Genomic DNA, 136,990 nt, shown 5'->3' on the forward strand with positions numbered 1-136,990 from the left:
TTCTTCCCTTTCCTTCCTTCCCTTTCCATCCTTCCTTCCTTCCTTCCTTCCTTCCCTTTCCTTTCTTCCCTTTCCTTCCTTCCCTTTCCATCCTTCCTTCCTTCCCTTTCCTTTCTTCCCTTTCCTTCCTTCCCTTTCCATCCTTCCTTCCTTCCTTCCCTTTCCTTTCTTCCCTTTCCTTCCTTCCCTTTCCATCCTTCCTTCCTTCCTTCCCTTTCCTTTCTTCCCTTTCCTTCCTTCCCTTTCCATCCTTCCTTCCTTCCTTCCTTCCTTCCCTCCTTCCTTCCTTCCTTCCTTCCTTCCTTCCTTCCTTCCTTCCTTCCTTCCTTCCTTCCTTCCCTCCTTCCTTCCCTTCCTTCCTTCCTTTCTTCTCTTCCTTCCTTCCGCATGAAAATGGGAGATTTAAGCACACATTAGCAATGCAAATGTCCAGCTAGATTTCTCTAGTATTACATTATTGAGTTAGTCAGTAAGTCAACAAACACTTTAAAATCCTACTCTGCCTCAAGCACAGTGCTAAACCCTGCTAATATACAAAAAGACAAAAGATATCCCGACCTCAAGGAGTTTACAATCTAATGGGAGAGATAACATGCAAACAAATGAAGGAAGATCCTAACTTTAAGTGGCATTGGAAAAGGCTTCCATTTGAAAATGGTATTTTAGTTGAGATCAGAAGAAAGCCAGGGAAGCTAGGAAGTGGAGAGAAGAGAACATTGCAGGAATGGGGTACAGAGAAAATGCCAAAAACCAAGGGGAAGAAGCCTCTCACTATCAATGGGAAAGTCATTCTTCTCACCTAACTCATTTCCAGCCCCTTGTTTGTTTGTTTTTTTTCCCCCTCGGGGATCCCACTTAGAAAGAGTTGAGAGGCTGAGAATCAGATGGAGTAGAGTTGTCTTTTAGGTAGCTAGTTGAAAAAATGTAGTTCTGCAATTGGGGAGAAACATTTTAATACCTGGAAACTAAATATTGCTGCAAATGCACAACTCCCTCTTTCTTTTTCTTTCTTTCTCTCTCCCCCTCCCTCTTTTCTCTCTCCCTCTCTTGTCCCTTTCCCTCTCCTCACTCCTATTCTTCTCTTTCTCCCTTCTCTCTCTCTCTCTCTCTCTCTCTCTCTCTCTCTCTCTCTCTCTCTCTCTCTCTCTCCAAACTTCCCCCCTCCCTTTAGCCCCCCCACCTCCCCCTCCCATTATGCCCACCTCCCAACTCCTGGTACTTCCCCTAGTTAACCTCTCAAGTAACTGTTCATGTATCACAATCACTGGGCACATACTTTGTTGCCATCTTTTTATTATCACTAAAAGTGTTGCCATAAAGAATCTGTTATATATGGGGCTTTTCTTCACCTTGGGGGTATGAAACTAAAAATCAAAAGGTAGGAACACTTTATTCATATTATTTGCAAAATTTGAAATTGCTTTTCTTTTTTTTTTTGAAATTACTTTTCAAAATAGTTGTACTGATTCACTGCTCTCCACCCCCCAACAATGCCCTATTTATCTCCCCCAAATCCCACCAAAATTGGATTCTTCCTTTCTTCTGCTATCTTTGTCCATTTGCCAGGTATGAAGTGAAATCTCAGGGGTTATTTTGAATTGCATTTCTGTTATCACAATAAATGCTTGTTGATCGATTAATTTAATCCAAACTCTTCCTCTTGGCTTGAGATTATAGTGTGTCCTTGATGCCATGACATGCAAATGAACTGGATTTAAGTGAGAAGTGAGGGAGGGCTGGGCAAAGTCACCAGCCTCACTCCTTTAGAGCCATTTGGGTCCAGGGGACAGATAGACATTAGGAGGACCGGAGATGGCCCTGGATGAAATGGCCTTTTTAAATTTTAAGGTCTTCAATAGATCTCTGTTTGACTGAGGCTGCACCCATTCAGGGATTAAGAGTAGGTGGCAATCGAGGCAAATAATCTCTTTCGCCTAGTCAAAAAATATGTGTGTGTGTGTGTGTGTGTGTGTGTGTGTGTGTGTGTGTAAATCTTGGAGGAAAAGATCCTCAGGGTTTTTGGACAAAGAAAAAATGATTGCTATTTACCTTTTTTTTTTCTTTTTGGATTGAGGCACAGAATTTTGGATTGAAACTATGAATTCAAAACAAAGTTGACTTTAGTTAATCTTTTATCAGATACACATCAGTTTATGTTAAGTCAACAAGCCCTGGGGAATACAAATACAAGCAGAATGTTAATTCCTGCCCTCAAGGACCTTACATTCTAAAGGAAGAACATAAAAATTAAAAAAAAAAAAAAAAAAAAAAAAAAAAGCTGGAATCCTCTGATGGGAGGTCCATACTGCTCTTTTAAAATGTAGGAAAATTTAAAAAAAAAAAAAAAAAAAAAAAAAGGAGGAAAGGGAAGGGAAGGGAGGAGGGAGGAGTGTTTAAGGATAGTAAGATCTAGGAAGGAATTTATTTTCTTTTTGCATGGAAATTTGATATTTTTAGGCAGAGAAGAAAGAATCAGAGGAGGGGAGGTGGGGAGGAGAGACTAAAGATTACGACAAAGGAGGCATAATTGAGAAAGATCCTGAGGAAGATGGTTGGCAATGGGGTCGAATAAAGAATAAGAAATATGCTCCTTCCCTTTCCCCTTCAGAGCAAATAAGGAGAAGGCACAAAGAAGTTCTGAGATGAGGGTATAGATTTGGATCTGGAAGATTCCTGCATAATCATCTAGTCTAATCCTCTATTTTACTGGTCAGGAAACAGAGATGCAGATTAAACAATACGGATAGAGTCAGTATCGGAGCTGGGATCATCCTTTGCTTCTTGTCTGTTGCTGTAGGACACTGCTCAGATCTCGTAAATAAGCTAATAAAAACTATACATAATCTTTTAAGATTTGCTATACTCACAACAACTCTGGGAATCAGGCACTCTTTATTTACCTTATTTTATAGATGAGGAAACTGAGGCATATAGAATTTAAGAATCTTGCTAGAATTACATAGCTAGTGTCTGAGACAGGATTTGAACTCAGATCCTTCAGACTCCAGGTCCATCAATTTATGCACTGCACCACCTACCTGCCAATAAATGCTTGGGGTGGGTGGGTGGGTGGGTGTTTTAAGTGTTTATCCATGCTTTTTTATTTATTTCTTTAAATCACTCTAATTTTCCCCAGTAATTTTCCCAGAGAGCCATCCTATAAGACAAAGAGAGAAAAAGGGAGGGAGGGAGAAGGAGAAGAAAAGGGAAAGGAAGAGATAAATTCAGAGACACAGAAATTAGTATTACTGATCAAATATGGAAAAATTCTGAAAATATGTACAATGAATAAGACCTATAGAGCTCCCATCTCTACAAGGGGATAAAGTGGGAGTGTCTTTTTATGTCTGTTTTCTAAGAAATGCTTGTTCTTTAAAATTTTACTTTTTTTTTTTGGTGGCTTTTTTTTCATTGTTTTTGTTTTTTCATTGTTACAATCCTTGTGCATATTATTTTCCTGGCTCTGCTTTATTTCACCTGTTTCAGAGTTAATGTAAACTTTACCATGCTTATCCATATTCATTGAATTTCTCCTTTCTTACAATAGTTATGTTCCATCACTCTCATGCCACAACTTGTTTAACTATCCTCTTACCACTGAATATCTACTTTGCTTCCAATTCTCTGCTGTCACAAAAAGGGCTGGTAAAAAGATTTTGGTGTATATCGATAGGGCTTTTCTTCTTATTAAAGCTCTCAATGTATATAAACCAAGGTCAAAGGGTGTGGACATTTTATTCACTTTATTTGCAGAATTCCAGGTTGCTTTCCAAAAGCTTGTGCTGATTCACAGTTCCCCGGATAAAGCAATGAAATATAGAATAATAGTTCAAGTCTTTCTTCTGACACGAATGGGTCAAGGCAAGTCTAAAAGTCAACCAGTTTTGTAGCAAGTACTTCATAATCCAGTACAAAGTATTGAGAATACAAATAACCAGAATGATAGACTCTGCCCTAATGGAGCTTATATTCAATGAGAAGATAATACATAAAAGGGAGCTTCAAAGATAGGGAAGGGGTTAATGTGACAATATCTGAGTGGGGGCATGGCAGAGAAAGTCTGATGAGTTAGCAGTGCTACCTGGGGAGGAAAAGAACCTGAATGACTGGGCCTTCTCCTTAAAATGGAAATTACAATAGGAACCAGCCATTGAAGAGAGGCTGGGAGAGCAAGATGCTTCCAAAAGGAGGAATTGAGGGCTCCAGAACTCTCCCAGGTAGAGAGACAGAAATGTTGCTTCTATGTATCTGTTTTTACTTGCATGGATAGAGGTTGTTAGTTGACCATATTGATGAAACCATGGATCTGGTTCCTAACCTTCATTTCTCAGTTGAGGAAATTAAAGAACAGAGAAGACTGAGATTTGGTCAAAAGTCACATGATGACCCTTTTTTAGAAAAATGAGTCATAATAAGGGATGAAAGAAGAAAAGCTGTAATGGTAACATCTGGGACTTTAATAGAGTGATATATTGATTCCTAAAATCACTGCCAACAGCAGCCATGAGACTTCATCTGAGATTACCAGCATACATTTATTTTTTATTTTTAAAAATTTTATAGCTTTTTATTTACAAGTTATATGCATGGGTAATTTTACAGCATTGACAACTGCCAACCTTTTGTTCCAATTTTTCCCCTTCTTCCCCCCACTCTCTCCCCTAGATGGCAGGATGACTAATATATGTTAAATATATTAAAGTATAAATTAAATACAAAATAAGTATACATATCCAAACCGTTATTTTGACCAGCATAAATTTATAATAGCTAAAAGGATACTCTACAGATCAGAACTTCTGTTCAAATTTCCTTAGATCTTTCCATTTGAATGAATAAATTTTTTCTGTTTCTGGTACTCTGCTGAGTACTCCAAACTATAAATTAAAAAAGACAGTCTTTGTCCTCAAAGAACTTACTTTATAATGGGTAGAAGTGATGCAATAAGGGACTGGTGCTTAGGGAAGGGAGTTTTGGTCTGGAATGTCAAGGATGGAGAACTTACCTAAAGGACACTCAATTGACTGTCTTTTCCATATTTGATGGTAATACTGATTTGAGTGCTCAAAAAAAAAAAGGAAGTCAGTATTTCACAGCAGGTATATGGCAAAATGACATGGCTCGAATGTGATATGAAGCAAAGTCTTTCTTTTCTCCTTTTGGCTTTTCTGAGTTGTATTTTATTCAGGTTGTGATTCTATCTGTAGCATATGAAAGCTTTGGGGCAACTTCCTCCCCACACCCACTACCACTGTTAAGTATTTAGGTTTTGAATATAACCCACCCATTTGGGTTCCCAGCTAATAATTCAGTGCAATGATTTTGACCTATATGCTTCCTTCTAAGACCATCACTTAAGAATCAATTTAGTGAGTTAACCTTAATATGGTGTTATAGGAGCCTAATATTTCCCCAATATCTGTGGCACAATCTCCCACAAGGACAGAAGAACCTGGGGAGAATGGGCTCAAGGTTAGGGAACGAAGAGGTAACTCACAGCTGAAACTCCCTTTGTATTATTTATGGAGTGTCCCTCCCCACACACAATAGTATTTTTTTTTTTCCAATTACATGTAAAGATAGTTTTAAATATTCATTTTTGTAAGATTTTGAGTTTCAAATTATTCTTTCCCTCCTTTTCTTCCCTCACTGCTCCCCAAGACTGTAAGCAATGTGATAAGTTGTGTTAAGGAGTACTCTAAGTACTATGAGTCTGTGGGAGCTTTGTCCTTGACTGCCAGTGTACTCACCACCACCTGTCCTGAAGTGACATTTAAGACATTGACAGTAAGTCTAACTTTCTCAGACCCTTGAAGTAACTCGTCTGGCCAAAGTTCATTGTGGGGAGAATGAAGGGAATTTGGCTGAAATCAATGCCTCTTCTCCCATCCCAGCTCCCAATGGTAGTAGTTAATGTATTCGAAAGCCACACATATTCCTATTTCGGGATAGACTCCCATTCCATCTATCAACTCATTCTTTTATACATGATCTAGAGGGTATAATAAAATCCCATAGTCAATTGCAACACAAGTTTTTCTGGACTCATTCCACTTCGAGACTTTTAAAGACTTTTCAAATTTAATCTAAGGTCTTCTGATTCATGTAAGTCATCAAGTGAAAAAATGTGATGAGGATTGCTTTTAGTCCCAATCTTATACATCTATTTTTAGGTTCTTTTCTTATTCCACCTTTTAAAAGTTTTTTTCCATTTTTATTCTTGACTAGGGTATTTTAGGTACTTAAGCTGGAGAACTCTACCATGTTACTGTAAGTTTCTTGGGGGCAAGAAGAGAATTCTTATTCTGGAGGTATTATAAGGTATAAGACATCTACATTAGGGAGTCACAAGAAATGTAAATATTAAACAAGGATTTTATTGTTATTGCTGTTAGCAGTTCATGAATCTATTTTTATACTTTTAGAATACTGAAAGTGTGACAACTTTCAAATTGTTGATTTACTGCTTAAGAGAAAAAGATGATGGAATTTAACATCTAATGGGGAGCTTAAGCTTAACCTTCAACTACATTTTCCATATATTTCAAATTCTTTTACTAGATGTAGCCAATAGATTTTCATCCTATCAATCCTTTCCCTTCCTCTGAAATCCTTGGCAAAGGATTGGCAAAATCTTTGGATAGAGTCAGGAGATAGGTGGAAATTCTGTTATTCAATCGCTATGTGACAAATCACCTGCATCAGTAATTCTGCTTTTCTTAGGGCAAATTGCCTATCTTGCCATTTTTAACAATTTTCTGGTAATATTTGGTGATGTTTCTTATTAGTGATTTAGAATAGTTTTTCACGTGACCATTAATAGTTTGCAATACTTCTTTTGAAAACATTCTATCCTTTAACTGTAGGGTACTCTTTTGGTCTTTGTTTTAGTTCTATTTGAATGAATATCACTCCTGTTGCAGATTCCAAAATTATTTTTTCTGATTGAACAGCTTTCCTCATTATTCCAGTGGCATGGTGTGTCCAGAAAGTTTTAGATTATGTATGTGAAATTATCTATTTGATCTTTTTATGATCAGTTCTCTCTCTTCAACTAAGAACACTCCCCGCCCCCAGCCATAGATGTAAAATGTCCTTTATCAATTTTTTTTATTTTAATGCTATGAATAATGAATATTATCCATTAATATTTTGAGGGTATTGAGGCATATGGTATAAAATATAGGTCTATAATTAATTTCTGCCAGATTATTAAGTTTTCCCAGGAGTCTGTCAAATAGGGAGTTCTTCCAAGTAACCTATGCTTGAGTTTATTAAATACTAGGTTATTTTCTTCTGATTTTTTTAGTCCGCTGCATTAATCCGCTTCATTCTTTTTCTACAGTACTAGATAGCTCTGCTAATTAGTTCTTTATATTTAAAAACAAGGTCTTCTAAGACACCAACCCAGCTAGTGGCTGGGCCGCGCCTCTTTGTCCTTCAAAGTCAAAGCCTTCCCAAGTTGGCTGCCATCTCATCATCCCACACCTTCATTTCTTCTGCCTAAGGCAAGTCTTCCGAGGATTTCGCCTTTCTGTCTCCACCAACAAGCCCATTACGCTAAACTGACTCAATTCTACACGACTCAGCCCTTCAAACACCGCAGGCCCCACCAAGATTTGGCCATTCTTCATTTCATTCAAGATGGCGGGCCTTCCACGTTCCCAGCCAAAAGGCTGTGTCTGCGCCTGCGCTCCCGGAAGCCACCTGGCTCAGCGGCCTCCGCTCGCGTCCCAGACCCGCCCTCACGAGCCGGGTGTCTTTGCGCTGGTCCCGCCCCTCCCGCCGACTCACTCCTCCCTCTCTCTGAGTACGCCTGGAACCGCACGTAGAACTCTCCCCCGGCGGCTTTCCCCTCCCCCTCCAAGATCCTTCCGCCCCTCTGAGGAGCGTCCTTGATCCTAAAGAGCAAAAGGCGTTAGTCCCCGAAACTTTACAGGTGATTGTTCCCTGGGGGAAGCACGACTTCCTTTTCCGCTTTCCACAAAGTTGAGCGCTTCTGTGGGGGGAACTCTTTTATATAGTCCACGGGTCCCCGTTGGGAAAGAATAGGCCGCCGGCGGAGGGATCTTCTGATTCCGCGCAGTAAGTCTGACGGGAGGGGGGGTCGTACTGGAGTTGGAAGGGAGGGGGCGGGAGGGACGCTAAGGGGGTGGGGGAGCCAAGGAATTGTTTTCCCCTTCACCACGCCTCTGGATCAGCGACCAATAGCAGAAGCCGAATCTCCCAAAGGCTCCGCCCATCCCCATCGCTCTGGCCAATCAGCGGCAGCAGCGGCTAGAGGGGGCGGGCACGGGCTCTGTGCGTGTCTGGCTAGAGCGTTTGGACCGAGCCGGAGGGAGATCACGGTCGGAGGCGCCGCCGTCCGCGGAGCAAGAGCGCCGGCTGAGCGGCCCAGCCTCGGGCGCCGGGGGTAGCCCGGAGCGCACGGCCCATAGAGGCCGCGGAGAAGGGCGAGAGTGCGGGACGCCGGCCGGTAAAGCCCCGGCGGGGCCCGGGCTCGGCCGGGACCGGGTGGGGCGGGAGGGACTGCCTGGAAAGGGCGGGGTGCGAGGGCGGGGCGGTTGGGCCGCCTCCCCGGGGCTCCCCCGGGACCGTCTTAAAGGCCGTCCCGGCGAGCGGGGCCGCGTGGGCCGGGCGGCGCCCGGGGCGGGGGCGGTGCCGCCTCCCCTCCCCCCTCGGCCCGCTCCTCCCTCCTGGGCGCCCGCCGCCCCCGCGCCGCCCGCCTGCTCCCCCTTGTTTTCCTTTAAAGGGAGGCGGCGGCGGCTGAGCCCGAGCCGAGCCGAGTCCGCCCCCCGCGAGCGCCAGCCCGCCCGCCCACCGCCGACATGGTGCTCACGCTCGGGGAAAGTTGGCCGGTGCTGGTCGGCAAGAGGTTCCTGAGCGTGTCGGCCTCCAAGGAGTGCGGGGGCAGCGGCCACAGCTTCGACGTGGAGCGCGTGGACGAGTGGCCCTGGGTGTCGGGCACCATCCGCGCCGTGTCCCACATCGACGTGACCAAGAAGGACCTGAAGGTGAGGGCACGCGGGGGGGAGGGGGGCGGGGCCCGCGCCGCGGGGGGGGGGGCGGCCTCCTCGAGCGAAGGACGCTTCTTGGGGGTTGAGGGGGGCCGCAGGTAAACTTCGGAGGCGTGTTGGAGGGTAAGCGTGACTTTTGGGAGGCGGGGCTTGCCAATGCTGGCGGTGTTGGGGTGGGCGCTTGTCCATATATGGCGGGTCAGGGGTGGGGGCCTGCCTGTATAGGTTGAGGCTCCGCGTGGGTGGAGCTGTCCGGGGTGGGCGCGGCGGTGCCCGCGTTTGGGGGCCGGGGCACGGGGCACCCCGGGGCTCGCAGCCCAATCGCCGCGAGCTCTGCTCGGAGCAGCGGCTAGTGCCATTCGCTAATGGAATCAGTCGGCTGGAAGGAGCGTGGAACCCCCGGGAGCGGAGCCATTGTGCCAACAAAGAGTCCTTTGTGCGCGGAGAGCTCGCCCGGGGCCTCGCCGGCTTCCTGGGGCACCCTGGGGAGGGGGCTTCTGGTCCCCCGGAGCGCGCTCCGACGCTCCCCCCGCCCCTGGTTGGTGAAATGGTGTTCGAGAGTGACTCGGTGCCAAGGAAGTTAGAGCGGCAACAATGGATGGGTGCCAGTCGGAGACAACTTGGTCGTATCGCCGAGCCGGGGTTCAAAGACAAAAGTGCGTTCTGAGCGTGGCTGTAGGAACCAAGCCTTTATTAAGTAACTGGCAGCAGAAAGACTGTCCCAAAGAAGCTTGTTCTTGGGGGGCTCCTCCAACATTACTAAGAGCCTTCTAGAACCAGGCACTCGGAGGGGCCCGAAGAGAGCCAACATGGAACCAGCCCTTCTTCAAGGAGTGAATGTTGAAAGGAAATAACCTGTAAACCCTAAAGAGTTCTGTCAGGCTGGCCCTTAGATGTCGGACCAGACCACGATTTTGTACAGCCTAAATATGGAGTGGATAAATACAAAGCAGTCAAAATAATAGTGCCTGGGATCAGGGAAGGTTTCCCATAGAAGATGTTTGAGCTGTCCATCTTGAAGAGGAGCCCTTGGATTGGAGGAGATGGATAATGAATAACAATGAAGTGGATTTGGTTGAGTCCCCAAGTGTTTGAGGAGGGTGGGTGCAGACCAAAGAAGTTGGGAAGGTAGGATGGGGCCAGTTTTGAAGGAAAAGCTTTAAAAGTAGAGGACTTTACACTTATCCTAGGGGGTCATGGGTAGCTAGTAGAGAAGTACTACTAGATGAGGCTACAGTGGGGGAGAGGAGTGTTGGGAAAAACCAGCTTGAGTTGGGAAGCTTAAGGGAAACTAGTTAGGAGGCTCTTGGCTAGAGGTTGAAGGCCAGATGCAAGGATATGGACTTACGACTATTCAGGCTTAGTGTTAAAGGTACAAGCTTAGGAGATTGGAAATGTGGTGGTACCTTGGACAGAAATGGTGGGAGGAGAGAGGAGGTTTTTTGAGGAAAGAGAATGTGTTTTGGACATGTTGAGTTTTAGGTTTCTCCAGGATATCCAGTTTGAAATCTCCTATAGGCAAGGACTAAACTTGGGGAGGAACTGGGCCTGGATATATTTAGATATGTGAGTCATCTGCAAGAGATGAATTAAATCCACGGGGGGTGATGAAGTTACCAAGGGGGAAGACCGCCTTCAGTTTGGGGTATGAAGTGGATGGTAACCTAATGAAGAAGCAGTGAGACAGGTGGGAAAGAGGTCACCCAGGAGAGAAGTTAGGGTTATTCTGAAAAGTTGGTGAAGAGGATACAGGAGGGAGGAGGTTAGCTGGTAGGAGGATTGGGAAATTAAATCGACAATTAAGATGCCGTTGATGACTTTGAAGGGAGTAGTTTTGAGACTTGAAGTCAGATTACAAAGAATTGAAGAGTGTGGCATGAGGATCACCTGGGTTTTAAGCACAGGTTCCCTTTGGGCAATTGGTTGGAAGATTGATTTTAGAAGCAAAGGCATGGCAGGTCTTAAAGGGTTAGGTTATATCAATCACATGTCTTGCAGTATACCTCATGTTTTACTTTTTTATATCTATGCATATGTCTCCTAAAACAATTTTTTTAAAAAATTCTGGTATGGAAGGAAAATTAGTTTAAGATCCTTTCTGAAGTTGTGTATTGAAGGTAAAGAGGTCAGTAGTCCATCATATTTGCTGTGTCCCATCTGCCTTCTGAAGTAGACTTTATTTAGAAGAGTTTCATCTGTTTAGATCAAAATGATTTGATCAATTGATTAAATATCAAGAATATACTAACAATGACTCCACTTGCATGCCAGTTGAGCTCCTTGAGCTTTCAGCCTTCTGTTTTGGTGGATTCAGTTTGCTGGAGGGGCTCGTCACTGTTCTTAGGTTTTCATTGGTGAAATTTTGACAGGAAGTGGGTGGAACAACCAAGAAGAGAGTTGCATTACCATTGAATAATATGGTGATACCAGTTTTGATATGTATATTTGGGCTAATTTTATACAATAAAAGTTTTTCAAAATACCAGAAACTTAATGACCATGTCTAGACTCACATATTAAGGGGAGTGCAGGATGAGAGGGCTTGAATTAGCAGCAGCTTTCACTACTAGGAAAAAAAAAAAACAACTTAATCGCTAGCATTGATAAAAGTGCTTTACAGATTTGTTTGAACAAACTTGGAGGGCAAGTGCTGTTATTTCCTTTTTTTTTTTTTTTTTTAAACTAATGAAAGAATTGAGGGAGGCAGGGGTTGAATGAATTTCCCTTGGTCCCAGAGCTGGTGCTGAGGGAGATTTGAATTAGGGCTTCCTGACTTCAAGCCCAGTTCTTGATCCACTGGGCCACCCAGCTATAACATTTTGAGTCATATCTCTCCAACCTCATTGCCCATCCTCCTAATAGAAGGGAAAAAAACACTAGCTTTGGAGACAGAAGACCTTGGTTCAAGTACTAACATAGCTACTAGCTAACATTGTGATATGGGTAAGTCAATTAATTTCTTTAAGCCGTAGTTTACTTATGTGTAAATTAGAAATAATTATGTTTTTAGGATTCTAGGTAACCCAAAGAGTAAAAAGAAATTAGGCTGTTTGGCAATATACATAAAAAGTTGGATGTCAGGAAAACTACATCGAGTTCCAGGGCCTCTGATGAATGTTTTTTGCACTGAGGCCCATGGTGATGTGAGGAGAAAGTTAACCTAGTCCTTAGGGAATTGTGTGTTAGCAAGAGGGGTGAAATGCAGACAGCCTGAGGGCTCTACAGGCATCCTTGAAAAATAGGGAGAAATTGAGAAAGACTCCTCGCCTGATGGGTGACATGCAAACTTTTGGGGAAGACTTGGACGAGGGTCTCAGAGACAAATGAGTTTTGTGTGATCTGCATTGTTAAAGGGAATTTCTGAATTGATGAGATCATCCTTAGAATTGGAAGGGGTTTCAGAGGCCAACTTGGTCATTTAACAGATGAAGAATCGAGCTTAGAAGAGTGATGTGACCTGATGGGTCAAGTAGCTAGCAAGAGGCAGAGGTAATCTTGATCCAAGTTCAAAAACTTGCCTTTCCTAGGCCCTTTTGAGTATTTAATAGGACAGACTGCTCCCTTGGAGTCCTCCTTGAGACAGAATTCTGGGCTCAGTGGGTCATAGGTAGATTTAAGAGCAGGAAGGCTCACATGTCATTTGATCCTATTCCAGGCCCTATTGTTTCCAAAGCCAGTTTGTCTCTTTTGATCGTTTGGTATTTCTTTCTGAGACTTTGGAATTTAATTTTTATCTCAACTACATCTTTATGATTTTTTATTAATACTTTTTTTTGTCAATTTTTGAGGCTTTCTTTTTCTGATTTATGCATGCAGCTTTGTTTAAAAAACAATCTGGAAATAAACAATCTGGGAAGTCTATTCTCTTCCTTATCTGTTCACCAGATTGATAAACACCCTGGAAATTTAAAAGCATGCCCCCCATTTAAAAAGGTTTTACCAGTCTTATTTAGGCTGTTGAGATATATAGATTAGGATCTCTTGTAATTTTGAAATCTGTTTTGTATTATGTCACCTCTATGACCATTACTTACTAAAAGCCAAGTAGTGATTGGATATTGAATGTGAAGATAGCAAAAAGAATTGTGTCCTGTTAAGAATCTATATTGTTTGATTAAACTATAAAATAATTTTAGATATGACACTTTCAAACAGTACACGTATTCATTTTTATGTTTATTCAGAATATTTTCATATACTCAGCAATTGTGTTGATCAAATGGATTTAGGTGTTCTTTCCAGTAGCATAGATCACTGCCCATCCTTGTTTGCCTATTCAGTGTCATTTTGGTTAGTGTTCTGTAAGATGCCACTGTGAGTTCATTTAATGTGCCTAGGGACCTTCCTCATTAAGAATGTAGTAGAGAAGCAACTGGTCTGTCCAGTTAACCTTCACTCTGGCAGCCAGCCTGTCATCTCCTTGGGAATCCTATGCTAGTGTACTTGTTTAGGTACAGCCTGCTCACACCTCTCCATTTCCTTCTGATGATAACCATTTTGCATATGATTTATCTAAAATGTTTATATTTTTAAAATAATGTGTAATTTTAGCTCTAATTATGATTTGTCCTATTAATATTGTGTAGCCAAGAAGTCACTTAACCTCAGTTTACTTCTCTGTAAAATAGATGTCTTAATCTGTCTTTTAGACAGATTTTCTAAATGTCTTAATAACTGTACTCTTTCCTTAGTTGAAAACTTTTTGTTAATTTTACTGTCATATTAAGAAGGTTTATTTTCTTATCAGCTTTTTCTTATGAATAGTTTTGATGCATCATGAATTAACCTTAATTACTAAAGATTGAATTCAGTTAACCCAAGACCTTGTTGTTCTACTATAACTTGGAGTTGATGTCATTTTCCTAATCAAAGTAAATTAAAGATGTATTTTACTAGTATGGGGTAAATCTGGGATTTCTTCCATATGGGTATTCCCTCCATGAATGCAGCTCACAACCTAGTCATGCCTTCTTATGTTTTGATTCTTGTCCATGTCTTTTAATAAAACTGCCTTAGCCGGGCCAGTCAAGGAGCTAGGCGTCCTTACTCAAACTCTCTTGGCATTTTTTGTTGTTCCGTTCAGTGATGCCTGACTTTGCTGTCCCTTTCGCCTTCAGTCTTTCCCAACATCAGGTTTTTCCAACGAGTCCTGCATTGGACTTAAGTATTTGACCTTCCAGGTAGCCTGAATTTAAATATTGTCTGATTTGATGATCTTGCCATCCAAGGTATTCTCAAGTCTTCTCCAGTACAAGTCTAGTCATCATTCAAAAGCATTAATTCTGTATCACTCAGGTTTCCTTATAGTCTAGCTCTCACAGGAATTTATTGCTACTGGAAAAACTATAGCTTTGACTCTAAGGACCTTTGCTGGAAAAGTGATGTCTATTTTTTAGTATACTGTTGAGATTTGCCATGGCGTTCTTTTCAAGCAGTGAGTGTCTTTTTTTGATGTTAAGCTTCAAGAAAACTTTTACCCTCTCCTTTTTCACCCTCATTGAGATTTAATTCTTCTTTACCTTCTTTATAAAAATGGTATTTTCTGCATTATTGCTTTTGTTGATATTTCTCCTGACAACCTCAATTCCAGCTTCTGATTTTCTAGCTTGGCATTTTGATTAGATCTTTGATAAAATTTTGTGGTACTCCTTTTCTAGTTTTAGGCCAATCAGTTCCATGTTCAGTCCTAATTTATTTCTTGGCTGGTATATATGTTCCTCAGGAGAGAAGTTGATCTGTTACTCTCATCTTTTTTGAGTAGATGCCATACTCTTTGCCATATTTTGTTTTGATCCATATAGTCACAGTAGTATGATTGATTAGTGAAACAAGAGGCATTGTTTACTTTTTCTGTAGCTCAGAAAAGGTTGGCAATTTGGTCTCTAATTCCTCTGTCTCTTCAAAAACTGGCTTGCTCTTCTGGTAATTCTTGGTTAACATTGCTGCAGTCTAGCTTGCAGAATCTTAAGTATAACCTTGTTCCCATGTGAAATGAGCACAATGAACATTCTCTGGTATTGCCCTTCTTTAAGATGTGGTAAAAATCTGTGATGAAGAGAAGCTGAGGCAATAAGTGAGATCCTGAGCTCCTCAGTGGCCAGAGATGTAATAGCACAAAGTGGTCTTTTAGATAGTTGGTGATAGTGGAGAAAACAATCATCCTTCTCTGGTAAAGCACCTGTGAGTTACAGGTTGGAGAGGCATAATATCTTATTACTCTAGGGATTTTTCTTCTGTTCAACAAGAGTTCAAACTGTAGCCCAAAGAAATGGGGAATTTACTCTTATTAAGAAGTCAGACCCTTCTTAATGTTAAGTAGTCAAATTGTCCTTTAAATCAAACTAATTCTCAATAATTAATGTAGAATAAAGTGAGACAAGTTTCACAAGAATTGGGGACTTACACTGATTTTTTTTTCTTTCAATCCATTGACCACTGTGGAGGTTTCCAAATCTGCTGGCATTGAGTGCAGCTCTGTTACAGCATCTTCTTGTAGGATTTTAAATAAGTCAGCAGGGTGTTCCATCATCTTCACCAGCCTTATTGTTGGCAGCTCTTCCTAGGACTCACTTGACTTCATTCTCTAGAATGTCTGGCTCTTAGATTGTAGATCCCCTTGTGGATGTTAGGAATGTTAAGTTCAATTTATTGGGGCTACCTCTTAATGTCTTTCTATTTGTCTTTTATCATGCCCATTTTTATATGAAATTTCCCCTTGGTAGCTTTTAATTTTCTTGAAGAGATCTCGAATCTTTCTCATTCTATTGTTTTCTTATTATTTCTTTGCATTGTTTCTTTGAGAAAACTTCACTGTTCTCTTGGACATATCTTTCCTTTTCTCCTTTATCTTACACTTTTTTTTTTCAGCCTCATTAAACAGCCAGTTTGTTTTCTTGATGTTTTTCTTGGAATGTTTTTTGTTGTCTCCTTTGCAGCGTTGCTAACCTTTGTCCATGATTCTTCATGGTAGAGGTACTCCCTCTATCGGATCTAATCCCTTATATTTATTCATCATTTCCTTCATATTCATATTATTTAAGTTACACTTATATGGCTTGATGGTTTTCCCGACTTTTTTCAAGTCTAATTTTGCAATAACAAGTTCATGATCTGTGCTATTGTCAGCTCCAGGTCTTGTTTTGACTAACTGGAGGCTCTCCACTTTAGACTGCAAAATATAGAATCATTTTAATTTCAGGCTTGACCATGTGGTGAGGTTACCTCTTAGGTGAAAAAGTTATTTGTTGTGACTACTGAGTTAATTTTGATAAAACTTAGTATTTATCATACATCATTTTGTACTCTCAGGCCAAACTTGCCTGTTATTCCAAACATTTCAATCACCTGTGATGAATGTGACATCTTTCTTGATGTTAATTATAGAAGTTGTAGTTTTTCATAGAATTGACCTTTAATCTCTTCAGCATCAGTGATTGTAATGTAGACATTTGTATTGCTGTGATGTTGAATAGTTTGTCTTGGATTTGTGTAATTTTTGAGATTATATCTCTGTGCTTTTCACACTCTTGTGCTGACTAAGGGCTACACTATTTCTTCTAAGGGTTTTTTGCTCACCATAGTATTTGTAATTACTTATCCATTCCCCCATCCATTTAAGATCACTCACCCCCAGATGTTGATATTTAATCTTTCTATCTCCCATTTGAATCCATCCAGCTTACCTTGGTTCATAGATCTTACATTCCAGATTCCAGTGCAGTACTTTGATCTTGTGCAGCATCTATTTTCCTTTCCTCACAACCACAGCTGAGCTGGGTTTTGCTTTGGCCCATTCTTTCCGGGACTACTTGAAGATGTCTCTACGCTCTTCCCCACTAGTATATTGGATACTTTCTGTCCTGGGGTCTCATCTTGTGGTGTCTTTATCTTTTATCATTTTAATACTTTGCATGCTTTTCTTTGCAAAGATAAAAGTGGTTTGGCTTCTTCAGTGGATCACCTTTTGTCAGGACTCTCCACTATGACCTTTTCATCTTGGATACCTTTGCACGATGGAACTCATAGTTTGATTGAATTATTCAAGTCCCTCCACTATGACAAGGTAGTGATGTTGAAAGTGAAAGATATCCCAGCAAAATTAAGGGTCCCCAATGCATTTTGCAGGAATGGCGAATTCGCAAGCTCAGTTTGTTACCAAGTTAAGGGGCAAAGATTTATTATGGGATAAGGATTAGCAAAAGAATTAACTAAAAGGATTAGCAAAGAACTTGGAGCAAGAAGATAAATTTATAGGAAAAAACAAGAGATCCCATTCTTAATGGCTCTGCTATGTTTCAGAAACCCTTTATCACTGACCAACAGATTTGACAGATTGTTAGGACAATAGCACTCCTTAAGGCTTGGGCGCCTCAGGATTACTGCTGTATATCTCCTAGAAGCTGCACTCTATCAGTGATAGAGGAGGGACTAAGTACCATTAGATTCTGTGAAATTACATATCATTTATACCTTGCTTTGTATATGACCTGCCTCTTCAGTTCCCTTTATGAAGCCATTCTTCTATACAGGACTTTGGCAAGTTGCTCACACCTACCATGGGCTTCATCATTGCTGTTTGGAGCACCTCACAACTCCTCCCTGGCCCCTTACAGCATCAGTGGAAGAATATTGTTGCTAAATTTGGACCTTTTGAGGAGGCGATTTGGGACTATTTGGAGGGTTGTGATGTTTCCAAAAGACTAGTCTAGTCCTCCACCTGTTTAGTTTTAGGCTCAAACTCATTTTCCATCTTCATATGTGTGTGTGTAGACGTAGCTCTCTGTCTTTATTTGCTACTGGGAACAACTCAGTGGCTTGTCCATCCAGCTGTTTATCATATTCTATATAATAAACACTCTTTATCCATTTTTCCTCTTTATGACAGCTAGGTCAAACAAGAGTCATCAGTGATTGTAGATCTTTAGAATGTTCTGGGATTTGATGCAGCTGGCCAGAAGTCATCTACAAACAGCTGGGGTTGGTGGTGGGAGTCAGGAGGTGGGCAACAGAATCGTCCCACACAGGGAAACTTGTTGATGCAGGACTTTGTGGCTCTGTGTGCATGATAGGCAATTTCATCTTATTTTGCCTATACAGCTTCCTGTAAGCTCCTTGAGGGCAGAAACTCTGTCTGTATCCCTCTACATCTTACTATTTTATATCTTAATTTGATAGAACAATAAGAGGATTGTCTGAGCAAAGCTCTCTCAGCTATATCTTTGCAGGCTTTTTGCCTTGTTTCTGAGAGCTTTTTTTTAAGGAGTGAATCTTGCTCTGCCAAATCAAATGCTTATTTGTAAAGTTAGGTGTTTTCTAAGCCAAGTATTACTGAATCAGATGAGGTTTGCTGCACAATATTGTTGGGAAAAGCCTGCCTGTTCTTCTCTAAACATCATCAAAGATACCCCCTTGAATCTTGTATCAATTTCCTAAAATCATTTCTAGGACAGGCATGTCTTCAGTTTGCATATTTCCTCTAATCTTTGCCTGGATGCCTTCTGTGCAACTTTTAATCCTGTCATGTGTTGCCTAATATTATTTTAAACTCCTCCATAAATGCTGCTGCCTGTTCGTATCCACTGTGTGCCTCTTTATTTCCTTTGAGTAACGGTACTCATTTCTCTCTAGTTACAGGTTGTTGATTCCATGACTGTTTCTGACATTTGCCTGGTTATCCATTTTTTTTCTTTTTATGGTAATACTTTAATAAATAATATAAAAAGTATATTTTAGGGAGATGCTCAGATGCCATATGTAATTTCTAGTCCAGCTTCCTTCATTTTACAGGGATGGTATGGTCCAGAGAAATGTCATAATTTACAGTTAAAGGTAGAAGTAAGCCTAGAATCCAGGTCTCCCGACCCTTCTAGTGTTCTTTCTATACCTCATTCTAGTATACTCAACTGGATCCAAAGGCTAAATCCAAAGGCTTTTTTGACTTTTCAGCAGCATTTTGACACTGCAGAAGATTTTAAAAATTGTATCTTAATAGATGTTTTTTAAAATTTCTTAGTACCATAAAAATTCTTCCCTTGAATTGTGTATGTATGCTAGACTTGTGTTACCTGTTTCTTATCACTTTTAAGATTTAAAATTATTCTCCCACCTCCAGAGTAGGTTCTGAAACAGGAATTCATTGGTGTAGAGCCGAGCTTCTTAAAGTTTTTCCACTTGTGACTCCTTTTCACAAGGTGAAATTCTAATTCATGACAGCCCTTGGATAAATTTGGACTAGACGGTCAACAAAATCTCTTCCTATTCCAACACCCCCTGTTAACTGTTTTTGGCATTTTTTTCTCCCATCAGTCATTTAACAAACAACAATTAATTCCAGTTCCATATCATTAGTGCCCTGTTGATCATTGCAAACTGGATGTGCCATAGGGAAAACTACAAAACGGAATTCTTTATTTCACCCACAAATGTTCCTGTTTTCTGTTGAAGACATGAACCATCTTATAGTTACAAAAGTTCACAACCTCTGAGTCATCCTTGACTCATCTCTCCTACCTACATAATCAGCTTGCCAGGTTTTATTGATTCTACCTCTACAATAGCTCTTAGATCTATTTCCTCTCTACTGACATTGCCAACACTCTCGTTCAGGTCAATTTTTGCCTTGTAAGCTTCCCAAGCTCCTTTGCTCAAGACTCTCTCCTTTCCAATCCATCTTTTTATCAGCTGACACAAAGTGAGTCTAAAAGAAAAGCTGCAGGCCTGACCTTGTCATTCTCCTGATAAATGAAATTTTTTGTTTAATCTTTTTCTCAATTACATGAAAACTAAAAATTTCAATATTTTTAAATTTTGTTTTGATTTTAATATCTTTTAAAAAAAAATTGTGATATTCTTCACAATTCTTTCCTTCTCTGCTTCCCTCCCTCTTGAGAAAGCAAGCAATTTGATATAAACTAAATGTGTAGTCATGCAAAACTTTCCCATATTAGCCATGTTGCAAAAGAGAATGCAGACCTCCCCTAAGTGTCTTTTGTTTTTATCTCAGTATAGACCTAGCAGTAGAATTATTGGGTCATAGAGTTTGCATAGTCTTAGTTTTCTGGGCATAGTTCCAAATTGCTCTGCAGAATTGTTGGGTCAGTTAACAACTCTATCAACATATCCCCTTCAACATTTGTCATTTTCCTTTTCTTTCATTGGCATTCTGGTAGGGATTAAATAGTTTCTCAGTAGTTTAACTTACATTTCTATAGTGATTTAGAGCTTTTTTTTTTTTTTTTTTTTTTTCTCCATGTGACAGCTTTGATTTTTTTGAAAAATGCCTTTTCATATATTTTTATTATTTGGGAAATTCTTTGTGAAATTGATTCATTTCTCTGCGTTTTTGAGAAATGAGGCCTTTGAGAAATTTGTGAATTCCCCCCTCCCCCCAGTTTCCTTCTAAGCTTGGCTACATTGATTTTATTTGAGTAAAAACTTTTTAAGTTTGATATAATTAAAATTAATTATTTTACATCCCATAAAGCTTTCTATTTCTTGTTTGGTCATAAATTCTTCCCTTATCCATCAATTTCCCCAATTTGCCTCTTTTATCAACTCTTTATGTCTAAATCATGTACCCATTCTGAATATATCTCAGGTATATGGTGTAAGATGTTGAACTACTTTACAGTTTTTCCAGTTTTTGTCAAATAGTAATTTCTTGTCCCCAAATCTTAGATCTTTGGGTTTGTGAAGTGAATTTTACCTTTTTGTCACGGACACGTGTGTATCTAATCTATCTTGAATATCTATCTCATCTGTTTGACAGTTAAAACCCTTCACAATCATCTTCCAACCTACCTTTCCAGGTTTCTTGTACCTTGTTTCCTTTCATACATCCATTTCAAATTATTCTGACATTTATGATCTATCCCATCTCCCATCTCAGTGCTTTCAAAACCCTATAATTTTTAAGCCTCATATATACTTGATGTTCTGCCAGATGCTGGGATATAAAGACAAAAATGCAATAGTCTGTTAATTTTAAGTTTACAGTCTAGCTAGGGGATGGGGAGATGTGTACATATAGAAGTACAGTATAGAAAGAAGGCTATGGAGTAGTTCAAAAAGGTGTAGACTAGGCATGAAGTGTCTTGTATGAAGAGCAAGAAGTTCTTTTTTAAGTGGAATGTACAGTGTGTGGTGAGAATAAGTTTCAAAAGTTAGGATTGGTATCCACTTCTGAAAGACTTTTTAATATTTGATCCTGGAAGTAATTAGGGAGCCTGGGATTTGTGTAGGTGTTCGGGCCATTGGCAGGTCTACATTTTAGGAAAATCACTTTGGCATCTGGAGGGGAAGATAGATTGAATGGGGAGAGAATGGTGGCAGCAAGACCAGTTCAGAGGTTATTGTAATTGTTTAGATAGAAGGTGATGGGAGTCCTAAAATAGGATGGGGCTATAGAACGAGTGGTCACAAAGGCTGATTGTGGGAGGACCTACTTTTATGTCTAGGTGGTGTTTTGCAAAGGAATGTAAGCTCTGAAGGGACAGTTGCCTTTTTTGTCAGCATCTCATGGGCCTTACATAGTGCCTGGCACCTGGTAGATGTTTAATTCGTGCTTGTTGGTTTTGTTGTTGTGTTGTTTGTTTGTTATAATTTGCTTTTCTCATTATTATTTTGGAGCATTTTTCTTATACCATTGTTGATGAAATACCACCTTGGTTTTTTTCCCCTCCCTTAGGCAGTTGGGGTTAAGTGACTTGCCCAGAGTCACACAGCTAGGAAGTGTTAAGTGTCTGAGGCCGGATTTGAACTCGGGTCCTCCTGATTTCAGGGCTGATGCTCTATCCACTGCACCACCTACCTGCCCCCAAACCAGTCTGTTTTTAAGACCTAACTTAAGCCTTCCTTTATTGTAGAATTGAAAAAAGAGGTTGGCTTTTGTGCTGTTTCACACACTACTGATTTTGACCTGACTGGCTAAACGGAATCTACAAGTGCTTAGTTTTTAACTTGAAATAAGATTTGGTTAGAGGATTTTTTTTTTTTTTTGAGGTCTTTTTCAGGTCTAAAATTTTCTAATGTTTGCCATACCTTCTAAACTCATGATTAGAAGTTTATTAGGGAATAGAAGTAATCCATGGTCTCATAGATAAGAGAGCTGGAGTTTAGACTAATAGGCATGGTATCAAGTCCTGCCTCAGTCACTTAATAACTATGTCTCCAGCCAAGTCCCTTAACCTTTCTGAGCCTTAGTTACTCAGCTGGAAAATGAGTGAGTTGGTCTCTGCCATCCTTTCCAGCCCTCTGATCTGTAAATCATATGACTTCTATTTTGAAGTCTCTCTAGGGTTCCTAAATTAAGTGTTCTCACAATGTTTGATTCAGAAAGAAGCATCATACATAGAGCTAGAAGGGACTTGACAGGTTATTTCATCCAATGCCTTTCCTTTTTACAGAGGAGGAAATTGGTACAGAAGATTTAAGTTACACTCTTAACTAGCTGGGCTTTTAAAAATATTAATTATCATTTATATAGGGCTTTATTTATATAGTCTTTATGAGGCATTTGATAACCTATATTTGGTTTGATCCTTACAATAATTTGCTATAAAGTAATAATAATCAGCTCACATGTTTTTCAGAACTTTATTCACCAATAAAACAAATATTTTATTTAAAAAAAATTTTTTTAAATCAATACCAAGCTTCTCCTTCCCCCCACATCCCCTCCCCCCAATGCCATCCCTTAAACTAAGTAGAAAAACAAAACAGTTCAGCCAAGCCTACCACCGGAGGTAGTTTTCCATAAACCAGCCAGCTCCTCCTTCACACTAGCAAGTCCTTTATCAGCCCATACCGGAAGCCTAAGCCCCTGCTTTGTCTGGCTCAAATTCTCGGGCCCTCCTGATTCCAGAGTGCTTCCTTCACTGTGCCTCATGTTGAGGGTGGTGCAAATCACCATTGCACTTTTTGTAGCTGAGGGAACTTGAGATCATGAGCAGAGAGGCTCTTCACTTGGGTGTGATTTGTTCAGTCACGGCTCGGGAGTGGCAGACAGTCTCAGAGCCAGTGCTCTCTGAAGATCGTTGGCAGTTAGATTTGTGAGGATGTGCAGGTTTGCTTCAGCATTTCCAACTCCTGCTATAGGCCATATGATCATACTAGGACTGAGGATGGAAGAAAGGTGGTATTGGCCAGCAGAAAGTCATGGGGAAATTTCATAATCTAACTTGTAACACGTAGGACTATACTTTTTTTCATTTGATTAACTTGAAGTGACCTGTAGTTATTTCTCCTGATTTGAAGGTTTTGCAGTAAGCCTGGTTTACTTAACTTATTCATCATGATCAGGGAGACATGATATAGGACTACAGAGTGGTCAAAGGACAGAGAAAAATAAAGAGAAAATTCTGTATCTGAGGTTGTGGCTTGGGGCCAGTAAACGTGGGGGTGGGGTGGTGTCTTTCTCTGTTGCCTGGTTTGCATATTACTGTTTGAGTTAAATTTTCTCTTTCTCTGTTCTCCTTCTGTGCTAGGTATGTGTGGAGTTTGATGGAGAATCATGGAAGAAAAGAAGATGGATAGAAGTCTATAGTCTCCAAAGGAAGGCATTTTTAGTAGAACATAACCTGGTTTTGGCTGAACGGAAGTCTGCTGAGATTGTGCAGTGGCCAGCAATAGTGAGTAAAAACCTTTAAAAATCTTTAGTGGTTTATATTATCCTTGTCCTGATTTGGGAAGGAATACTAGATATTTGAAATTAGCTGGCTACCTCACTTGATTGCTGAGTATATAAGGGAAAATAAGTCAAAATACATTTGTTTCTTGTTAGTTGACAGTAAATGAAATTCAGAAAATATCTTAATTAGGATTTTTACCTTGTCTAAAATAGTTTATTTTAACTTCATGTAGCTATTTAAAACCTAAGATTTAAGTCTGACTCTCTTGAAATCTGTCAGATCTTCCTCATAATTTTCTAGACTATAAAATGTGAAACCTATGTTGGTTTATGGAACCTAAAACTTTGGGTGGGCTCCTGTGGCCCATCCTCCAGGATATCATTGCTCTGTAGGTGTTTGCCCAGCTGTGTATTCTTGACCCCCTCCTGCCTTCTCTGGATGTGTATAGAAGAGGAATATAGAGTATGGGGCCCGCTCTGAACTTTGGAATGATTGTCTTTCTGGGTAGTTCTGTGACTGCCACAGTTAAAGTGAATGAAGGAAGTTAATGGGTGATTTCAGAGGAAGGAAGAATTAATGGAGGTTATAATCAGATCACAAGTGTCAAGAATTGGCAGAAATTTGAGGTCATTTTTGCCTATTGCTTTCTCATCTGCACTGACTAGCTAGTGATTTCTGGGTGTTCTCTGAGTGATACAGTGGTAACTTGGTAGAAAAGGTGAAATTTGTGCCATGCCTTGAAGGAAAATTGAATTTAGATTGTATTGTTGGTATGTGGGGATGACCCTGGAGCAGAGTGAGCCAATACAAATACACCACATTAGAAATAGTACATGCTTGCCTGTGCATAGCAGGAGAATGATTGCAATCTTAGGACTTGGGTTCATATTATAAAAGTGTTTAATATACAGTGTTGGAAAGGGGAGATTGGGGCCAGATTGTGGAGAGCTGCAAAGGTAAGATAGAGAGTCCAGAGGCAGAATCGGTAGGAGCCAGGGATGTCCTGGAGCTTGTTAGGGCTGCTCTCCAGAAGATATAGGAGGAGCTCCAAGAAGTTTTGTTTTCTTTGGGCTTTTGTTTCCTTGCCTACAAAATGAGACTCCTCTCCTGATTCCTACAAATTTAATAGAATAAGAAATTTGACAAAGAAGAGTAAAAGGGATAAAGGGCTGGTGGTTTTGTAGGAATTGCAAGTAGGGGTGTTCTGATTGGGCCTACTTTGATGTCTGAAGTTGGGGATTTGGACCTCAACTTCATGGTTCAGAAACCAAAGGTAGTATTAGCCTGGGAGCTCCATGGGAACAAGGGCCGGGTTGCACTCGAACTTTGTTTCCCCTGGGGCCTCTCAGTGTTGGGTCCAGCTGTTTGACCTGAATAGAAAGAAGCTGGGGGATGAACTAGTCAGGTCCTATAACTGCTGATGGGAGACAATAATTGTATGGCTTTCTGGGAGGAGAGGTAGCCTGTGGGTACCAGGGGAAGCAGCCTGTTAGAAAGCCTGAAGATAAGTACAAGGAATGAGCTAGAAAGTGCTTTATTAGAATAGGTGAGCTCTGCCAGGGGAAGAGTGAGGAGGGAGGATAGGAAAGATGGCACTGAGACAGGGTATGGAGGGGCCCTGTAGACCTGGCCAAAATTGATGGTAGGGTCCTCCTAACTCCTTTTTATGACCTCTCTAGCTTTCCAAAACATTGGCACAGAAGCCTTAATTTGTTGTGATTTTCTGATCTGGCCAGAGTGACCCTCCTTTTGCTCCTGGGGACTCTCCTTATTTGAGCCAGACTTGGAACTGAGGCATTTATCAGCTTTTGCCCCAGTGCAGCTCAGGATTCTCCAACTACTAAGTTATCTACCAGCCCCAGCCTCCCCTGGTACCCCAGACATTGCTGGTACAAACCATCCTCCTCCAGGTACTTGTCAGGTTGGGTTTTGCTTATTGGAGGCTTTCTGCCATTCCTGGTGAATCCCTCAATTCTAAAGCTGTGTCTCCAGGAGAACTAAAAGTTCATTGGCCATTGAATGAAATAAGTGTAGTAATTGAATCTGAGATGTGAACCAATGAGACTTAACTGTGCCTCAATATATTTTTAAAAGATACTGACTCTTGAAGAGTATTTGGGATATATTTTAGCTTGGTAGAATGGAAAGCTCGGTAGAGAAGGTTCTTGAATGTTCCTTTGTCTCTGTCTGAAGCTTGCCATACATTTGCTGACCCTTTCCTTAGAGAAGGTACTAATTGAAAAGTTAACAGCAGGTAGAAGGGAATTTGTAAAACTGGAATTTGTAAAGATTAAGAGGTGAGATCATCTTCCAGACATACAGGATGGGGGGATGAAATAGTGTGCTTATTGACGATCTAAAGCAATACCTAGGGACTCCATATGAGAGAAAGCAAAGGATTTCTACACTAGAGGCACTTAATTTTATTTTAATTAATTGGAAGGACAGCCAAGGAGCAGCTTTTGTTTGGACCCAGCAAAGCTGGAAAATCTGATTTTCCTTCTTCCTCAGTGACTAGGCCTCAATAAATTTATTGAATTTTATCAAGGCTCTCCAGGAATTAAAATGGGGAGAGATGGGCACCAAGGTTGTTGGAAATCTAGTTTGGTTGCTGTGAAGTAGACATGGCAGAAAATTGTTGTCTGTACAGCTGATTGGGTCCTTTAGAAGTTGGTCCTTCCACGCCCACCCCTAACCTCTTCCCTTTATTTTAAACAAGAGGAAATTGAGATGTTGAGAGGTTTGATAAGTACCCCAGGCCCAGGCAGGAAGCAGCAAAACTTCTATTGAACCCAGGTCTTCTGACACCGCATTTTCTATTCCCATACCCCTTCCCCCCTCACACTCCCATTGAGAGTGTAAATGAGGATGACACTGAAAGGGATGCCCAGGAAAGGCTGAGGATGGGGGAGAAATGAAGATGATTATCTAGGTTTTTTTTTAGGGGGGGGAGGGGGAAGGTTTTGAGGCTGAGAGACAAGGAGGAAAAGTTAATAGGTGAAGGTAGTCAAAGAATGGGAGTCACATTAGAGACTCTGTGTGTGATGACTTCCAGATGGGAGGCTGCTGCAGGTAGATGCACAGACTAACAGTCAGTGTTGAATGGATGGTGAAGCTAGGTGTCTGACTCTGTATCAGTGGCCTTGCTGATTTCCTGGTGGCAGGAGATGGAGGTAGGGAGGTAAGAGAGGAAGAAAGGAAGAAGGAGCCAGACGGCACCCAGAAAGATGGCAGAACGCTTACTGGGCAGCTTGAAAGCATTCAGAAAACAGTCATGCAGGTTGAAAATTTGAAGCAGTTCGAAGATTTGTTTTAAATGTACTGACGGGGCACAGCCAAACGAAAATTTGATTATTTGAACCTGACAAAGTTTGTTATAAGAAAAAAATTATATTGTAGATTGTTTTTGCTTTAAAAAAATTCTTCCTGTTTGCTGGCTTATGGGCATATCACAAAATCATTAGTTTTCTTTTATGTGATTCTTTATATCATAACGCTATAATTATGCTTTGATCCTCCCAGCATCTCCAAAGTATAATCTCTTAAACTCAGGTGTTAATTATCCCTCCCACCCCTTTTTTTCCCCAAATAAAAAACTAATTCAGAGGAATTGAGGTTATTTGTTCAAGTTTACATGACTACAAAGTGGTCAACTTGAACTTGGGTCTTCTGACTGGACCTTTTACTGCCTCATTATAGCTCATGACTAAGTGGTGGCATCTTAAATCACCTTCCCTGATAATTTTGCTTCCATCCCTCCCACTCTATCTTGTGTATTCTTGTTATTCTAACTTGTACAGATACATATATCATTTGTATATGTAAATATAAGGCAAAAGAAAAAAGAAGACCAGGAAAAAGACACATTTTTTAAATGTGCATTTAACTTGGGCAATCTTTCCATTTCTCTATCACGAGGTTCTTTGCTCTTTCCTACTTTTCCATAACAGTTGCCTCTGGATTTCTGATAATCTGATCTTAGATTTCGGCCTTTGAGAGATCTTGGTGGGAGGGGAAAGGCTGGATCTTCACTTAAACCTAGAGACATTGGCTCACCTTGTGTGTGTGCCACAATCTTTGGTTCCAGCTCTGGTCCTGGAATGACCAATCCTTAAGACCTGGCCAAGGCTTTCTTTCCTTTAGAGAGAAAATTGCACTAGTGTTCTGGTTCTTTAAAGAAACACTATTGACTTTTAGGATAGACTTTTTCAGAAGGATTTGTTGGGTTTTCCAGATTACAATTGAGGGAAGTAACATTTTTAGATTTTAGAGAGGAAGACTTGAGCTCTGTCTTCAGATATTTCAGGCTATTTTGCATAACTCCTGGAAGGCAGGTTTTCTACATAAGAAAGAATTCCCCCCCAAATTATGCCTAATTAAAAATAGAATGGACTCTTTTGATGTGGGGATTCCTCAGTTGCTGGCAGTATGCATTAGTGTTGTCTGCATTAAGAATGATCTTTGTTTTATAACAGGAAGGGAATACTTGAATACACTTTAGGTCTGGGGAAATGAAGTGACTCCTTTAAGGTCACACAACTTGTTAATGGAAAGAGAATAAAGCCTACTTGATTTCTCTTTCTCTTTCCTTTTAATTCCATTATAGTAAATATCAATAGAGCAACACTTAATTTTTCATCTCTAGCTTATTGTTGTTTTCCTTTAGAATTTGACTAATTTGATTATTTGTTGGTTCTTTTAACTAACTGTAGGTATATCTCAAGACAAGAATTTTCAATTTCAGCTGGTCAGTAAATTAGCATTTTTAACCCTTCGATGTTCCAGGCTCTGTGTTAAGCCTAATTGTACAAAAAGAGGTCAAAAAGTCCTTGCTCTCAAAGGTCTTACTCCCTTGCAACATCTCTCAACCATACTTCTTTCCTCGGACAATGCCAGCCCTCCAATGCAGGCCCTTGCCACTCCTCACCTGGGCTATTGCAGTAACAACTAGGGGTCTGCCTGTCTGAAGTCTCTAATCTGATTCCTCCCAAATCAAATATAAACTGCTCTGCTTGGCATTTATAGCCTTTGCAATCCAACCCTGTCGTCCCTTTTCTAATCATCTTACTGTGATCCAGTGAAGATGGCCTCCTGGCTGTTTAGGGAAGGAGATCTTCCATCTCTTGCTTTGGGTATATTCCTCATGCCTAGAACACTTTTGCCTCATTTTTGCTTCTGGGCCTCCTTAGCTTCAAGGGTCAGGATTCGGTTAAATCACATTCCAGCACCTCTTAATTCTAGTGCCTTTTTCGCTTTCACTCTTGTCCATAGTAGTACGCAGCTTGTTTATGAATACGTGTTGTCTCTCCCATTAAATTGTGAGCTCCTTGAGGGCAGGATTATTTTTGTCATCTTACTTTTTTCCTCTTTCTATATCTCCAGTGAACAGCACAATGCCAGGCAAGAGGTAGATGCACAGTGTTTGTTGATTGACTCTAACCTGAACTCTTCTCTGTGTCCTCTGGGTCACCTGCATTATTAATCCTGGGCAGATAACTCTCAAATCTGTTCTGCTAGCCCATGTCTCTCTTGAACTCCCTTTCTGCATCATGAGCTGCCTGCCTATGGAATATTTTAAACTGGATGTCCTCTAGGCACAGCAGATTCAGTATTTATAAAGCAAACTATTTTTTTTTCTCTATTTCTGATCTTTCTTCTCTTAGAGCCGAGGCCCCACCAGCCTTCTAGTCACTTGGATCCTTCCACAAGGAATGATCCTCTTCTCCTTACTCATGTTCTTCCATTGCTGTTATATTGTCAGAACTTGTTGGGGCGTTCTTCATGCATCTCCCTCGTGTTTCCCTTTCCTCTCCCCTCCTTTTGCCCTTGATTTGTTGTCCAGAGCTCTTTACTAATCTCCCTCCCTCAAGCCTCTGGTCCATTTTCCACACCGATGCTAAAGGCATTTTCCTCAAGTACAGATTTCATCCGCCCTCCGCCCCACTGGAGAAGCTCGAGTGGTTTGTTTTTACTTTAAGCATATAATCCGGGTCAACTCTTCTGTTTGCCATGTGAAAGGCTTCCTGTCCTGCCCATCCCTCTGTCTGTTCATCTGTTCACACTTTTGGGTCCCTCCAGTATCGACCTATCAGTTCTGCTGTACACATAGCACTTTGCTCTTCTCTGTGCCTCTTCTCTTGCTCTTTCCCATGTCTGGAACACTTCTCCGAGAGGCAGTGTGAAGCACCAGCTTCTTTATGAAGTCTTTCCAGGCCGCCCTCATTCCCCTCTCAACTACCTTGAATTAGTTTTATGAATTTTCCTTATATACTGCTGTGAAGTCCACGGCCTCATTACAATGAAAGCTTCTTAGGGATGGAGACTTAAATTTTTTCACTTGGGTTTTTGTAGCCAGAGTACTTCAGCCATCTGATTGATTGATTAATATGTCAACAACAAATTAGGAAACAGTGATTTGAATTAGAATCATCTGGTTCAGGCTCTTCTGAGTAGTTGTAATACTTTTGTAACAATCAGCTCTGTGATTAAAAATAAGAGGCCAAAATTTTTTTTTTATATAGAATGCTTTAAAGTTTGTAGAGTACTTTGCATAATAAGACTGAATAATAATTGAAAGTTTGTTTAAAAAAAACAAAACAAAACAAAAACCTTCACACTTGTGTGATCCTGGGCAAGTCACTTAATCCCAATTGCTTCAGCAAAAAAACAACCACCACCAAAAAAAACCCTTTCATACATTATGTAAATTAGATTTCTGGTCTTACATTCATTTCAGAGACCTAAGGAAGCAGTGGCGGGGTGGTAGAAACAGAAAAGCTGATCTGAAAGAACAGAAAGCTTGGGGGCAAGTCATTTAGCTTCTCAGTGTTCCAGATCATTGCTGTCAAAGCCAAATAGAAACACATCCCTGTTTGCATGTATTGACTTAATATTAGGTTGTATTGTGTTCTTATTTTGTTAAACATTTTTCTGTTGCATTTTAATCTGTTCAAAATGAGTGTGATACTCTTTAAGACTTAAGTTGCAGAGACAGTGCCTAATTGCATCGATAGAGGGAGAACTCTTATTTTGGATCAATAATATCACAGGTCCATTTTATAGAAGAGGGAAGCAGGCATTAGATTGATTGGCTTGTCCATTATCACAAAGCTGAAATACCCTACAGGGTAGAATTTGAGGTCCCCTTCTCCTTTAACAGTCTTCCTATCATACTACACTGCTTTCTGGTTCCAAAAGTTTGCTTTTTACTTAACTAGCTTAAAAATTATTTTAAAGGCCATAATTTTTCCTTTAATCGATCTTATTCTAGTTTAGAATACATATAACACATAAGCATTGTTTGTTATATTTGTTTTGAAACCATTTATTGCATCTATAATAAACAAAGCTACATTCTGATTTTCTCTTAGTGGAGAATAGCCTGTTCTGATTTCCAAGAGTTCTGTTGGTGTCATTTATACGGATACTTACATCAAGAAGTGTGTAAATGTGGCTTTGTTTTTGTGTGGTTTTAGCTGTACAAATCCCTGTTGGACAAGATTGGTTTAGAATCCATTACTTCTATTCGTTTTCTTGGAGAAGACAGAAGAATATTCATTTCTAAAGACCTTCTGAAGCCCATACAGGTAAACTTCAAATTAAATCTGCTGTAAACATATAACAATTAAAAAGTTGATCTTATTACTGGGTTCTAGCAGTGGCTATCATACATAATTAGCTTACAAAAGAGAGCCATCTTTAAGCTTTAGGGTTGACAAGTTGAGACTTTGCTATGGGTTCAGCTGTTGCTATTATTTTGGGAGAGAACAGATGGGAGTTATGGGAGTTAGTTTCCCCAGCCAGTAAAGATCACAGGCTCATTTACATATTATTCCACATACATAATTCCACAAACCTCCCTTTCTCCCAATAAAATTGGAGTGTAAGGATGATTTTTTTTTTCTTTATGTGTCTCTTCTATTTCATGCTGCCTTTTTGCATTTTTTTTCCTATAAGATTTCCATTTTCATTTTTATTTGACTGTACTTATATGCTAATATTGGAAGAAGTTGTAGTAGCGCTGTTTTGTCAGCCCTTGGGAGTTCTTCATTTCCAAAGTTAAGTAGTTAATTCTCTTGTTTCCAGCAGTTCAGTCAATCTGAATATCGGACTATGTTAACTACTTACTTTTGGGGGTTAAGTTACGTTAAAATAAACATCAAACACATAAAACCTACCCAAGCTTTTGAGCCTTTAATATGGCAGAAGCAAAGAAATTGTGAAAGAACTGACAAGCACCCAAGAGGCTTGCCTTTGACCTTTATCTGTTTCTATAATGGTTGAAAATGTCAGAAGCTCCCCTCCCTTCTACCCCCACCCCTGCCTTTCTTTTGCTCCTTCCCTTCCTTCCCCTCTTCTCCCTGCTGCTTACTTCTAAAAACTTCTCTATGTCCATCCAACAAAAATTCAGATACTTGAAATTCAAGGCCTTCAATAATATCATTTGTGCCTTTCCTCATTACTAGTTCTTGGTTTTTGGATCCTGGAGTTTATACTATTAGACAGCTCCTTTTACTTTTTGAATCTGATGGGCAACTCAGCTATTATTACTAGTCTTAGAAAGCAGTAGAGACACTAATTGATAAACTGATTCGTGTCACAACCAGCCAGTTTTTGTCAAAGAAAAGACTGGAGTCCAGGCCTTTGTTAAACTGAATTCCTTCATACTCTCTTCCAGCTGTTCTTTCTCATATGACTTGGGTTTCCCGCCTGGTTAGGCTGCTCACCCTCCCTGGTCTTAGCTGTGTGCATCTCCCTGGCTCCACCCCCCCTTTATGTTGTTTCCTTCCCTTCCCCCAGTTCTTCAGGCAGCTTTCTATCATCCTCTGAAGTTTCTAATGAATTTTTCTATTCAGATCTCTCCTAGTACTTTTTCATTAAAAATTTGAAACTTCACAATTATCAATATCAACATTCAGGTAGATGGTCATTCATGGTAGCATGAATCCCAAATTACAGTTTTTTTTAAATGAATACATATTTAACAAAATGGTCTGTTTGTTACCCCTACTCCTTCCTCATCTTTGTTGAACCTTTCTTCCTTTGGTTTTTCACATTTTATTTGTTCATCTCTTAGATGCAATTTTATTATTATTTCTCCTAGACTAGAAGCTTCACAGTGTGTCTTATTCCTTCCTTTCACAGTAGCTTATAGAGAGAGAGAGTGTGTTTGTGTGTGTGTGTGTGTGTGTGTGTGTGTGTGTGTGTGTGTGTGTGTACTCAGCTGCATAATTTAAAAAAATACCTTTTTTTAAAAAAAGTTATTTCTTTTAACGTTTGTTTCACCATTTTGATTCCAGTAAACATTGTTTCTAGTGGTCTGCCTAAGAAGCATGCAAATTGTTTGGTTTGAAAAATAGTTTAGCTGCAGGAAGTAGGTAACAACTATTTACTTCAGAGATCTCTATTTTATCAGGATGTAAATGGTCTTCGACTTTCTCTTATGGATCATCAAAATATCAGTAAAGAATTTCAAGCCTTGATTGTCAAACATTTAGATGAAAGCCATTTATTACAAGGTATGTATATGTGGGACTTGGATATTTATAAGATATTAAAGCCAAGTTGATCTTTTGTGATTTTGATTGACTCTCTCACCATGGTAGACTTATGAAAATTACTTGTAGATCACATCTTTTTTATGCTTCATTTGTCTATTAGTACTTAGAAATGTCTTGCCTACCCCCCTCCCCCCTTTTTTGATGCAAATTGCATTCTGTGGCAAAACTTCATTAATTCATTAGTATTACAAAGGGAATTAGGAGCGTCTGAAATTGTCACATTTAAGCAACTAGAAGATGAACATCTAGCTAGTCTTGGCCATAGAGCAGCAAACCCTCAAAAATACTAGTCTTGCAAAATTGATATAATGGAAGAAATTTGGTGTGTACAATCACATATTTTCCATTACAAAACATTGTCTTGCTCTGGCAGTTTCGTAATAAAAAATAAGTTTATTGAATCTTGTAAGATGACTAGACTTGGTTTCCTCAGCAATTTAAACCAGTCTGATTTGTTAGTTTATATGAGATGGGATCAGGTGTGTTAATGACAAGTCTCGGGTGTCAGTGTGAAAAGGGTATTCATTAAAAATTTTGTGTAACGATTACTGTTTTTACCAGAACACACCTATTCCTTCCAGAGATCCTAGATTTATATTTCTCTCCATTTTTCCTGTATTTAAGGCCAAGGAAAAGATTATATTGAAAAATTGGTGTTAATGGAATAAATAGATAAACTTTAAGGTTCAGTTCTTCTTTTTTTTTTCTTTTTAAGGTGACAAAAACTTAGTGGGTTCAGAAGTAAAAATTTATAGTTTGGATCCATCTACCCAATGGTTTTCAGCAACTGTTGTAAATGGCAATCCAACTTCAAAAACACTTGAAGTTCGTTGTGAAGAGGTAATTTAAGCTCCTAGAATATGTGAAGGGGGTGGGGGAAGGGGATAAGTCTTCTCAGGGGTGGTCTTCCCATGCATTGAAGAAATGCAGAACCATTGTGGTATCCCAATGCTTAATAGTTCTTTTTTCATTCATTAAACATTTGAGATCTCCTAGTGGACTAGGACATGCTAGTGGTTTAGGAGTTATTGACTTCCCCACCTCAGTCATTTTCCAGATCTTGTTTCTGTCTTCTCCACAATTCTGTTTGCTCAGAGTCATGGTCCCTTTTTAGTCCTTCCTCACTTAAAGTGAGGAAGATGTCTAAGTAGTTGCCCTAAAACTGAAATTGGAGCCCAACACCCCTCTCCTGTGGGGCCCGTGGACAAACCTGAATCCAAGATCAAATACAAATTGCTCCAGCCATGGATTTTGAAGCCTTTGCAGCCTGGTTTTTCCTGGCTTGTCTAGCCTTCCATTACTGCAGCTCTTCTGTATTCGAAAACTCCCTTAGAGCAAGTGGTTCTCTTGGCTGTTCCTCACTTGTCTCTGTGCTTGGCATTGGCCGTACCTCCATGCCGTGCTCCCTCCCTGCATCTCTTTCTCTTGGTTTCCTTGGAGACCTACCCCAACATGAAGCCTCTCCTGGCCTACTCCTCTTCCTGAGTCACCTAGATGTCCATTGTTCCCCTGAGAAGTGGGGTTTCTGGGCAGAGCTGTTTGCTTTTTTTAGTATAATGCCTGTCACTTAATGCTCATTGGTTCATGATTTGGGAGAATAATTCTCCAGCTTGAGGATTTCAGTAACAGGGAATTTCCTAACAATTTGAGGATGCTGTTTTGTGAACCACAACAATAAAAATTGGCTCCCAGGGAGAGTTCCACCTATATTGTTTGGCCATTAAGTTCCTCTACAATTGGCTTTTGTTCTAGTAAACAATTTTAGAAAATTTTCCCTAAATAAAATAACTTTTAAAAACTTTATGCTTACACTCTTTGTCCCTTGTTTAAAGATTCCAGCTCTAAAAATTGTTGATCCAGCACTAATTCATGTTGAAGTTGTTCATGACACTCTTGGGAATTGTGGTAAGAATTAATTGCTTGGTTCTTCCAATGCATGCCTTGCCTTCATTTTGATATTAGAAAAGAAAAAGGAGCCTGACAAAAATCTTAAAAAAAAAAAAAATACAACCACTTTATTTTTTCCTTAAAGTAATATTTTCCCCCCAATTATGTGTAAAAACTTTTGAGGGTGTGTATATGGGGGGGGGGGGGGGGCTGGTAAATGGAGTTAAGTGACTTGCCCCAGGGTCACGGAGCTGATAAATGTCTGACTCCAAATTTGAACTCAAATCCTCCTGATTTCAAGGGCCTGTATAATTCCACTGCGCCATCTAGCTTCCCCTTGTAAGAAGGTGCTTTTTTTTTTTTTTTTTTTTTAATATTTGATTTAAAGAATTTTGTGTTCCCAGTTCTTTTTATCCCTCTCTGCCCTCTCCACTCCCCAAGATGATAATCAGGATAATTGGTCTGACAGAAAGTCTTGTTTTTGTTTTTTTGTTTTAGGAAAAGCTAAAAGAGTAAGTGCAGTAAAGCGGAAGTCTTCGGAGAACAAAGGAGGCCTCACCCCAAAGCTCCCAAGGCCTTGCTCTGAGGTAACCCAGAATTCTTTTTACTAGGAGATTTCAAAAGCGGGCAAGCCACCCGCTTCAGACACCAAAGGCTAATGGTTGTAGAGGACTTTTTCTAGGAGCGGATCATACTAATAATTCTTCCATACCATCAGGTGGTGATAAAACAACTTTTACTTTGTATGAAAATTTTTTTGCTGGCAATGTTCCAGTGCGTTTGATCTTCAGTATTTGGAGGTGTTTTCTGGAGGATCTGATCAAAAGATAAGCTTTTGGGGTTTGTAGAGAGATTCTTAGCTGGAAGGGACCATAGTATTCTATAACACGTACTTGTCTTTAAAAGACTGCTAGCTTTGTTAGCTTAGTAGGGATACCCTTAATGGTTTTAAATTAAATGGTTGACTTCACTTTGCCTTGTGTCCTATTACAGTATGAGGGTTGTATCTGAAAACTCCCTCATGGAATATATTCCAGATAATGATGGTGAGCTGGAACCATGAAATGTAATGCAGTAGTGATCAAATTTAGGAGGAGAACTACTTTCACCATGGTTACTAACAAACTAACCTGGACCAGGGTCAGTTCTTTTCTGTGTTCAGTTAGCTTTTTATTTCAACTCTTTCATTATAATGTTTTAAAACAATGCCAGGAATAAAAAAAAAAAACTATCCAAATAGATTTATATTTAATTGCTTATGAGATCATTATCAGAAGTAATACAAAGTCCCTACCCTGTAGGAACTTTGACCTACAACTAGCTACATTGATAAAACTAGGACCATTCCTTGGGTAACAGCCAGGGATTGAATGAAGGGCAAAGAGCTGTGTCTAGACAGCATGTACAGGAAGACTCCAAGTGTGAAAGCAGGGTGGTAGCCGCAGCTCAGACTTGAATGTGAATCTAGGGTCATTTTAGAATAGGGTGCAAACTGATATCAAAAGTTAGAAGAGTTACGAGAGTGCTGGGGCACATGGGGAGTAAAATAATATCAGTTTGATGGTTCATAACCAGACAAGATAGGAGACCTGGACCCCAGGCAGGAAGAGTTGATTGAGCCAGGAATTCCTAAATTTATTGATCTGAATGTGACTGAATCCGACTGAGAAATTAAAGGAAAGTGCGGAACCCTGGGGTGAAGTGATAGGGAGAATGGGATAGTTATTGACAACTGATGATAGATGGCAGCTAATCAAGAGCCAACAGTCTGAACAAGCAGTTGATAGAGGGGAAGGTGTATGCCTCAATGACAGCATTTTCCTATTAATACTTTGGTATATCTCAGGTGCTTGTTAATTTCTTTCTTTGACAAGAAAACTTATGACTTGGAAGGTCACACCAGGAATTGAAGAAGCATTAACAACCAGCTTCTGAGAGAATGAAATACTAGTAAGATAAACCAATGTTCCCAGAAGTTCCCAGAAGCAGTAGACAATTCGTTATGTCAAGAGAAGTGACATTGATGTCATTAGGGATGTTACTGAGTGTGCTTTTGTGGTGGGAAGAAGAGGAATCTTTTGTGTGTGTATGCCTGTAGGGTAAGAAGTTGGTGGGAATTAGTTTTATTGAAGGTTAAGTTGAATGAATGATAGTCTTCCCAATGTGGTATTTTAATGTGTTAAATTGTAAGGCTGGTATAATGAAGAGGGCATAATGGATGTACTCAATGTCTTTGTCAAAGGGAGATCATGAAGAAAGTACACTTTGAGTCTTAGATGGTAAAATTCAGTGAAGGGTCTGTGGAGCTCTCAATGATTGAACATGCAGATAACCCACAATGATTTTGGGGATTAGAGGGTATGTAAGACGAAGAATTAAAATTCACCTGAATTTTCTGTAGGCCATAGCCTCCCTCCCCCTTCTCCCCCCCCCCCCCACCTCACTTTCCCCTGTGATTAAACAAGGAAGTTTAACTAGATCTCTGAACATTTTTTTTTGCACTTAATAATATTTTATTTTATCTAATCACATGTAAAAATGAATGTAAAAGCATTCATTTTTGTAAGATTTTAAGTTTCAAATTTTTCTCCCTTCCTCTCCTCCCTTCTAAGATTGTACAGTTATGTTAAACATATTTCCATATTAGTCTTTTTGTGAAAGAAAAATCTAAACAAAAGGGAAAAAAATGAGAAAGGAAAAGTGAAAATAGTTTGCTTCAATATGCGTTCAGAGTGCAGTTCTTTGTCTGAATGTGGATGGCATCTTCCATCACATGTCTTTTGCAGTTGTCTTGGATCATTGCATTGTGAAAAGAGCCAAGTATCAACGTTGATTACACAATGTTTCTGTTACTGTGTATGATGTTTTTCCTGGTTCTGCTCACTTCACTGAACATCAGTTCATTTAATTCTTACCAAGTATTTCTGAAATCTTCCTATTCAGGGCTTCTTATAGAATACTCCATTATATTAATATGTCACAATTTGTTCAGCCATTCCCCAGTTGATGGGCATCCCCTTAATTTCCTCCTTTTTATGATCTCTTTGGGATACGGACCCAGTAGTACTCTGCTGAATCAAAGTATATATACTACAGGGTTAGATCGTTTGGGAATAGTGTCAACTATATATTTGATAGCATATTGTCAAATTGCTCTCCAGAATAGTTGAATCAGTTTACAACTCCAGCAGTGTGTCAATCAATGTCCTAGTTTCCCACATCCCCTCTAATATTTATCATTTTCTTTATCTGTCCTATTTGACAGTCTTATAGGTATGAAGTGATGCTTCCAAATTTTTTTAATTTACATTTTTCTAATCAGTAGTGATTTAGAGCCTTTTTTCATGACTTAGACTAGCTTTGATTTCTTCATTTGAAAACTGCCTGTTCATATCCTTTGACTCAAATTTATCAATTGGGGAATGACTAGTATTATAAATTTGACTCAGTTCTCTATATATTTGAGAAATGAGGTCTTTATCAGAAACAGTCACTGTAAAAAGTTTCCCATCTTTTTTCTTTCTAATTTTGATTGCATTTGTGCAAAAACTTTACAATTTATTGTAATCAAAAGTATCCATTTTGCAGTTTTCATTATGTTCTCTATTTCTTTGGAGCATATAAATTCCTCCCTTCTTCAAAGATTGACAGATTAATTATCCCTTGCTTTCACTCATAGTATCACCCCTTATTTCTAAATCATGTACCCAAATCTCTGATATCATCAATCTAGGTCAGTGGCAGCTTTTGTGATTCCATGGTAGAAATGTTGGATATTTGACCAAGATTGAAATAGTGCAAATTATTTTTTCACTTTAAAAGTGTGTCAGAAGTACATGTATGGTGAATATATAGTAAAAAAAAAATCTGTCATTTCTCTGTGAAACAGATTTAGTTGAATTGACATATTGAGAGAGAGGACCTGGTGGGGAAGAATGATAGATATAGTGTGTCAAAAAAAAGGACTTTCTGGAAATTAACTTGGAGTTTGTGTTTGCTTAGTGAAACTTGTCATAGTGAATGTCAGGAGCTACCTAATCGGAGGTTTCTTTTGGTGTTTAGGATAGGATTCTGAGACCTTTTTATACAACATCTTGAGGAATTCTAGCATCACCCATTTCCTGATGGTTTCCTGCTAGACTAGAGTATTCTTTAAATTGATCACATTTTCTTGGTTAGTGGTGAGAGATCTGCTGAGGAAGGGGAACCAACAATTTCCTATTTTTAAAAGTGAGGTCATATACTCACTTCCATTGTCTTCATCTGCTGGCAGGACAAAACTGTTATCATGAGTACTCTAGAATACCACTAAGAAAAAGTTTCAGGTAAGACACATTAGCCCCTTCACTAATTAGAGACCAGTACTTGATTCTTGCTAAGTTGTTGTTCTGTCTTTGCTGATAGCCTATGGAAATGTGAATATTTGTTTAGTTCATTTTCTGTTTAAATGAAAATCACACAGCTTGCCTGGGTCTGATCTGTGTTAGCAGAATGATGACATTTTTACTGCTTTTTCTTGTCCTTCAATCTTCTCTTTGGTAATTGACTCTTTGCTTAGAAACGGCTGAGCTCAGTGGATGTTTGTCTCTTAAATTTCTCAGGAAGAAATTATCCACAATTGTTTCTCAACATTGATCCCTGATAATGGGTAGTTCTTTATACAGAATAAAATTCAATTTAGGTTTGCATTCAGTTTGCTAGGTATGGTGGAGGCCTGGAAAAAGAGGAAGTATTGGGACAGATAAATGGCAATATTGTACCTATGGTTAGGGAGTCAAGTGGTCATTTCCAGGTCTGACAGAAAGATTCTCACTTAGGATGCTCAGGACAGGTGAGCCTTCTTGAACAAAGAAACAGTTGAAATGACTTGAGGTCATCTTTGGGTAGCATCCCAGAATCATTTGAGTCTTAGAATGGACATAATTTAGATCCAGTGATTTTTAGGTCCCATGAAAACTTATAGATGGTTCTCAAGGGCAGAAAAGTAGGTGAAGGATTCATTCCAGAAGCTAGCTAGTAAGAGAGCCGAGACTAGAGTCTCAGATCCTATGACTCCCAATTCAGTATTCTTTCTCCTAGGAGAGGACTAGGTAATTAGCTGAAAAGCACTAAAAGAAAACATTGTAGCAGTGGTGAAAAGGAGGGCTGCCTCCAAAACATAAAAGGATCTCAATTCCCTAATAGTGTCAAATGTGAACAGATATTTTAATTTTGAGATTTGATGACTGTTCAAAGGTTCTGATAAAGGCCTCATTTCCAAAATATATAGAGAACTTTCTCTAATTTATAAGAAACCAAGCCATTCTCCAATTGATAAATGGTCCAAGGATATGAACAGACAATTTTCAGATGATGAAATTGAAACTATTTTCGCTCACATGGAAGAGTGTTCCAAATCTCTATTGATCAGAGAAATGCAAATTAAGACAACTCTGAGATACCACTACACACCTGTCAGATTGGCTAGAATGACAGGGAAAGACAATGCGGAATGTTGGAGGGGATGTGGGAAAACAGGGACACTGATACATTGTTGGTGGAATTGTGAACACATCCAGCCATTCTGGAGAGCAATTTTGGAACTATGCTCAAAAAGTTATCAAACTGTGCATACCCTTTGATCCAGCAGTGTTTCTACTACTGGGCTTATACCCCAAAGAGATACTAAAGAAGGGAAAGGGACCTATATGTGCTAAAATGTTTGTGGCAGCCCTGTTTGTAGTGGCTAGAAGCTGGAAAGTGAATGGATGCCCAGTAAATTGTGGTATATGAATGTTATGGAATATTATTATTGTGTAAGAAATGGCCAGCAGGATGAATACAGAGAGGACTGGCGAGACTTACATGAACTGATGCTAAGTGAAATGAGCAGAACCAGGAGATCATTATATACCTCAACAACGATAGTGTTTGTAGATGTATTCTGATGGAAGTGGTTCTCTTCGATAAAGAGAGCTAATTCAGTTTCAATTGATCAAGGATGGACAGAAGCAGCTACACTCAAAGAAAGAATACTGGGAAATGAATATAAACTTCTTGCATTTCTGTTTTTCTTCTTGGGTTATTTATACCTCATGAATCCAATTCTCCCTGTGCAACAAGAGAACTATTCGGTTCTGCACACATATATTGTATCTAGGATATACTGTAACCTATTTAACATGTAAAGGACTGCTTGCCATCTGGGGGAGGGGGTGGAGGGAGGGAGGGGGAAAATCGGAACATAAGTGAGTGCAAGGGATAATGCTGTAAAAAATTACCCTGGCATGGGTTCTGTCAATAAAAAGTTTAAAAAAAAAAGAGAGATTTGATGATTGTTGAAAAGAAATCAGGTATAAAAACTTTATATACTTATAAGGTATATTTACTAAGCAACTACTAGGAAATTTTTCTTAAGACTGGACAATCTTATAGTTAGAAATAATGAGCCCTTGAATGACAAGAATTTTGTAATTATCTCTTTAGATTTACTCCAAAACAAAAAAGACACAGTGAATGGTAGGTTGGGAATAAAGAGTTATGTAAAGCTGGCGGGAAGAGAGGTTGGTAAGATTTCTGATTATTTAAGGCAGGCAAAGATAAAAGAGATGGAGCATTCTATGCTTTAGGCACAGGCCATGTAGTTGGGGTTTAGAGGTCAGTTTATTCTGCTGCTAAGTCCTTTGATGCTGAGGAACACTTAGAAGTGTGAATTCATTGCTAAATATAGAATGCTTTTTCGAAGTTGAGTCTATCCTACTTGGAATTAGGCAGCTGTCACTATCCTTGTTGGCTCTAGGCCACCAAATAGTCCCATCTCTATCAGCCTATCCTGTCTTTTGTGAACCAGAGTTCTTTAAGGCTGTGTCCATTAACTTTTTGTAGATCCTATTCTAAATAATAACTTCTGTTCCTTCTGATAACTGACTTTTATAATGTATGACTTAATCAACATGAGATTTCTTTTTTCCAGTTGCCCACTCAATTCATCATAATATATCTTGTGGGATGATTTAACTATCTTAATTGGTTATAATTTTGAAAGCTTTTTGGGAAAGATGCTTGCCATCAGATAATAGAACTTAAACGTTTGGGTCACAGTTTTTGTAGGCCTTGAACGACATCTGCTTTCAGTTAGATTATAATTTGTAATTATGAGCTAGTGTTTTTGCTTGGAGTTGAGGATCATTTCCAGAAGAGTTCTGCTGTCTTGATTGTTTGGTATTGGTATCTTTCAGGCCCCTTCTAGTCCAGGTCCTGGGCAGTCTGTTTCCACGCCAATTCTTAGGGAAGTGCTTCCCGGATGCACCGCAACTACTCCAGCTAGTAAGGACCTTAGACAAAGCACTCCTCTAGCAGCTAATTCTCCACCTAATGTTGGAGCACAGTCTCCTCAAGGGTAAGTTGATTAAATATAAAAACTTGAAAAACAGTGGTTCCTAGTGCCTTGATCTTATTTTTACCGAGGAGGCCAGAGTGGATAATGCACGATCAAACTGCCAGCTTTCTGAGCATAAGGGAAACCAGAACCACCTCAGGAATGCCAGTCTTTGGCCCTTTAATAATAGTTCCCTAGGTTGCCTCGGGAGAAAGATCTCTTTGGCCTGGGGGGGGGGGGGGAGGGGGAGATGGGGGGGAAAGGTTGAGTTATAGGAAGAGTGCTTCCATTTTCACCTTGTCTGTTCCTGTTCTGTATTTATGTCCTTCAGAGATCATGCACAGAGTTTACCCGAAGGATTTTCTTCCTCTTTAAACATAAACATAAAGACAGAGACACCAACAGTGAGCACAGAAGTGGAGGCACTTTGTAAGCAGCCAACTCAGGTTGGAACAGGGGACTTAACAGACCCAAGTGAATCCAAAGTGAACTATACCCAGTTGAAGACTTTGAACGAGCTTCCTTTGACCAGCACACAAAACTGTGATGAAAGTGAAAAGAAAAGCACGATTGAATCCTTAGTCAAATCCCCTGTGGATTTTTCTTTGGAGGACTTACGGCCACTCACACAACAGCCACAGGAACCTTCCCAGGAAAGATTAGAGGGGACAGAGACTTCGGAATTGCAGAAGCATCTGGACTGTAAGCCTTCCACATCGGAGATCTGTGCCACTCCTGCCAATGAGCCTGCAGGGAAAGCCCCTCTTCCCAGCCGGCCTGTCAGTGCCCTGGGAAGGAGGCCCGAAAACTCTGCCTTTTTGTGTCCTCCTCTCTGGGGCACTTCCAGAGAGGCGACCATCAGCCTGAAACAGGAAAGCGACATGTGGCACGCCAGCAGCAGCAGCAGCAGCAGCAGCAGCAAAGTCCAGAATGGTAAGTGGCGATGTACCTTTTTTAACCTGTAAATCTCCTTAACTAAACGGCAGGGTCTTCTAGGTCAAGGATTGCCTTCCTCCTATTCATTCTGCATTGCATCTTCATGCCTTGAATAGGGTTAACACCAGGAAAAGATCTATCAGAGATGGAACATATTCGAGTTGCGCATGTTAAGCACTGAGCACCGTGCTAGGATAGACAGAGATGGGGTATAGGTAGCAGGAGGAAAAGACTTTTAAATAACAAAGTCAGGATTAGTGAGGAAGAAAAGCTTTTGCGGTTAGAGGGCTCATGTTCCACCTCTTTTCCCTTAATCCTGAAGGCTCTTCCACAGTCTTTAAAACACTTACCATCTCCCGTTCTTTTGTCTAGAACTTTGCTGGCTGGTTGACTCACTAGCATACCCTTTACTCAACCGTGTTTCTCCAAACCCTTCACTTGACTGACCTAAGATAACACAAAATTCAGTTGTATTGAAATACCATTATAAAAATATTTTAAAAACTACTCACAGACCTTAGGTGTAGAATCATTACTCTCTTTTCTCTCTGGATCATGACCTCATTAGTTCTCATGGGTGTAATTATTTGTGTCCATATGGTTCACCAATCTTTACGTATAGCTCCAGATTTCCCAGAGAATTCTCCCAACTCACCAGGTCCCCAAATACATTTCTTCATTCTGCTCTTGCTGATGGCCTTCTCAGCTTCTGTGGCATGGGACATTACCTCCAATCCCTTGCCCTTCCTTCTCAGCCCAGCTTTATCCAGCCTCCATTTTAGAGAGGTTTTGGTTTTTGGGAAGTTCGGGAGTCACAAATGCACGAGGAGAGAAAGGGTCTGATGGCCTGCAGGCCTAGGAGGCCTGCCAAAGGGCTCCCTCTCACTTGGACAGAGCAATGTCAGGGGAATGATGAGCCAAGGCTGGAGGCATTGGATGTGGCCAGCTTTTTCAATGTGAAAAGAATCAACTCCATAAGCATTTATTAAGCACCTGCTTTGTGCCAGACACTGTGCCGAGCACTGAGCAGACAAAGGCAGGAACAAGCTCTCCAGAAGCTCCCAGTCTAATGTGTACAAATGGGGCTGAGCAGGAGAAATTGGAGGGAGGAGAAGCTCACATTGAGGGGAGCCAAGATGGCGCTTCCACTGGGCCTTAAAGGAAGCCCGGAGACAGGGAGAGACTGTGAGAATGCAGAGATGGGCAGCAAGGGCAGACTAAGCTTGCTTACTAGATTACTGGGGGAAGGAAGTTATAAGGTGGGAAAAGTAGGGACTGGTGTCAGGAAAGATCTTTGGAGGCTGTAGAGAAGGAACCTAGATAGGGAGAGGTAAAGATTGCGTCTGGGGAAGAAAAGTTGAGGCTGCAGTCTGTTATACCGAGGGGGGAGGGGGGGTGAATGATTAATCAAATTTGGCATTGGGAGTTGAGAACAGAAAATGATGGCTGAGATTGTGGAGATGAGAGGAATGGCAGAAGAAGCAGCTTGTGAAATTGCCCCAGAGTCCTCCTCTGAGATAGGGGAGAGAAGGAAGGAGATAGGAAGGTTGTTAAAAAAGGAAGAAAATGTGATGATCTCTGTGGGAAGTGTGAGAAGGGATCACTTAATGAATAACTGGGAGACTGCCTTACAGCAGTGAGGATCCAGTGGAAGTCAGATAGCATGGCTAGTGGGAGTGGGCTGAGAGCCAAGGTGTTTGGTGAAGGCTGCAGAGTAGAGTTTAAATGGCAAGCCATGGACTTGAAGCTGGAAAGGGGTGGATGAAGGGATTGGGGATTAGGGCTGAGAGACAGACAGATAAAGAAAGGGACAGAGAGAAAGAGAGGGGAGAGACTGGTTACATTCAGGTATTGGAATGTGAGAATTTATAATGGGGAAGGGGCAGAACTGAGTCAGGGTGAAATGCAGGATGTGACCGAGGTTGGGTGTGGTGTTCTCTTCTTTATAATATAATGGTTCTCTCTGGGAGCAGGTTTCTTCAGAAGGTTTTCTTAGTTTCAGTTAAGAGTAATAATCATTCCAAATGCAGCCAGCTAATAAAATGCAAATGTTTATTTTCTCCTTCCTTGGTTCCAAGAGCTCCCTCCAAATGTTTTAAATCCAAAGGTTTGTCCTTCAGCCTCCAGCCAGCACAAAGGTGGAAGATGGAATGAATCTCTCTTGCCTCCGAGAGAGGGCTTCTGGCTCTCAGTCTCCCAGAGTGCTCCTTCTGAGTCTTGTCTCCTTGCCTGGGGCTGGGCAGCTTTCTGGAGAGCCTTTCAGACCAACCTTGCTCTCAGTGGGGGAAGTGCAGGAGGCCAGCCACCATGGTGGGATGAATGAATCTGGTTGCGCCTCCGAGAATGGGCTTCTTCTGAACTGACCGACGCTCCCCTCTCAATCTTTTCAACTGAACTCCGCTGTTTTTATGCTATCTCAAAGGTTGACTCTACCTCTGAGAATGGGATTATGGGTTTTCTCCCAGAGTGCTCTCTGGTCCCAAGAGCTTTTTGCTTATGAGTTCTTTAAAGGTGTAAACACAAGCATTGTTTCTATCAGTTCCACTTAGTACCTTGTTTCTTCTAGCCCATAACATCTCCTTGTAAGATCAGATCAATCATACTGAACCATGCTAAATTAGATAATTTGTCTCTATCAACTCTAATGAACACTTTGTAAGGATTCCAACAGTTGGGGAGCAGTGAAGGGTAATCACCAGCACCAGCAGGACTGCAGGTGGGAGAATCCAAGTCAGCACAAAGACAGGCCTAGGAGGGGGGCAGCCACAGTTTGGGCTGAGTGGCTTACAGCTTTCTGAAGAGCAGGTCTAGGAGTGAGCTGGGGAAGTGGAAAACTGCCAGACCATCCAGCTGTGTCATGCTCAGGGGGACTCTCTTGTCAAGTTCTTCAAAACTGTTCTGAAATGAGTTTTGTGAAAAATCCTTCCAATTCCACCTTTTGGAGTTTTTTGAAGAATCATTTTAATGAGGCCTTCTTTATTAGGATTTGTCAGCTGGGTAGCAATTTGTCAGCTTTCCTTTTATTTCCAAGCCAGATCCCATGATTGCTTTTTACTTCTATTACTTTTTTTGCTATTTGGGTTAATTTGTTGAATCCTTCTGTACTGGTGCCTGTTAGGGAAGGTGTGGGAGGGAGAGCAGATCAGTAATGACCTGAGCTGTCCTTCTGAACTTCCTCTGTTTGTTTCAGATTTCCTGTTTTTCCAGCTGTAAATTATGCATCATAATCCTCTTTTTCTTTATGTTAGGTACATCACAACCTCTCTTTTCTTGTTTCTGGTTTATATGCGTTTGAGTACTTTTTAAATTAAATTTGATAATGGTTTGTCCTTTTTAATTGGTCTCTTAAAAGTAACTCTTAGCTTTTAATTATTTCACTTCTTTTGTTTTCTGTCCTATTAATTTCATCTATCATTATAATTAATACTCCCTTTTCTCTTTGTGTTATTTTGTTCTTTTCCTCATTAAATGTAGATTAAATCAGATTACATTAAAATATGGGGATTCTCTAATTAAAAATTTGTTTCTGAAAGTGACCCAGAATCTTGATTCTAATTTTTCTGTTTTCTATAATTCAGATGCTTAATCATGTTTTTCTATTCCATGTGCCTCTTTATTTTTTCATTTTAATGTATGTGGGCTGACATTATTTAATATGTAAATATTCTGCCTTTAAAATTTACTTAGGAGTTTTTTTTTTTAAATCTGTATACTTGAAAAGAATAGTCCTTTTCTTTCATTAAGTTCTCTCTCTGTCTCCAATTCTAGCTTGTTAATTTATCTATTCATCTGATAATGATATGCTTGAGATATCTCCCACAATGATTTTTTTATGTAGCTTGCAAAATTGTGAATTTTTCTCTTATTTATTAGCTAGAAATTAAAAATAGAACTTTCCATTTTTATTATTTCATCACAATACGCTTGAGCTATTAATGTATTCTGATCTGAATTCATGAGACTCAGGTTTTTGTTACTGCTATCTCCAAGGCTGCAAGAAGATCTGTATTAGGCAAGTTTTTCAATTGAATTATTTTTAAAGCTTTTTGTCTTAGCTTGCTTCCTGCTGCCAGCAAATAGCTGTGTTCTCTTTTAATCGGTCTCCTCACTTGTTTTTTCCTGTGGCTGAATTCACTTCACAATCACTGATACAATTGGTAGACTTCAATGTCTACCATTTTATTGAAAGGGAATGTCCTTTTCATTTAAAAAAAACTAAAAACCTAAAAACTAAACTTAAAATTAAAAACAATTCCTATACTTTATGGTATCATATTTTAAATTTTGGCATTTTTTCCTCACTCATCCCCAGTTAACTGACCTGTTTTTTCCATTTTCTTACCCCCCACCCTTTGTTTTATTTTAAAAATAGACCTTTTATAAAATTGTTTCTGTTTCTTACTTCATTTTTCCTCATCACATTTGATGTTTTGTAATTTTAATCAATTATATTCTTAGCTTATTTCTAATCTTCAGGGACTTGGATTTCGGTGCTTAATAGTTACTAAGTAGTTTTGAGTGCAAAGTTCTTATCTCTTAGGTGGATTTTAAGGTGAATGATTTTTAGGTTATAGATCTGAATGCATAGTTTTACAGGGAGATGATCTGAAATCAATTATTAATCATGTTTATATATATACACACTTCACATCATCCTCTTGTTTTTTTTCTGCCTTAGTGTAGAATTGCTTTCTTTCTGTTGACTTGAAGGATTTTTTTTTCTCAATCACTGTAGGATTTATATTCTTTGTCAAGAGAGTTGAATTGTAAGTTTCTTACTTGATGTTCTATGATTATTTTTCTGTTTGTATTTTGTTCTTAGAACAGAGAAAAGGCAAATAATCTGTTTATTTTAAAAAATTAAGAAAATTCCCTTGATTCATCTAATAATATGGAGTTTCTGAAATTTTTCTATTTGCAACTCTTTTTTGCCCACGATATGCTTTTTGCTGAGGCATTTGGGGTTAAGTGACTTGCCCAGGGTCACACAGCCAGGAAGTGTTAAGGATCTGAGACCAGATTTGAACTCGGGTCCTCCTGACTTCAGGGCTGATGCTCTATCCACTGCGCCATCTAGCTGCCTCTAGCCCAAGAAACTTATATGAAATATAAGGTAGTATGCTCATTAAATGTTTACTGATAGTAAATCATAATGTTGTGACCCCCACATTCAGTCATGAGATCCCATATGAATTTAAGAAGTAGGACTTTTAAGACACGGGCTTTTATCCCAAAAGCCCAAAGAGGGCAAAGGTGTTTTGCTTTCCGAGTCCCCAGTCAGAAATAGAATTAAACCAAATAATAAGCTTTCTAGTTTCCTCGTTTCAAATTGACTTTTTCCTATATTTGACCTGAACTATTCTGGATTTTTCTCCCTTTTTCCATATTTGTAACCTTTACAAAAGAACAAAACAAAACCTTAAACCAATCTCAGTTTATCCTTTCTTCCCATTTAAAATCTATTGTTATCTTTCCTCAGAGAAGACAAGAGCAGTTAAAAAAACAAAACAAAACGACTTTTGAGTTTCAAATAACAGAAACACTGCATGTAGACATTTAGACTAATTGTTTATGTGGCAATATCTGTAAAATGAATACTTAGGGTTGGTTTCCTTAAGAATAATTTAGCAGTTGGAAAGTGCTTTAGAGAGTATAGGTTCTTTGGCTTATACTTTACAAATAGATTGGCCCAAACCATAGGATTATGTCATTTCTGGATGATGAGAACCTTAGTGTAGTCCAGCTCCCTCATTTAACAATGCCTCACTTTAAGTTTGCAGTAGTGACAAGAAAAACCCAATCAGAACCTGTGGCCCAGTGTTCTCTGCATGATGCTTGCCTTCTGTGACATCTGATCTTCCTGATGGGCCGCTTTTGTCCTAGAAATGTCACCCTGAGACATTCTTCCTGTCTTCAGCTGTGACACATGCTGGCAATATTATAGTGGTGGATCTAAGCAGTATTGATTTTTAAAGTTTTGGATCGAGGAGTGACTGATGGATTTGACTCTTATCATAAACGCATACTGGGGAAATCAGTTTCCCCTGAATCATTAAAAAGATTTTAAAAACTGTATTGATGCACAGTATCTGAAACTTTGTTGTGAGGAGTAGGCGGGTGCACAGAGCCATCTGTCTCGAGCCATTTCTTAGCTGAGTATGCCAATCAACGAGTCTTCCTCCTTTGTCTTTGTTTTCCTAGTCACTGCTCGGAAATCAGTGTTGATGGACCCAGCCAAGGTCAAGAAACTGCAGCAGAGTGGTGAGGCCTTCGTACAGGATGGCGCCTGTGCAGCTATTACTGCAAATCTGTCCAAGTGCCGAGAGTGCCGGCTGGATAGCTACCGGAAGGACAAGGATTCCCCTGTCTTTTGCAGATTCTTTCACTTTAGGAGGTGAGCCCTGTTGGGAAGTGAACAGAGCAACTCTGTGGTACAAGTTAATTCTCTGTTGCTTTTCATTCATAGTTGATATAATTCTAGAAATTAAAACAAAAAAGAGACTTTAAATTCGGCTACTATCTGGGGAACTCTTGTTCAGTGAATTATAGGCCCTGAAAATAAGTCCAGTACAGAGCTTCTTTCTTGGCTAATTTGGCTGAGACTGTTGAGCACTGCTCTTGACCCCATACCTCCTGCTTTCTGCAAGACCGAGGCCAGGTCTCTGTCTCCTGCTGCTTCTGCCCTGTTCCGTGAGCTGTTCTCATGTTAGAGCATGTTTTCTCCCTTTCGTCTTTTCTAATATTGTCTCCTGCTCTTATTTCACTTTACTTTTCTCTCTCTGTACATGTTGTTGAGGCCCCCAATAGAAGGTAAGCTCCTAGAGGACAAGACTGGTTATTTTCTTTGGATACTCTTAGTAAATGTTGAATTTGGCCAAAAAGACAAACAAACAAACAAACCTGTCCATGACCTAATTAGATCTATATTCAATTCTGTCTTCCCTTCTACTTTTTCCTAGAAATAGCTTCCAGATGTAAGCTTTGAAAGGGCTTCCTTTTTGATGGGTGTTATTTTTATTCCCAAACCTGCAATGGTTCACCTTAGCCTTACAGCAGTGGTGTTAAATTAAATAAAAAATGGGGGCCGCTAGCCTATGCAGAAGGCCCCCTACAGACTGCTTTTTGACTTAATTTTAAAATGAAATGTTATCTGTGCTTTGTTGTATTTTTATTGATTTTTGCTAAATATATCCCATTTACATATTAATCAGATTTGGGAGGGCCACATGGGCTGTCTTTTGGACTCCTCTATAGGGTAAATAAACAAAACATTCTTCCCAATACTCATGGTACTGTGTAGCATCCACCAACATATTTTCTATCTCTTGATAGATAGAAAGTTGATAAAATATTTTTGAAAACAAGTTTTCAACCAGTAGCTGTTTGGTTTAACTCCTTTGAGTTTGTTGCCAAAGAACTTCAAACTCAAAACTATTGAAGATTAGAAAGCATTTACATTTTGGAAATGTATTTGTAAAGGGGGAAGACAGAAATCTGCACCAAGATGGTGACCGGTCTTGATATAACCTATTATCTTGCTAATTTTATTATCTTTCTCCACAGGTTACAGTTTAATAAGCATGGTGTGTTACGGGTAGAAGGCTTCTTGACCCCTAACAAATATGATATGGAAGCCATTGGCCTGTGGTTGCCTTTGGCCAAAAATGTGGTGGGTACCGATTTGGACACTGCAAAATATATTCTTGCCAACATTGGAGACCACTTTTGCCAGATGGTGATATCTGAAAAGGAGGCAATGTCAACCATCGAGCCACACAGTAAGACCGTCTTTTAAGGAGTGGGGCATTTTGAGATGCCTTGACCCCTAATTTCTCTATTTACTTTTTAAAAATAATATATCAGAATTGTAAGGAGAAAATGTTTTGCTCCTTGTTTGGACTGCTCAGGAGCGATCATCTGCATGCATTTGCTTTGCTAATTACCAACAAAGGGCGGTAGTTGTGCTTTCATGTGGAAAGGTGTAATTGCATAAAGACAAAAGGGCTGAATGTTAGTTAAAAATCTGGATAAGAATTCCACCTCTGCGTTTTAAAATTAAGTAAATTTGGACAAATCTTCAGTCCCTCATCACTGGAATGGGAGTAAAGGTAAAACTACCCACACATCCTTATGGTGAAGATAAAGTAAATCCTGTGCATGGAAGTGTTTAATAAAATGTACAGTGTTATACCAGTAGAAGGAGCTGGTTTTATTTCTCCTCTGAGAAATGCAGCAAAAGTAATAGGGAGAAAAGGAAGAGTCAAGCTAGAAAACCCCCAGAGTCAGATTTCAGGAGAAACTTTTTCTTTCTCCTTTTCTTTCTTCCTTCCCTCCCCCACTTTGGTTTTTGATGCCCCGAGCTTTTATAAAGAAAAGGGGTGATGCCAGAAAAATAGGCAAGGCTGGCTCTGGAACCGCCTGAGACAGTCACACAACCAGGAGGAGCTGGCTGTCTGTGGTGGAGAACCCAAAGGAAGCAGCCTTAAGTAGTTTGCTTTTGTGAAATTAGTAGGCTTGATTGGAGAGGATGAATGGGAATACTCATTGTAGCAAGTGATGGTGTTCAGGCATTTCAGTCATGGTGTAACTCTCCATGACCCTCTTTGGGGTTTTCTTAGCAGAAATGCTGGAGGGGTTGGCCATTTTCTTCTCTAACTCATTTGACAGATGAGGAAACTGAGGCAAATAGGGATTAGTGACTTGCCCAGGGTCACACAGGTAGGTGTGTTTGAAGCCATGTTTGAAATCATGAAGAGAAGTCTTCCTGAATGGGCCATCTGAGCCACTTTGCTTCTCCCAACACAGCAAGTTCTTGGGTTGGAACTTGGCAGCCTCAGAAGATGGGCCAAATCCAAGCTGGAGAGGGAGGGATAATTGTCGAGTCCTTTAGAGGAGAAGAATAACAAATACGTGTGCGAGCACAGTTACCCTCACTGCCACCTTTGACATGAAATTAGTGTCAGAGTCAGAATCCTGAATTTTTATAATCATTGACAAAGTTGCTGCCGGAGGAGGTGTGCTATGTGCTTGGACTGAACAGATGAGAGAGCGTAATCCTTGATCTCAGCATTCTACTTGCAGTCAGGAATGGCCCTCAGACACTTAAGACAATTTGACTCTAAGCTAGTCCCTTGGCCTCTCTGTGCCTTAGTTTCTTCCCTTGAAAAATGAGAGAGTTGGACTCAATGCACTCTAGAGATCTTGAATGCCTTCTAGTTCTAAGTCCAGATGTCCATAATCTCATAATATATAACAATGTAAAGAAAATTGGATTACAATAAAGGGGTTATTATTAGTTGATGACTAAGGGTCAATAAAGTTCTCAAATTCTCTGAGATAGTCATCAAATCTCAGTTTTGGTTGTGTCTCACGGTGGGACATTTTTCCTTGGCCACATCTGTAATTTCTTTCTTGCTTGTTTGCTTTAAGGGGATTCTTTGGAGATTTTCCATGGAAAAAAAAGGAAACTGAAACCTAATTGAAAGATGGGGATACCCTTTACCTTTTACCTTATTATCTTAATTGTAACTTTCTTTTACCTATTTTCAACCAGTTCGGGAGATTCAGAGAGAGGAATATAAGGCATTATTTTGAATTTTGATGAAATCCTTACTACTACAATAGTAGGAGAAAGACATTAGATGTTTTAATTTAACTGAAGTGGGAATATTACTGTTATTGTCAAATTGGGCAATTTACGCAGATATTCTAAGAAGTCATTGTCCATTCTGGAAAATGGAAAACAAATCAGCTTTCTGTCCCAGCCTTTGAAGCTAAGGAAGATGTTTTTTCCCCCATCAGGACAGGTGGCTTGGAAACGCGCTGTTCGAGGTGTTCGAGAAATGTGTGATGTCTGTGACACTACCATCTTTAACTTGCACTGGGTGTGCCCTCGCTGTGGGTTTGGGGTGTGCGTGGACTGCTTCAGGATGAAGAAGAAAAATGTCCAGCAAGGTGAGGAAGGGCTTGTTTGGGGACTTGTGTTCCTGTTTGGGGACTCCCGGCCCTCCTCTGAAAGCGTAGCCTCTGTCCCCTTCTGCCTGCTCCTTGAGAACATTCACTGTTACTTGAGGAGAGGTTTTCCAATGGCGGTGGGTAGCTGCCGACTCAGGCAGTCACTGAAGTTTTGCTTGCAGGTGGCACGTACAAGACGTTCTCGTGGCTTAAGTGTGTGAAGAGTCAGATCCATGAACCCGAAAACCTCATGCCCACACAGATCATTCCCGGGAAAGGTATCATGGGGCGTGGCTTTGGGAAGGTCGCTGGGGGGCTGACAAAACTTGAGCTGTTTGGTTTTGTTTTAAGACAAATATATGTGGTGCTTTATCAGCTTAGTCGTGGCTCCAAAATGATTTGAAACTGGGTCAGGCAGGTTTTGGGGGGGCTTATTTGGGGGGTAGGGGTGAAAGGAACATACACATACCTGTGAGAAAAATGGTGTGCGACAAGATTAAAATAAAGATCAGCTTTGGTTGTGATCTCATTGCCTATCTTTTTGTTTACCTTTCTCTGTAGCTCTGTATGATGTGGGAGATATTGTTCACTCAGTAAGAGCAAAATGGGGAATAAAGGCAAACTGTCCTTGTTCAATCGACAAATCAAACTCCTCTCGAAGCCAGCTCCGAAGGAGGACACGAGACAGGTACGGCTGCTGTTCCATGCCTCGCCACTGCTCCCTTGTTTGCCAGATGACACGGGACATTTTGTCGCCAGGAGTGTTGTGAAAGGAACACAGTCAAAGAAGGATTGCCATGTTCCATATCAGAAATTCTTGCTCACACAGAGCCCAGGAGAGATCACAGCTTTTCAAGCCAGAAAATTAGTTTTTCAGCCCTCGGGTATAAAGAGCACCAACTCTTCAATGGAGTGCTTCACTTTGGAGACAGGAGACAGTAGTTGTCTTTGAAGTAATGAAGTAAGCCAGTAGTGTGTGAATAAATGAGTGAAAAGGCACTGATTAAGCTCTTGCTGAGTATCATGCTAAACACCAGCACATGGAGAGCAAAATGTCTCCTGCTGTCAAGGGAGCTTTCAGTGGAGTTTAGAAAAATAAGTCAGCTGCTTGGGAGCTAGAAAGAACTGGACTTCGTGGTCACCAGGAGAGAGCCCAGGGCATCACTTGGTTGGACCACAGTCCTGGGGCTCTGGTGGGCAGGAGGTGGAGCACTAAAAGGAGTAACGTGGGCGAATGCTATTGAGCTCTTGGGAAATTGAGATGGGGTTTTGGACTTGGAAGTTGTAGTTGAAGGAGCAAGGACTGAGAATCCTTGACCCACAATGGGTACAGAGAGAGAAAAGTCAAGTGAAATACAAGAGGGTCCAGGATAGGTGGGAGAAATGGGAAAGAATAAGGGGCGCCCCCACGGGGCTGGGTTTTTTCACCATCTGGCTGTCTGCTCTTTCTAGTGGATTTCATAGTACTTCTGCGTTATTTGGACAACCCTTTGTCATGGTTTTCTGTGTGCTCCAGGGCAGATTGGGGTCATGGGCTTCACCCCAAAATAGTCACTAATGATTTCTTAATTTGGAAGGCAGTCTCTAGTAGAATGTTTTTGTATTCCTAATTCTTAATACAGTACCTTGTACGTAGTAGGTGCTAAAGGATATTACAGGGAGCTATCTGTCCTTGTCCTTTGCTATGTAAGTTTTTTTTGGTGGATGCCTGCTCATTAAATTCTCAGACAACACTTAGTTCTTTGTTTTGGGATTTTTTTTTTAAGTTGGGCTATAAAAAGCTCTCGATAGAACATGGGGCCAAATTGAGTAAAATGAAAGCTAATAATATAAAGCCCTGGTTTCCAAAAATCATCTTTTGTATGAGTGGACAAGGTGCCACTCTTCAGCAGACCCTCTCCAAAAATTTCTGATACCCTAGAATCTTTGTAGAAATTAATAGCATAAAATGGGAGCCAAGAAAGGTGCTGGAGGGAGGTCTGGCTTAGTGTCTGGCCCTAGGGATGTGATAATTGTGCTATTCTTTGCATCACCAAGATAGTGGCTAGTTGTAGGTTCTGAATTTTAAGGAGGATACACCCTGATAGACTGAAAAGAATGCATTCGGCATGGTCAAGGATGGTCTCCTAAATATTAGGAATGTTTAACCTAATATAATTCCTTAACTAGGTAGCACTTGAACATTTGAAAAATGCTTTCAGATACTCCTTGGAGGTAGGTTGCAGCTGAGGAGATGGAAGGTCAGGGAAGCTTATTGATAGTTTCCCAGCTGCATTCAGTCTCAGAGATGTTGAATGAACCCAAGACTTCCTGGCTCCAAGGCAGGGTCCTTTATGTGCCTTGTTCAGTCCTGTCAGATGAGCTTTCCCCATAGGACAGAGTTAGGAGGAATGAGTGGAAGTTTCTGGCCTAGATTTAGGCTTGCCATGAAGAAAAGATTAGTAACAGTTGGCACTGCACCAAAGGGTAGCAGGCTGTCTCAGCAGATGATAACGTGTTTCTTTCTTTTCTTTTTTATTTAATATTTTATTTTTTCCAATTACACATATAGTTTTCAGAATTGACTTTTATAAGATTTTAAGTTCCACATTTTTTCTTTCTCTCTTTTCTTTTCCTCCTTCATCTCTGAGACAGCAAACGATAGAAGTTATATATGTACAATCATTTTTTAATTTTTTTTTTTTTTTTGCTGAGGCAATTGGGGTGACTTGCCCAGGGTCACACAGCTAGGAAGTATTGTATTTCAGGCCAGATTTGAACTCTGGTCCTTCTGATTTCAGGGCTGGTGCTCTATCCATTGTGCCACTTAGCTGTCCCTGTACAATCATTTTAAACATTTTCATACAACTCATATTTTGTTGTTTTGTTTTGTTTTTGATTTATTGACAAAACATATGTCTGGGTAATTTTTTACAACATTTATCCCTTGCATTCACTTCTGTTCCGACTTTTCCCTTTCCTCCCTCCACCCTTTCTCCTATTTGGCAAGCAGTCTTATACATGTTAAATATGTTATAGTATATCCTAGATACAATATATGTGTGCAGAACCGTATAGTTCTCTTGTACAACTCATATTTTGAAAGAAAAATCAGAACAAAGGGGGTAAAAACAAACAAAAAAACAAATAAAAGGGGAAATAGTATGCTTTGATCTGATCTACATTCAGTCTCCATAGTTCTCTCTGGATGCAGATGGCATTTTCCATCCCAAATCTATTGGAATTGCTTTGGGTCACTGAGTTGCTGAGAAGAGCCAAATCTTATCATAGTCGATCATCACATAAACTTGTTTTTACTATGTGTAACGTGCTTCTGGTTTGTGATCCAGCATGTTCCTTCTTTCTAAAACTCTTACAACCGAGGCTGGGGATCACTGTTTGGGAATGAGGTCTGGAGACTCCTTCCAGATCTAGGATTCTGATTTACTTTATTCATGATCCTTAGTTTTTTTCTCAGCCGCTTGACTTCATCTTGCCTCTAAATTGCTATAGTATTTATTTTTCAGACTGAGCCAAATATTTACATGTATGTCAGCTCTAGAAATGGTGTTTTAAAATCTAAATAGTGGTGACTGGGAGTTGGGGAAAGTATTTTTAAGAAAAATAGAATTTATAGTAACATTTGATTTAACTAAAGATTGGAAGTCATCCCATATCGATATTTTCTTGCCCATTATGTTAATACTATATATAATATTATATAAGTTTGTTCACCTACCTTGCTTTGACCAACAGTGTTAGAAATTTTGTTGGATTGCTTTAAGGAGGAAGGGAGAAGAAAAATCTTTAAAAATAAGTATTTTCAACTTTTTTTTATATTTTTCCTTAACAGAATTCATTAGTTGGGGAAAAGCTTAGTCTAGGAGCAGCCCTCCAGCGAAGTAACAGTGTGTTAGACCCAGCAAACGGGAGCTGTGATCCTGCTACGAAGCCAAGCTGTGGCACCAAGCCCAGTTGTCCAGTTAGTTCTTCTCCTTTGAACTGGCTAGCTGATTTAACCAGTGGAAATGTTAACAAGGAAAATAAGGGTAAGTATCATCTTGGCAAGCACCTTAAAGATGATTGCACTTCAACATGTTTTTTTTTTGTTTTGTTTTGTTTTTGCTGATGAAATTTGAAGTTCAGAGCTATCAATTTCTTTGTGGCAAAGATGTCATTGCTTTTATTTCACACTTTTCAATGTGTGCACAGACAGTTCAGGTTGGTTTTGCCATGAACCTCAAAATCATCCCTATTGATAGCCAAGTAGATTTTCTGCCAAGGGAAGTAGTTGTTTGCTATGGCCATCTAACACAGACTAATCATTTTCAAGATGGAGGGCCAGGGGGGAAAACTACTGTTAAGTTGGCCTTAGGTCCTTTCCCCTTCTCCCTTTCCACTTTGACTTATATAAATTTCTCTGGTTATAATTAGCAATTTATTAGTTTGAAATTCTGTGGAATGATCTTTGGTATTTTTTAAAATTTGATTTGAATCTGAAGTAAAGCAATTAGTGTTATTTTACTTTGCCCAAGTATCTCTCTCCCTCCCCATTTAAAACATGTAATTTAATAAGTTACAGTTAACTGTTCCCCCACATAGTCTGTATTTAATTTGGAATAACTCCATCCCTTCAGTCCTATAAACTAGTCTCTGAGGGGCCTTAAAGAGTTCTGATTTGGGAGCACAGGTGCAGATGCTACTCAGTAGCAGAGGCTAGACTTTGCTATGTACACTTTAGTTCACTGTGGAGAGTAAATAGTAAAATGTCACTGAATTGAATTCAGAGCCTCTCTCCTCCCCCTAGCTCTTTCCCTTCCTTCCCAACCCTTCAAAACAGAAAGGCCATAAACTATGGATGATGAATTCATCAGTCTTGTGGCTGAGGGGTTTGGGGGGGAAATTATCTTTTGAAGAGGAAAAAATTACTAAGGTGTACTTGGTGAAGGATAATTACCAGTCTGAGGACCAGAACTCTTTATTCTACCATATTGGATTTCCTTTGCTTTTGAGACCCAGAAATTAAATATAGTTTCAGGAGTGCATAGGAAGATTTGGGGGTTTTGTTGTTTAAATTTCAGGATTTTTAATTTGGAATCTTAAGGCTTTATATTACAAATTCTCTTACTAAGATTGGTATGACCTTTTTAAAAGCAGTTTGCTCTCTAATTAGGTTTCTCTTTCTCTCTCCTTTTTTTTAGAGAAACCACTCACAATGCCAACTTTGAAAAATGAAAACAAATCTCTCCAGTCTCTGCCCACCTTGACTAAACTTCCTACTGTTCTGCACACCTTTAACAGCACAATATTAACACCTGTAAGCAACAACAACTCTGGTTTTCTCCGGAATCTACTGAACTCTTCTGGAGGGAAGGTATGCTTAAGTTTTAGTCATATCAGGAATAAGCAGTAAAGAAATTGCAGAGCATGTATCAGCGGTCACTGGCTGCTTCTCATCTATCTATCTATCTCGCTATCTCGCTATCTAATCATCTAATCTATCTACCTGACCATCTATTCATTCATTCATTCATTTTTTTCTGAGATAATTGAGGTTAAGTGACTTGTCCAGGGTCCCACAGCTGGGAAATATCTGAAGCCAGATTGAACTCAGTCCTCCTCATTTCAGGGCTGATGCTCTGTCCATTGCCCTAATACCTGCCCCTACTGGCTGCTTCTTAAAGCTGCTAACTCCTGAGCAATGCAGATAATGAATCTTTTGAAGACATATCATCATTTGAACTAGTGCCATACGCTTCCATGGGGCTAGAACCATTTAGGACATTTTGTACTGTAGTCTCAAATAGTGTGCATTCGGATACGTGCACTTTGTTCTTACATTTTACTTAGGGAGATTTTGTTGTTCACACTAGCTTTATATCTTTAGAAGGTCCAACTAGTGATATTGTCTAACTAGGACAGGGAGAGTCCCAGGTAATGATGGCCTTTTTAAACCAGTCTGTAGTTGTCCTTTCCTTGTCACAGGGGTTAGGGCTGTGGCACTCTTTTATTGGTAAAATTGGCATAAGTGGCCCTCCCTTTGTATCTGGTTTCATGGATTTCCATCTCTTTTTCCTTGATAATTACACAATGCTACAAATAAATAAATAAGCGAATATATATATATATATATATATATATATATACACACACACACACATTTCTTAAAGTTTCTACATTTTTTGTGTCATCTGCAGTTTCTTGTTTTAATTATTTTAGTATAATTTATAATTTAATTCTTATTTTAATATAATTTATATAATTATATATAAATATAAATAACAACATATAGATTTATATGATTTATGATTAAAATTAATTTAAAATAATTTCTTATGCCAATCCACAATTCATCAAAACCGTGATGAAGAAAGTTGCAATGTGGAAGAGATAACAGTTATTGGAACAATGGTATGAGAGTGGGATATGTCTCCTCCTATGATAGCTATTTTGTTTTTTTTTCTGTCTGGCTTATGGCCTAAAACGTCCATGCATAGTTTGAAATGCACATATATAATTCACCAGGATTTTTTTGAAGGCAGAGAGCCACCTATATTTAATACTTTTTTTTCTTTTTGTAAGTTTAGACTGAAAATGGCCTCAAGAACACACCAAAAATCTTGGATGACATCTTTGCTTCATTGGTTCAAAATAAGACTTCGTGTGACATCCCTAAGAAGCCTCAGGGATTGATTATCAAGCCCAGCATTTTGGGATTTGATACTCCTCACTACTGGCTGTGTGATAATCGTTTGCTGTGTCTACAGGATCCTAACCATAAGAATAACTGGAATGTCTTCCGAGAGTGTTGGAAGCAGGGACAGGTAAGGTGGCCATTGCTCTTGCTCTTTATGTGTCTTTCCTGAAGCTGTCCCTTAATAGCCCTGTCCACACTAAGAGCAAATCTTTAGTACCATTGATGTCTACACCTGGTTATATGAAGTGTGTATGTTGATGTGTAATAGAGCAGCGTTCATTTTTCTTTTTGTTCTAAGTGCCTGGATTTATACTTCCACATGAACACAGTTCCCTTTAGACTAATAACTTTGGAAGGTTCCGGACTTAATCCAACAAGATCATTTCAGCAGTGGACAAATCATCCTGCCCCATCCAGCCTTTTTGGGAATTTGCTTTTCTTGAGAGCTTGTGGTTGGCACTTTATTTAGAATATCATTAGTGGTGATCTTTGTCTCCTAAAGGGCAAATTAAGTGGTTTGTTGACCAATTCTGCTGTACCATTTTGGAAGGGTCCTAAACGAGTTGGAACTAAAATGGAATTTGACTTTTTATGTCATCGTTCATTGGCTGGTTTTTACTGGAGCTGGGCAGCACTGTTAGACACTTCAGAAGTCCAATTTGAAACAACACAGGGCTTTTTTTTTTTCTCCCCGAGGCAGTTGGGGTTAAGTGACTTGCCCAGGGTCACACAGCTAAGAAGAGTTACATAGTTGAGGCTAGATTTGAACTCGGGTCCTCTTGACTTCAGGGCTGATGCTCTATTCACTGTACCATCTAGTTGCCCTAACACAATAGTCATTTAAACAGTTAAGTTTGGAGATAAATTAAGATTATATAGTAATCGCAACAGTTTGTGCCTCAGTTTCCCTCCACATCTTAGTGCTGTGATTTTATTAGCGTCACTAAAAGAGCTTATGTGTTTCAGTATCTTCTTCCCAACATCCATGCTTTATATAGGCTTACTGTGAACATTTATTGAAGTAAATAGTAGAAAATTTTTTTCTATGAAACTTCTTGAAGGGGTTTTTTTCCCCCCTATTTGCTTAAAGGAAACTAAATACACTTAGCCTGTTTTCACGTAACTTCGGTTTTTGAATTTATGGTCATATCGATACCAAATGAATTATACATAATAATTGAAGAGAAAGCCTTAGCAAGTGGTCTTATACAATTGGATATTGTTACTCTTTTAGCAAAATTTCTCATGTGCTGAATAAAGGTTCGGGTTAATTTTTGTTTGAATAGGGTTGGATATCAGATTGCATCACAAAGTAGCTTTCTCATACTTGAAAACAAATCTCATTGTGCTTCACTCTTCTTTTGCTCATGACCAATCTTCTTGAAACGATTCAGGTCTGGCTAGTGCAGAGGAAGCTCGTCATTCTTGAGGAGATAGTTGAGGCTTTTCATGTTAAAAATCAATTCCGGATGAAGACACTCAAATTTAGAACTCTATTAGTAAACAAATACAATGAATGGGATGCAAAGTATTTTGGGGAGAGACTTAGGACTAAAGATACAAAGACAGAATCAGGCTTTAGATAGATGACAATTTAGCGATCCCTATGGATGACGGCGTTTCGAAGGAAAGATTGTTCTGACATGAGGTTGAGGAAAATTTGGGAAGAGAAGATTATCGAAATGCTTTTTTCTTTCTTTTCTCCTTCTAGCCTGTGATGGTGTCTGGAGTGCATCACAGACTGAATGCTGAGCTGTGGAAACCTGACTCCTTCAGGAAGGAGTTTGGAGAGCAGGAAGTAGATCTGGTCAATTGTAGAACGAATGAGATCATCACGGGAGCCACAGTAGGAGATTTCTGGGATGGATTTGAAGATATCCCAAGTAGGTACTAAAGGATCCAGTGTGAAAGATGATGGTGTTGGGCTGGGTATTGGGTACCAGGGGGCTCTCTTGATCTCAAGGGCACTTTGAGTCACCCCAAACCCACTGCCTTTGTGGCCTAATGTAGAGTGTGTTGTTGTTGTCACTGTTTGCCAGCTGCTCTGCTGCTGTATAAAGAGGAATCTTCAATAATACATTTGATGAATTTTTAAAAATAACCATGATTTCATTGTATCACATTTAGATTTTGCATTGATGAGAAGATGAAATGCAGGTCTAAAAGCACTAGCTGAGAAAGAGCATCTCATTAAAAATACAGCCCATGCTTCTCCTCACTTGCTAAGTTAGATGCTTGCTAACAATTCCCAAGCAAAAAATGTGTAGGTGGAGCTATTTAATTTTTCCCATTGTTAAAAGGAACCAATTTAAAGACAACCGACTATTAAGAATAAGGTTCTTCATAAAACTGACATGGGGCCTAATATACACCAGTAGACAATAAGCTTCTTGAGGACAGGGAATGTTTCACAGTTTTTTTCCCCCCTTGTATTCTTTGTGTGTGAGCATATGCCTTGGCACATAGTGACAGGTAATGGAAATGATCCAGGCAATAGGTATCTATTCCCTGTTTTACCTATTGATTGGATCATTTCCCAGAGACAACTGATTCATATTCTGATCAAGAAAAATTAAAGTGACATAAATTTATGCTAAAGAACTATGAGGGGCAGCTAGTTGTTGTAGTGGCTGGAGCACCAGCCCTGAAGTCCAGGAGGACCTGAGTTCAAATGTGGCCTCAGACACTTAACACTTACTGGCTATATGACCCTGGGCAAGTCACTTAACCCCTATTGCCTCAGCAAAAAAAGAAAAGAAATATTAAACACATCTGCCCTGCAAATGATATAGAAAGTGAAAGAATTGTTTATTAAGGATCATTGCTCTATTTACAGAAGCCATTCTCATTTTAAAGATGGAACTGTTATAAAACATGAATGAATGAGGGTCTTAATTTCCATGGACAAATATAAAACACTTCATCTTCATTCCATTTAAACAAGTATGGTTGTTTAAAATTGACTTATTTGTGAAAACTTCTTGAAACAAGTTTTTGAAGATGAAAATTAATTATGGCACAGCTAAATAAATAAGGTTAACAATAGCTTTAAAAAAGCAAGGCTAAAAAGTTCTCTGGTTTGAGTGATATTCCTGTGATGACATCTTTGTGTGAAATGGGGCTAAAAAAGACTCTTGAGTAGCAGTATCAGTGGCAGAGCTAGCGCTACGTGTCATAGGGTTCCTAAGCACTCTGGGCTAGCTGCTGGCAATACCTGATCAAAACGCAGTGCCTCTCATTGTACTGGACTCGAGCGTCTGAGCGCTGGCCACGTATTTCATTGGACTAAGAAGAGCTGATCTGCTATTGTGTCAGTGTCAGTGTCCTGGTGATTCCACAGGACCAAGTGGGTCTTGATCTCAAGGAACATTAAAATGAAGGACAGACAGGATCTGAGTAGGAAAACCTGTCTAAATAAAACTTTTAACTTCTGAAAGTAGCAAGTGAATGCCCAGTAATTTTGTCAAAAAATCTTTGAAGATAAAAGAATTTTATGATATAGTGAGAGGTTTTACACCATGCTGTCTTTCTAGTGAGACATTTACATTCTGACATTAAAGTGTTAAGAGGAAAGAACAAGGATTATGCAAGATCAGCTTTTAAAAAATGGGTTTCTTGGAGCTTTTGGTAGTCAGAAGGGGAATTTGTATATAAGCTTGGTGTTTAAAAAAATTTTATTTCTAGAAAGTTAAAGGATGTGGCAATAGCAAATGATCACTTTTATTTCCTTTAAGGTCGCCTGAAAAATGATGATGAGCCAATGGTACTGAAACTTAAGGACTGGCCTCCTGGGGAAGATTTCAGAGATATGATGCCTTCTAGGTACGGTCCTGGGCCCCATCCCCTAGCAGCTCTGTCACGCTCACTGAGGGGAAAATACATGAGTCTTCAGAGGGGCAACTCCACGAGCCTTTGTAGAGAGCCCCCTGTGGGCCAGGCATTAAGTGGAAGTGCTGGGGAAAGGACAAATGCAGCCCCTCCCCACAGGGGATACAGTGGAGCTTATCTCTGAAGGAACAGGGGAATGGGAAAGGCTTCTTGTAGACATGGGCTTTTAACTGAGACTGAAGGAAATCAGGAGGTTTGGGAGAGACTGCCAGGTATAGGGTGTGGGGGGGGGGGGGAGGAAACAGCAGACGGGGAGGAGTAGGGAGTCCTCAATGGGGGTCTCAGGCTGCTGAGAGGCGGGGAAGAAAGGAGGTAATGGGACCAAGGGTCCCTTCTGGAGGGTTTGGGCTTGGCCAGACACAAAGGGCCCCATCTTGTCAGAGACCAGGGAAGAGAATGCTGGAGGAGGTCAATGAGGGTCACGGAGAAGAGGAGGGAGGGAAGGTCATGTTGCATGACCTCATTTTTGTAAGGATGAGAGAATCAGTTAAGGAACAAAAGGGCTGCCATGCAAATCTGCAGGATTTTGTAAAGTAGCCCGATGCTGTGAGGACACGAGGGGCCGCAGAAAAGGCAGGTGCTGTGGATGGGGAGCCCGGATGGAGCAAGAGCAGAGTACATTGTGGTGTTAACATGGCTACCCCCGTCTTCAAGACTAATGGGAGCATAAAGGGAGGTCAGAGCGGGTCATGCCCTAGGATAGTACTAAAGAATAGAGGGAACAATCGGAGGTCTTGAGGAGGACTTTGGGGGGAGGGGTGTAGTGAGAGGTAGAATTTGTTGAAGATCTGCAACTTTTAATTTGGAAAATAGAACACTGCTAGATAATAGTGAGCTCCAGCGTGACTGGTGGAGAGTGAAGGAGAGATCCTGGGGTGCAAGAGAACGAAGTAATTTGGGACATTAAGAGAGAAGTTTGAGAAAATGTTTGAGTATGAAAGGCAGGTGCTGGGGAGGAGAAAGGACTAAGGAAAAAGTTCCTCACAACTAACATGAGAAAGCAAGAAATGTCATCACAATTTCAATGATCTGGAAACGGGGTAAATCAGCACTATTGTAACTATTTATTCCAGTCAGTAAATCAGATGTGTTAGGCAGAATTACCCACCTTTCATAGGAAATTGAACAAATACATTTGTTGATTTTATAAGAAAATCATTGTCTCAGTTCAGAAATTGCTACTTGTTTGATGCTAGGTTTGAAGATTTGATGACAAACATCCCATTGCCCGAGTATACCAGGAGAGATGGCAAACTGAACTTGGCCTCCAGATTACCCAATTACTTTGTTCGTCCAGACCTGGGTCCTAAGATGTATAATGCTTATGGTGAGTGATGGTCCTTTGCTTTTCCCATCACATTAGATACGTTTTAATAATGCGCCGTTCCAACTGGGGACTTGAAAAGAACATTGGATGCTGCCTCTAAATCTTTTTTTTTTTTCTTTTCATTTCATTATTCAGAAATAGGATCACATGATCCCTCTGGTCTTTGCAGAATAATGTAGTTTTTGTTGTTGTTGTTGACAAATTCAAGCAAGCTCCAGTCTTTCTAGCCCATATTACCTTAGCCAGAAACAAACAGAAAACCCATAAACTATACTTGGAAGTTACAATTGAATGACATTTTTGCTTAGTTTTAGTAAGAAGTAGTGATCCTCCAAGAAAAAAAGATTTTTCATGCTACATAAAACCATCCTTAAACTGATAAATTAAAAATAAAAGATTGTATGTGTTGAAAATTAGCAAAAGGAGTTTTCAGAATAATGTTACTCAAGTTTCCCTTTAATGAAAATAGCTTTCCTAATGTGTTTTTCAGCTAAGGAGGCTGGTTAAGATCGTCGAAGACAGTAGGAACAGGCAGTGTTATAATTTTTTATGTGTCTTGGTTGCTGTCAGGGGTGTTGGGCAGAGCAGATATTTTTGCTATTTTACAGATAAGGAAACAGTGCCAGAAAGGTCTGTGGGGATCACACAGGGACACAGCATAGTTAGGATCTGACCTCAGATCTCGAGGGATTTTTCTCTCTTTTTTTCTTTAACTTTTTCTCCCCCCTTTCCCCCCAGGCAATTGGGGATAAGTGACTTGCCCAGGCTCACAGCTAGGACGGTTAAGTGTCCAAGTTCAGATTTGAACTCAGCTCCTCCTGATTTCAGGGCTGGTGCTCTATTCATTGTGCCACCTAGCTGCCCTGAGGCTTTTCTCACTAGTGATTTTTCCCATGACTTCTCACTGCCTATTCTTAGTAGAAAACATTTTTTCCTCTCTTTGGGTGAAGCAATGTGATAATCTCCTACATCTTAATTTTGAAAGGCCAAGTGAATTGGACATAGGTAGAGATTTCAAGAAAAATACAACTTGGGTGTGAGATCTGGGGTCAGATCGTAGCTAGCCTTGAGGTGGCCAGACTGCAAGAAGGTCCTTTGGGCAGATGAGGCGTGGGGAGGTGGCCGCAGGGTAGCAGGTCATGGACTGAGGAAGGGAGATCTTCCTTTGATCCTCATGGAAGATGATGAGAAGCATTGCTGTGAGCAACTGGTGTTGAGTGGAGGATCATGGAAAGAAAGAAGGAAACAGGCATGTTAAGTTCCTACTATGTGCCAGGGACTGGGCTAAGTGCTTTTCATTTGGTTCTGACAGTCATATTGGAAAGTAGGTTACCATTGAGGAGAGTGGATAAATAGCTTGCCCAGGGTCACTCAGCCAGGGATTGTCTGAGCCTGGAGCTGACCTCCGGCCTTCCTGACTCCAGGCCCACCTGTCTCTGAGGAATTGGGAGGTCACGATTTCTAAGGAGATGTGAACATGCCTATTGGTTGTTTAGTATGTTAATGAGAATTAAGAGTGAATAAGGTTAGCCAGTACCGAATTCCTTGAGAAAATGTTGTGAGGGCCGAGAGAGCTGCTTGGATAATACGTGAGCCTCGGAAAGGTGCATTTAATTAAAATGTGATGATGAGAAAGTTTTGCTAGTGACTCTGTAGGGCAAGGAGAAACACACTCCTTTCCAGTCCAAGAGTTTGGGGTAGGCCGGTGCCATGGTCACACATAGCTTCTTTAATTAGTTGGCTATTGCCCGACATGGCCACGGTAGTTCCACATTATTATGTAACTCGGTGCCCTCTTAATTGCAGCAATTCCAAAAAAGGTCTCTCTTTCAGGGTTAATCACACCAGAAGACAGGAAGTATGGAACAACAAATCTTCATCTAGATATATCTGATGCCGCTAACGTCATGGTCTACGTGGGCATCCCGACGGGACAGCTCGATCAGGAAGACGGTAAGGGAACAGCAGGTAAAGGTGTGGGGAAGCCCCTGAGCTGCAGAATGTTCCTTTTCCATCGATTTTTCTTCTCTCCTCCCAACAGAAGTACTTAGAACTATCCAAGATGGAGACTGTGATGAACTAACTGTCAAGAGGTTTATTGAAGGAAAAGAGAAACCAGGAGCTCTTTGGCACATTTTTGCTGCTAAAGACACAGAGAAGATCCGATCCTTTCTTAAGAAGGTATTCTTTGATTGTCTGCATCAACCTAAGGCCAGGTTTATCATGGCTCTAGAAAACCTCCTCCCCCATTCCCAGTCACTGCTTGGTGCCTCAGGTCCTGGGCTTCTAATCGGAAGTGGAACGGAGGGAGGGGAAGGAGAGTGATGAAGTGTGCCCCTCAAACCAGCTTCAGGCCGGGGGAGCCGTGTGGGCCAACATTTTGTCAAGTTACTTTCTAACTACAATAATTCTGGGGAAGGCATTGAGGAATGGCTAAGGATCTGGCTTTAGAACCAAGGGATCCCGAGCCCATCTCTGACCCCGAGCTGGTCCCTCTGGACGACTCTGAAGGCTCTAGTTGGAGAAGGGGCCTGAGCTGCACCGACCCGGCTCTCGCTTACCTGGCAGGGCCGGTTCCACTCCCCCCTGCTCTGTCTCGTGGCCATGTATACTCTCAGCATTGGCCCCCATAGCACAAGTGCCATAGAACACCAACACATTGAGGTCCAGAGTTACTCTGAGATTTACCTGAATCAGTCTGTCAGAGACCATTGTTAGTATGAAATGATGGCAAAAGGCTCAAGCCTGCGGAAAGGAACTGAAAGTGGTCGGTCTGTCGATCTTGTGGGAGTTCCCTCTGTGCAGCAGGCCGGAAAGGAAGGCCTCCTGTGTATTTGGGTCAGTCAGAGTGGAAATAGAGAATATGAGCAATGTATTTTTGACAATACCTCCCACCCCCACCCCCCCAAAAAATAGAGCTTTCATTTTAATTACCGAGGCAGCTTTAGAAACGGTGTTTCCCACCCTTGGCGGCCTTGTGGAAAGTCTAGTCAAGAATCTTTCACTGTGGGAGTCAGCCTCCCATCACACATGTTCACACACGACAGCTGCAGTCTGACTCTAAAACTAAACCATACTCTATCTTGAAGGACAAATAGGACAGAAAGAATCCCAGCAGCAAAGCTTTACTTTGTCCTAATGTCAGGGTGGTTTTTTTTTTTGTTCTGTTTTGTTTTGTTTTTCTTTTTGCATTAAAAGTTTGCATGAACCTTGTCCTGGCCTCAAGCCTGTGCTAAGAAATGAAGTTTAAAGTGGGACATGCCCCAAAGGCCCAGGGTTTTTTGTTAGGGGCAGGTAAGAGGATGCCAAACTGACGTTAGCTTGCAGTGTATTGAACGAGATGAAGCGTGCAGGGGCAACAAAGCAGAAGCTGTTTCGGTCTCCCCCAGGGCTCCGGCTTGGCTTCTCCATGGCTTTCAAGGCCACCTTAGTGCAGGAACGGTATTTGAATTTGGTTTTGGGGAATTTTGCTCGTGGTCAAATGAATTCTTGTCGAAGACTCTTCTGTGTGTTCCAGGTCTCAGAAGAACAAGGACAAGAAAACCCTGCGGATCATGACCCTATTCATGACCAAAGCTGGTATCTGGACCGCCCGCTCCGAAAGCGCCTCCACCAGGAGTATGGAGTTCAAGGCTGGGCCATCGTGCAGTTCCTGGGGGACGTCGTGTTCATCCCAGCGGGCGCCCCCCACCAGGCAAGAGGCCCCATGTGCTCCCGTCTGTGCTTGCTTTCTCTCTCGGCCCGGGCCCGGGGCTGACTTCTCTCCTTGTTCCTTAGGTCCATAACCTGTACAGCTGCATCAAAGTGGCAGAAGATTTTGTCTCCCCGGAGCACGTCAAGCACTGCTTCTGGCTCACTCAGGAATTCCGCTACCTGTCTCAGACCCACACTAACCATGAAGACAAACTACAGGTGAGTTCTTCCCCAGTCTCACTGTGGCGAGGGGCACTGGGTCACAGAATCGGCTAATAATAATACGCGGGTAAATCAGCTTCCTGAGCCTCGAGGACCCAAAGTCTTTTTCTAGATTTATTTTAAAAATGAACATAATTTTAAATGTGCCTGCTTCATAAAGTGGCTATTAAAGAACCAAATATGGTATTTGATAAAATTCTTCTGGCCCCTTCTCTACTTTGGTTAGCTCTTGGATTGACATCATTTATCAACTTCCTTTTTTAAATGTGGTGTCCAGAGCATAATTTTCTAGAATTCTCTTAATTCTCTAGCTGAGTGGGATAGCACATGGCTACCTTACTCGGTGAGCTTGTTGTCCAGGAAACAGAAGAGTCCTTTCAGAACACTTGCCTCTCCACACCAAATGGTCATCGCTTTAGAAAGCCAGTTGGTTTGCTTTTTAATTAATTACCTGGAGTATAAGACTTGACTTGTTGAATTTTAAGCCATCAGAACCTTTTGGGGTCCTGATTGCACCCTTGACTCAGCAATTAGTTCCAGCTTTTGTCACCTGCAAGTCAGGTTTGTTTGGAGCTCCTTAGTCTAGAACCCAGAAAGTGGATAGAAAACGTTACTTCTTGTCCTCTAAAAGCAGCGTCTTCACTTGCTGTCGTGTAGGTGAAGAATGTGATCTACCACGCGGTGAAAGATGCGGTGGCCATATTAAAGGCCAGTGAATCTGGCTACCCCAAACCTTAAACTCCAGAAGCTCTCACCGGAAACGAACTAGTGGCAGCTGTTGGGAGCAGACCTTCTGGCTTTCTGTGGACTTGGAACTCACGTTACCTCATCCTCCTTTTTAAGCAGTGCCTGACTTGAGAAGGTACTTTGTCTATTGTACATTTCTAGTGTTTACAGACACTCAGTGTGTATATGTAGTGACTATTCACTGATCCCTTGGCATCCGGAAACTGGGACTTCTCACCTGCTACAGACTTTGAAACCAAACTAACTGTAAGAAAATTACCTCTTATTGAGCTCTGGAAAACATCTACGACTGTTCCCCCACTGTCAAAATGGATTTGTATCTATTGCTTGGAGTCTTGTGAGGGGAGCGGATTTTGTTTTGTGAATGTTTAGGGAATTTTTTCCCTTAATGTCCAGAGGAGGAGCCAAGAAAACAGTGGCTGGTGCAGTTCTTAATGCATCACCACGGGACTTGCATTAAGCAACAGTCAAAAAAAATCTACTGTACAATTCATGGGATTAACCATCTTTAAGCAAATGAAATCTAATTTAATTGAGGCTTTGCTAATTTCGAAGTGTTAAGCATTTTACATTAAACAATATTCATTTAATATTTTGTGTTGTCTTCTCTGGGTGATAAAACTTAGACCTGTCGAGCCAACTTTCTCTCCTGCTAGCCAGTTAAACACGACCCATTACTTAAAAGTATAGGGGTTGATGCTCTGGTTAATTAATTATAAAAATGTGACCGTTATGTCATGTTCAGCCTTCTGGATGGATGTTAACTGGAAGGATACAGACTGATAAAAAAAGCTGTTTTTAGAAATGACCGAGTTAACTTTATAACATAAAGGTTATGTAAATGAAAAGAAAGCCACTTATTCCTCTTTTTTTGCTGAGGCAGTTGGGGTTAAGTGACTTGCCCAGGATCACACAGTTAAGAAGTGAAGTGTTTAAGCGTCTCAGACCAGATTGGAAGTCAGATCCTCCTGACTTCAGGGCTGGTGTTCTATCCACTGCGCCCTCTAGCTGCCCCTACTTATTCCTCTTAATGAGAGGCTTTTGCTTCAAAAGCCAGACTGAAGAAATGATTTGTAAACATGTCAGTGAGGCACACACACTTGACTTCCAATAGAAGATGAATTCATGGAAATCAGAATCAGTCGATCGGTTTTTATTTGACACCTGGGATTCATTTGAGGAGTTGGCTGAGGAAAAACCCATCTTCATCCTTGTCTGGTACTTAAGAGAATCTAAGAGAGTCCTTTGGTTAAATGTCAGTTTTAACTAAATTAATTAGCACCAACTGGGAGGATTTACCTTGGATTAGTAAAAAGAACTCTTCTCGAGGGGCCAGAAGAGATGCTAGAGGGCATCTAGTCCAACCTCCTTGAGGAAAAACGAGCCTGTGGAGATCACGCCGTAAGGGATAGAGAATTGATGATGATGAAGGAATTCTAAGTACTTTATTTTGGGAAGACTTTGCTAGCTTTAGTATCGTGGACATGAAATCCTAACGCCTCCGACACAGAAACAGTGTTGGGGAGCCAGGACTCCTCCCAGGGATACGCCCGCTCTCCCCCATCTCCAAAGCCGAGCATGTAGTATGGTCTTGAGGACTTCATGTGTAACCGGTAAGTGTACTAATATGGATGCCCTATTGGTCCCAAATGCTGTTGCTCTCAACAAACTGGGGGGGAGGGAGGATCAATTCTTCCAAGCAGTCTGCTTCTTGTGTCTGCAACAGCTCTTGAAGAGGGAGCTGCCCAACCAGCTGGTGTATATGTTGGCGCGCATTTGCTCACTTTATCCTTAGAGGGCTAGGGGTAGGTGCTCTCTATCCCCTTTTACGGCCAGCAGAGCTTGTGTGCCCAGCTAGGATCACCCCCTCAGTATTTTGAGATCCCTGGGTCTTTCTAGGTTTTTCTAGATATTTTTTTGATCTGGAGCTTTCTAGAGCAGGCTCAGTGTTCTCTGGGCTCATCCATAACTCTCCTTTGATACATGTGACATTGGGGCAAGGGGCTAGATGACCTAGGCAATCCATCAGGGATTAAGATGATTAAATGAGATGGGGGCCTCTGAACTGCTGAAGTGAGGCTCCAGCTGGGGGGGATTGGGGGTGTCCACACTTCCATACCAAAATGACTCCGGTCAGAGTTGTGCCCATCAGCAGCGAGAGGTGCCAGGCGACTGCTGCTGCCCTTGCAGCCTGGGTCTGGCTGGTCAGTGGGCGGGCAGAGCCCCCCCCAGCGTGGAGTTCTCTCGTGTGCCAGCTAAAACCCTCGCCTGGCCAGTCCCGATGCCAGTCCCTTCCTTGGAGGTTTCCTGTGGATGCCTGTCAGTACAGCTGACTCTTCCCATCTCCAGTGGCACTGACTTGGCACCCTGCAGGCAACCCACCACTCCGGGGGAGGGGGGACCAACCTGAGAGGAGATGGCTGGAATGGCCTGGGACTACTTGTGAACCACACCTAGTGTCCCTGAGGGTCTTGAAAGCTAGCCCAGCCTTTTAACAGGGAAACAGAGGCTCACAAAGGGGAGCATCACACAAGTAGGGACCCCAGGAGCAGGATTTGAACCTAGATTGTCTCGGCTCCAATCTCAGCGTGTGTCCCTGGGGCACAGGGTAGGAGAGGAGGTGGGAAACACCCTACAAGGGAATTCTGGGATTCCACCTTAAATGGAGGTGGAGGGAGTCTGAGGAGACTTGGGAGACAGTGTCCAGGCAAGGGCCTGGACAGAACAGGGGGGCCTGGCACTCCCGGCACGACCCACCTGGCTTTTCCTTCTGTGCTGAAACGCTAACAAAGGCAGGCCCTGGTGTGACTGTTTCTGGCTGTATTTTAGGAACTTGGTTCACAGTCGCTATGGGATGGATGGCTGCGTCTCGGCCGCCAGCGCAGACTAGAGGCCGGTGGCCCTTGCTCCCTCTTCTGCAGGAGGCCGCGGCACCAGAACAGAAAGCCAGCCGCCTATCCCGGACAATAAAAGCAGAGAGCACAGTCAGTCCTGGGAAGGCAGCAATGCTGAGCCCACCCAGGGGCCAGGAAAAGGAGGATGCGGGGCACCGATGGAGCAGCCTGCTGCCGGCTCTGTCAGGCACAACTGGCAGCCTATTCCCCGCGTGCCCGGCACAACCGGCAGCAGCCCGCAGCCAGAGGGAAGTGTTCGCCTTCCCCTCTCGGGATGAACCGGGCCGAGGAAATGGCTTGGCAGCTTGGGGCAGAGAACAGAAGGAACGGGGGGCCAGGCTTAAAGCAGAAATTTATTAAAATCCATTTATAGTGTTTTTCAGAAAAATGTACAGAAGACTTAACTTTCAGGCAGCAGCAGCAGACTTAAAAGTGCTTTGTGGGAAGACTACCTGCTTCAAGGGACTCGGCTCCCCTCTCGGCACTTTTAAATCCCGAAATTATATATACTAACGTGTCAACAGTCATCTTGGCTTAACTGCCCCCTCTTCCACACCCGGGCCAACTCAAGTCTCTCGAGGGAGGAGTTGAACAGAAATCAGAAACGGCCTCTGTGACGCGGTAACAGACGCACAAAGGATTTGACAGGAGATGCAGAAAAAGTCGCTCGTGTCCTAGAGGTGGGGTCCACCCGCTGGCCAGACCAGAGCCACTTGCTGCTGGCAGGGCAGGCGCACGCACCTAGCTCCGGAGGGTGGCTAATCGAGATTGCATGGCTTCCAGATCATCGTCCTCCTCTTCCTCCTCCTCCACGGCGGCGGCTGCCCCTGGAGGCTCGGGCTCTGGAAGGGCATCGGTGACTTTGCTGGGTGCTTTGCCTAGGGCCCCTAGGAAGGAAAGAGCTTGTGAAGAGAAAAGGAAAGAACCTTTCCGGCTCGGGCACCCAACCGGATCAAAGATGGCCCCAGCCCCTTTACCTGCTGTGATCTCAAAGAGAATCTTGTCGATCTCCATCTCTGCTGCTTCCTCCATTTCCTCCTGATCGTCCATGCTCTCAAAAGTGTCTTCAAGCATCTCCTCTATGATCCCCGCCTAAACAGAGAGAGCATCTTCCTGACTTTGGTAAAAGTTCCGCCCAAAAGCCCAGGCTGGTGCTGACATTTACCGAGCTGTGCTCCAACTGGGTCAAAATGGACCATTCACCAGTTCACGACTGGGGGCCGTGGTCTCCCACAGAAAACGAGGTCTGACCCTCTGGAGGCCCACGGTACACCACAAACGCCCAAAAGGAGAAGTAGGTCCGCTTCCAGGAGGGTTCCTGGTTTTCTGTGCCCAAACAGAACACAAGAAACAAGCCTGGGTTCTGGGAGCTCCCCTGGGAGTCCAGCCTCCGCTGCAGAATCTGCAGAGGGAAGGACCTGGCCGTGAGGGCTCTAAGTGAAGGTAGGATTTTAGCCAAGTCCCAGGACAAGGCGAGGAGAAGGGCTGTGCACTCAGCTCCTAAAAGGAAAAGCAAGAAGGCAAGAGCAAAGAAGCTGCAGCCAGAATTGGAACCCCCCAACAGGGAGCCTGGAGGCCTCTTGGGCACCCCTGATGGGAAGGCTGGAGGCTCCAAAGTGAAGAGGAAAACCAAGGGAGTTTGGCACTCCAATGTCATCTGCCAGGGCCTCCCGGGAGCCTGATGGGACAGTGAGGAGGGAGGGGAGGAAAGGACCTCCCCTAGTCCTTGGTCCTAGGAGCCGTCCCTCTAACAGGACTTTCCCTATCTCCTTCCTTCCATATTTCCTGTTGGTCTGAGGGCAGGGGCCTCCTGTCTGCTTTGTAACCGTAACCCTTAGCACAGTGCTCAGCATACAGTAAGTGCTTAATAAATACTGATTTGATTGTAAAAAGGCTTTGTAATATTGGGACATTCTTTGAACATACAACATTCATAATTCACTTGCAACAAGTAAATTTGCAGTTTTTTCTTAGGGAGTTCATTTCTGACTTGTTCAACTCCTCCCCCCCCCCCCCCCCCCCCAATTAGGTTTAAAAGAGTATTTCTTTTATTGAAGTGGATATTTTATATTTCTATTTATTTCCTCTAAGTTAAGCATATTTTGTCAGCAAAATAGTTTCTTGTTTGGTTGGTTTTTTTTTTTTTTTTTTTTGCTGAGACAATTGGGATTAAGTGACTTGCCCAGGGTCATACAGCTAGGACCGGTTACATGTCTGAGGTCGGATTTGAATTCGGGTCCCCCTGACTTCAGGGCTGGTGCTCTATCCATTGTACCATCTAGTTGCCCCATAATAGTTTCTAATAATTTCCTTTATTGCCTTTTCAACTGTACTAAGTTCTTTGTCATTTTTGATACAATCAATTTTGTTTCCCCATTATAAAAACCATGTATTTTACAGTTTTTTCCCCTTCCAAAAAAAATCAATTTTATTTATGAACTCAAAATCGCCATCAATTTTTAAAATTCAATGAATTTCAGAATTTTGCCTATTATTTAGTTGGAAAGTTTGGATTTGTTTACTTTTATCCCTTGATTTGTTCATTCTTTTGTTGATGACAGCATTTAGAGTTGTACAATTTCTGATTTAGCTGCCTCCCAGTAAGTTTGGGCATGTGCTTCATTAATGTCTTTTTCTTTGATGAAAATTTACAATTTTTTATCTAATTTGTAGTCTCCAAATTTTTAAGTCTTTACTCTAAAGCCCTAAAAGATGCATACATCTTTTTAAATGAACTGTAATCAGTAAAATCTTTTTGATGAAGTCATGATACCCTAACACTGGGTCCATTTTTGTAAAGGTGCCAATTACAACTCAAGGGGATGTAAATTCCTTCCTATCTCCATATTTATTTATCACTTCAGACCTATCAGCCTCTTAGGGACTTGAATTATAATTTGTCTTAAGTTTGAAAACAGAACGGGTATTTCCAGTATGTCTGAGCAGAACCATTTTACAGACTTTTGCATCCTTCACAGGGTTTCAGACCAGATTTTTATTGGGGGGTGGGCATCATTTCATCGAGGACTCGGAGCTCTTTCCATAATTATGAGGTAACCAGAAAGGAGGAAAAGGACATCCAGAGTGGGTGCACCCCTGGTGGACCTTGGTGTTCAAATCCTGGCTGTGCATGTGACTTGGGGCAAAGCCTCGGTGTCTCCCAGGGCCTGCATGCTGATGGGCAGCCAGCAGGAAAGGGGAGGAGCTGCCCCAAATGGGCCCCACAAACTGTCAGGAGACGACAAAGTCGAGCCCTGGCTCAGCGCCCCAGAGATTTTGGCAGGTCTCATGTGGGATTCCAGCCTTCCGGCCTTACCTTCATCATCTCCTTGGACAGATCCCTCATGGTGGCCTGGATCTCTGGGATCTTCACCAGGCTCTGCATGGCCCTCATCACCTCGGTGCTCTTCTGTAAGGAACCAGCCACGCGAAGGACAGCTGTGGGGGAAAGCATGTCCACCATGAGTGCTATAGGACTCTGGGCCAATGGACATGGCGGGCACACAGGGAGAGCCCACCCACAGAAAGCCTGCCTGCTCCCGTGTCTCTGGGGTCTGAGCCCTGTGTGGCTGCTCCCGGGGAACAAAACGGTCAGGGCTGCTGGCTCCATGTGATGGCGTCACCCCCAGAGAACAGATTCCTCCCTTGTACTGAGAAGGAGGAGAACCAGGAGGTGCAGGGTCCTAAAAACCAAGGGGGAAGGCCCTCGCACCAAAGGCCACGGAGTGGGGGGCGCTGGGTTTGGCAATTCATAGACTGTCGTGAGGTGTGGAGACAGACGGCCATGTCTATGATGGAGAGAGCACTGGAAGGGCAGGTTGCAGCACGGAAGAGCACCGACTCACAGTGGGACTCAGACCTGTCTCACACAGAAGAGACTGGCTTTGACGAGTCACTGCCCAGAGTCTCCAGGGGCCTTGCCAGAGCCACGTGGGCTTGGGGGAAGATCATGTCCAGAAAGAAGGAAGCTCGGGAAGGGGGCGCGGGAGCTGTGCCGAGACATGTTAGACAAGTCTGTGACTGTCCATTGCCGAGAGGCTGAGTGATCACCCAGTGCAGAGGCTGTAGGCAAAGACCACCATTTTGCAGACTACTGCTTTAAAATATACTTAATTTCTGCCCAGAAAAGGATAGAGAAGCAGAATTTTTCTCTAGCCACTAAACTTAAAAATCCATCGAAAATATTGATATTAACACGATATTCCTGCAGTCTTAAAAAATGGGAGTGAATAAAATAAGTCATATCCTAAATATAAGAAATTATTGATAATAAGTAAAAAGGGAAAAAAATACATAGGTAAACACAGAACTATCAATTAGCTATACAGCACTAACAGATTTTAAGTAAGTCTTTTGAGAGAAGCAAAAGAAGGAAGATTTGGTAAGAGTTTAAGAGAAAGTAGAAAAAGACAGGAATAAAGATCTACTCTTAAATTAAAAGACCTTTCACAGTTATTTAAAAAAGAAGGGGGAAACTGATCCTTAAAAGCCTGTGCTTCACAACATCAGAAGCCTGTGCTTTCACTGGATGAACAGTCTCTCTGGCTGTGACTGATAAAAAGTCTTTAAGAGTTTCCCACCTCTCCCCAAAAGTTTCATTACCAATATAAATTGTAACAAATGACAAGTACCAAGATGTACCTGAATTAAATCGAATCCTAGAAAAAAATTTAACAGAATCAATAATAATCGTAAACTCACATTTCTGCAGTGTTTGAGAAGGTTTATGAACTATTTTACCAGTATTAACTCACTGATCCTCACAATCACCCAAGGTAGGTGCTTTATGCCCAATTTATAGTTGAGGACACTTAATACTCTACTGAGTGTCTGAGGGTAAATTGGAACTCAAGCCTTCCTGCCTCGCCGTGCACGTCCTCTGCCACCCCACGACATGGAACTTTTTATTCAAACGTTGTTAGCCTGGAGAAGACGGGAGTCGAGGGCCCAGATGCTGCCACTGCTGCTGGTCCCGGCTGGCCACGGGGAAGCCGAGGGTCCCGCAGCCAGTATACCTGCAGGGAACCTCCTAATGAAGAAAGGAGACCTGAAGAACAACTGGGGACACGTGAGGGACCAGCAAGGAGACGGAAAGACAAGGGCGGGGGAGGGCAAATATCCTACCCCTGAGACCCCTGAGGGAGGGGCCAATGGAGGATTAAAGCAGAAAGACAACAAAATGTCTCAAACGATTTAACACAAGAAAAAAAGATTACAAACAGAAAACTGAGTGGCTACAAAAAGACTGTAGAACAGTGATTCTCAAAGTATGGTCTAGAGAATCTGGGAATCTCTGAAACCCTTTTAGAGGGTCTACAAATTCAAAAATAGTTTTTATTTCCAATATGGTAAATGTCTATAAATATAATCCAGATAAAAACGCTTTGGAAAGATCCTCAATAATTCTTAATAGGATAAAGATACTGAAAACAAGTTTGAGTACCACTGCTGTAGAACATCAGGGATTACTAACCATCTCCCAAGTACTACTGACAGGTGAGATCCTCAAGAAAGGATTTTGTAGAAAAAGTAACAAGTACTAACAACTTACTAAAAGTAACAAGGGTTGGAGATTAAAACACAGGCTCAAAACTCTAAACAAACGGCCTTAAGTTTTTGGCATATAAAAAGGGAACAAAAGCTACAATTCTCCTGAGTAGTCTACTAGGATCAAATGGAAAAAAGGCAAAGAATTAAGTTTTCCAGGGTTTCTAAGACACAACAGAAAAGAAACCTTTTTCATTCTTATAAATCATTATAGGCAAGATTAGAAAATTAGACTGAACATTTCTTCAGAAACCTCATTTGTGAAAATTTGGTAACTTAGGTATAAAAGAACTTAAACAGCCTAAAAGAAATTGAAGAAATCAAAAGAATTAAAAAAAACAACAAACAACCCACAGGAATCAAGAGGATTGAACTGTCTCAAACTCATCAGTAATTCATAATTCCAGTGGCTTTGAAAATATTTTTAAGACAAAAAAATTCCCGGGCATTTGGAAAGAAATACAGAGATGACAAAGATTGATTATAAATTAAAATCCTAATTCAAAAGAAAATTACTGCTTTGTATACCTAATGCATATCAATGCTAAAAACCAAACCAAAATACTAAAAACTTTCACAGGTTATAAAAATATATATAAGAATTAATCCCAATAGGGAACAGGTACATTTTTAAATAAGATTTTGATAGTTCAAGCCATTCTCCAATTGATAGATAAATGGTCAAAGGATATAAACAATTTTTGGATTAAGAAATTAAAACCATTTCTATTTATATGAAAAAATGCTCTAAGTCATTATTAATTAGAGAAATGCAAATTAAAACAACTCTGAGGTACCATTTCATACCTCTCAGATTGGCTGAGATGACAGGAAAAGATAATGATAAATGTTGGAGGGGATGTGGGAAAACTGGGACACTGATACATTTTTGGTGGAGTTGTGTGTGAACTGATCCAACCATTCTGGAGAGCAATTTGGAACTCTGTCCAGAGGGCTATCAAACTGCATACCTTTTGATCCAGTGGTTTCTCTACTAGCCCTCTATCCCAAAAAGATCATAAAAAAGGGAAAAGGACCCATATGTGCAAAAAAGTTTGTGGCAGTCCTTTTTGTAGTGGCAACAAACAGGAAACTGAGCCCATCAATTGGAGAATCAATTGGAGAGTGGCCGAATAAGTTTATGGTATATGAATGTTATGGAATATTAGTGTTCTGTAAGAAATGACCAATAGGATGATTTCAGAGAGGCTTGGAGAGACTTATGTGAACTGAAGCTGAGTGAAATGAGCAGAATCAGGATTTCCTTGTACATGGCAACAACAAGATTATATATTATCAATTCTGATGTACGTGATCCTTTCCAACAATGAGATGATTCAGACCAGTTCTTGTGATCAAAAGAGCCATCTATACCCAGAGAGGACTATGGGAACTGAATGTGGTTCAAAACATAGTATTTTTACTCTTTCTGTTGTTTGCTTTTTTTTCCTTTCTCATTTTTTTCCCTTTATGATTTGATTTTTCTTGTGCTGCAAGATAACTTATAAATATGTATGCCTATATTGGATTTAACATACATTTTTTCTTTTTTCTCTCTTTTTTTAATTACAGCTTTTTAATTTTCAAAACATTTTTACCATGCTTAACATATATTGGATTACTTGCCATCTAGGGGAGGGGGTGGAGGAAAGAGGGGGAAAATTGGAACACAAGGTTTTGCAAGGGTTAATGTTGAAAAATTATCCATGCATATGTTTGGAAATTTTAAAAGCTTTAATAAAAAAGTTGATCACACAACTTTGGTGTCGCTGTATACAACGTTTTCCTGGCTCAAGCAGATAAATTCAATTTATTTACAGTGATCAGAGGGCTCCATGGGTGACACAAGAGAGATATCAAATCTAGATTCAGAGTCAGAAAGACTCATCTCTTCGAGTTCCAATCTGGCCTCAGACACTAGCTGTGGGACCTCGAGCAAGCGACTTAACTTTACCTCAATTTCCTCATCTGCAAAATGAGCTGGAGAAGGAAATGGCAAAGCACTGCAGCATCTTTGGAAGAAACTCCCTAAAGGGGCTACGAAGAAGTGGACACGACAATGATCAGAAGCTCTTGAATACCAGGGAGAAAAGCATCAGCAACAACCAGGAAAGTCTGCATGAGGCCCGTGACCTGTTACCTTTGGGGCCTCCCAAGGACCAAGCCAGTGGGCTCAGGCGGCTAGTCCACATGCAGGAGCCATTGAAAGACTCCTCTTAGCTGGGTCCACTACTCTCCCTCCCTTCAAACACATAGGCCTCTGCGTGTGGTTTAGCTCCTTGAGAGCATTTTGCCTTTTTTTGTACTCCTGGCATTTAATAAATGCTTGTTGAGGTCTTGTAGGTGCTGACCTGCATTAGTGGAGATTCGTCATCGGACAGCTCCCCTCATTAAATGAAATTAGAGGTCCAGGATCTATTCTTATCCATTTGAGTATTTGTATCCCCACTCAGTATAAACTCCTCTACAGGTTCAAGAGTGCCTCACTCAGTGCCTGGCACACAATAAGCACTTAATGCTTACTGATTGACTGTTAGGCAGATGACTCCTTGCTTTCTATAACTAGTCAGAGTGTCACTCCTGGTCATGGGTCCAAAGTCACTGACACTCTGAACAGGCCATGCTGTGAGCATCTCACCCTTACTAGCTTCCTCCTCCAATCCATCCTCTTCTGAATGGGCCTTTTTCTGCCAAGGGCGGCACCATCCTTGCAGTCACCCAGATACCCATCTCGGAGCCATCCAAGGAGCTGCCAAACCTCCTCAGTTACAGCCTCACATCCATTTCTGGTGTCAGTCTCCTTCCCTCCCATCACATGGTCACCACGCCCTCTTTACTATATTAATAGTCATAATCAGACCATTGGAATCACCTCCAAATTAGCCCCAAAATCAACAAACTAAAAATCCCAATTATACATCAAAAAAGAAATCTTAAAAATCAAAGGAAAGATCAGTACAGTTTAAAGTAACACTAGGAGCCGATTTTTTGGGGGAAAAAAACCCACACAATAAATGATAAAATAGATTTTTAAGAGAAGAAAAACAATCAGTCAGTATCAAAAATGAAAAATGTGACTATACAACCAACAAAAAAATTAAAATAATTAGGAGCTGTTTTGTCCAATTATATGCCAATAAAACTGGCAATCAATAAAATAGATGAATATAAAGGAAATAGAATACTTAAATAACCCTATCTTAGGGGGAAAAAAATGAACAAATGATAAATGAAGTTCTAAAAAAAAAAAAAAAAACATCCGGGAGGATGGTTTACAAGTAAATTCTACCAAACATTTAAATACTAATTCCATTGCTCTGTGTGTGTGTGTGTGTGTGTGTGTGTGTGTGTGTGTTTGTTTTACTGTTTGAAAAAAAAAATAGGTAAAGGAGTAAATTCCTTCTAAGATACAAAAACACTGCTACCTAAAACAAGGAGAGCAAAAATAAATAAATAAAGCTATAAAACAACTTTCCTAAAATTTAAATGAAATACTAGCAAGGAGATTTCAACAGTACATCACAAGGATCATATACTGTGAACACATTAGATTCAATCAGAAATGAAGGGCTGGTTCAATATTAGGAAAACTGTCAGCATAACTATCCATTAAACAACAAAGATTACAATATCTCAATGGATGCAGAAAGTTTTTGACAAAATACAACTTTTCTATTATTCCTATTCCTATTAAAAATATTAGAAAGCATAGGAATAAATGGAGTTTTTTTTTTTTTTTAATGAGAAGTAAAAAAAGCCAAAAGCAAAACTATTTGATAATGGAAATAAACTAGAAATCTTCCAATAAGATTGGAGAATGTTCATTACACCACTATTACTCAATATTGTATCAGAACTGCCAGTTCTATCAGTAAGACAAAAAGAAACCGAAGAATTAAAAACAGGCAATGAGGAAACAAATTATGACTCTTTGCAGATTATATGATGGTATATAGTTTTGAGAATTCTAGACAATCAACTAAAAACTAATTGAAACTACCTTCAGCAAAGTTTCAGGATATAAAATAAACCACATAAGTCATCACTATTTCTACATATCACCAACAAAACATTTAGAAAGAGATAGAAATTTTAAAAATCCATTAAAAATAATTGATGAAAATATAAACCACTTGGGAGTCTACCTGCCAAGACACATATAGGAGCACAATTACAAAATACCCTTCACACAAATAAAATCAGATATGAGTAATTGGAGAAATATTAATTTCTTAAAGATAAGCTAAGCTAACATAATAAAAATGACAATACCAGTTATATTAGTTTACTCATTCAGTGTTGTACCAATCAAACTAGCAAAGAGTTACTTTTTAGAGTTAGAAAAAAAAAAATCACAAAATTCATCTTGAAGAACAAAAAAAAATCAAGAGAATTGATGAAAAAAAAAATAATAAGGGTGCCCTGGTAGTACCAAATCTCATATTATACTATAAAGCTGTAATCAAAATAAATTGAAACTGCACAAAAAATGGAGTGGTTGATCAATGGAACAGATTAGATATCCAATATACAGAAGCAAATGAACTCTGTAACCTAGTGTTTGATAAACCCAAAGATCTTAGCAAATGGACCAAGAACTCACTATCTGATAAAAACTTCTGGGATGACTAGAAAAAGTAGTGTGGCAGAAATTACACAGAGGCCGACATCTCATACCACATATGATAAATTCAAAATGGTTGCTGGGTTTAGATATTAAGGGTGATTTAAGCAAATTAATGGAACATAGAAGAAATTATCCATCAGATCTATGGACAACGGAAGAGTTCATGACTAAATAAGAATAAAAAGGTTGATGTGAGATTAAATGGATAATTTGGGTTACATAAAATTAAATTTTTTTTTTCGTAAACAAAACCAATGCAACCAGTGTTTGAAGGAAAGCTGGAAATTGGGGGGAAAAAAACTTTGCAACATGTTTCTCAAGTAAAGATCTAGCTTCTTAATTTATATAATAGGGAACTGAATCAAATTTCAATAGGAACTATTCCTCAAATGATAAATGGTCAAGGGACATGAAAAGACAGTTTTTTTTTTTTTAAATCAAAATTATCAATAGCCACATGAAAAAAATGCTCTAAATCTCTAATAATTAGAGAAATGCAAATTAAAGATATTGTCCTATCAGACTAGCAAACATTACAGAAGAGGGCAATGAAAAATGCTAGAGAGAGTGTAGAAAAAAATTGGACACCAATGCCCTGTTGATATTGTGAACTAATCTAACCATTACGGAAAACAATCTGAAACTATGCCCAAAGGGTTATAAAATGATGCACCCTGTCATAATACTATTAGGTTTATATACCAAAGAGATTATTTTTTTTTTGGGGGGGGGAGTATTTATTCTTAATTTCATTTATTTATTTATTTTTACCATAGAGATTTTTTAAAAAGAAAAGAAAAAAGGACCTATATGTTCAAAAATACTCAGAGCAGCTTTTAGTAGTGGTGGCAAAGAAGTGGAAATTGAGAGAATATCCATCAATTGGGGAATGGCTCAATAAATTAGAAGTATATGATTGTGATGGAATACTATTTGTGCTCTAAGAAATGATGAAAGGGGTCATTTTAAGAAAAGTACAGGAAGACTTATATAAACTTGATGTAGAGGTAAAGGGAGCAGAACCAGGAGAATAATTTACCCAATATCAGCAATATTGTAAAGATAATCAAATGGGAAAGACTTAATAACTTGAAGCAACACAACGATTTACCACTATTCCAAAGGATTCATTATGAAAAACGGTAGTCACTTTTACATAGAAAACTAATGAATTCAGAGTACAGATTGACATATAATTTTCCCCTTTCTTTTCTTTTTGGAATATGCAAATATGTTGCAGATGATTTCATATGTATAACAGGTATTATATTTCTTGCTTTCTCAATGGGTATGGGAAGAGATGAAGGGGGAGAATTTGGATGGAAAATAAAATCTAAAAACAAAAAGGAAATTCCACTATTCTACCTTACTCTTCCTCTATTCACCATAGCCATTTGAAAGAGTTTGGCTCATGTACATAAAGGGAAAAAAAAAAAACTTCATGAAGAATATCTAATTGTCCAGATAATGATATGTTATTAGATGGTCAACCTATTCATTCATCAGGATAAATATCTTGGATAAAGGTTGCAAACAGTGAATGAGTTGGGCCCAAACTCATTGAACTAGAGAAAAAAAGTCTTTAAGAAATTATAAAAATTTTAAAAATCTTTTCCATGAATCAAAGGCCCATCTTTTTACTACTACAAGTACCAGTTATTTCTTTAAATGAGTAGAGTCATGTAACAGTTCAGTCCCTGAAGAATTAAATATGAGGACCACTCAAAAGGGCAATGGAAAGTTATGTAATAGACAGGAACACATTGCAACATATTACAAACAAAAAAAACTAAGAAGGAGAATCTGCGTAAAGGATGTCATCAGAGGATGATCAAAAAAGATGGGCTGGGATCCATGGGATATGAAGAGAAACTGAGACAGGTTTCCAGTACTTTGGCTGGGCCCCCTATGACAGACAAGAGTCATCCCAGAGGGGCAGGCGGGCAGTGATCTGCATTGACCAAAATGACACAGAGAAGACTGAACTCAAAGATGTAGCTGAGTATTTGAGTTAAATTCCACAAATAGAGTTTTCGGACAAACTTTTTGTACATGTCACTTGTACCATATACTTACAAGATTAAGTTTTGAACTCAAATTTAAGTTTACATAAATTCTAAGTTAATTCTATCTTATCAGATTCAGGCCAATGCTCTAGTCCCTTTAAGGATTCCACTCTGGGATACGATGTTTTAGCTTAGCCTCTTAGCTTTATTACCATTTGAAAACTATCCAAGTATGACTTAGGAGACCGAAGTTCAAATCCTGTCTCAGATACTCAGGTAAAGATGAGATATGATACAGCACTTTGCAAACTTAAAGTGCTATATAAATGCTAGCTAATATTACTATTATTACTTACTAGCTGGGTCATCAGGGGCAAATCATTTAATCACTCAGTGCCTCAGTTTCCTCATCTGTAAAAGAGAGAACATAGGTTTGGTCTCTTGGCAAGCCAAGCAATGAAGATAAAGAAGGAAAGGTCCTATCGGAATATCTGACTCAAATACCTCTTATTGATGTGTCAGAAAAATACCAGAAGCCCAAGCTTGGGTTTCCTTATCCAGACTGCTCTTCATTTTATATTCTACTAAAATGTAATTCAATCAAACTAAAAACTCCTAGATACAGTTATTTATATCCCAACACACTCTGCTGTTAGTTTGCTTAAACCACAAGAATACTCTAATGAGCAGATCCACAAACCTTTCATTTGAGTTTGAGACAAAGAGGAAATGGTCTAAGTCAAAAAAGAAACAAAATGGACAAGAGATTCTCCCCTCTGGAATACACATGGTACATGGTACGTACACACACATGCGCACACACACAAACACAACCAAAACAGATATTGCAGAGGCAATATAAGTTAAGAATGCCTTACTGCAAAAATCAGCCATCTGGAAAAAAATCGGTCTAAGACACATTCACCAACTTCTTCCATTACAATGTGCTCAAAGCAAGCCTACCAACTCTGCCAAAAGCAGAGACGCTACATTTTAGTACACTTATTTTTACTAATGCTGTACTGTGTTTCTTTCTTGATATCAGTCTTGAATAAAAAGAATAAAATATACAATGTACTAGAGCAATTTTCATTTTATTTACTGTTTTATTAGATCTGTGATTTCATTGATGTGGGAATATCTCTTTATTTCTCGACTCTGCAAGGTCCCATCATGAAGCATGCAGGTAGTTCACTGGTTATTTCTTGTTACCGCTATCTAGGCAGACTAATTTCTCTTCAATCATCTCTCTGTGTGTGATAATATCCTTAATCTTGCTTCTCCTGTGTAACTCTCCATTAGGAATCTTCTGTAGCCCACATATGCCCATGATGAACCTCTCCACTGCCTACAGGGTGATCCAAGAAAGACTTTAACCTCTGCAAAGTGGGGTTTTCTGTAACTTGAAGCAATTCAATATTAATGGAAGAATACATGACTGAAAAAGTTGGGGCTTATGAATGCAATGGAATGATTGTAGTGTAAGAAGTGATGAAAAACCTAGAAAGGTCTAAATAATGAAAAGATTTAAAGTGAAGTGAGCAGAACTAGAAGGCTAATGTATACAGTCACAGCACTATTATAAAGACTTAGTAATTCTGATCAATAACAAGGATCCACCACAATTCTAAAGAATCATGATGAAAAATGTTTTTTATAGTATTTTATTTTCACAAATACATGTAAAAATAATTTTCAACATTTTTTTTGTATGTGTTCTAAAATTTTCTCCCTCTCTCTCATCTTTCCCCTCCCCAATTTGATTAGGTTAAACATGTGCAATCCTTTTAAGGACTTAAACATGTCCATATCTGTTATATTGTGCAAGAAAAATCAGACCAAAAGGGGAAAAAAAAGACCAGGAGAAAGAAAAAACAAACAAAAAGGTGAAAATACTATGCTTCGATCCAATTCAATCTCCATAGTTCACTCTCTGGATGTGGATGGCATTTTCCATCCTAAGTCTATTGGAATGGCTTGGAATCACCGCACTGTTGTGATCAACATTACAGTTGATCGTCACATAGTCTTGTTACTGTGTAAATGTTCTGGTGCTGCTCACTTCACTCAACATCAGTTCATGTGAGTCTTTTCAAGCTCACCATCATCAGCCTGCTCATCATTTCTTATAGAACGCTATTTCATTACTTTCACATACCATAACTTATTCAGTTATTTCCAAACTGATAACACACACGAAAAACGTTAATCCATCTTCAGAGACAACTGACAGACTCAGAGTGCAGACTGAAGTTTTTTTGGTTTACTTTTCTTGCCTTTTTTTGTCTGAATATGGCTAATGAAGAAATATTTTGAATCAAAATTTAAAAAAATAATAAGATAAAACATAACAAGGACACCCTGATGTATTTGTAAATCATCGTCTTAGAAACTTTGCAAAGAATAGGAAAATAGACACATAGAGAAGATAATATTACTTGGTCATCTTTTTCAATAATTAAGAAGTCTAAGATTTTTTTCTTAAAATATTTGGTATCTTCCTCTCTAGTAAGTATCTTGAGAACAGACCCTTCAATGTCCTCAGAATTGTTATCTTATCAAATACAGGATCCTTTTGCTCCAATAGCCAAGTCCAGCTAGCTGTTCTTCCCATGTATATTTCTAGTGCCATTTCCATGTCCTCATGTCCTCTTCAAGGACTGGAGTATCAGAACTTAAAGATGGCGGCTTCATTTAGACAGCTGGAGAAAAGTTGGCTATGGAAACCTTGATAAATCTTTCTGTATCACTACATTACTTCAGATTTACTTAATGTGAATTTCAAACTAACAAGAAGAGAAAAACCATGAAACATTCTGAATCGTATTTTTAGTAATGTCCAAAGTGCTTGTAGATCACGCCTGCCCAATAAAATCACAAAAGGGTTAACTTCTCTCTCGGTCTTTCTGACGCGGCTCTCTCCTGATCTCTTTTTACTCTTCTTGGCTGCCATCACCCAGCTTATATCCACTAGCGATGGGTGCCCTCCCTTCCTCCTTGCTCTCTCTTCTCTGTGTACCTCGCGTGGTGATAACATCCATTCCTACTGGCTCAGTTCCATCTGTGCAAATGATTCTCAGATCTGCCTTAATCCCTTTGCAGACCTCCAGCCTTCACCTGTGCACTTGACATCTCAGACTCATTATCCTTCCTTACTCCCTACTTTCTTATTTCTATTTTAAAATTAAATATATTTTTTCAATTATCAAGCATTTTTTCTCCCTCCAACCTCCCCATTCTTTTGGAAGAAGAAAAAGAAAATAAACTGCAAAAAAAAAAAAAAAAAAAATGCAGAATCAGGCAAATCCAATTCCATCTTGGCCATGTTCAAAATTGTGTTTTCTACATTTTGTTCATTTTCTGGCAGGAAGCTTGCCCACTGCTGCCATCCTCTCGCTGAGCCAGACCCACAATCAAACAGCATCCCCGACTCCTCACTCAACACCCCCGTCCCCACTCCCTTCAAGCAGCTGCCCTGGGCCCGGCCCTCCCATCTAAGACCCAGGGGACCACAGCGGTCTCCTGGCTGGCTTCTTCCCAATTCCTCAAGGGGACCCCATGGACTCTTGGCTTTTTGATCTGCAGAACAAGGGGGGAAGCTAGAGAGCCCCCCATCCAGGCTGGCCCAGAACTAAAGGCTTGCTCCACACCCCGGAACTGATCCCCAGGTGCCCAGCCCGATCCCCTACTTTCCCAGCGTTCCACCGAGAACAAGGGACCTGTCTGCCTCAGTTTCCTCAGCTGGCAAACGAGCTGGGCAAGGGCACGGCCAAGCCCTCCAGTGTCTCAGCTGAGAACCCTCCCAGGATGGCCTCGGCCTCTCACACACCGTCCATCTTGTATCACAGGAACCTGGTTCAGGGGATGGAGCCTCGAATCAGGAAGACTTGAATTCAAAATCTGCCACAGACACTAGCCAAATCACTTAAGCCCTTGTATCTGTTTCCTCATCCATAAAATGGGACTCACAGTAACATTTACTTCACAGGGTCACTGTGAGGATCAGGCTCCACATAAATGTTAATTACTCTGTCCCTTAATGAGCATTAATTAAGCATTTCCAGGAAGCACTAAGTGCTGCGAACACAAATACGGACCTCCTACCATTCTGAGGGGAATGCTGCAAAGGGAGGGGGTGAGATCCAGCTTGGGGACAGGATGGGGCAGTCCAGGCTGCCCCTCCAGCCCCCGGCTCCTCTTCCAGCAGCGCCCCGTCTGCCTTCCTCACTGCTCTAGGCCCTGCCCCCCTCTCCCCCTGCCTTCCAGGTCAGTAGCTCGAGGCCCCCTCAGCCTCAGAAAAGCTGCCAAAGGTGGCGCTCACATTTCCTGCCTCCAGGAAACTGCGGCAAATATAAAGTCTGCTCAGACTGGGCCACACTCGGGGCACATCTGACAAGTGCTTAGAGTCCCCCAAGTCAGCCACCCAGTGGGGGGCGGGGCCAAATCTAGCCTCAGCCTGGAGGCGGGATCCTGGGCAAGTCACTTCACTTCTGCTGCCTCCATTTCCTCAACTGTAAAATGGGAATAAATGATAATAGCACAGGATCCAATGAGATAAAACTTACTTAACACAGTGCCTGGCACACAGTAGGTGCTTCATAAATGTTCCTTCCATCCCTCTTTCCATTACTTTGCCTTCTAGGCTCTGCCTGGGCAGATGGGCCCCCCCTCTGAACCCTGCCCCCAAATCCAGGCTGACTGTCCAAGGTCAGATTTCCTCTCCTCCTCCAGGTTCCCGTCATGTCCACCTCACTAACCAGTTCCTCCTTGTTAAGGAGATGCAGATGCAGAACAGCATTTACCCTTGTTGGTTCCTCCACTTTACGATGGATGAAATCATGATTAAGTCAAGACACTATTTGCTCTTCTGTCTAAAGGCGCTACATAAATGCTTATCCCTTTCCTTTTACCTCTTCTGGCCGAGGGAGAGTTCTAGTCTTTCAAATATCAGTGTTAACTAACTCAACACGACAACTTTTTTACTACCTGACAGCAAGTCTGTGGAGGAAAGACATTGTTGGGGAAAAGGACACAGGAAGTCTGGAGATGCAAGTCTGGGGAAGCAGCACAGCACAGTAAGTCAAGTCACGGGCCATCTGCTATGGGGTGTGTAGAATGGGGGATGAGAAGGAACAAAAAACAAGCTTTTTGCCCATTTCCTAATTCTGTCTAATATTGGCTTTGATCTCAAGAAATATGGAACTTTTTTTTTTTCCTTTTCTTTCCTGTTCAGGGTCCCCTGCTCTTAGAGCCCCCCAGAATTGGTTTGGTATTACCACTACCGTAATACAGTTAAATCAAAGATTAAATGAGCTCTTGAGGGCTAGTTTGGGATTCTCATTGTCATCTATAAACATTAATCTTAATGGTTAAATACATTGAGGTCTAAACAACTACTCTACAGATGAACTTTTGAAATACAAACTATTTATAAATGCCAGATTGGCAAAAATCACAAAAAAGAAAAAAAAGAAAAAATGACATTGTTAGCTGGAGCGGTGACTTAATATGGCCATATTGGAAAACAACGTAGAATTACTTCCAAGAAAGTACTTAACTTTGATCCACTGATACATCTACTGGGCTTATGTCCCAAAAAGATCAAAAAAGAGAAAAAAGATCCAATGTAGAAAAGTTTGCATAGAAGCTCTTTTTGGAATGGGAAAGAACAGGAATCTAAGGGGTCGCCCAATAATTGGGGAATAGCTAAGAAAATTATGGTATATATTGTCATCATTTATTATTATGCTATAAGGAATAGCAAAAAAGATGGGTTCAGAGAGTCTGGGAAGACCTGCATGAGCCAATATAAAATGAAGTAGGCAACTTAAAAAACAACTTAAATAATAATGATGACACCTTTAAAGACTGAAGAACAACGACTAGCCCCAATTCCAGAGCCTGCTACCCTTCTCTGGTCAGAGAGGAGATAGATTCAAGAGGCATCGTGACGGACAGTTTTAGAAGCGGATGGTATGGGGTTTACTTTGCTTGCCTATAGAGAGCTAATACAAAGCTATTCTTTTTCTTTTTTTTTTTTTTTAAGATTGGGAGTAGAGAGGTTGTGTGGAGAAAAAAATGATAGTGAAATGTATAATGAAAAATAAAAATAAAATAAATAAAATAATATAAAAATAAAAATAACTAGGGATGCTTATACTTCAGAACGATTAAAATTAAAGCAAAAGTTTCCTATTGCACCACTGACCAAGAGAGGAAAGCCCTCTAAAGAACGGCTGAGCCCTCCAGGAGGAGTCCCAGGGGCAGCCTAACGCTAGGGCTGTGCTTCTTACCTAGTTGGTTCTTCATGCCCATGAGAACAGAATTCATATGGGCCTTGGATGCATACAGTTTGCTCACAGCCTTCCTCGATCGGATCATCTCCTTGGCCAGAATCACACAGACATCCTTCTGGCCCTTTTTGGCCGCATCCTTCACGGACCGCTTTACTTTTTCTTCTTCTCTCTGGATATCTGAATTTTGAAGAAGATAGAAACACCAAAATCAGAGGCTGCCTGCAGAGGATATTGCTGATGCTGAAATCCATAATTTTTTACTGTAGTTTCTATTTTCAGAATAATTACATCAATGTACAAAAAATATAAATGACATACAGTCGAAAAAGTATAATCTCATTTTTTCTAATCCTATTATGAGTCTTTGCCAATTTTCAGATCTGCCTCTGTATATCCTGCACCAATGGTTTTGATACCAATTCCAAAGAATATAAAAACTATGAAAATTGCCAAACTGCTCTAAACTACTAGTACTCTGAATGGGAAGACAATGCAAGGTCAATAACAGGGAGTCTCAATGCTTGATAGAAATAATTTATATATTTCTCTTCTGTATACTTCTGGGCTGTTAGAGATTCAAGGGACCTTAGCAATGTTGTGTTTCCAGAGCTTAATCCAGATGAATCGCCATTATAACACGGCAGACGAGTCTTGGAAAGCTCCGAGGCAGGGGAGCCTTCTAAGGCAGGAGGCCCCCCATCATCCAGCCTACTACTCCTGGATGCTCTTGAACTTAGATCAAATCCTTCTTTTACCAGAACTAAGACCCAACACTCCCACTAGAGCCAGATCAAGGCACACCCTATTTGGCCTAACCCTGTAATTTTAAGAACGAGGAAACTGAGTCAAATGACTTGGCTAAGATCATAGGACTCCTGAGGACAGGATCTGGACATGAAGCCAGGTCAGTGGCTGGGAGAGCTTATGGGATGGCCTACATCTACCTTAGTTTCTAGTGGTCGTATAGCATAGGCTCTCAGCTGAAGTGAGTGCTATTATTATCCAAAACAATCCTTTTACAGATAGGGAAATTGAGGCAACGAGGAGCCAAGTGACTTGCCCAGGGTCACACGAATCAGGAACTGTCTCTAAGACAGAATTCCAGCTCAGCTCTTTCTGACCCCAAGCACCACACTCTCTCCACGCTGTGCCACTTGCCCTCTTAGTCTCTGATCAAGCCCATGGAGCCAGGCTGGTCAAAGGCCTTAGAAGTCTCGGGTTCAGGGCCCATCTGGGCATCTATAGTCTTGCCTGAGGGAGGCAGCATTTATAATGGGCCTTAATGAATCTGACTGCATGAAGTTCTGTTTTAAGAACAGTATAATCATGACAAAAGAGAAATAATTGATCAGAAAAGTTTCTGTGCAAATATAATGAAAACCTAACATCTAGATCAACTCTGATGGACATGGCTCTTCTCAACAGCAAGGTGATTCAGGCCAGTTCCAAGAGACTTGTGATAGAGAAGCCATCTGCATTCCAGGGAGACTGAGTGTGGATCACAATATAGTATTTTCTTCTCTTTTTGTTGTTGTTTTCTTGCTTGGTTTTTTTTTCCCTCTCATTTTTTCCTTTCTGATCTGATTTTTCTTGTAGCATAATAAATGTGGAAATATGTTTAGAGGAATTGCACATGTTTAACCTCTATTAGATTATTTGCTACCTAGGGGAGAGGGGAGGAAAAAATGTGGAACACAAGGTTCTGTAAGGGTGAATGCTGAAAACTATCTTTGCATTTTGAAAAATAAAAACCTATTATTAAAAAAATTTAAAATAAATTATCCCAAGGTGATCACAAATGATGACATTTATGATCAGAAAAAACCCAAAAACCTATTATCTAAAATTTACGTGGATAATCGGTCAAAGACAAAACCAATTTACAAAAGCAGATATAGTAATGGATTAGATAACTTGAGTTCTAATCAGCCTGATTAGACATCAGAAATACATATCATAAAAACAACCACACCCATACTGACCAAATCCTTGCATTACTGGGAATACACCAAACATTTCAAAGTCTTATAATGAAAAAAAAAATTCATTTGAAAAATATATTAAAGATCAACATTTGTCACTGGAAAGAACTAGGGGGAAAAACAACAACAACATGAATGAGTCACAGCTGGTGAAAGACTGAAAAAACTATCAACAATAACAAATGAGGAACATCGAGGAATTTAGAAAGACATGAAATAACAAGAAATAAAATATAAGAGAAAAACACTATGTAATAACTACAATTATACAATATATTAATATTATTGATAGAAATATAAAAGACATTAATTTAAGGAAGAATAGGGGAGTGGAGGGATAGACAAGTGAGTATGGCTTATCTGGCTCAGGGAAACTCATCCCCAACAAAATGCAAAGGATGTGATGCACTGATGGTGAGTTAGGAGCAGCTATCATTTTGATAGAAGAGATGATCCCTTGGTCCACAGGAGATATTAAACAGTATTCAACAACATATCAAATCTTTCTCTTGCCAAATATATGAATATACAAAGGAAGAAAACAAGGTGTCATCAAGTTGGGGTTTTTTGGTTGTTTTGGAGGGATTTTGGAAGCATTCAGGTTTAAGTGACTTGGCCAGGGTCACACACAGCTAGATCAGATTTGCCTTCTGAATCCAGGGCCGATATTCTATTCACTGAACCACCTCACTTTCCCTATCAAATTGTTTTTGTTGTGTACTCTATTCACAGAGAAAATATAATGTGGGAAAGCTGCAGCTGGAGGCACACAAGGTAAGGGAAAGAACACCATCTTTCTAGGCAGATATTTGTTGCTATTTATTTCTTAATGTAAAATGAGAGAATTAGATTAAACAATCCTTATAGAATCCTTACAGAAAGGAAAATGGCAAATGATCAAAGTGATGTGGGAAAACTGGGACCCTAATGCACTGATGGTGGAGTGGTGAACTAATTCAACCATTCTGGAGAACAATTTGGATTATGTCTCCAAAAATATAAAACTGGGTATATTCTTTGATCCAGCAATACCATTATTAGGTCTGTATCACAGATATACCCCCCCAAAAGGGGGAGGAGACCTATATGTACAAAAATATTCCTAATTTTCTCTTTATGTGGTAACAAAGAAATAGAAATTGAAGGGATGCTCATCAACTGGGGAATGCCTGAATAGATTGTGGTTGGATTGTGATAGAAAGTTATTGTGCTCTAAGAAATAATAAATAGAATACTGTTGGAATCCTTACAAAGTGTTGTTATTAGAATTGATAGAGACAATAATTATCTAATTTAGCATGGTTCAATATGATTGATCTGATCCTACAAGGAGATGTTATGGGCCAGAACTTGAAACAAGGTGCTAAGTGGAATTGAGGAGACAATGGTTAAATCTAGTTTAGCATTGATTTAATCATACAACAAATAATGGTTTCTCAGTGATATAATGATTGGTGTGTACTCAGTGTACAGCATATAAGCAAGAAGCTCTCAGGGCCAAAGAGTACTCTGGGAGATTGAGAGCTGGGAGTGAGTGGAGGCGACAGTTGTGAAGATTCAGAGGGAGCTGGAGGCGGCAAAGGACAAGCTGCAAGAGCTCTTGGAACCAAGGAGGGAGATAGGCCTCTAAGAAAGCTAACTGAGCCCAAGGAAAGAGACAAGACTTGGAAGGAGAAAATAAACATTTGGATTTTTTTCAGCTGGCTATATTTGAGGTGATTATTATATGGAATCGAAACTAAGGCTGCCCCCAGAAAACCTCCCCAAGAAACCTGCTCCCAAAGAACCATCACATAAAAAAGAAGAGAACACTACAGGATACTTTCAAAATAATGTGGCAAGATCTATAAACTCATACAAAGTGAAATGAGCAGAACGAGAACACTGTACATAATAACAGCAATACTGTATGATAATTAACTGTCAATGACTTAGCCATTTTCAGCAATACAATGATCTAAGATAATTCTGAAGGATTTGTGATGAAAAATGCTGTCTGCCTCCAGAGAAAGAACAAATTGGAGGCGAATGCAGATAGAAACTTCTTTATTGAAAGGGGAAAGAGGTGGTTGGTCTGTGTTTTCTTTCACAATGTGAATAATATGGAAGCATGTTTTACATGACTATATGTGTATAACCTAGATCAGATTTCTTGCTTTCTCAATAAGAGAAGAGGGAAAGAAGGGAGAAGGAAAATTTGCAACTCAATTTTTTTAATTATAGCTTTTTATTGACAGAACATATGCATGGGTTTTTTTCAACATTGTCCCTTGCAATCACTTCTGTTCCAACTTTTCCCTTCCTTCCCTCCACCCTCTCCCCTACATGGCAGGCAGTCTCATACATGTTAAACATGTTAAAATATATCTTAAATACAATATATGTGTACATATTTATACAGTTCTCTTGTTCCACAAGAAAAATTGGATACAGAAGATAAAAATAATCTGGGAAGAATAACAAGAATGCAAGTAGTCCACATTCGTTTCCCAGTGTTGTTTCTCTGGGTGTAGCTGATTCTGTCCAGCATTGATCAACTGGAACTGAATTGGATCTTCTCATTGCTGAAGAGATCCACTTCCATAAGAATTTATCCTCATACAGTATTCTTGCTGAAGTGTATAATGATCTCCTAGTCCTGCTCATTTCACTCAGCATCAGTTCATGTAAGTCTCTCCAAGCCTCTCTGTATTCATCCTGCTGGTCATTCCTTACAGAACAATAATATTCCATAATATTCATATACCACAATTTACCCAGCCATTCTCCAATTGATGGGCATCCATTCAATTCACAAACATTCTTGCACATACAGATCCCTTTCCCTCCTTTAAGATCTCTTTGAGATATAAGCCCAGTAGAAACACTGCTGGATCAAAGGGTATGCACAGTTGATAACTTTTTGAGCATAGTTCCAAATTGCTCTCCAGAATGGCTGGATCTGTTCACAACTCCACCAACAATGTATCAGTGTCCCAGTTTTCCCGCATCCTCTCCAACATTCATCATTATTTTTTCCTGTCATCTTAGCCAATCTGACAGGTGCAGAGTTGTCTTAATTTGCATTTCTCTGACCAACAGTGATTTGGAACACTCTTTCATATGAGTAGAAATAGTTTCAATTTCATCATCTAAAAATCGCTCAACTCAAATTTCATTTATTTATTTATTTTTAAATAACTTTTTATTGATAGAATCCATGCCAGGGTAATTTTTACAGCATTATCCCTTGCATTCACTTCTGTTCCGATTTTTCCCCTCCCTCCCTCCACCCCTTCCCCCAGATGGCAAGCAGTCCTTTACATGTTGAATGGGTTGCATCAACTCAAATTTTTTAAATGAATGTTAAAACACTTTTTAGATGCAACTGGAAAAAAATTTAATTCTATCTCTTACTAGTCATAAATCTTTGATTCTGTGATAGTTAGCTATTAAACTATACTATTTCTGAGGTCCTGTCCCATTTTTAGAATATGTGAGTCTACCAACTCTTGTCAATGACACAAAATCATAGTGGAAAAACAGGAATGAAAAGAGTTAAAGGAACAAAAGGAGAATTGAAACTCATTCTCTCCTAAGAGTTTTTTTTAAAAGGACTTCTGAAGTCCATCTAATATCTGTACGGAACAACAGACGTTATCAGCTAAATGGGACATTCTGAAACATTCAGGAGCATATAGATTTCATTTTCTTACATCATTTCTAGCCTAGTCCTTCTCCAGATGCTTCATGGGAACAGGGAGCTGTCTGTAAGAATGGCTCATTAAAAGGCTATTTCTCAGGATTTGAGCTATCTGGAAAAAGTGGAAACAAATTCCCCTGGGCAGAGAACAACTTATAGCCTGAAAAGCTCTTTGGAACAACAATTCTATCTTAGCTATTAGGCTAATAAGGCTCAGTTCTACCTAGTTTAGACACTTTTTCCTCCGTATTCAAACAGCAGTAGGTTCTTACTGTCTGCAGAATCAAATATAAATTTGTTTACCTTTGATCTACCTTCAAGCATATAAGAAATTCGACATTTAACAATGTATGCCACCCTGTGTTTGGCTACTTCTGGCCTTCTAGTCTCTTCTCATTTTGGGAGGAAGGGAGAACTTCATCCTTAATCCAACCTCCAATCCCCTTGGCAGGGGTGGTGGATGAGGTGGAGGCTTATAACAAATATTTAGAGCAAAGCAAAACTGTCTCATGTGCATTTTGAGTACATCCCCTTTTCTTTGGATGGGCAGTGTGTGGCCTCACCGCGATTGTTCCATTGATTAGACTTTTCAAAGGTGTTACTTTTTACATTCTGTTGTTATTGTGTAAATTGTTCCCCTGATTCTGCTCATTTTACTATTTCTCTTGACAGCCTGACTTCTGCCATTTCTTACATTTCCCATTATGTCCATTAGCCATAATTTGTTTTCCAACCAAAAGGCATGTACCTTAGTGCCCATTTTAGCGGGCCTTTTGGGACAGAGACCTTGCAGTGGCAGAAAGGGTGAAAGGGCTTGACAACTTCAATGGATTGGAGTGGGAGGCAAACTCCAAACTGCATTCTGAAATGGCTGCACCAGTGTATGATGTCATCAATAATGCATCTGCCCTTCCCACAATTGTCATCTTCCCTTTTTGTCATCTTTGCCCGTCTGATAAGTGCAAAGTGGGACCTCAGAGTTGCTTTATTTTGCATTTTCCTAATTATTAGAGACTTGAAGAATGATCTTATTGCTGTTGACAGCTTGGATTCCTTTCTCCGAATGGCCTCTCCAAATTCTTAGATCATTTATCAATTTGGGGAATGGCTCTTGTCTTTATAAATTTGCATGTGTTCCTTAGTTAGCTTGAATAGGCGATATCTATCAGAGAAACTTGCAGTAAAGATTTCTTCCCCAATTACCTGTCTCCAGCTGGCTTTATGTAAGAACTCATTAATTTTATGTAATCAAAACTTACCATTTTATCTCTTGTTATCCTCTCAAGACCTTATTTGGAGAAAAACTCTTATCCAATTCATGAATCCAAAAGGTGGTCTCTTTTCTCCCTCCTTTGATTTATGATATGACCTGTTAAAGTCATGTAACCATTTAAAGCTTAATAGATGGTGGGATGCATTGGTTACTTCTGCAGGCTGCCTTTGGATTTTCTTGAAAGTTTTTTTAAAAATCAGTTGAGTTCTTAGGGTACTTTAGGGTCTCTCTACATTCTGAGCACTAAGCTTCTATCTGCTGTTTCTTTAGATTATAAATCTGCTTCATAGATGTGTCTTTCCTTTTTAACCATAAGAACAGGTTTGAGGACTATTGCTTTGTTGTAGGTAGACTTTTGAAATCAAGCATGGCTGGGATATTTCTTTCCAAATTCTTTTTTCATAATTTCCCTTGAGATAAATGATCTTTTGGTCTTCCATTTGAGTTTCATAATTATATTTTACAGCACTATAAGGTAATAATTTGATAATTTAATTGATTTCAATATTGTGATTTTTATTATATTGATTTAGCCTATCCATAAACAATTGCAATTTCTCCAGTAACACAGGTATTTCTCCAATAACTTAATTTTTTAAAAAGGAGTTTCTATTTGCATTTATATGTCTTGATGGATAAATTGCCTAATATGTCATAACACATGTAGTTATTTGGAAAGGAATTCATCTTTTCCTGATGGGTTTCATTGATTATACACAGCAATAGTGATGATTTGTGTGGATTTATTTTTTATCCTGCAAGTTATTATTTCAATTAATTTTTAGCTAATTACCTGGGATTCTATAAGTAATCCAATGATATCACATGCAAAAGTGATAAATGTATTTTCTCTTGGCCAGTGCTTACTGCCTCAATACTTTTTCTTTAACAGCTAGAGCTGACATTTCTGACATTCTGCCAAATGGAAATGCACAACCTTACTTTATCCCTGATATTATAGAAAGGATCTCTATTTTATCCTCATTACATATAATGGTAGCTCTTGGTTTTAGATACTATTGACCATATTATGGAAAAACCATTTATTCCTGTAGTTTTTTATATTTAATAAAAATAGCTTTGTACTCTGTCAAAAGCTTTTGCTGAATGTATTGACATAATTGTGATTTTTATTGTGTTGTTATTAATATAGTCTATTATGCATATTGAACCAACACTAAATTCCTGGTATAATTCTTTTAACTATGCTAATATAGATTTTGCTAATATTTCACTAAAATGTTTATACTGACATTTATTAGAGATACTGGCACATAGTTTTCTTTTTTCCTTATTTAGACTAACAGCTTTTTATATTAAAAAAGAATTTGGTAAAATTCCTCCTTTTCTTAATTTTTCAAACAGTTTATGTAATATTAGAATCAACTGTTCTGTGCCTACATGATAAAATCTACCCATAAACCCATCAAGTCCTGGGAAATTTTTCTTTAGGTGTTGATTTATGTCTTGTTTTAATGTTTTTTTTCCTTCTGAAACTTGGTTATTTAAACTATTAAACTATTTTCTCCTAAGTACTTTGTTTTACTGACTGTCTCTCGTGATGATATCAGAGTTTTGAGAGGACCCTTCTTTCTTCTCCTATTAGTACATAAAACACTTCATACTTCTTTAGTTCCTTCTTATTGTTGAGGTCTAGCTTATCACTCAAATTTACCTTTTCCTTCTTTTTTCAGGACCTCTACTCTACCAAGTCACAGAAGCCTCCTTACCCTAGAAGTTCACTTCATTTGGGTAGCCCATTCCTCTAGTACAGGGGTCCTCAAATTTGTTAAATAGGGGGCCAGTTCATTGTCCCTCAGACAGTTGGAGGGCCAGACTATAGTAAAAAAAAAAACTCTTTTAAATAAAGAAACTTCATAGCCCTGGGTGAGGGGATAATCGTCCTCAGCTGCCGCATCTGGCACTCGGGCCAGAGTCTAATAGATCCTGCCTCGATATCTTTCCCACTCACTCCTATGTCACTCTAACTGCACAGCCTCCTTTTATGTATTATCTTCCCTCATTAGAATGCCAGGTCCCTGAGGACAGGAACTGTCTTTCTACTTGCATTTGCATTTCTAGCATTTACCACAGAGCCTGGCAAACAGTAACTCTTAGTCGACTGGATCTTAACTCTTGTATTTACAATTCAAATTTTTTATTTGATTATACTTCTTTTCATCAGGAATGCTTGAAAAATGCTTCAGTTTCACTAATGCCCTATTTCTTCCATTGTTAAAAGTAGATTCGGTTTTGCTGGGTAAGTTATTCTTTGTTTTAAAGCTTTACCTCTTGCCTTCGCCACATTGTATTCCAAGCTCTTCTCTCCTCTGGTGGTAGCTGCCAAATCTTAGGAATGGTGACTGTGTCTCCTTGGTAAGATGAACTTTGTCTCTGGCTGCTTGGAGTACTTTTTCTTTGACCTGGAATTTCCCAATTTGGGCTAGGATGTTCCCAAAAGTTTTCATTTTAAAGTTTCTTTTAGAAAATGAATCACAGTTCTGGGAAGTTTTTATTCAAAATTTCTTGAAATATGATATCTGAGCAATTTTTTCTTTTCTTTTTTTTTTTCCAGAGCTGGAAGGGAGTTTTTTAGTTTTCTAGCAGGAAGGAAGAAAACAAGCATTTTTTAGGCATTGTGCTAAGTACTTTTACAATTATAACTGATCCTCACAGAGCCCTAGATCATACAGTTAGAAGTGTCTGATGCAGGATTTGAACTTGGGCCCAGTGTTTTAACCACTGCACATCTAGCTTCCTAGCTAGTGGCCAATGATTCTTCTCTCTCTCTCTCTCTCTCTCTCTCTCTCTCTCTCTCTTTTTCTTCCTCTTTCTTTTTTTTTTTGAGATTTTATAGTTTTTTCTGGGTGGTTGTTTTTTTTTTTTTTTTTTGGTGGAGAAAGGAGAGTCTTTTTAGTTTTAATATTTTTTTGTTGTCTCATGGCGTTATTAACTTCTATTTGGTTCATTCAAATCTTGAGAGAAGCTGTCACTTGCATCAGGCTTCTAGATTTTGCTCCTAGGTGTTCATCCTCCTTCCAAGTCTTTCCTCTAGAGTTCTCTCTTCAGTCATAAGATGCTTGTTACCTTTTTGATCGATTTCTTCTAGGAATTCTAGTTGGCCAGTGGCCAAGCTGTGTTTTCTTAAGGTTGTTTGTAGACCTTTCAGAGTTACCATTCCCTTCTTTTGGGTTTGTATTTTGGGCATCCACAACTCCCTACGAACCATCACCGATATGTCTTTTATTCTTTGTTTAAATAATTGTTTGCGTAGTGAAGACTTTATTAGCCACTCATTATGTTCTGGGCATTGCGCTGGGAATACAAACAAAGTAAAACAAAATGGCCCCTACTCTTGAGGAAGGCAGCTAGATGGCTCAGTGGATAGAGTGCCAGGCCTGGAATCAGGAAGACTCCTCCTCCTGAGTTTAAACGTGACCCCAGACACTCACAAGTTCTGTGACCTTAACCCTGTTTGCTTCAATTTCCTCAACTGTAAAATGAGCTGGAGAGAGAAACAGCAAACCGCTCCACTATCTTTGCCAAGAAAATTCTGAATGGGGTCACGAAGAGTTGGGAACCAGTGAACAGTAATTCTTGAGGAGCTTTCATGAAATGAGAGAAAGGTCAAACATGACAAAGAGCAGGGAAGCTGAGGGGAAGGAGAGGGAAGGAAAGCGGAGGGCAGGAGCAGAGTGGAGAAGGAGAAGAATGGGGAAGGAGGCTGCCAGAGTGGGATCAAACTCAGGCTGGCACTAACAGCGGTCTGCAGTGAGCTGAGCGGACTCAGGTGAGCAAGACTAGGATTCCTTACAGAGAACAGGTCCTGGCGCTGAGCCTGAAATGCAAGTGGGCAAGATTGCTCCTGAGGAGGAAGAAGAGCCCAGAGAACCAGGAGCGCTGAGAGGGTCTCCAGAGAATGTCTGCCCTCTCTGGCCAGAATCACCTGAGGCCCAAGCCAGCTTCCCTCCCAAACTCTACAATTCAGTCAAGCTGGACTTCTTGCCTTCCTCTCACATGACTTCATCTCCAGTCTCCATGCTCTTGCCTTGGCCATGTTTCCTATAAGTGCCAGCACTTCCGAAGCATCATTGTTTATTCTGTTTCTAGTCTAGCTATTCTTATATTTGCACATACGGTGAGCTCACTGGGAACAGGGTTTGTTTCATTCTGTTCAAGAGCTCCCGTGGCTCCTAGAACAGTGTAGCTTCTCACCTCGTGTTGGCTAATTGGCGAATTCCTCTATTGATACAGTCTAAGCTTTCCTGGCCTAGCTGGCCCTGTAGACATTTGTGCTCCAATGGCATAGCTCACGAGAATCTCTGGTCATACTTATCACAAAATAAAAACTGGTATCCTTACTTTACAGTCACAGGTTAGTCTGTCTGGATCAACTTCCTTTGTCTCTTTCTAGCCTTAGATGAGCTCCATTTCCTATATTCTACCCCAATGCCCATGAACTTGGGACAATAACAGGACTCAAGAAGGGTTTTGTTGGTCTGGAGCCAAGAGACCTTAGCAAAGAGCCTTGGAGCCAACTAAGACTAGAAAGGCCAGAAAAAAACGAATTCAGTTCTTTTGTATGGCCGGTGGGTACAGCTGTCTGGAGGCCTCAGAAAAAACCCTGAAATCTGGATCACCACAATTCCATGATCACCTGCCCACATTCCTTCTCGGTTATAGCAACAGGCTTCTTCTCTCTTGGCCAATCAGCCTTCTCTGAAAGGACTGCTCCTACAACGTGAACCCGCTGTGCCATTTCCCTGCTACCATCCCGATGGCTTCTTGGCTTCCACAAGTCACAAAGGAAAACTGGCCTCCTTGCTTTATAAGGGTTAAGTGGGAAGTACAAACAAGTACAGTAGACCACAAGTCAGCATCAATAAATGGGCAAGGGACCAAGCAGTCTTACAGTGCCTGCTGTGTGCCAGGGGATGATAGGTGCTGGGACCATGTCCACCCTAGATTAAGAAGGGCACTAGTAAGAAGCACCTATCTATCTACCCCATTGCTTCCAGCATCATGGACAGACTTTCAGCTCCCTCCAACCAACCTCTCTCCAGTCTAACCTCATGTTAATCACGCTCAGACACTCGACAATCTGGCCAAAACGGACTACTTTCTGTTCCCCAAACTCACATGCTCTTGATGTCTGAAATCCTTAGATAGGAATATGGTTACCTTTATTTTAGATGTATGGGATTTTTTCTTCTGTCTCTATTCAAGTGAATATACTAAGGAATACTGACCCTGAAGATCAATTTAAACATTATCAGAATTTCTTCTTTTAAGAATCTATTATGCTGTGGATCGGGTACTTTTACTTACCAATATTAGTATTCTTTGACCTCTTTTTCAACCTTTATTATACACTGCTTTAAGATTTACAGAAAAACTTTCTTCAAAACAACATGTGAAGCAGGTATTGTGAGCAATATAACATGAGGAAACTGAGGTCTCTTAAGAGATTCCTGTGGAAATATTTTTGGAGGACCAGAAAGATTCCATCACTGATATCATGGCACCCATTACATGACACCTCAGCATTAACACCACGTAAAATTTTATTTTTATACATAGATGAGGATTCAACATTTGAGGATTTTGTCCAAGCAGCTCTGACTTTATAATATAATAAACCTTCTATTCTCACGTCATGGCCAAGAATACATACCATGTTTTAATTAATTAACACATTTAAGGGTGACTAAGCTTTTTTGGTAAACTGTATTTGAAAATTATCTTATTCTAATCCCGCTTTTAATAGGTGGCTTCCTCTGGTAAAAGGACACTCCTGACCCAAAACACATTTCCAACTCCTATCCACATCCATTCCCTGTATCAGTGTTTCTAAGGGGATACTGGGGAATATCTTGCTAATTATTCAAGCTATTTTTTATCCCAAATTTTTTTTACAATCACAAGCTTCACAAGCACAGGATGGGGGAGGCCCAACAGCAATTTGTTTTGCTTTTTTAGTCAGCTACAAACTCAGTAAGTGAGTAGTATAATGTGGCGGTCAAAGCACGCAATGTCACCCTGAGCTCAAGAAGGAGCATCAGCTCCTGGAAGAAAGGAGAGTCCCTCTGAGGGTTGCCTGGTCAGACCTCTGGAGAACCGCATTCAAGACTGGGCCCAGCAGTGCAAGACAGACAATGATCTGGAAGTAGCTAAGAATGTTTCGCCAGGCAAATGTGGTATCAGCCTTCAAATATGAAGGGCTGTCCTGGGAGGAGGGATTACACTTGTTCTGCCTGGCTCCTGTTGTCCATCCCCTCCCAAGAAACTGAGAGGTAAAATAGGGCCTGATGTCAAGAAGAGCTTCCTCAAGAGCCCGTCCAGAAGCAGTTCTGGCTGTCTGAGGAGGGTCCCCCTGGGATGGTCCAGAGGTTTGTCGAGGGAAGGAAGGGATTCCATCTCCAAAAATCTGTGAGACTTATCACTGTCACTCTTCATGTTAGGTCAATACTTCAAATCTCCTCTACTGAGAACATAATATCCTCAAATTATAACCAAGTTATTTATAATAATTTAGTGTCTGGTATTTTTTCCATTCATGTGTATACAATTTTTTCATTTAAATTTTACAAAAGACTTCTTTACAAAGTTAAGTTTTCCCCTCTTTTTATCCCTTAGACAAAATTCAAAGCTTATCAAAATTTATTTCTTTATTCTTCTAATATTCAACATAAAATAAACATGAAAAGGAACCAAATACATCCCCCAAATATGCTGGCAAGGAATTTTTGTTATGTTATTATTATACCAAAAGAAAGAGCATGAATCAAGGTAAAGAATGCATAAAAGGGTAAGATCATTTACCTCTTATTTGCCTGTCAACTACTCTCATTTCTTTCCTGATCTTCAACGACCATTCATTGACCTAAAGGGGGAAAAAAAACTACCATGAGATGCTACCTCTAGGCAAGTCATTCAGTTTTATTTTATTTTTTTTAATACTTTATTTTATTTTATAATAACTTTATATTGACAGAATCCATACCAGGGTAATTTGAGTCATTCAGTTTTAAACATGGAATATGAACATTTCATTATTTTGCATGAAGCTGACCTTGTGGGCGGCACATACACAAGTCTATTTGAAAATAGGCTTTAATATCAATCGACCTTCTTTTTTATTCACTTGATAGGCACAAAACCTAATGGATAAAAGAGAAACTTAGCCCAGACGTACTTTGACTTGATCCTGAAAAACTCTTCTTTTTTAAAGACCAGGCCATCTTGGGCTTGGCATGAAGGAATACTCTCAGTCACCTAGTCCACCCAATCTCTCATGTTACAGATGAGTAAACTGGGGCCCAAACAGGCTGAGTGGCTGCCCAAGGCTAAACAAGTGACTCAGTGGCAGAACTGGCACTCAGCTCCAGGCTTTCTGATATAAAGGATGGTTCTTTAGTCACCAGTTAACAGAGATACAAATCAGAGAGATTTTGCCATGTTCTCCCCAGCCTAGAGTCTCTCCCTTGGCCCTCCATGCCTCCCTGAGCCTCCTTCTCTGCACAGACTCCTGCCTACCATGCCCCTATTTGTGTTGCATTTCCAATTTGGACACTGGCTCTTTCAGTATTTCATCACCACCTCATGGTTACTGATCATGGCCCGGCCTCTGATTTGATCAACTCTGTCTGACTCTCTGGGACTCCGCTGGGGGTTTTCCTGGCAGAGATGTTGTGGCAATCCGCCAATTCCTTCTCTGGCTCATTTACAGATGAGGAAACTGAGTCAAATAGGTTAAGTAAATTGCCTAGGGTCACACAGTTACTAAGGGTCTGAGGATGGATCTGAACTCAGGTCTTCCCAACTCCAGAGCAGGCTCCGGAACTCCACCCGCTGCGCCCGGCTGCCCATAGCTCAGCTCAGCAGACAGCAAAGGTTTCAGCAACTCTCCCACCCCTCATTCATTCTGGAAAGCAATTTGGAACTACCCTGGAAAAATGGCTACAAATGACTCAAGAGGACAGATGTAAAAAGGAAGAAAGAATGGTCCTTCTATCCCAAAATAGTCACATCAGAGCCTTTTGTGGTAGCACAGAAATGGAAAGCAGATGTCCCCTGAGGAAGTACCCGGAATCTAATGGATACTATGGTGTCCCATGAAACCGCCAACAGGAAGAAGGGAGAAGCACGGGGAGAAGGCACCCACAAACTGGGGACCCTGGAGCCAGCAGAGGCAGGAAAACCACGCCCGTGCAAACTCTCCAGAAGGCCGCTCCTGGCAGTGCCCGCCCGGTCTGGTCCAGATAAGGAGAGGCCTCTGGGGAGGGCTGGCTCCCTCGGACACAGGAAGAAGGCCGGATACAGTGATGAAAGAGAGGAGCTGCATTTCAGACTTCTCATTCTTGGCCCAAATGTCACCGGAAGCCCTCGGACTCGTGCTGGGTGAGCTCGGGCGGGAAAGGGCCTTCCCCACTGGCCCGCTCTGGCTGCCAGCCGGCTCCCATCGTCCCGCCCCCCGACTTGGGGCTGGGCCAGGCTCTTCACGAAAAGAACTCTTGGCTATTCACAATCCGCTTTAACAGACAAGACATCTAGAGTCATGAGGACCAACAGTGGGCACTCACATTGTACCATGTGCAGGAATGATGCAATGGACCCAAAAGGGAGACCCAGGGAAGGGCCCCCCTCAAAACCTCCCGATCCTCTCTCCTTCCAGGCCTGACTTCACTAATTGTTACACACACACCTCAGGACCAACCCTCTGACAGCCCTCCCTCCATAGCCTGCCCACCACTGCCCCCGAGGGCTTCCCTCATCCAGCCTCTGAGAGCTGAGCCCCAAACTCTCCAGGTCCTTTCTCTGTCGCACGGCTCAAGTCCAGACTCCTTCGCCCAGTATTCTGTGTGGCCCCCAGCCAGACCCCAGTCTGTCTTTTCAGTCTTGCCTCATAATGTTCTCCCCACAACTGCTGCTCAGTAGCTTAGGTCATGGCCCCATTTGAGGATTTCTTGGCAGAAATGCTGGAGTCATACAGAATTTTCTTCTGCAGCTCATTTTCCAGATGAGGAAACTGTGGGTTCTGACAAATATGCGGTTTCTGCTTCCTGCACAAATACTGGAGTGTCCAACCTCTGTGTGCATCCTCCATTTTAAAAGTTTCCAGGGCACGTCTGAGGTAAGGGATTTTGACTTCTGAGTTGGGGCCTTATCAGGCAGTGGATTGGAAGGTCCAAGAGGGCAGAGCCAAGAGCTAGCATTTAGAGAGCATTTTAGGATTTACACAGCACTTGATATATCCAACTCACTGAATCCTCTCAACAGCCCTGGAAGAAAAGCTCATTTCTTACCCCCTCACTTTACAGATGAGGAAACAGGCCCAGAGAGGTTAAATGATTTGCCTAGGGTCACACAGCCAAGTGTCTGAGGCTGGACTAGAACTCAGGCCTTCTTGACTTCAGGCAGGCACTTGATCCACAGACTTTAGAGCACGGCGCTTGGCACATCACGAGCTCTGTTGAAGGAATGTGTGTTTGTAGGCCCTCCAAAGGTCATAAGATCCTTGATGGTGACCTTGGGGGGGTCTGTCCCCTCATGGGCTTGATGCTTCCACAGACTAACTGCACAATCACAGCTTGGGAGATCCTACCATCAGCTCAAAACCAAATCTCCCACCCCCATCCTCCACAACTGATCAGTGGCAAAATTAAAATTCCCTCATCATCTCCAGCAGGACCCCTCACCCCCTGCCTCTCACTGCCTATTTTTCTGTACAAATGTTCTATCTTTCCAGAAGATTTAAGTTCCTTGAGAAGGCTAGGGACAGTCCCTTTGATCTGCACCACTTAGCTCAGCCTGTTATTCCCCTTCCTGTATCCTATCTTCCAGCTATAACACCATTCTCTGAAACTGCCCCGCCCTGTTCTGCCTCCTGGTTCTTGCACATGCAGCCCTCGTACATAGAACAGTCCTTCCCCCAAATCTCTGACAATGCAAGACCTTCCTTCCTGAGAGGTCCCTCATCTCTCCTCCAGCATGAGCGACGTTCGATCCTCTCCTAATCACGTGTAACATGGAGCGTTCTGTCTGCCCTCCTGGACTCCTTCCTTGAGGGAAGGCAAGCTAATGTCTCTTCATCTTTGTGCCTAGTACAGTGCACTGCATTAATTAATGATCACTGAATTCTGCAACTTCCTAACTTAAAATTTTCGATGGATCTCAACTAAATAATTTCCAAACTCAAGACGCTACATACAACCCTTCCAAATTCTGACACCATGTTACCTTGTCATCCTTCCCTTTAAATCTCCAGACCTGTTCTACATAAGTCATTTACTCTATTTCTTATAATAACTTTTCTTTTAAAAAAATGTTTAATAATAGCTTTTTATTTTCAAAATACACACAAAGATAGTTTTCAAGATTCACTCTTGCAAAACCCTGTGCTCCAAATTTTTCTCTTTCTCCTTCCCCTAGACAGCAAGCAATTCAATATAGGTTAAACATGTGCAATTCTTCTATATGTATTTTCACATTTATCAGGCTGCACAAGAGAACCCAGATCAAAAAGGAAAAAAATGAGAAAGAAAAAAAAACAAGCAAGGAAACAACTACAATAAAAGAGGTGAAAATATTATGTTGAGATCCACATTAAGTACCCACAATTCTCTTTCTAGATGCAGATGGCTCTCTCCATCACAAGTCTATTGGATTGGCCCCCATCACCTCATTGTTGAAAAGAACCAAGTCCATCACAGTTTATCATCACATAATCTTCTTTACTATGACAACCAAACAAAATTACTAGGCGTCCTTCCATAAGTCCTTCCTTTTCCCTATTCAAACTATTCTGTTCACCTATCATTTCCCATTAACTGTCTGCTGACAAACATAATATAGAGATTCTCAACTTTTCCATTCCTCATGCCTCTGGGCTATAAAGCAAACTTCCCAATCTTCCTATTCAATAGAACAGTAAAGATCCTAGAATTTATTATTAGCCATAAGTGTACAGCTCTCCAAGGTTTTGCAAAATGCCTTCTTTATGTCATTTGACAGGACCCTCGGAACAGAGGTCAGTGTTATTCCGACTTTATAGATAAAGAAACTGGAGCTGGGAGAAGTTAGCTTGACCAAAGTCCCGCAGCTGACAAAATGGGACTATTCTAACTCATCTCTTTTTGCTTCCAAGTGCAGCCCTCTCTCCAAAGTGGCCATTCTGGGTAGGCCAGGTAGAAAACTTCTGTTTTAACTTTTCTGCAGGACCCAGTTAAATTGTGACCTCATCCCTGTATTAGACCTGACCACCCCTGACATCTCTGAATTCCTAAGATGCTGATTTAGGTTGTACTTATTCATACTTGTCTTATTTCCCCTAACACAACCCTATTAAACACTACAAGCATCCCTTGTAGGAAGCTTTCCTTGACTGTATAGCAAACGCCATGTTTTTGCTCCCTTTGTTTGCACCCCGCAATCCCTCCCGTAACAGAGGATGTCCCAAAAGTCTTGGGGCGGTTTTAAGCTGGAACACCTGGTGTGTGCATTAGGCCCACATCCATTCTGCTAGACTGCCAGATCCGGAGGGCAGAAGTGGGCCGTCTCCCAGGTGGATCTCTTCCCCGCACCTGGGCGGAGGGCGCCCCTCGGAGGAGGTTCTCGGCCAGTGCACCCAGAGTTGCGCGGCTTCGCCCTGTTCACAGCCTGTTCTGGGCCCGGGTCAGTCTTGGCCCATGATGAAGTCGCCTCCTCGCCGGCTGAGCAGCTGCTGGGCCGGCCGGGCTCCTTTTCAAGAGCTCCTCCTTCCCAGGCCTACAAGCGGGGGGACAGGCCGCCTTCTCTGCAGATGCAGACAGATACCTCGGAAGCGGTAAACGATGAGATCAGCTTTCTGATCTCGGGGCGAACCGGAGGAGCCAGTTTTGCTAGGGCTGATCCCGAGCTCTAACAGAGCCTGAGCACCAAACCCGGGCCGGCACAGCGCCCCGCACAAACGCACACTTGGGCAACGTCGGATCAGAGCGCTCCGTGCTAAGCCCCGGGGATACAAAGCGAGCCTGCCCTCAAGGAGCTCCCGGGAAGGGCAGGTAGCCAGGCACAAACAAGCCGCCCCGGGGCAGAAGCAGAGCTGGGCACGAGCCGCTCCGCCTGTGCTCTGGGGTGGCCTCCTGAGGGACATTTAGCGAGGTCTGAAAGGACATCTGGGAGTTAAGAAGGGCAAGGGAAGGATATGGGTCAAGCAGCGAGCAAAGGCCCCAGGGCGGGAGATGAGCAGCTCGGTCTGGAAAGGGAAGTGCCCGCCAAGATCTCACTGGAGCGGCCAAAGGCCTTTCTGCGGGATCCTGGGGGACCCTGGGCAAGTGGCGCTGGGAGGCGGGCCTCCTACAAGAGAAATGAGGTCCTGAGAGAAGGGCCTCCACACTGGAAGTCTCCGCACTGAGCTGGGGCTGAGATCCTAAAAGACATCAAGAAGTCCAAAGGGGTCAGAGGTCACCGAAGGAGGGCGGCACAGAATCCAGGGCGTGGTTAACCGTGACCCGGATGGGAAGCCAGCCGATTTTGAGGAGCAGCCAAGCAAGGGACAGACCCAGAAGGGGAGCAGGGGCCAGCAGGTGCAGGAAAACCTACAACAAACTGAAAGAAACCAAGCCCCGGGCCTTTCCTGCCCATCCACCGGGTAAGATGGGCTTCCGGGGCCAGGCCCGGCTGTGGCTCTATTCCACCGAGCCATGCGCCGCCTGTTCAGAAAGCATAGGGGTGGGAGGGCCAGGGTGAGAATCCTGCCGCAGACACTCTCCGGTCGGTGAGATTACAGCATCTTAGTCTCCCGAGCCGGCAGGGTCGGCGGAGGAGGCCATGAGCCTGCCTCTGCAAATCTCCCAGCAGGAAGTAATGCAAGCATCCTGGCTGGACCAGGAGCGCCCAGGGAGCTCGGGAGCTCACCAGGGCCCCCAGGGCAGGCAGCACACGCAGAGAAGCGGGCCAGGACGTGGGGAAGGACTTAGGTCCTGTGGGTCCCGGGGGCCGAGGAAGCGACAGGGAGCCAAGGGGCATCTGTGCAGCCTGGAGGCCCCTTCCCACCTGACCTCCCTCTGTGCACTTCAAGCGCCACAAGCCCCAGACTAGGGAACAGGCACCCGCCTGGCAGGTGGGGGTTAGGAGAACCAGGCGCATGCTCCGTCCGACCCACAGTCAGGGGTGCTCTCACAGCCTCCCACAGAGGGGGAAACTGAGGCTGACAGAGGCAGTCCGGTGTCAAGCCCCGGAATCTGGCCTCAAATCACTATCAGCTGCGTAGTCCGGGGCAAGCCAGCGGGGCTCAGTTTCTCTACCTGTGAGATGAGGATAGCGCCAAGGGCACGCAAGGGCCAGGATGCAGGGAGGATCCAGAACCCAGTCCCGCAAGCTCCTCTTTGCCCCGCCCACCTAGGCTTTTCCCCGAAGCCCCGCCCTCAGCTCAAGGACCTTTCACTCAGGCCCCGCCCCACTCAGATCTCGTCCCCACCCATTCAGACCCCACTTCCCTAAGGCCCCGCCCCGCTCAGACCTTGCACCCATTCAGGCCCCCACCCTAGGCCCCGCCCTCTCCCCGGACCCCGCCTCGAGACGCCCCGGAGCGCCTTGCCTGAGGGGGGTGAGGGTGGGTTGGCCCATACCAATTCTGGGGGAAACAGGGCGGACGGGAGCGAGGGGCCAGGAGGCGAAGCGTGAGGGGAAGTGGCTTCCCTCCGTCTGGGGCGGCCCGGGATCTCTCCCTCCGCGGCAGAGGAAGTGCCTCGAAGCCCCCTCCGCCGCCCCCTTCGGCCTCCGGCCGCACTGGCTCGGCCGGGCCGCCCCTGAGGCAGAGGAGTGGGTCTAACCGCCGCCGCCCCTCTTACCAGCTCCTTGGGAGGCTTCTCTTGCGTCTTGCCGAAGAGCCCCATTGCGAACTCTATTACTCCGGACCCTTCCGCCTTCGGGTCACCGGCGCCGCGGCCGCCTGGGCGGGGCCCCGCAGACGGGGCCGAAAAGCCAGGTCCAGAAGGAAGCGGCGGCGGCGGCGGCAAAGGCTAGGCGCAGGCGCACAGGGCGACGTGTAGCCAAGGGGCGGAGTCGTACCCGGGCTTTCTGGGGAACCCACGAATCGTTCTGCGTACGCGCGAGCGCGCCGCCGAGCTGTGGGATTGGGTAAAGGCAGGACTGCGAGCGCGCCGGAAAGTAACCCGGCCGCAAATTAGGCTGAGAGCGTCCCTTTACACCGGGACGGATGTGCTGGGGCTAGTCTCCCCGGCCGGGGCCGTGGTTAACGTCGGAGTGAAAGTTTACACCTTTGATTTGCAGTCTCCTGCATAATCTAGAAGCTAGAAGGTCACTTCGACACATAGTGCACGATCTACCGGCCGCAGTGAAATGCAAAGAGACACGTGACCCAAAGGGCATCCCAAGAGCTGATATTTACATGTCGCTCCACAGATCGCTCATTTTGCCCTCACAGCCACCTAACGAGTGGTGCTATTATTATCTCGACTGGTAAACTGGAAAAAAAAATCGCATCTATTTCCCAGGATTGCTGTGGGAAGCAAACGAGATAATACTTGTAAATTGCTTCCTATGGCGTGTGAGAACCTGTGCCCGGGCCATGGAATCCACTTAAAACCTTTCTTCCCTCCCTTTCTCCTCTTTCCTTTCTGTTAGAGAGTAAGAACTCTTTGACAATTAATGGGGGAGCGGTTAAGATTGTAAGCCCGTGATGGGTAAGGTTTCCCCTTTTGCTTTTTAGAGCTGTCCCATGACCTCTGGCCAAGCACATTGTGAATCACATTTACAATAATCTAAATCAGATCAATTGATTCGGTTTTCTGAAACTTTTTAAGTGCACAATTAGAAATGTTTACCAGTCACATCCAGCTGAAGTAAGGGAAGGGTGGAGAAAGTCCTTAGCTTTTCCTGTCTGTTTTTTTATAGCCCTCCAGCTACCAGAACTACTTATAATTTGATGTAAAGATAGTTTTCAACATTCGTTTTTGTAAAACTCTGTCTTCCAATTTTTTTCTCTTTCCTTCCTCTACCTCCCTCCTCCCCAAGAGAATAAACAAAATGACAATGGTTAAACTTGTGCCATCCTTTCAAACATTTCCGTATTTGTCGTGCTCAAGAAAAGAAAAATCAAACCAAAAGGTGGAAAAAAAAACTAGGAGAAAAGAAAAGCAAGCAAGCAAACAAAAAGTGAAAATACTGTGCTTCAAATCACATTCAGTCTCCCTAGTTCTCTCCGGATGGGATGGCATTTTCCATGGGAAGTCTATTGGAATTGTCTTAGATGGGAATTCTCAGCATTGCTGAGAAGAGCCAAGTTCATCACATGATCTTGCACATATGATTTTAAAACACATACTTGTATAACTCATCCCTTGTCCTGGTACAGATCTCCTCTCTTGGTCTCTGTTGGAACTTGAGTTTTAAGAAGGAAAGGACAGATGTTGCTATTACCAACAGCTGCCATTGGGTGGATGCAGGGGGAGAAAGAACAAAACATCTTCTTAACGACCTCCCCTTTCTTCTTCTTGTCCTCTCTAGTCTCTTTAGCATCAAAGCATCTGCATGAGTCAGTGATTAGGATATAGCCCCCCTTGCTAGAATAGATGCTGTTCCTGGATTATCCTACCCATATTGGGGAAGGTTGGGGAAGGGGTTGGTGCAGCACTGCCCTGCAATTCTGATCTTGGTGAAAATGCAACAACATTGGGGTCTTTTAATCCTGCTCAAGTATTGTGCGAAAGCCTCCTTGAGCTTCTGCAAACTAAGGAAATGAGAATTTCAGTTTGTCAAACACACTATAGGACCAATGCTGTGCAGATGCTGGACACCTTCTGAGTGTCTAATCTGTGTGGGTTAGAGTGGGGCTGGAAAGTTGGTTAATGACAACGAACTATGTAACAAGGTCCTGACTCAGGAACCCCTTGCTAACTCAGGCTCAACATGGGGCATTATATGAATATATCCTATACATAGGCCTACAGTCCCACTTAGATAACCCATACATATGGCATCTGCCCATAAAACATCTCTAATGGGAGCAGTATTCTAATCCCTGAGTCCATGCAAATTACACTAATTTTTCCTCAACAGACATTGAATGGGGAAGGGAAGAGTGCTAGATACATACCTATCAAGTCTCGGTAAACATTATTGATAGACTGTCTTTCACTTTTTTGATTAATTACTTGAACATAAATCACCCATTTAGAAAGAAAGCATTTCTTGGGAAGTAAGAGGGAAGTGAAATAATCTGATCACCTAGACTATATGCCGAAAGCTTCCAAACCCTCCAGTACAACTCTGTTGCAGTCTAAATTCCAAATTCATATGCTCCTAGAGGACAGGGACTGTTGTTTTCTGTTTCTTTCCATTCTCGGTACTTGGTGCAATGTCTGGCACATAGTAAACATTTCATAAAAGCTTGACTGGGTTTTAAAAACAAGTTGGGGGGGTGTTAAAATCATTCTCAAAACTTAATAAGCTCAGGGGAACTATGCCCAAAGATCTATGAAACTGCATGTGCTTGATCCAGCCTGTATCCCAAAGAGATCATAAAAGATGGGAAAGGATCCACATGTGCAAAAATGTTTGTAGCAGCTATTTTTCTGATGGCAAGGAACTGGAAAATGAGTGAATAACCGTCAATTGGAGGACTGAATAAGTCATGGTATTTTAATATAATGGAATACTATTATTCTATAAGAAATGATGAGTTGATTTCAGAAAAGCCTGGAAAGACTTATATGAACTGATGCTGACTAGGAGAACATTATGCACAGTAACAGCAAGATGATGATGTATTATGACAGACTTAGGTCTTTCTAGCAATACAATGATCCAAGACAGTTCCAGTAGACTGGAATTGGAAAATGCCATCTGTATCCAGTAAGAGAACTGTGGAGACTGAATGTGCTTTGAAGCATACAATTTTTACCTCTTTTTTTTCTTTCCCATACTTTTTCCCTTTTGTTTTGATTTTTATTTCACAACATAGGACTAAAATAGAAATGTGTTCAAAATTATTGTATTGTATAACCTGTATTAGATTGCGTGCTGTCCCTTTGGGAGGGAAAAAAAGGAAAAAAAAAATTGGGACTCAAAATCTTTAAAAAGTTAATGTTGATATGAAAGAGTGTTCCAAATCACTATTGATCAGAGAAATGCAAATTAAGACAACTCTGAGATACCACTACATACCTGTCAGATTGGCTAAGATGACAGGAAAAAATAATGATGAATGTTGGAGAGGATGTGGGAAAACTGGGACACTGATGCATTGTTGGTGGAGTTGTGAACAAATCCAACCATTCTGGAGAGCAATCTGGAATTATACCCAAAAAGTTATCAAACTGTGCATACCCTTTGATGCAGCAGTGCTACTACTGGGCTTATATCCCAAAGAGATACTAAAGAAGGGAAAGGGACCTGTATGTGCCAAAATGTTTGTGGCGGCCCTCTTTGTAGTGGCTAGAAACTGGAAATTGAATGGATGCCCATCAATTGGAGAATGGCTGGATAAATTGTGATATATGAATGTTATGGAATATTATTTTTCTGTAAGAAATGACCAGCAGGATGAATATAGAGAGGCTTGGAGAGACTTACATGAACTGATGCTAAGTGAAATGAGCAGACCCATACACTTCGACAACGATATTGTATGAGGATGTATTCTGATGGAAGTGGATTTCTTTGACAAAGAGACCTAACTGAGTTTCAATGGATAAATGATGGACAGAAACAGCTACACCCAAAGAAAGAACACTGGGAAACGAATATGAACTATTTGCATTTTTGATTTTCTTCCCGAGTTTTTTTTTACCTTCTGAATCCAATTCTCCCTATGCAACAAGAGAATTGTTCGGTTCTGCAATCATATATTGTATCTAGGATATACTGCAACATATCTAACATATATAGGACTGCTTGCCATCTTGGGGAGGGGGTGGAGAGAGGGAGGGGAAAAATCGAAACATAAGCGAGTGCAAGGGATAATGTTGTAAAAAATTACCCTGGCATGGATTCTGTCAATGTAAAGTTATTATTAAATAAAATAAAAGAAAAAGAAAAAGAAAAAAAGAAAAAAAAAGTTAATGTTGAAAACACTCTTTAATTGTAACTGAAAAAAATTCTATTAAGTGAAAAGCAAAATTAAAAACAAAAAGGCTTGAGCTGATGAATTGACTTCCTGGTTATCTAAGTACAAAACAGCCAGAAGGAGCTCTCTGTGCTGACTGAATTTATTCTAATCCGCCTTCAAAGGAGCTAATCTAGGGTTTGTTTGTGTTTTGTTGTTCCCCTACTCCAACCCATCCCTACCAACCCAGAGTCAGAGTCCAGCCTGCCACTTGGCAACTAGAAAGGTGACTCCTGATCTTCTCAGTGATCCCCACAATGCCCAAGTCACCATTTTTTTTCCTTATTCAAAGTAAACTTTTGTTGACATTTTCTGTTTTTTTTCATCACCTTAGTATCCCAGGTATCCCTTCCAAAGAGCAGCCTATATGACAAATAGTGTGTTTTGGAGAGGAAAAAAATTCAGCACAACTGACTAATATACTGAGAGACAGAGACACACAAGGAGCAAACCTTTGAATGGCTGGAAGCCCAAGTGCTTCAGACATGTGGGAAAATCAATACCCCAGCATGCCTATTGATCCCCCAGCACTTGCACCCCTACCTAGAGACTACCAAGAACAAATTTCTATAGTAAGACCATTCTCTTCTTTTGTCTATGCTGAGATTTTATCTTGTTCCTCAGTGGAAGAGCTCATTTCTCCTTACCTAATTTATCATTTATTCAGTATGATTTCCTTGATTTCTGTCTATTGTTTGCTTGAATAAATGTGTTCTTAGTATTTGGTAGGAGGGAGCTAAACTGGCTGAGAGTAAGCTAACCATTGCTCTTCTCTTGATAGTGGCCAAGAAAAAATAGATTTATTCTAACTCTCATTAAGGACAACATAACCTCTACTCAAATATCCAAAATATCTTTATGTATCTATCTATGTAGATACACAAATAAATAGATATACAAATATCACTCTTCATTCTGTCTCTTTCTTTCCGTATATCTCCACTCTGGTGTACATCATTCCCCAATTTAAATGGGTCTTTGACCATGTGTAGTGAGGAATATGTCCCTGAGATATTGGGGGAAATGTTTTTGCCTTTGTTCTTGTTACATCTTTAAAGTAAAAATTCCTTTGTGAAAGAAAGAAAGGAAAAAAAAAACTCCTTCAGGACAGGAATTGTGTTTGCTTTTGCAGCCGGGTGGTGCAGAGAATACTATCCTGACAAGAATTCCAAGCCCAAGTAAATTTGGGGAGATTTGGGGGAGTGGTCCCAAGTGTTTGGCTTTATCCCTTCTATTAAGCAACTTTGTTTCTGGTTGGAAAATGTGGTAGTTAGGTAATGCATCAGATAGAGTGCTGAGAGAGTTGGAAAGGGGTGAACCTGGGCAAGTCATTTAATCTCTCAGTGTCTATCTCTTCATTATAGGAATAATAATAACACTTGTAAGGATAAAAGGAGTCAACATATATAAAGCTCTTTAATTTTCATTTTTTTGGGTGAGGCAATCAGGGTTAAGTCATACAGCTAATACATGTCAAAGGTCTGAGATTGGATTTGAACTCAGGTCCAGTACTCCGTCCCTGTACCACCTAGTTCTCTATATGTAAAGTTCTTTGCAAACCTTAAAGTGATACACACTCATACATATAGATGCTAACATTATAATTATTATTTTATATTTAAACCTCCAAGTGCTTAGCAAAGTGTTTAGAAGTCGTGCTTGCTTAATAAATGCTGTTTCTTTCACTTCCCTCATGGAATAAAATGCTAGGTTATTCCACCTGTAAGGCTAATGCAAATAATATTTAATATTCTTTAAGATTCTAAGGACTCTTCACGCCCTGGGTGTAGGGAGAGGAGGTAAATGATTTCCCCAAAGAACTGTCTAAGTCTTCTGTTTTTCTTTAATAAAGTGACACTAGACTAGTTATGAACAGAGATCTAGATGGGACCTTGGTCTCAATGTGACTAAAATAGTCCAGGCAAGGATCTAGGAGATTCTGATCTACAGAAGTAGCGGTAAATGAACCAAGAGAAGATGGGAAAGATAGAGTTGTTTCATCATGACTCCCGACTAGTTAAGTGGGAGGGAGGGAGAGTCAAGGGTGACAATTTTACAGGCTGGTAGATAATAGTACTAGCAATAATAATGGGAAGTTTAGGGGGAAAAGAAAGTTTAGGGGGAGAAATAAGACAAGTTCTGTCTTGGATGTGTTGAGTTTGAATTGCCCATAGGACAGGAGGAAGCGTTTTATTAAATACCTATGATATGCCAGGCATTATACTAAGCAATTTTACAAATTTTATCTCATTTGATTCTCATAACAAAACTATTGGTTAAATACTATTGTTATCCATATTCTACAGTTGAGGAAACTGAGGCAAACAATTAAGTAACTTGCTCAGAGTCTAATAAGTGTCTGAGGCTGGATTGGAACTCCAGTCTTTCTGACTCTAGACCCAGCACTTTATCCACTGTGTTATCTAATTTCTAAATTATAGCAAGATGGAAATGTCCAATAGGCAGTTGATAATATTGAACAGGAGAGAGTAACAGGAGAGATCTGGGCTGGATAGACAGATGTGAAAGTCAGCATCGTAGAGATGAGAATGAAGTCCATGAGAGCTGATGAGAGTAGAGACAGAAGGTCTTTAACTAAGGAAGCCTGTGGAGGAGCCAATAACTAGGGAAAGATTGAAGACGAGACAGAGAAAGTGTAATGGACAGGATAAATTCTCAGAGAAGATACAATAGTTTTTGAACCAAAAAAAGCATAGTAGAAGGTTGCTTTGGGCCAAAAGTGACTAGAACAAAGAAAAAGATGGGGGAAAATGTAAAGAGATTTTGGGGTGGAGTTAGGGAGAAAAGGGAATTCATACCTTTTAGTTTTCTTATTAAAATGGAAAGTAAGGATCTTCTACTGAAGAAGTTGAGGTTGTGGTGACATTAAGAGCTTTAGAAGAAAAGCCAATAAGACTTTGCAGAAGTTTCTCTGATAAAGATTTCATTTCTAAGATGAATAAAGGATTGAATTCAAGTTTACAAGAATAAGATCATTCTCCATTTAATAAATGGCATTTCTCAAAGGAAGACATGTCCAAACTACCAGCAGCCATATAAAAAAGTGTTCCAAAAACCTAAAGAAATGCAAATTAAAACAACCCTGAAAACCTAGCTCACATTTATCAGATTAGCAAAGGTGACCAAAAAGGAAAAATGTTGCAGAGGCTGGGAGAAAACAGGTACATTAATGCACTTTTAGTGGAGTTGGGAATTAGTCTAGTCATTCTCAAAAGCAATTTGGAACTGTGCCCCAAAAGTCATTAAACTCTTTGATCTAGTGATAATGCCTTTACTAGGCCTATAGCACTTACAGAACAAAAAAAGAAAGAAAGAAAGAAAAAAAGAAAGAAAGAAAGGGGTTCATATATACAAAAATATAGCAACTTTTTTTTTTAAACAATGGCAAAGTATTGGAAATAAAGGAAGTACCCATTGATTGGGGAATGACTGAACAAATGATGATATATGAATGTAATGGAGGGAAGGAAAGGAGGGAAAGAGGAAGGCAGGAAAGAAAAAATAAAGCATTTGTTAAATAGTTAATATTGTTATACTAAGAGCTGGTGTCACAAATAGAAAAGTAAGAGTCCCTGATTTTAGGGTGCTTACATTCGAATGGCAGAGATACCTATAGAAGGTTTTAGTTGCAAATAAGTTGAAAAGTCTTTAGGGAATAGCAGAAAAGCAAATATTAATATTTCTTTATTGTCATTTCTACTGATATGTTGTGTTCATTGTGCTATAAGAAATGATAAAAAAGATGGCTTCAAAAAAAACTTAGGAAAACTTACATGGACTGATGCAGAGCACAGTGAGTAGAACCAGGAAAATGATTTATACAGTAATAGCAACGTTGTAAACTTTGAAAGACTTAAGCACCAACTGTGACTCCAGAAGACTCATGATGAAGGAGTCCTGGCAGAAGAATGATGTTCTCAAGGGGCAGAATAAGAGATTCTTCTTTAGATATGGAGAGTGTGGAAATTTATTTTGCAAAACTAGACATATTACAAGGTTGTTTGTTTTTTTAATTGTGGGGCCTATGGGAGATAGAGATAATAGAGACTTATTAATTGAAAAATAAAAGGAAAATTTAAAAAGTTAATATGAGAAGAATAAAAGGAATATAGTTGACTAGCAAAAGCCTGGTTGAGATCAGATAACATGAACCTGTAGCAGATTGTCAGCATGATTGCATGAATTTCCTCAGATATTTGCTATCTTTGTGATCCTGAGTGAGTTACTTAATCTCTGCCAGTCTAAATTTCTTTGATTCAGAGGCAGGAACAGAGAAGGAGGACAGTGGGGGTAAGTCAGAGCTGAGGGTTGGTACAATGTAAAGGAAGAACATCAAGAGTGCCTTATTGAACTGGAGTCAAGATTATGAGGGAAAGAAATAAGCCAGAATAGGGTTGTTCTATTGGGAGAACAAGGAGAGATGGAGGGACTGGAGTTCACAGAGAGGACAAAGAACAGGTTTAGAAGGAACAAGGCAAGGGAGGAATGGAAGGAGGGGGAATTATAAATAGAAGAAAATTAGAATAGAAATATTAGAATTAGAAGTAGAAGAGTTCATGCTCACAGAAGAGGCAGTTATGAATGAGTGAGATCTAAGGTGGGTGGGGGAAGCAGAGTGGAGATGGAGGTCACAGGAGTTAAGGAAACTCATGAACTTAGAGGGTGAGGTATTCAAAAAAGGGCAACAGCATTAATATTAAAATCTCTGATTATGAAAGTGGTGTTGGAATAATGCAAGTGCCAAGGGAATGTAGTGAATAGAGCAAGAAGACCTGAGTTCATAATTCACCCTCAGATATTTGCTATCTTTGTGATCCTGAGTGAGTTACTTAATCTCTGCCAGTCTAAATTTCTTTTTCTATAAAATGGAGATAATAATAATGATAGCACCTATCTCCCAAAGCTGTTGTGAAGATGGTATCTGTAAAGTGCTCTGCAAACCTTGAAGTATTATATAAATGCTAGTTATTATTATCACTATCATGACCCAAGGACTAAATTCATTGAGATGATAAATTAATTTGGATTAGGGGAAATGACAGCAACAGAAATCTAAACTATTAATTTTTATTTTAATGACATTGCCTGGGTGTAATTATATTATTTTCTTACCAGAATATGAATTTTTATTGAGGATATCCATTTTTAGATTTCAAGATTATTGAAGCAAGTGCCTTATTTAATCTTTCCAAAAATAAATCACCAGTCAAATGTTATCTTTGGAAGATAGTTTGATGATGGATGTTTTTCAGGTGTAAAACTTTCTTCACCTGATGAGTCTTTTTACAGTTACTTAGTATTCTGCTCCCTCTCTCCTGGAATTACCCTCCTGGGGCACTTCAAGAAAAATGAAGAGGCAATGATGAAGGCTTCGGGCCACAGCAGAGATAACTGTTCATTGATCTTCATAACTGGTAGCAGTCAAGAGTTAAAAAAGGATATAATTATCAAAAAGGCTCATATCGATCTTGGCAGAAGATTCCAAATGAACTAGGGATTGTGTATCAATGACAAGTTTCTCCCTGATGTTCCCGTTGACACCATCTCAAGCCTCAAAATACTAGAGCTTTCTTGATGACATGGACAATGAACCAAATGGGACAGGCTAGATACACTCTGGTGAAGTAGATAAAGAACCATGCTTAGAGGTAGGAAGTTCTGGATTTGAGTCTCACCTTTGACATCCTGGCTACAAGTCACTTAACCAGCCTTTCAACACTTCTGGGGTCCTCTGAGACTCTGATTTGCAAAAGAGTTGATAGCGTGCATCTGAAGAGGGAGATTCCATGGCCCGGTCAATCCAGTGACCTTTTGTTCTCATCCTCCTGGACCTCTCTGCAGCTTTGACCCTTCTCTCCTTAATACTCTCTTCTCTCTGGGTTTTCAGGACACCAATCTCTGCTATCTCTCTGACCATTCTCTCTATCTCCTTTACTGGACCCTCCTCCGGATCATGGCCTCTGACTGCAGGTGTCCTTCAAGGTTCTATCCTTGACCCTCTCCTCTTCTCTCTCTATATTGCTTCCCTTGGTGATCTCATTAGATCCCATGGATTTAGTTAACCGTCTCTGTTAGTGATTTTCAGATCGACCTTTCTGGTCCCAACCTCTCTGCTGACCTCCCATCTCCAGCTACCTCCTAGAAATCTCAAACTGGATGTCCAGAAGTCATCTTTAACTCAAGATGTCCAAAAGAGAACTTATCTTTCTTAGGAAACCCTTCCCACCTTCTACCTTCCCTGTGACTATCAAGAGCACCATCCTCCCAGTCCCTGAGGCTTCCCACCCTCCTGGACCACTCCTTGTCTCTCATCCCTGTGAACCTCCCCCCCTGCCCCAATCCAAGCTTGTTGCCATAGCCAGTGTCACTTTTGTCACATCTCCTGAAGACACCTCCTTCTCTCCTCTGACACCCCACCCTGGTCCAGGCCCTCATCCTCTCACACCTGGATTATCGGAACAGCTGCTGCTGCTGAGGCTGACAGCTTTAAGCCTCTCCCCACTCCGATACAGTCGCCATTCAGAAACTACAGTGGTTTTCCCAAAATCCAACTAACGTCACACTTGCCCTTGCCTCATCCCACAAAGCCCAGTGGTCCCTACTCCCTCTAGGTCAAACACAGAATTCTCTATTTGACATTCAAAACCCTTTTTAACCCATCCCTTCCTACCTTTCCAGTCTTTGTACACCTTACTCCTCCATCTGTACTCTTCAATCCAGCTTCCCAAACCCTCTGACTGTTCCCTGAATAAGACCCTCCATCCCTCTGCTCTGCCATTTTCTCTGACTCTTCCCCTCTGACTCCTGACTGCCCTGCTTCCTTTCAATTCCAACTAAGATCCCACCATCTCCAGGAAGCCTTCCTTAATCCCTATTGCCTGTTCTCCATTATTTCCTATTCATCCTGTATCTGTATACTTATCTGCCTGTTATCTCCCCATCAGGTTGCACACTCCTTGAGGGCAGAGGGTGTGTTTTGGCTTTTTTTGTGTCCCCAGTGCTTAGCACACTGCGCCCGGCACAAAGTAGGCTACAGTAGCTCTGCTGGACAGCTCGGCGACTTCTTTATACCTAATTGGCCATGGGACTTCCCTGGGAGGTTATTGATGCTGAAAAGATGAATTTTTATTTTGGCTCAAAGCCCAGGATTGAGAAAGTCCTGCAAAGTTTCCAAAATGCGTACCCAATCCCTCCCTCCCTCCCCTTCAGCTCATTGTCCAACACAGATGAACTAACCATAAGAAGGGGGGACGTTTCTGGGGCCGGGGAGGTTTTGCAAAGTGCTTTGGACACGTGCAGTATCTGAAAGTCAAACCCCCCGTGGAGGCAGGTCCTGCGGTCTTTCCTTTGGTCTTTATACCTAACTTCTGCCAAGAAAACTCCAAATGGGATCATAAAGAGTCAGACCACAACTAAAATGACCCAACAATAGCAAAAACAACATTTAACCTCTCTCCTGATCTCAAAATAACCGAACAATGGACATAGAGTCAGAAATTCCCAGGAAGACTGGAAAACTAGCTCTGCCATTTTATCTTCGATACTGTGATGTCTTAAGTTCTTGAGCCGTGCGACTCTGGGCAAGTCACTTAACTCTTTTGCCTAATTTCCTGACCTACAAAACAGGGATAATAAATAAAGAAGGATAATAATTGCACATCCCTCCCAGGGTTGTTATGGGGATCAAATGAGAAAACATTTGTAAAGTGCTTAGCACAGTGCTGGGCCCATTGTAACTCAAAAGAAACTTGAGGTGCGCAAATTTAGGGAACTTGCCCCAGATGTTCACATGGACTATTTCTTCCCAACCTGCGATACAACTTTCTGAGCTAAAGTGGAAAGAAAACTGGTGTGTGTCTTTTTGTTTGCAAATAATTGTTCACTCACTGCAACCTCTGAAATTGAGATGCAACAGAGTATGGATTGATTTTCTGCTATTTGTGCTAATTTTGGCCCAACAATTAATACCAAGAAAATAAAGGTGCTCCAGCAGCCGATCCATCCACACTTAGGACCATTGGTTATAGCAGATGAAGAAATTTGAACACTGTGGCAATGTACTTTCCAGGGATGTCCACGGTGATAATGAGGTTGACACCCTCCTTGCCAGAGCCAGCTGAATGTATGGCAGTTTCTGAAGGAAAGTGTGGGGAAAAAAAGGGATTAGAATGCCTACCAAAACTGGAGGTCTACAGAGCCCTTGGCTGACATCATTGCCGTACGCCTGTGAAATCTGGACAGTCTCTCAGCACCAGGCCAGGAAAGTGAATCATTTCTATTTAAATTTTCACAGGAAGAGTCTGAAGATCACCTAGCTGAATAAGAAATCAGATACTGAGGTCCCTTCTCAAACTCAACTGCCAGCCATTCCAACTCTACAGCAGAGAGCGTACTGGTCATGTAGTTCTAATGCAAGCGTACAATTGCTTAATAGGATATTTATAGAGAACTCAAACAAAGCAAGAGCTTACATAGTGGGCAAAAGAAGCAGTACAAGGACACTCTCAGATTCTCTCTGAAGAAATATGCAAATGATTGCACCGGCACAGGACTGCTCCGTCCTGTGCCAGTCTCAAAGAAGGACTCTGAGCAAGGCAGAACGGAAACCATCTTTTCTTTATTAGGCTATGCTATTGTTTTATTCCATAAATTAAAAATTAAATTAACAAAAATCCAAATCTAATGGCCTTTTCTCAACCCTCCTTCTTGATCTCTGCAGCCTTTAACAGCAAAAATTACCCTTCTCTCCTTGATACTTTCCAGGTTTTCTTGATGATGTTTTCTTCTGGCTGTGCTCCTACTTGTCTCCTTCTTGTCTCCTTTACTGGGTCTGAGTTTGTACCCCTGATCCTGATCTCTGCCCTCTTCTCACTCTATTTCCCATCAACTCCCATGAATTCAATGTTCATCTCTATACAGATTATTTTTAGATCTAGTTATATATCCCTACCTAACTTCTGCCAAGTTATGGGATCATAAAGAGTCAGACCACAACTAAAATGACTCAACAATAGCAAAAACAACATTTAACTCCTCTCCTGAGATCAAAATAACCACATTCTTTCTCTGGTTCTTCTTTCCTGGGCTTCTTTCTTTCCATCCCACTGTTAAGTTACCTTTCCCCTCTCTACTTCTCAGTTCTTGGGTGTCCCTCATCCTCTGCCACCTTGTAGTGCAACTCCTGAATGAGCTTGGAATATGAGTTCTCCCTAGCCCCCTTGGATCCTATTTTCTTCAGACACCAAGATATTAGTACTGTAAGACATAGAGTTCCCTGGAACTCATAGACAAGGAAGATGTGCATTGACTATTCTCAGTTAATGTAGGATCCTAGAAGGGAGGTGGCCCTCATCAACCAGTCATTCCCCATCCAAATGGCAAATAAATACCCACCTCTCCCACTCTCCTCACCCCCATGCTTCAAATCAATGTCTGCAGAGATGAAAACACTCCTCTTCTCTCATCCTTTTGTTTCCCTCTCCAGCTCAGCCCCAACCCCCTATTCCTTCAGTTATCCTCTGCCCATTGGATCCCCCAGAATCCTCTTGCTCCATCATTAAGAGACTTCTCTTTATCCTTGATCTTGTCACTTTTCTTCTTTATTTGATGCACAGAAACCTTCTGTGCTCAGAAGACACTGCATCCTTTGTCACATTCTCAAGTTCTGGATGATCCCAACACTCTGGACCAGGAGGAGAAGTGGGCATATTGCAGGACTCTACTGCCCCTTTCCAGGCCATTTCTTTGCCACCAAGAGCAGCATAAAAGAGAATGCCATCATCTCTCAGCAACTTATTTTCCTTCCAGGTTCATTCTCTCCCTCTTTATCATACACTCCACCTCTGCTTTATTCATTTACCGATTTTCTTTATTTAGTAAGGCGTCCCCTTGCTCAGTCTTCCTTTCCCAACTAATGGTCTCTTATCTAAGGACTCAAATCTGCATTTCAAAGTCCCCTTGAACCAGGAGCATTTTGGAGCCAGCTAGTGAGAGCTGGGAGTGGATTGTCAAATTTTCAGTATGATGATTTAGACCTTATATATCACAAATATTAAAAATCATGTTTTGGTCTTTTTGATTATTTAGATTTTACAAAGTGATTGAGAAAATGTAATAATGCAGATTAAATTTGTAGTATACCCCTCCCCCAATTTTTTTCTCCCAAAAGAACTGATTATTAAACATTTACCAGAACACTATTGCCTTGAATGCGCTGTTTGTTAGAACCAGTTTCTACATGAGTTTCCCCCTCATCTAAGTTAGGTTCATTCTTTCTCTAAAAGGCAAAGTGTTGTTAGGGCATCATTATGTGAGGGGACTGGGACTTGCAAGGCAAATCTCTGTTGATGACTTCCTGGCTTTTTTTAAGTCCCAACTCAAATCCTACCTTCAACAGGAAGCCTTTCCCAAACCCTCCTAAATCCTTCCGTTAATTATTTCCTCCTGTGTAACTACTTTATGTATCTTTCTTTGCATGTTGTCACTCTTTGAGGGCAGGGATTGCCTCTCTTTGTATCCCTAGTACTTACCATAGTGCCTTGTAGCTGATAGGAGCTTAATGTTTATTGTTGATTGATTGATTGCTGCAGATCCTTAATGGGCGTAGACCTTGAGTGTTCTTTGTCACCTAAGGGGACAAAAAGCCCTGCCCTCATAGAGTAGTACCCTTCAGAGTTGGCAGGTGTCCTAATTCTGAGCAAGTTATTACACCCTGCCTGCCTCTAAGTCCCAGGAAAGGAATAGAAAGGAAGTAAGAATTTATACAGCACTTACTGTGTACCAGGCACTGTGCTAAGTAGCTATGAATATTACCTTATTTGATTTTTATCACATCCTAGAAGGGAGGTGCTATTATTACCTCCATTTTGCAGGAAACTGAGGCAAAAGGTAGTTAAGTGATTTGCCCAGGATCATACAGAGAGTATATGGTGGAGGCTGGATTTGATTCCAGGACCACTGGGCCATCAAGTAACTTCTAAACGAGAGGTCAGATTAATGAGTGATCAGACCAGGAATTTGTTTCCCTTTACTTTGGGACGTGTCAGAATAGACCAGCATTGGGATCCGGCAGACATGGTGGGGTTGAGGGTTGGAAGAATGGGCCCAGCACTAATACCATCAGTCCCTCACTGTTTTAAGGGTAAACTGCGCTTCAGCACAGCCTGCAAAATGTAGGCTCCGGGCTCTCTTTCTCCACCGACTACCAGGATAACAGGAGTCAGCACTCCTTCCTCCTCCTGCCAGAATCCTGGGCAGCAGATAGCGCTAAATGAGCAGGAATTCCATTTCTTTTTCCCTGCCAGATACACAAGCGTTTCTTATTCTCGCTCACCCCACTGTATGCTCCTTGAGCTTCTCCTGACAATTATCCTGGCATGTTTTGGAAGATTCTGTATGTATTCTCCCCATTCTCAAAAAAAAAAATTCATTCTTCACTGATACTTCCCGATTTATTTTTTATCATGAAATTTTCTGTTTGCATCCTTCCCCCAACTGCTTCCAAGTTACCAAGGAAATGACCAATCATTTTTTTTAATGTGGAGGCCCATTTTGTTTTTTCTTTGGGCTACATATGATAAAATAATATTAAGATAGTACTTTAGTCTAACATAGAGGCACCTTGGGATCACTGGGGCAGCTAAGTGATTCAGTAGAGTGCCAAGCCTGGAGTCAGGGAGACCTGAGTTCAAATCCTGCCTCAGACACCAGCACTGTGGCCCAGGTCAAATCCCTTACCCCTGTTTGCTTCAGTTGCTTCATCTGTCAATAATCTGAAGAAGGGATGCAAACCACTCTAGTATCTTTGACAAGAAAATTTCAGAGACTTCTGGGGAGGCTTGAGCCAAGATGGTCAAGGAAGCTGCTCAAGCTTTCCCTCGAAAACCACATGAAACCAGGCCTCTGAATAGAATCTGATGGAATAAAATCACTCTCTAGTTCAAGAGAGACCGGAAGGACTTCCAGAAAGGTCCTTCTCACTGGGTGAAAGGGGTGTTCAGCCCAGCTCAGACAATGTCTGGAAAAGCCAGTGAGAGGGTCTTAATCACAGCAGACAGCACCTGAGGCCCTTGGTCCCGACTCAGTAAGAGAGCAGAGCAGTGGGGCAGCCTCCAGTCCCAGCCCCAGAAACTGCTGCCTGGAGAGACTAGGTAGGTTACCTCCTCTGTGAGCAAGACACCAAACACAAGGGACTCCCTGTGTGCAAAGCTGAGGCTCAGAATAGCCCAAGAAGTTGGAGCAATGCCCCTTGCACCTGGGGGCAGAGCTTGACCTTAAAAGTCGCAGAATAGCAAAAAGAAAGAAAATGAACAAGAAATTGAAAAGAACTTTAATTATAGAAAGTTACCATGGTGACAGGAAAGACCAAAACACCGATTCAGAAGAGAACAAAATGCCCACATGGGAAATCTCAAAGGGTGATATAGAACCAGAGGGCAAAGTGTATCCATCACCTCCAGAAAGAGATCCCACAAGGAACCCCCAAGAAACATTGTTGCCAAATTCCAGAACTGTATAATCTCAAGAGAAAATACTGCAAGCTGCCAGAAGAAAAAACAAACAATTCAAGTATCAGGGAGCCACAGTCAGAGTTACCCAGGATCTGACAATAAAGGAACAGAATCCCGGGAATATCATACTCTAGAAGGCAAAGGATCTGGGATTACAGGCAAAGAATTAACTACCCAGTGAAACAGAGCATCATTTTCCAGGAGAGGAGATGGCTCTTCGATGAACTAAGGGACTTGCAGTCATCTCTATTGAAAAGACCAGAACTAAATAGAAAATTTGATGTTCAAACACAGGACTCAAGAGAAGCATGGAAAGGCAAACAGGAAAGAAAAAAATTGTTTAAAGGTTAAACTGTTTATATCCTTAGATGAGAAAATGATACTTGTAACTCTTGAGAACTTTATCTTTTATTAGGACAGTTAGAGGGGACATACATAAACAGAAGATGTATAAATGGTGTCTAATGTGATGATATTAAAGAAAAATACAATAGGGGACAGGGGAAAGTATTGTATGGGGGTGGGAGGGAAGAGGAAAGGGGAGGTAAAATGGGACAAATTTGGTTACATGAAAAGGCACAAAAGACCTACTATAATAGAGGAAAAGAGTAGAGGGGAAATGAGCATTGTCTGAAGCTTAATCTTATCAATTTGGGCTCCACAAGGGAATAACATATTTACTCAGTTGAGTATCTAAATGTATACTCAAGGAGTAAAGGAGGAGAAAGGGGAAGGAAAAGGGAGGGACTGGATAGAAGGGAGAGCAGATTGAGGTCAAAATACTACTAAGGAGAAGCAGGTGGAAAGAAAGAACAAAAATATATATGGGGAGAAAATAGGATGGAGGAAAATACATAGCTGGTAATCATAACTATGAATGTGAATGGGATGAACTCCCCCATAAAATAGAAGTGGATAGGAGAGTGGATTAAAAATCAGAACTCTACAATATGTTGCTTACAAGACACATTTGAAACAGAGAGATACATATAGAGAAAGGGTAAAAGAGCAGAATTTATGATGCTTCAGCCAAAGTGAAAACAAACCAACAAACAAAAAAAACCAGGATTAATAATTCTGATCTCAGATAAACCAAAAGCAAAAATGATGTAATTTCAAAAGATAAGGAAGAAAACTACATCTTGTTAAAGGGTATCACAGACAGTGAAGTGGTGTCAATACTAAATGTATAATACACCGAGTGGTACAACATTTAAATTCTTAGAGAAGTTAAACCAGTTACAGGAAAAAAAAATAGACAGCAAAACTATACTAGTGTAGGAATCCCCCTATTTCAATAAAATTTTTACAGACAGTGTTTCTGATAAAGGCCTCATTTCTTTTTTTTTTTTAATAATAACTTTTTATTGACCCATGCCAAGGTACTTTTTTACAGCATTATCCCTTGCACTCACTTCTGTTCTAGTTTTCCCCCTCCTTCTCTCCACCCCCTCCCCCAGATGACAAGCAGTCCTATACATGTTAAATAGGTTACAGTATATCCTAGATACAATATATGTGTGCAGAACCGAACAGTTCTCTTGTTGCACAGGGAGAATTGGATTCAGAAGGTATAAATAACCCAGGAAGAAAAACAAAAAAATGCAAGCAGTTTATATTCATTTCCCAGTGTTCTTTCTTTGGGTGTAGCTGCTTCTTTCCATCTTTGATCAATTAAGGCTCTCTTTGTCGAAGAGATCCACTTCCATCAGAATACATCCTCAAACAGTATCGTTGTTGAGGTATATAATGATCTCCTGGTTCTGCTCATTTCACTTAGCATCAATTCATGTAAGTCTCTCCAAGCCTCTCTGTATTAATCCTGCTGGAAAGGCCTCATTTCTAATATATAAAGAACTGAGTCAAATCTATAAGAACATAAGGCATGCTCCAATTGAAAAATGGTCAAAGGATATGAACAGACAATTTTCAGATAAAGAAATTAAAGCTATCTAGGTCATATGGAAAAAATGTTCTAAATTACCATTGATTAGAGAAATTACAAATTAAAACAACTTTGAGGCACCACTTCACATGTCTCAGATTGGCTGAGATGACAAGAAAAGACAATGATAAATGTTGGAGGGGATGCAGGAAAACTGGATGACTGATACACTGTTGATGGAGTTGTGAATTGCTCCAACCAATGTGGAGAACAAATGTGCCCAAAGGATTATCAAATTGTGCATACTCTTTGATCCAGTAGTACCTCTATTTGATCTGTTTCTCAAAGAGATAGTAAAAGAGAGAAAAGGATGCAAAAATGTTTGTAGCAGTTCTTTTTGTGAAGGCAAAGAATTGGAAAATGAGTAAATGTCCATCAATTGGAGAATGGCTGAATGAATAATGGTATGAAAATAATAGAATATTTTTGTTCTTTAAAAAATGACAAACAGGTTGATTTGGAAAAGTCTGGAAAGATTTTACATGAACTAATGATGCTGAGTGAAACAAGTTAAACCAAGAAAATATTATACACAGCAACAGCAAGACTGTACAATGATCAACTATGACAGACTTGGTTCCTCTCAGTGATTCAAGGCAATGCCAATAAACTGTGGATGGAAAATGCCTTCCAAATCCAGAGATAGAACTATGGAGGCTGAATGTAAAGACAATATAAATCACCACATGCTATTTTTACTTTTTTACTTTTTCTTTTTTTTTCTTCCTATAGTTTTTCCCTTTTGTTCTGATTTTTCTCTTCCAACCAACATGATTCATAAAGAAATATGTAAACACATGAATGTAAATTTATAACAAAAAAAAGTGTTTTCACGTGTAACTGGCGAAAGTAAAAGAAAAAAAGAAAATTCTAAATGGTGCAATTAGGTGACACAGTGGATAAAGCACTGGTTCTGGAGTTAGTTTAACCTTAGATACTTGATACTTATTAGTTGTGTGACCCTGGGCAAATCACTTAATCTTCATGGTCTCCTCAAAAAAGAGAGGGAAAAAACCTCAAATGGGGGCATAACAGAAATGACTGAACAACAACAAGGTGTCACAGGATAGAATTAATAGTATTATTATTTTTTGAATTACATGTAAAGATAGCTTTCAACATTTATTTTTGTAAGATTTTAAGTTTCATATTTTTCTTCCCTCTCTCTCTTCCCTCTCCAAAACAACCCAGCAAACAATCTGATATAGGTTATTCATGTGCAATCATTTTAACCATATTTCCATGTTAGTCATGTTGTGAAAGAAAAAAGAACAAAAGGGGGAAATCACAAGAAAGAAAAAAACAACAACAAAAGCAAAAATAATATGTTTCGATCTGTATTGTCTCCACAGTTTTTTCCTGGATATGGATCATAATCTCTTGGGTCATTGCACTGCTGAGAAAATCTTATTCTTTCATAGTTGATTATCCCACAATGTTGTTGTTACTGTGTTTAGTGTTTTCCTGCTCAGCATCAGTTCGTGTAAATCTCTCCAGGCTTTTCTGAAATCAGTCTGCTCTTCATTTTTAATAGAACAATAGTATTCTATTATATTCATATGCCATAACTTCCCAGTTATTGGGCATCCCCTCAACTTCCAATTTCTTGCCACCCCAAAAAGAGCTGCCATAAATATTTTTTTAAGTGTGAGTCCTTTTCTTTTTTTTTTTCTGATTTCTTTGGGATACAGACTCAATAGTATTGCTGGAACAAAGTTTATACACAATTTTATATGCCCAAAGGGCATAATTCCAAATCATCTTCCAGAGTGGTTGGATCAGTTCAGTTCTACCAACACTATATTAGTGTTCCAATTTTTCCACATCCCCTCCAACACTTATCATTTTTCTTTTCTGTCATCTTAGCCAATGTTATAGGTAGTGTGAGAAACAACCACAGACTTGCTTTAATTTGCATTTCTCTAGTCAGTAGTGATTTCGAGCATTTTTACATAACCATAGATAACCTTTAATTTCTTCATCTGAAAACAAGAGGCACTTTTTGAAAAAAGAAATCAAATCTATCTAAACATATTAAAATGCTCCAAATTATTATTGACTAAAGAAATACAAACTAAAACAACTTTGAGATACAATCTCACAACTATCAGATTGGCTAATATGACAGAAAAGGAAAATGACAAATATTATAGGGGATATGGAAAAACTGGGGCACTAATACAATGTTGGTGGAACTGTGAACTAATCTAACTGTTCTGGAGAACACTCTGGAATGATGCCCAAAGAGTTATAAAACTGTATTTACCCTTTCTGTTAAGTCTGTTTCCCAAGGTGATTGGGGAAAAAGGAAAATAACCTATATTTTCTAAAATATTTCTCACCTCTCTTTGTGGTAGCAAGGAACTGGAAATTGATGTGATACCTATCAATTGGTGAATATTGATTAAGTTGTGATTTATGATTGTGATGAAATACTGTTGTTATAAGAAATGATGAGTAAGTTGATTTTAGAAAAACATGGAAAGACTTGCACGAACTAATGTAGAGTGAAATGAGTAGAACCAAGAGAATTCTATCTATGTTCATAGCAATATTATTTGAAGAGTAACTGTGAAAAACTAACCTATTCTGAGCAAGATAAATATTCAATTACAAAGGATTTATTTGGGCGTTTTCTGTTTGTTTTGTTTTTGGCGAGGCAGTTGGGGTTACGTGACTTGCCCAGAGTCACACAGCTAGTAAGTGACGAGTGTCTGAGATTAGATTTAAACTCAGGTCTTCCAGGCCAGTACTCTGTCCATGGTACCATCTAGCTTCCCCCAACTACAGAGGCCGGATGAAGGAAGATGCTACTACTTCCAGAGGAAGACCTGATATATGGAAGTATGTGTCTTATTTCATATATATTTAAGTATCTATGCTTGCATTGTGAGGGCTTAACATAAAATAAAATAAAGCAAGAAGCTGCTTCTCAGTAATTCTGGAGCTTCCAAACTGTTTTCAGACAATCCTCTGCATGACCATATAGGAAAATTGTAAAATAAATAGAGATCCTCATTAGTAAATAACGTACGCTGGTGAACATGTGGCTCCCTCTTGACACCATCCAGTTCCCAACATTTTGGACCACCTTGCCTGGAGCCTGGAGGCTCCATGTGTCGGGGACCTCTCCCTCCTAGAAGCCCCCAAAATGCTGCCTCCTTTTCAACTCTCCTATTTCTGCCCAAGCTCAGTGCCTGGCACACATTGGGTGCTTCATAATTATCAGTTGTGATGACTAATAGGACTCACCATCCTCCAAGTCACCCAGACTCAGTGTCATGCTTTTTCCCTTCAACATATCCGTGTCCTGGGCTTTCTACACACACCAGTTCACAACCATATTGCCTCTCGTTTGGATGATTGTCATTGTCTTCTTTTATGCAAAATGCACATCTCTTCTTTTAACTTTTCCTAAATTTCCCATGTGCCTCCCTGTTTCATGCCCCAGAGAGCACATATAACATTTTTTTTGGCTGAGGCAATTTGGGATTAAGTGACTTGCCCAGGGTCACACAGCTAGGAAGTGTTAAGTGTCTGAGGCCAGATTTTAACTCAGGTCCTCCTGACTTCAGGGCTGGTGAACAAACAATTTTTTAAAGGGGAAAAGAAAATTACTATCCAAAAACATCTGGAAAAACAATTTATTGGATCTGTGAACTGGAGTCTCACCTGAACAACAGAAGGGAAAGAGGCTGCTTTCTCACATTTCTTCTTTGTGGCCATGCTCATTCTTTATAATTTTGAAATATTCACTTTTTTATTATTTTCCATAGTGCTGTCTTTACACCTGCATTAGTGGCCCCGTTCAGGGCTCATGGCTTTGGAGGAAAACAGCTGCAGCTTTTCTAAGCTTCAGTGACTTCCCTGTAGTGTTCAGACACCCACTACTTTTAGAACTGTCTGTGCCCTTGACCTAACCCTGGAAACGCGCATCCTTGGTGCCCATCTGGGGGCTGGGAGAGGAGAAGCCCAGATCTCCTGGCCACCTGGGAGATTTGTCTTGGTCCCGGGGAAGAGCTACAGGAGCTGCCTCCAGGGACTCCACTGACTTCCACCACCTTTCAAGGACCCTGCGTCAGGAAAGGAGCTCTTCACCAATAGCTGACCCGTTTTCCCACCAAGATTTCCACTGGAGATGAAAGGTGGGAAGATCCTGCCTGATAGGAACTGTAGACATGCCCACCTGGTTGCACTAACCCTGGGACCCTGCCCTGGCTGCTGGGAGACCCAGCCATCAGCTGAGGCAGAGCTGAGCTAGCACCTACATTCAGCTGGGACTGCTGCCCCTCACCCCCCAGCAGCAGCTTGGCCCTACTGGATGATTCCAGGACTCTTCCAGCGCTCTGATTGGACCATAAACAAATACAGAATTCTCCATTATTCCAAATTTTTATCCACCAATTAGCATACCTCACAAAGTCATTCCTATGAATTTTACAATATATTTTAAAATTAATTTTTTTATAAGTAGGAGCCACCATAAAAATATTCACTTTGCCTTCATTCTAACAGTGGGGGAAGCCTTGACTTTCCATTAACATTGTGGGGGTTGCTGGGTGGCACAGTGCATAGAATCCCAAGCCTAAAGTCTGGAACACTCATCTTCCTGAGTTTAAATCTGTCTTTAGATTTTTACAATCTGTGTGACCCTGGCCAAGGCATTTAATCCTCTTTGCCTGTTTTCCTCACCTGTAAAACGACCTGGAGAAGGATATGGCAAGCCACTCCATTATTTTTGCCAAAAAAACTCCAAATAGGACACAAAAAGTCAGATATGACTAAACCACAAAAGTCATTGTATTTGTCATTTTATTGCCTCTGCTTTTCCTACTCTGGGTCAGCTGGTGGAAACCCTTCTCTGCTTTCATGTATTTATTCAACATATTCATCATTTCTCCCAGCACAGTAATATTCCATGATACTCATGGACCACAATTTCTCCAGACATGGGCATCTACCTTGTTTTTAATTCTTTGCAGCCCCCAAAAGGGAAGCCTCATAGGAACCTTATAATGACTTCTTAGCAAAATTTCATTAGTCAATTTGCAAGAATAGAGTAGAATCAGAAAAGATAACTTACTATATTCCTAGTAATTGGTATGAGGAAGACTATAGGGTTTTATTGGACTATAAACTTAAAGTAATAGGAGGGGAAATGGTACCCAAAGAATCACTGGAGAATCACTTGGAGAGTCCCTGAAGATGGACAAACTATGGAGGATTTTAGGGGGTGATAGTCCCATCCTGTTCTGAGTATTGTCAGCACTTCTGGGGACCGTGTTGTACTAAGGACTAAGCTGGAGCCTCAAGGTGTCCTATGAAAGGATTCGAGGTGGTTTAGCTGGAGAAGGCTTAGGGGGAGCATGGGATAAGCTGTGTTAAACGAATGAAGGGCTGTCATGTGGCAGCCCCCATAGCCTAGTCCCCAAAGTCCTGGTCTGTTACTTCTAATCTGTCCTTTATCCCTTCAAGAGCCTCACATTTCTCATCTGTCAGACCAGGAGGATCATAGTTATCGGGCAAATACTGGCAAGATGTATAAGAGGGGCACTCTCTGTAAAGGGTTATGGGCTTATAGCAATGGCAGCTGCTGGGTCTCCTATCTCCCAACATTAATAGCCCCCACGCCCAAATCCAGGAAGGGCTTTTAGCCCTAGGTTCCTTCTTTTTGTAGTCACCATCGCAGCTTCCCTTTACCATCTTTCAACCAAGCATGCAATCAGCATTAAAGTGCCAACTGTGCCAGGCGCTGTGCTTCGGCTGGGAGATCTAAATTTCAAATCTAGATGCTGCCTTAAGCAGAAATTTCTAGGCCTGCTCACTAATGGCTTGGTATTTTGGTGGGGAAAATTCAACTTTTAAAAAAAAAGTGATTATTTCTTCTTTTTAGTTTATACATGTACATTCATTTTTAAAAACCTATTTCCATGAGTCATGCTGAGATTGGAAAATCAAAAGAAAAGGAAAAAGCCACAAGAAAAACACTACAGAAGAAAAAAAAAGGTGAACATAAAATGCTTCAATCTGCATTCAGTCTCTCTGGATGTGGATGGCAATTTCCATCCAAAGTTTATTGGAATTGTCTTGCTGAGAAGACCCAAGTACATCACAGCTGATCATCGTACAATCTTGCTGTGTACGGTGTTTTCCTGCTTCTGCTTGCTTCCCTCAGCATCAGTTCATGGCTTTTCTAAAATCAGTCTAA

General features: G+C 40.8%; 2 protein-coding genes across 2 annotated transcripts; one reads left to right on the forward strand and one right to left on the reverse strand.

Annotated features, from left to right (window-relative positions):
• Window positions 1-8,638: 8,638 nt before the first annotated feature.
• KDM3A (lysine demethylase 3A) lies at window positions 8,639-70,481 on the forward strand. Its single transcript, XM_051974393.1, is given in 26 exon segments — window positions 8,639-9,014; window positions 23,501-23,644; window positions 31,120-31,230; window positions 33,060-33,162; window positions 33,920-34,044; window positions 35,037-35,109; window positions 35,590-35,678; window positions 42,309-42,469; window positions 42,780-43,381; window positions 49,586-49,778; window positions 50,948-51,162; window positions 53,186-53,338; window positions 53,521-53,616; window positions 53,900-53,968; window positions 53,971-54,026; window positions 57,171-57,366; window positions 58,519-58,691; window positions 59,905-60,141; window positions 61,726-61,897; window positions 63,749-63,836; window positions 65,099-65,229; window positions 67,063-67,182; window positions 67,271-67,410; window positions 68,747-68,923; window positions 69,007-69,141; window positions 69,802-70,481. Coding segments are annotated over 26 exon segments (4,026 nt in total). The 5' UTR covers window positions 8,639-8,828; the 3' UTR covers window positions 69,883-70,481.
• A 2,639-nt stretch (window positions 70,482-73,120) lies between these two features.
• On the reverse strand, window positions 73,121-112,189 carry CHMP3 (charged multivesicular body protein 3). Its single transcript, XM_051974396.1, has 6 exons — window positions 112,031-112,189; window positions 105,021-105,081; window positions 91,259-91,438; window positions 76,102-76,223; window positions 73,763-73,877; window positions 73,121-73,672 (listed from the first exon to the last, which is right to left on the reverse strand). Exons 1-6 carry the CDS (start codon window positions 112,073-112,075, stop codon window positions 73,527-73,529), a joined length of 669 nt encoding a protein of 222 aa, XP_051830356.1. The 5' UTR covers window positions 112,076-112,189; the 3' UTR covers window positions 73,121-73,526.
• Window positions 112,190-136,990: the final 24,801 nt, after the last annotated feature.

Source organism: Antechinus flavipes, chromosome 2 (genome assembly GCF_016432865.1).
Source record: "Antechinus flavipes isolate AdamAnt ecotype Samford, QLD, Australia chromosome 2, AdamAnt_v2, whole genome shotgun sequence".
Taxonomy (NCBI): domain Eukaryota; kingdom Metazoa; phylum Chordata; class Mammalia; order Dasyuromorphia; family Dasyuridae; genus Antechinus; species Antechinus flavipes.

Coding starts and splice junctions, on each gene's coding strand:
- CHMP3 (XM_051974396.1), bottom strand. CDS start 112,075: ATGGGGCTCTTCGGCAAGACGCAAGAGAAGCCTCCCAAGGAGCTG. Junction 91,439..105,020: donor AGTTGACAGGCAAATAAGAG/GTAAATGATCTT, acceptor TTCAAAATTCAG/ATATCCAGAGAGAAGAAGAA. Junction 76,224..91,258: donor GGGCATGAAGAACCAACTAG/GTAAGAAGCACA, acceptor TTTCCCCCACAG/CTGTCCTTCGCGTGGCTGGT.